Genomic DNA, 126,238 nt, shown 5'->3' with positions numbered 1-126,238 from the left:
GAATAATGTTGCAGCTTTGTTAAGTTGGTTTTAAACATGTTCTGTAAATTTTATTCTATTATTAATTAAGATTCCTAGATATCGTACTGTGCTATTATGTGGGATGTCTTGTCTTTCTTTTTTGTCCGTTATTTTGAAGTTTTGTAATTTTATTCTTGTTTTTTTGGAGTATTTTGATAGTACGTCTCTGTATAACAGTGGCTCACATTTTTTTGCATTAGTATCAAGTTGCCAGTTATTATAATATCTTTTAATATCGTTGTATAAATCATCAAGTTTAGTTTCAATTTTTTCAGCTTTTTTATTAGCATGATATATAATAAGATCGTCTGCAAAACATAATCCATATAAACCTGATTCCTTATTGAGACCAAATAGTTTAAGTACATCAGCATTGAAAATATTGAAGAGAAGAGGAGAGTTTACGGTACCCTGTTGAAGACCTTTCGTCATTTTAAATGTATTCTTTGAGGTATGATTTTTTATGTATAATTTGAATTTCCTATTGTATATCATAGATGTAATTATTTTTATAACAGGTATTGAGATGTTATTCTTTGAAAGTTTAAAAATCAGGCCATCCAACCAAACCGAGTCAAACGCTTTTTTCAGATCAATTAAGCATGCTCCAACAAGCTCTCCTCCAGCCAGGTGCCAGTTAACATCAGCTAGTAACTTGTTTATAGCATGAGTTGTAGAATGTTTATCTTTAAATCCGAATTGAGTTTCTGGTATTGATTGAAGATGGTGTTCCATTTTTGTAAGAGATTTATTTAAAATTCTTTCATATATTTTACTGATAGCTGGTAGTAGGCTTATAGTTCTGACGTTATCAATCGTTACAGGTATGGTGGCTTTTTTTTTTTAAGCTATTAATTTGGCTGTTTTCCAAGCTTCTGGATAATAGCAGTTATTTATTGAGTTATTAAAAATGATTGTATAGTTTTTAATAACTTGTAATGGTAAATGTTTGATTATAACGTTAGGTATTTCATCCCAGCCAGATGATATTTTATTGCTCATGTTTTTAAACAGCTTGCTTACTTCGGATGTATTTGTAAACATGATTGGACAGTTTGTTTCATTTTTTGGAACTGATGCCAGGTTGTTTGAATCGAAGGTAGTCAAGGTATGAAATTTATTAAGTTCTTGTTTGATTTTTATTATTTTTTTATCAACTATATTTTTTAACGGGTAATTTTGTGTTATTTCAGTATTAATTTTTTCTAGTTGTGTGCCAAGGATATCTGGAATTAGTTTTGGATCATTAAACTGTATATTGCCCTCTGTGTCCTTGTAAAAGTCATTGATATTGAGCTTCAGCGACTGCAGATCATTAAAATCTTTTTTATTAACGATTATGTTGTCAATATTAGTATTTTTTTTTTGAATATTTTATTAAGCGAAGGGAAGAATTTAGAGGAATCTCTGTAGTTTATTTGTTTTTATGTAGTTATCCAGTTTTCTTTTGAGATCTTGGATAGTTTATCGCTAATTTGTTTTTAATGTTAACCATATCATGTTTTAGTTTACTTATTAATATCACGTCATTTAATTTTTTAGATCTCAATTTTCTATGGATATGAGTCTGGATTGTATGTTTAATTTTGTACAGTTTTTTTATTTTTGGGCTTTGAAATTCATCCAAAGGGTTAAATGTTTTTGATTTCGGGACTATTGTATTTATAGCATTTTTAATAAAAGTTTGGTTTTCATAAATGTATTTGTCTATTTCTGTATTGTTGAGGTTGTTTGTGTCTGGGATACAGATTTTATAATTTTTTTGAAAGAATTTTGTGAACTTTTTCCAGTTAGTTTTTTTGTATAAGTAAAAACTCGTGTTAATTGGTAGAGCTGGTTCAATATTAGTGTCTTGTCCAAGAATAAGATTCAAGGCCGTAGTTTTGTGATCTTTATTATTATCAAAAATGTGCGTCTTAAGTTTTGGTTCTAACGTGTGTAATCCAGAGTGGATCAGTGCAATGTCAAGAAATGAGCCCGAGCTTGGAAATGTAGCTTCATTCGGTTGAATTAATTTAACCTGAAAGTGGAGATCATATGTTCTTAGCCAGTTGTTAAGTTGGATGCCTCTAGGGTTGGACTTCGTATCTCCACAAATCTGGTGTCTAGCGTTTAGATCACCTAGTAGTATATATTAGTTGTTCGGATTACTTAAACTAAGTTTATTAAAAAGTAATGTTAGGTCCTCATCTTAATTATTTTTTTTGTGCTTGAAGCGTATGCACTAATAATGTAAACAAATTTTTTTTTATTTATTAGGTGTAATTTTACAATGCTAGTTTCAAGTAGTTTTGAATTGGTAGCGCTGTAGCAGATTTCAAATTTAATATTATTTTTAATGAGTAGGGCAGTGCCTCCTCCCCATTGTTTTCTATCATTTCTTATAAGGTTGTAGTTGTCAAATTTTGGTTTAAACTTATTACATAGTTTTGTTTCGCATAGAGCTACTACATCTGGTTGATACATTTTTAGTAAGTTATTCAGCTCTAATCTTTTTGCATTACTCACCAGAGAGTTCACGTTAATTTCAAAAAAGGATAATACCTTATTTGGTACACTTCTGTTTGGTGGGACCTTTGGTGACTTCGATGGGGAGACCATTCCAGCCATTCGCAGTCCCAGATGACAAAAGTGTGGCTGGTTGCAGTTCTGCAGGCCACTGGATGTTGAGGTTTTGAGCAATAAAGTCCAGTCGTCTTGAGTAGAGATTCAGTTGAGTGTTTATGGTTTTAAACTTTTTTGTTATTTCTTGATTATTGTTTTGGATTATATAAGTCATATTTTGCATTGATTCGGTGATTTTTTCTTCTAGTGTATTTAAGATCTCTTTATTGTTTATAATTGAACTCTGGACTAGAGTGGTCAGAGCTTCTATTTGGGTCGGGTCTTTTTGTACTACCCAGGCTTTATCTATTTTTTTTGTTTGACCTTGCACAACTAGGCTAGGAAATTCTTTGGACGAATTGAGTAAGTTATGTACATTAGTTGGCAACTGACTATTTTGTGCTATCGGGACATGTTCCTTCTTCGGGTCATTATTGGATATTTTTCCAGTATTATTGGATTTAGGATATTTGGTACATCCTCTAAATGTAGCTGGGTGACCAGCGAAGCCACAGTTTGCACATTTAAGTGCTTCTTTTGGTGAGTCATTGCTTAACTGGCATTTGCAGGGTCCGTGATTTTCCGAGCATTTGACACATCTAAAGTTCATATAGCAATTAGTTGCCACATGGCCAAACCTTTGGCAATTTTTGCATTCAGGTAAGCCATTTTTTCTGAGAGGTTCCCGTTTGATCATTTGAAAAAGGATTTTCTTAATGCAAGTTAGGTTTTCCATATTGCTTTCTGTGCTGAGTTGAACTAAGAATAGTTTTGATACTTTTGTTGAAAGTGTTTTTACTTTCAGAATTTTCACTTGATCCAGCTTCATACTCATAAGCTCTTCTTGGACTTCCTCAACGGTTGTGTCTATGCTTAGTCCTTGAAGAACTATTGATTTTACTTTGTTATTTTTTGCTGTGAAAGTATGAAACTGTACTTTTTTTTCTTTCAAAATCGAGCAAATCTTTGTATGTTGGTCTATATTTTCTGGCACAATACCGCACTTGTTGTTAATACTGTTTTTTATGACAAAATCACTGCAACGTACATCTTTTTTAATCATATCGATGAGCTATTTAGTTGAGTAGTCTTCAATCATGATCATCGGTGGTTTTGTTTTGAGTATTAATGCCATGTCTTCATTGTCTGATTCTACTCCTCCAATATCAGTAGTGCTCTGCTTGGTGATTTCCATATATTCTTCGTCGTCAGTGTGTTGACTTATATGAGTTTGGTTTAATGGCTGTTCTGTGTTTGTTTTCAGTAGATTTTTGTCATTCTGTTGACTTCTTACATTATTTCTGTTTAAGTTTGTAAAATTAGGTTTATATTCTGATTCATTCAATTTCAGTAAATTTTGTATAAGTTTTTTTGTTTTGTTGTCTAACTCAACTATTAACCTTTTATCAACTTTTGTCACTTCATTGTTGTTCTAGGTATCTTGCGAGCGCTTTCTTTTACCTATTTTGTCGTTATTGTGCTGAGACTGCTGGAAGTCACCCATGTTGAGGTTATCCGCGCGGTAGCCGATGACGGAGGAGGCACCAGTTGCCTCGCTTCTCTCGGACCTGTGTTCAAAAATCTGATTATTGTCGTTTGGCGCAGATCGGAGTATTCTTGCGTGTATAGCACGCACAATTAATTAAAATATTAATAATACTATCTCGACCATAAAGGGACCACCTCATGCACACATGTCAATGCTCTCGATCGCCATGCGACACTAGACGAGAACCGGTGCTTTCAGCGTGGTATGGACGTTGGCGAATACCTGAGATCAAATTAAGCCTTTGATCATAACGATCGTACCACACGTATTTATCTTTCATTTTTACTTGATTTGGCCCAACAATGCTGCTGTAGAAAACAAATTCCCCAGCAGAAATGAAATAAGGACATCCTTATTTCGAATCAGGGCCTGATCAGTCATCGTGATCAGGTCCTGGTCACGCTTGTAACGCTTATCTAATCGGGTACTGGTCAGCCAGCATCATTTCATCCTTAGAGCGTCTGGTATATATACATATATGTGTATGCATACTCACATATGTCTAGCAGAAAGCCAAGGTACTGCCCTAAAATAAGTCAAATTTTCATAAATAAATGAGTAAAAGCAAACTAAGATAACTATAATATAAATAAAAAAAGGATTGTTAAGTTGACTACAATTACTAAAAAATGGACAGCAAACAAAGAAAGGCTTTGCTTACCAAATATAGAGTCCGTAAGTATAGGTTAACTCAAAAAGTTGGTTCTTGTAGTGATAGCACTGACAGTGATAATTTTGAAAATAACATCAAAACAAACAAACCAGATAAAATTATGCTGACAGGTTGACTGGCCTACCTAAAACTTCGAAAACATTGCTGCAAACTGCTGGTGCTTCTCTTTATAATATTGAAAAATTTAATGAGGAAAATGAACGTGACAAATCTGAATTTGTATACTTCGGGATAAAAAACCAACTGAAAAAAATTATAAACGTAGACTTACATAAAGAGAAAGTTCTGATGCTGCAATATAATGTAGATAGTCTTCCTTTGTACAAGTCTAGTTCAGTTGAGTTTTGGCCAATTTTATGCAGAGTTCAGTGTGAATCAAACATTTATAAACCTTTTAATATTGCAACTTATTGTGGGAAAGAGCAACCATTTTCAGTAGAAAAGTATTTAGATCATTTTATAACAGAAATTGATTTTTTTCTAAAAACTTATACTTATAATTAAATTTTTTGCTACAAATACTTATATTTATAATAAAGATAAGAAAATAAAAATTATATATTCACATTAGATGGTTATAACTTAGATGACAAAGATTCATAGATCAAGCAATGCGCATGTGCGGTCAGAATAAGTAAGGATAAATTTATGCTGTCTGACCAGTATCTGGTCAGATAAGCGTTACAAGCGTGATCAGGACCTGATCACTAAAAAGGATAGCGTGATCAGGGACTGATCAGATCCCTAGTTCATTTCCTGCTCGGGATACCGTCCGAAGATCTAACGATCGGTTACTAAAATTGGTCATTACTGTAAGGTCAATGGTAAACTTTTTTTTTTTAAATTGTTACCATGTCGTCAACGGAGGGTAGATTTAACTATCACACATAAGTTAAATTATTATCCTTTTTTCCCCTAGGCCTGACTGGGTTGTAATTAAAATTGTTAAAGTTACGTATCTGGATTCAAAAAAGAATAAAACAAGGAAGAAACTTCATTAGCTATATTTTTGGATTACAAACCATGTTATTTTTTATACACTAAAAAAAAAAAATCACCTATTATTAGAATTTGCAGGTAAATAAAATAAATAATGTCAATCAATATACTCAAAATACATTAATTTTTAATAATATTTTATTGCCTAATATTTATAAATTTATCATTTGCCTACAAAATTTAAAAATTTTTTTTTTTTTAATTGGAAAAAGATACACTAAGGGTACAAAGCATGTATGAGTAATGATAAGCGTAAGCACAGTCGCCCTGAAAAACAAAAAAACCAATGAGCTAGTAAAACTATCATACGAGTTAAAAAAATTTTCGTGGAATTTTTTATATAATTAGTACTTAATTTGAACCGCTATGATTGATAAGATCTTAATTTTAATCAATAATTTTTTTTTTTTCTTTCTGGTAATAGGAATAACAACATGTTGGTAAATAGAGTATTAAGAATTTAGAAAAGCGTAAGAGCTCCAACGGAGAATGTCCAAAAAGAAAGATGCCAACAGCACGCGGGGTCCCCAAGCGGTCACCCATCCAAGTACTAACCGCGCCCAACGCTGCTTCACTTCGGTGATCAGACGAGAACCGGTGCTTTCAGCGTGGTATGGACGTTGGCGAGCACCTGTCATAAAAATTTACCCTTTAATGGAACTATCATAGGTTTTCTCCGTAATCGTTACCATCAAGTAATTTTAGGTTGCGCTCTACGTTACCGTCTGATCGGTAAGCCGACTACCTTGAATTAACTCGCACGTACTGGGTGTTTCTGGAATCGTTACCAGCAAGTAATAGTAGGTTGCGTCCTACGTTACAATCAGGTCGGTAAGTCAACTACCTTGAATTAACTGGCTCTTTGTTCCGTAATCTAGCCAGTTAAAATATCAGACGACAATAAACAGCAAAACAATCTTTTTTTTTGTTTTTGACTTTCGCGTCGTTTGCTATTTTTACTTACGAGATTACGGAATAGAGTGCCTGTAAGTTTAAAGTAGTTGACTTACCGACCTGATGATAACGTAGAGCACAACTTAAAACTACTTGCTAGTGACGATTGCGGAAAACACTCCAATCATACTTTATTTTACTCTACAAAGCTACTGTAGAAAATAAATTAGTATCTATAGATCTTACCATTGGTTAATAAGATTGGTCGTCATCATAAGAGTAATGATAAATTTTTTTTTCACACAATTGTTCCTATGACGTAGATCGAGTTTTATTTATCTAATCGCATTGACACGAATCGTGGATTTAAGAACGTTACGTAGTAAATTTTTTTTTTTTTTTTTTTTTTTTTTTTTTTTTTTTTTTTCTTTGGTGGGCAACTATACTACTAATACTTTGAATACAAAGAATAAGCATGGCAAAATACTTTCCTTATGTGTAATTTGTAATGAGATTTCTTCCGATTAATATTTTAATCTATGAAAAGGGTTATAATATGTGTTAAAACTTTGCATGATTACTCCTTGAATAGTTTGTTTGCCAGTCGGGTAGTTTTGATGACATTTTTTATCGTTATTATTATTACATCGTAGTTTTTAATGACATTTTAGCAGTCTTTCTATCAAACCCCATGACTATAATGGTTCATCATGTTATTTTTTAATATTCAATATTGTGAAGCATCTTTAAAAAAATACGAGTGGATTCAGAATAATTTTAATATTACTATTCTCAAATAAAATAAGATTCTGTTATTATTTTATATAAGTAGGCAACGTCCTTAACTATCATTCACGTGTTGAGTTAGTGCATCTGTTAAACTATAAAAATAATTTATTTTTAATTTTTGATCCTTCATCTTTAATGAATTATTTAATACATTGATTTAGAAGAATTTATAGTTTTTAAATTATTTTTATGATTGATTGATATATTCCTTTATGAATAACTTCAATTTTTATCAATATCATAATTTTAAACAATGATTTAAAAATATTATTAAATAAAAAATTTAGTCATGAAAACTTAATAATTCTAATAAGATTATTCTTAATCCTTTAGTTAAATCATTTTATTGCTGGTCATTAATGAATGACTTTGATTCGTTTAATTAGTTCCTCATTAAATTTAATTTTGTTAATTTTAATATTGATAAAACAAAGATTATTGATCACTTGAAAATTGAGTGTTTCTATAATTCAAGCTCATGTTTTTTTAGTTTTAAGAGTTTTATACAAAAGAGAATTAAATTATGGAAAAAATATTTTTCAAACATCTTTTAAAGACGATATTAAACCCTAAACCACTTTAATAACGTTTAGAATTTTTAATTAATGAATCAGTTATGTTTCTTGATTATATTTTATAGGATTTAAATTAATTTTTTTACTTTAATTTTATCAATTATTATTTCTTATCAATAATCACGAGATGTAGATCGAGAAAAATTACATCAAGGTTTCCATACATTCAAAGTTTCAATAGGATTAAAGTTAGAAATAATTTCGTTTATTATTTTTGAAATTTTCGTTTTCAAATTTTTTGATGGTATTTTTATAAATTTTTATCTCCAATAATAAAAATAAGAGAAATATGACCTTTCAAAAATATTATAATAGTTAATCCTCATAAAATTCCTCTTTAAAGTCCTGTGATTTTAATATCTTCAAGAATTTAAATTCCATGATGTCATCATTTATTAACAATATAAATTTTAAACAAATAAAATTAATACTTATTATTACAACTTTTTTAGGATTATTTCTCTCTTTTCTTCAATTAAAAAAGTATTTATCAACTTTTTCATTTTTAGAGATTCAGAATATGATGCAGTTTTTTTATATCAACAGATTTTTATGAAATTCATCTATAAGTACGAACAATTTTTTTAATAACTAATTATTTTTGATTACACATAACAAATTTTTCAAGTATTTATCTTTTTGGATTTGAAGCTGCAACTTGATATTGCCATTTTTTTATGTAGTTTCATTATTTTTCATAAATTTCTGTGCATTTTTATCTAATTAATTTAATTTACATATTATAATTGAGTGTATTTAATTTTTTAATTAAAAAGTTTAAAGTTTAATGTGAAAAACTGTAAAAAATTTTTCATTTTCCACTTTCATGAGAATAATTTTTATTATAATATTGTTATTCAACTTTATTGTATTTAAAAACGAAAAAAAAATTTCTAGATTTAAATGTGGATTTGATTTAGTTTCATGAAATCGACTTCAATTTTCTCCACAATTTTATTTAATATTAATTATTTTTAAAATATTTGATATTTAAATTGCGATTATTTTACCATTTTCATTTATTTCTTTTTCAATTATTGTTATCTAGTTTTATGAGCTAATTTTATTTTTTCTATTTTAATTTGAGCGTTACACAATAAGTGAATGGAAGGAGCTTTATTTTGATTTAAATAAAAAAATGACTCTAATAATGTAGAATTTAATTTCGACTTAAATTTTTTGATAAAATTTTATTTATTTAATAATTCATTAAAAATATTAAATTTCATATTCAAAATAATTACATTAAAAAATAGTTTGGGTTTGAAAGACATACATTATTTAATATTCACGTAATGAGTTAGGAATTGAAATATTCTAACATTTTGTACATAAAATAATATAAATTATTTCCATAAATCTCAAATATTTAAATCTTGAATACAACTTTATATAAAAATAATATTGAAATAAAAGTTATCAATAAATTTACAGTTTCTTAGCTTAAGTTAGCTTCATTATTTATTGGAAGTTTAATTTTTAATAAAATTTTTAGCAATAATGTGCTGTACCTCTTATTTTAGTTAAAATTAATAGTGAAATTAATTTATTAATAATTGAAAATGTTAATCTATGAATATAATCCTTCACTCAGGCTCTCTATTGAATTTTTAGTGTTATTTTTCTATTTCTATGATTATTTTTTCTAATTTTCTAAAAAATGTTCTGAGTCATCTTTTTTTTTCATATGATTAGTAATAAAATTACATAAATTATGATTGATCATGTCAATTTATTTTTCTAATTAAATAAAAATGAATTAATTTATAATTTAAGCATTTAATTTACACCAATTTTTATTTTCTTTCTTATTTATAATTAGTTTGAATTTCTTTAATAAAGAAATACCTCTATTTTTGATAGATATTAAAAATTTTATTTATAATATTGTACCTTCTTTTCATTTATGATGTATTACAATAAATAAATATTGAACTTGCATTTTTTAAATTTAAATTCTTCATTATAAAAATTCATTCTATTGATAATTTTGTTTAACTATAATTAAAAATTTTATTTTTTAATAATTATCATTGATTTAATTTGAATTCCTTTAATAAGAATTAATAGATATTCATCAAAAGTTATTATATTTTTTTTTTAAATTATTTTAGTAGTTCAAATTTTATTTTAAATATTTTTAATTAAAAAAACTTTAGTTAGATTTTTTTATTTTACAAATGAACATATATACATACATACATATATTTTTTAAATTTTAATTACACTTGTAAAATAAGAATAAAATTTTGTCAATTAACATTTTATTTTTTATTATTAATAGTTTTATCATAATCAATAATCTCTCTGATCATTTTCCCGACGCACCTTCTTACCAATCTCTTTCCTACGTGACAAGGAAAAAGATTGGTAAGAAGGTGCGTCGCGAAAATGATCAGTACTTATATCCGTAAATGCTTTTATTCAGAATACCACATTTATAAAGCAACGTCGCGCGTGTGTTTCCTATTTAGGCTCGTTGTATCCTCCCGTAATTATCGCCCGGTGTCTTGATTTGATAAAAATTAACTGCCGTGATTTCAGGCTCACTAGGCTTTACATTACCTTGTTTCCCTCTCTTCGGTACCCTCTTGCTAAGGTAGCCTCGCTGTTACCAGAGAGAATAAGTATGATATACCTTGCATATCGTATGTAACATTGAATATTTGTAAACAATTATTTTGAAATAACATCAATTTACTTATTAATTTTTTACTACTCAGATCACTATTGATTTTACATTTTTATAGACGAATTATTAATTGTTTCTCCGTGATATATTCATATTTAATGAATTTTAATTTCAGATTTATCAATTCTGAATTTTATAATATAAATAATTTAAATTTTATGTTTATATTAATATCAATATTGATTTTTATTTATGAAATTATTTAAAATTTTCAAATTCATTCAAGTAATATTTTTTATCAACAAAATTATTAAGATAAAATTTAATTATACAAATTATTTTATTTTTACCCATTATTGTCATAAAGATCACAAATCTTTCGACCAGAACCTGGCCTTAACGTTCCTTGTCGCCTGATATTCAATGTAAAAAAATTGCTCGTATATCTTGTAAGGAATATATAATTTAGTTTCTAGCCTTTTTATTTTATATATTTTTTGATTATTTAATTAATGAATAAAAAAATTTATTAGTTTATTAAATGAGATAAATAATAAATAGTTTAATTTAAATTGAATTTTCTAATTATCATAAATAAAAATTTATTTTTAATAAATTTTATATTAATTATAAAATATACTAATTAAACAATTTTTTTAAATCTAGTTTAAAAAAATTATTTAAAATAATATATATGTAAGTATCAGTTTATTAATAATAAAATATTTATTAATTCAGAATACATTTATAATTAACTATGCAACTTCAAAAAATTTAAAATAATACCAAATCATCTATTTATTTTGAAAAAATATTTAGTATAAAATATTTTTGATACATAAATTTTTTTAATATTTTAAATTAATTATAAATCATAATTTATTTGTATATTAATATTTACATAAATAATAAAAAAATGCGTGTCACTTTGACTCACAGCCTTTATTCTCTATTATTCTCTAATAATGCTTGGTATTGCGAACAATATTAGGTCCATCTCTAGGATGGGCGTACAAAAAAAAAATTCTACTACAAAATAATGGTCAAAAATGAGAAGTTTTTCGTGACTTTACTTGTATCTGTCCAACAATTTGTGCAATTACAACAATAGTAAAGATGATTTTTTTTCGTTTAGTCGGACGTATTTTTTTTTATGCAACTTTACATTAATAGTAGGTTGTTTTTAGTGATTTTATATGTATATGTACCGGCTTGCAGGCATATTAATTAAAATATTTATATAATAAATTTAGAAAGAAATTGCTATTTATTTGTTGTAACGAAACGAGATTTAGCGCAAATCAGAAAGATGACAATCGTCAAGAATGGCGATAGTTAAAAACGTTGTTAATAAAGGGTATTAACATTTTCTTTACTAATTTTTTTTTTCTATATTTCAGAGATTTTGCTACATACTTTTTTCAATTTGAAATAGTGAACATTTTACTATATGGGAAAGTAAACTAGATTTTCACTGACAAAACAGTCAAAATTGAGAATTGTTTATTTACGTCCAATTGTCATGAACTTCAAATTTTAATATATATCAGTAATTCAATGTACGATCTTAACGTGATTATAGATAATTGTGCATCCTATAGTCTAAATTTGAACCAGTGAAAAGTATACAATTTTTTCAAAAAAGCGCATATACACTGTTAAATAGTGAATATACACTATTTAAACTGTAAAACAGCCGATTTAACTATTTTAACGTTGTATACTTATAACTTATTATTGGAACTAGTGAATATTTACTGTGAAATAGTCGATTTCACTGCAAAATAGTGAATATTCAACCAAGTCAACGTTCCACTATTTAAAATAGTTAGTAAAGTTATTGTTGGAATTACTCGAAATAATGTTTATAGGACGACAATTCCCTTCATTTGAGTTAAGATAGTACATTGGATTACTGATACATGATACGATTTAAAATCGATAATGATTGGACGCAAGCAAAGGAAGCAAACGATTCTCAAATTTTACTATTTTGCCAGTGAAAATCTTGTTCACTTTCCCAATCACAAATACCCAAATAGTATATATATTATTTCGGGTAATTCCAACAATAAGTTTTCTAACTAACTTAAATAGTCCGTTAACTTGGTTGAACTGGTAAATATTTTCTAATTTGCAGTAAATTCCACTATTTCACAGTTAATATTTACTAGTTTCAATAAGCATTAAACTTAAAAATTGTGGATTTGCCTGTTTCACTGTTTAAGTAGTTTATATTCACTATTTTACAGTGAATATACACTATTGTGAAAGAGTTGTATACGTAGCACAGTTTTAAATTTAGAGAGTAGGGCCTACCTATCGCCTTCTTACTATTTTCGATCAGATGGTATCTGTACTGCTCTACAGTTGGATGAGAAACTAACTAGCCAGCGGTCGAAACGAAGATTTAATTACTAGAGCAATATTCGATACCGAGATTCAAGTATCTTTCATTATCTTGTGGTAGAAGTGTCGTAGCTTATAGTAACTTTTGAATGTAAACGCATCTACCTACGTCTTTTACGAACAACTAGCTTGTAGGTAAAAAAAAAAATTTTTTTATACTGTTTCGTACTTGTGTGAAAAATAAACCAACGTTTGTTTAGAAAAATCGGCAAAAAAGTTTGACTATTCTAGCTAGAAATTACGTCTTGCGCTTTCAGTTGACAAAAAATGTCTGAACCCAAGAAAGTCACAAAACAAAAAGAGCAAAATAGACACGTTTCCGTGGTGAAACGTCTATGTTTAAACTGATCGAACTCGACGTAGCTTCCCTTGCTGTGCTACACAGCGGAAAGTGAGAAATGCATGCCTGTAGTAGCAACCACATCCATATGCTTCGAGCCGGTCGTCACAAAATCCCTTATGTTTCGTAATCTATAAAAAAGTGTCTTGAAATAAATAACAACACATGTAAACGGTGACATTTTTGTAACAAGACTTGTAACAAGAAAAAAAATAATAATTATTACTTCTCATAATGATAAAATGAAATAAATTTTATTGTACAAAATTTGGTTTGGATCTTAATTTTTTGCACAAGGTTAATGACATTTATATCCATAAGGAAATTAATCGGTAATTTCAGTATTTTTTAGATACTCAGATGAATGTTCTCGAGAAATAGTATGCTTTCGGTAAACATTAAATGAGTACCTAAGAATTTTAGGGTATATACGTGATGAGGAGTAGGAAAAATAGTATGGATTTAATTATTTAAAACTCATTTGTATATTCAAATGTGGCGAATTTAATTGTTTCTAATATATACATATACATAATTTATAAATTCTCTTGTTCTACGTACAGATAATAATACTATCTATGATAAAATAATAATTGTTGTTCATAGTACTACACACCAGTACCAATTACGGCATATTATACGTATTGCTTACGAATAATATTCTAACTTGACGTAAGTGTTTGCATTTGGTTGAAAAAATTACAAAATTTTCATTTCTATTAAAATATACCTTAAGCGCATGGAGTTGTTTGACAGCGAAGTTATAAACAATGTGGTAGAATAGGCAAAAGAGTAATTTCTGTTTTTCTATTAATTGATAGCAAGTACACAGGTTCATGAAATAAAATCCACTGACCTTCAAAATACGATCTACCGTATCAGCAAAATGATGTTTTTTTTATTGTTTTCAGTAAAGTAGTACTTAACTCAAAAACACTCTAAACCACTTATACTTTGGCTTCGAGTTGTATCTACGACTGTAAATAGTTTAAAATAAAAATGTTAATTGTGATCCATAAATATTATTGAATAGGAGTTAATTTTGATGCCAAAATTTTTAAGTTACCATCAATGTCTTGAATAAATATTTAAACTTAACAATGGATAATATCTTGAAAGCAAGTTATCAGAAGGAAATCGATATCCAAGATCGAGATTTACAACACTTTTCAATTAACTATCCCCTTATTGAAAATAACGGGTATAATGAGTCAAGCACAAAAAAGTCCGAGTTTGTCTTCATTTACAATTTATAAATGAAGAAAATTCAATGTAAAATTTTAACTCTTTCAACCCCGCATACTTGCTTGAGAAACATTTTTTTTACCGTGGACAATTAAATTTCCGAATGAAGATGAATTCACGTACCAAAGAGACAAAAAGTTAGAGGTAAATTACAATAATAACGATCACCGGTAGTTATAACAATGAACATTACATCAACACCCGGCTGCAGTCGACTGTTTTTATCAAAACTAAATGCATATGTGCATGCGTATATAAATCGTGTATACTGTATATATATAATCGATATGTACAAAAGTCAGGGCTCGAGCTGTCGCGCATTCGATCGTCCAGCCCAACTCGAGCCACCCGCGCCGCTGAAAAAAATAGTAATACATGATAAGGAAATAATATAATTAATTATTGCGTCCATCCGACACTGGCTATCGGCTTGTGTCGTTTAAATACAATCGGCTACTCACTGTTCGCGTAAAAACAGTCGCGCTTAAATGAAGCGTTTCGAGGACGCTGATCTACCACAAACAAGTTCATTTCTATATTAACGTATGTGTCAGTGCTTTATTAAGATTTTCTTGAATTTTCGACTTGTTAGCGCTACATGGTGTACGAGCATGATTATACTAAAATAACTAAATGAAACAAATGAAATGACATTGCAAAACTAGTGATTGTTTTCTGTGTTTTTTAGTTTAAAATGATGATACAAAATTAATCTTTCTGATTGTGAAATAACTAAGTATGATGTAAATGATGAAAACAAATCCGCATTCTAGCTTACGTTTCTGTACATAGTCGCGTTCAAAACTATTCCCGAGAGACTATTTAAAAGCTGCACCATCCGTTAGTTAAAGCTTGTATTAGTTAACATTAGCTCTTTATTTCCTGATTTTTGTAATAAAAGTTCTGAATGAACATCGATCTTGAATGCATGAAAATAAAAATATCATGTCTATTCCCACCAATATTCGCAAAAACTTATGTAACGTACTCTAGCGTGGATGTAAGCCAACTGGCTAAAAAACTGAAGCAACGTTATGTAAACATTTAATTTGTGATGACGGTAAAAATATAATTTCATGAATGTAATTTTCCAAGACATACAGACAGAATTATTTGCAACATCATTGTAAAACTCTAGATCTGTTATCTGGATGAATTGTTTTATCAATGTCCTCATTCATTGATAAAATGTAATTGTAAGAACTGATATCCAGAAAACTGCAAGATGCTATCAGCGAAACACAGTTCCGCCATTTGATCAATACTTACTTAAACTAATGGATGGTACTATGGTACAACTGTCGGAATCACGATGCACGGTGTATGAAAAGACATGTGTTCCGAAGGATAACCTCTATTGGGCCAAGTTGTGTAACATCAAACTATCACATATATATACACTATCATTTCAAATATATGTAGATTTTCCTCTTCCATACTATAATGTAATCTGGTAGTGAGTTTGGTACTGTTATATTTATGCTACACAATAACTACACAGTACGTACAGAAGTTATCCTTCGAACCACCTGTATATTCTCATACCGTGGTCAGAATAGACCTTGAAAATTACTGACAGAAAATACGGTATCTTGTCTTATAACCATCTTAAATACATTACAGTACAGCTTTGGACGCTAATGTTTACGGTAACTTAACTTAGTTTATAAACGTTCATTCATTGTTATCTATTATTTTATTTTTATCCAATCAATGAAACAAATTTTAGACTACGTACAAAAATACATTGAAACACTTTCTTGTCATTTCATTTATTTCAGTGGTTATCTCAGTTCCGAGTTCAACTGCTACGCGACTCTATACGTACTTAGAAGGCGAATGAATTTTTGTTACAGTTTGCTTTATCCACGTTTTTTTTTTTTTTTTTTTTTTTTTTAATGCACCACCTAAGCGCGTACTATCCTTACGAGCATGGCAAAAAAAAACGCAAGACACATTACAAGAAATTAAAGACTGTATGGTACAGAGTAGGAGTTTATTCCTACCGATTTTCAACTAGTGAGGCGTCTTAACTCATACTCGTGTTTATCTTGCAAATAAAAATTGTTAAAATTACTATCATGATTACATTATTGTTATTATTATCAATCTTATTACATTATCGGCCACACGAACGCAACGTGATCGATAAACGCTTAGTCAACAAGCCTTTTGAAACGCGTACGCGATGAACTAAACCTACAGCTCTTCCGTACTTGGGAGCCACCTTTTTTTTAATTTAAACTTAGTTCGATGTTGAATAAATAATTGCTTAAATAATAATATTAAATTACATAAATTAATTAATAAGTAATGAAAAGGCTTGGTCAACTAGTCGCTTGGATTCGATTATAAATATCGACAGTTCGGTATAAAAGCACTGGGGAATGTCGTTGATTCAATCGGCTTGTCAGCCGCCAATCGATCGATTGGACGGACGATGATTCCGCTGAGAGTAAAGATAAAAATAAATACCTACTGTACATATACATGACGAAGAAACTTTTTTGCGCGACAATTCGATATGATACACATTTAATATATATACGTATGTAGATGATATATTAAATATATACTATGCTTGCAGATATCGACGATTAAGAGTCGGCAAAAGTCAATAAAATCTAGGCTAACAATAGTCAGACTCAATGTCAAGTCAAAAATGGTTTCTGGCCATCATGACCTATTTTAAAAAATATATATTTATATATAAATATGTATATATATATATATATATATATATATATATATATATGTATGTATATCTTTACGCTATTTTACATTATACAATAATACAATACATGCCCATGTAGTGCACATACACGAGCCACTAGATACCTGCGGGGTTACGCCATACAGATTCAAAAATATTCTTCCACCCCTCGTACAATCGACGTTTGGTACAAAATCAACGCGTCATCATACACATACAACCAATACACTGTGCGACGCGGTAAAGCAACATCGTGCCTATCGTATGATCCGCAAATAAATACACTGCCACTTGGATGCTTTGCACAATGAGTGCAAAAAGAGCTAAAGATGCCGCGATTGTCGTACAGAGACACGAATCGAGAGAAACGGGGAAGGTGACTTGTCGCGAAAAGCACTGGCCAGGAATAATGCATGGTACAACTTGAGTGTACTGTCACAGTATCTATTATATATGTACAGCTTACGACCTCGAGTGGCACTTCACTGGTAGAACCAGCTCTGGGGCAGAATGGTCGCCAAGTAGCACAGAAACGAGGCGTACCAATGCAAGCCCTCGCTCGCCACCTTCGTCGTCGTCGTCGTCGTCGTCGTCGTCGAACTCCTCGTTTCCGTCGTCGTCGGTGCATCGCTCGCTACGCTCGAGACCAGGTCGTGCAAGACCTGGGCCAGTTTCCCGATGCTCGACTCCACCATCGCCAGCAGCCTGTACGGCATGAAGGCGTAGTGCGCGAGGCTGTCGCTCTTCGACACCGCGTAGCAGGAGGCGACGACGTCGTTCACGAGAAGCGTGCCCTCGTAGGTGAGCGGCGCGAAAGCGCCTTCCTCGACGATCAGCTCGACCTCGAGGACCTCCTCCCAGCGGAGCGCCAGTCTGGCGGCGCTGCTGCTAAAGCTCGCGTCGATCTCGTTGCTGTCGAGCTCGTGCCTGACCAGCAGCCGATCCCCGGGCACAACGCTGGCGGCGAACGCGGGCTCCTTGCCCTCGAGGGGCACCAGGTGCTGCGGGGTCAGTTTGAGCACGTGGCCGGAGGTCGTCGTCAGGCGCATGTATTGTCGGCGGGCGTCCGGTTGTCGGTCGATGAACGCGATCACCTCGCTGTAGACGACCTCGCCGCTCGAGCGGTCCAGCGCGGCTACTTTGTCGCCCAGTCGTACTTCGTCCAATCGGCGCGTCCTGCCGTCCGAGGTGCGCACGAAACTCGAGCCTGGGAAGCAGCCTCCTGACTTGCCGGCCGACGACGATTCTGCAAGAACGAAGAATTTCACGGTCAGTTTTTCGTTTTGGTGATTGGTGTATCTTTTCACCCGTGCCAGGAGTTGGAGACCCGACTCAGTTTTGGAGCCTTGTACGGGGTTCTAAGTGATTTGATCATGTTACAACAATCAACGAATTTTTATTTTTATCAGAAATTCAATGTAACTCGTGGGCGTGAGTTTTTTTGTGGTCAAAAATAAGGAATTGGAAATGTATTTCTAGCGATAGGTACTTTACGACTCCCAAGAGTCCCAAGACGCCCATCAAATTTGATTAAAAAAAATATGTCATTACTGATTCGAGTTGAAACTATCATTCTTGATTGCTTGGCAGCGGTAGTTTAATGAAATTTTTTCCATTATCACGCATGGGTTGTGTCTTTCACTTTAGAGGTTATGTGGGTTAATTTGATTAAAAGAAATTAAGGTAAAACCAAGGTAAACTGAAAGATTCACAAGGCGCGTGCGTGGGATTCCCGAGTGTTCCTTGAACTATTTGACTCTGTGGAGTATCAAATCATTGCAAACAAAATGTAAAAGGTGTATTCCGCTAAATGTCGTATACATTCCCAGTACTGAAAAACAAGTAGCTCCAAAAACCTAACCTCTTTAGACTTTTACTCCTTATAATTTTCTCGATTTTGCATTGGTGTTTAGTGCGTTTTTGTTAAGAACCCAATACAGAAGAAAAAAAAAAAAAAGTTAACGTACAAAAAAATTCATGAAAAGTACATAAACTCACCTGACTTGACGGAACAGTGTATATGCGACCTGGACTCATAGTAGACCCAGTCGAAACCAGCCTCGACGGCCAGCCGGGCGAGCATGCCGTACTTGGCGCGATCGCGGTCGCTTGTCGTTACGTCTACGGCCCGGCCCTCGTAGTGCAGCGAATCCGTCGCGTGCTTGCCCTCCTCGTCCCAGCCTTCCGTCACCCGCAGCTTGACTCCTGGCCACTGATTCATCACCGAGATCGCCAGCGTGTTCAGCTTTTCCTTGCACCTCTGAAAATCAATCAAACAGTTGGAATTAAAAATTGGATTCACTCCAGATACCTGACAAGTACAAGAGTGGGTCATATATATCATATTCTTGGGTTTTAATATTATTAGTTTATCTTTATCCTAATAACCGTAATGAAAATACTTGTACATGGTTGTTAATTATGTTCACGTATATTCGTTAACCTATTCGTACATACATTACATCTTTGCACTGTAAGCTGCACGTGTTGTACAGTATGTATTCAACAACTTGCAACTTAACTCTTAAAATCTAAATTAATGAATCAACGCGTAAAACAAAGGAAAAATTGTCACTTTTTGCAATACTTTACGAATCTATGAATTGAATCAATGGAGGACCTACACGTGTGTCCTGTAGATTTGAAATTTGATGCACTAGCCTCGAAAGACGCGCGATGCGCCACAAAGGTTAGTTTGACATATAATCTTACAACTAACTTCATTCAGCACATTTTATAAAATCTCAGGTTTAATTCGATATAGTAGAACCTTCAATTCGATACTAATCGCTATCTCCCTTTTATAATAGGATGAAAACTATGAATTCTGACATTCACATCCATATACATGGTCCTGCGAATTGTACAACCTATAGGTACAATCAAGAAAGTGCTAAGGATTCGAGAACGATAGAGCATCTATAGTGTTCCATTTGCTACAGCGAAGCCTAAGTCACACTGAAAAAATCGTAATATCGATCTTACGGAGGCACAGACATACGCTACATTGATCACAGAGTTGTGTCCGTGGGGTATATAAATTTTGGTTGTTCGTAGGAATTGATAAATGACGTTTATAATCACACAATATACAGACGAGAGCTCAATCGCAAAGACACCGGATGCCACAGGGTCATCTTCCGCCTTTCCTCCTTGGGGACATTCATCTTCCTCTTTCGCTCTGCATTGCCCTTGTCCTTGACGGCCACTTGGGAATCTCAGGTGACTTTCTCCACCGTAGGGCAGTGCTTTATACAACATACTCGCATTGGGGTAAACCACCAAGAGACGTGCGAGAGCGAGTGTCCCCGAGCTAGTGCTCCGGTGTATACAATTCCATCCCTTTGTCGGATATATTAGTAATGGTTTACGTTTGTCACTGTTCAGTTACTCGCTTCCACCGCATTTTCTTTTTCTTATTCTGTGTGCTTTTCGCGCAGGGATCGTCCGTCCAGAAGAATATACTTCTAGAAAAGTCCCTTTCCAGCTTGCTCACCCGAAACGACAGTTTGGAATTGTAAACGTTCGATTGTAAAAACGTTACGCGCACATACCTCTTCCTACTGCAGAGTAGAGGAATCGGGGGCTCCCAGAGGCTGGATCGGGGGCTCAATTATCAATCAGCCGTGATGTTTCCAAAAGTGTGGAATTCAACGAGGTAAAGAGAACGAATTTATATTTTTCTCAACTCGCACGTAGGTATACGACACAAGTTAGACAATACCTTGACATTTATAGTCGAAGCGTACAATGGATAATGGTACACGGGGTGGTTTGCAAATAGACTCGCTCGACAAAAGCCATTAGTCAGGCAGGAGGCGGTCAGTGGTAAAGGATGAGACCCAAATGGAAGTCTCGAGCAGGAAAGGAAAGGGGGGGGAAGGGAAAACAAAATAAATGGAAAGCAGCACCGACAATTCGAACAAACGGGGGCGTAAGGCCAAAGAGAGTGAAAAAAGAGGGGGAGGATCGTTGTCTATTTTGCGCGAGCGGGAGACAAGTTGGGCCGACCACACTCGCACACAATACACGCTACAATGGACGAGGAGCGGTAACAAGCTCTTCTTCGAAAGTCAAAACAGCGTGCGCCCCATTGAGCCGAACGGAGAAAAAAGGCACCGCCACGCGTTCTCGTTTTTCTCTCATCCCCCGTAACCCCGGCCGGCTGGACTTCTAACCTCAATTTATTGTGCTTCCTGCAACACGAGAGATACGTATAGGGCCAATGACACAATTCGAGATTCGAGGAGCGAGGGTACGGTAGACCCCCCTCCCCAGCAAGTAAGAGACGCAAAACCCCGAAAGGATTTCCGAAAGGACAAGGGTCCTCGACGAGGATTTACCTATGTGCAGAGAACTTTTGCGCGCGAGCGAGTGACGCAGCGTAAACTTGAATACACACGCTCTAACTGTATACATACGAATGGGATATAAAAAACGAGGCCTGCAGTGTAGTTGTGCAGAACTTTCGGACTTTGGTTGTCGTTTATATCTTGGGAAAGAAAATAAAAAGAAAGAAGAAAAATAAAAAAAATAAAAAAACAACAAAAAAAACAAATAAACCGAGAGCCTCTCGCTTTCCACAGGGGCGGAAAATCCCTTGACTTTAGCCGCAGCCAGCGGTGCCCTTTAGTTCGATACCTTGTTCATAGGAATGTGGACCAAGGACCAAAAAAAAGGAAGGAGGGGGGGGCAGAAAAAAGGTAGCAGCAGGGGCGGATCCGGACTCGATCGCATCGGGGATTACTCTTGAGGATAATCTCGCGGGCGGGTATTCACGGATTTTCGAAACGCCAAACACTTACCCGGGCCCCCCCGGGGAATCAGATGCGTGCCAGTATAGCTGCAATGCAGTCATTGTCGCGTGCTCCTCGCACGCGCGATTTTTTTTGCGCTTGTCGAGCGTGACTTGCTGCTTTTATTTTCATGCACTGGATCCTTTTTTCTTCCTCATTCTTGACCTTTTTTTTCGTTTTTGTCGCCTCGCGGGAATACTACAATGAACGACAACGACGGCGATTTCACGATCGATGGCACACGTGTGCATTGTAGTGCACATGTGCTTTGCACCCAACCATATATTTTTTATTTCGGGGTGGAGAAGATTTACTTCTTTCAATGCCAGCAACTGGTAGTGAATGAAGGAATTTGCTGTGTATACAGCCCATAGTACCCAAACATGGCTTTCTGCCTTTTACCAGTCCGTAACACACTAGCCTCATCCCAACCCTCGCGTGTAATTAAAGTTCCGTGGAGTAGAAGATGTTCCAAATATGCTACGCTGAACAGTATTATATACGGGGATGGGCCCCTTTCTTAGGATCTCGCACTCGGGTAGGTCGGTGTGCATGGCATACGTACCTATGGCGCTCTTTGTACGTGCAGTATTCGGTGGATGCCCATGTTTTTATTCTTTTTTTTTTTTTTTTTTTTTTTTTTTTTTGTAAAGAAGGAGGAGCTTGCGTACAAGCATAATGGTTGCGTGAATCCTTATGAGATTTTGGATTTGACAATACGTTTGCCCCTGCTTTTGCTTGCCCTTGGAATGAGAAATTGCCTCTCTGTCTTGCTTCTTTTCCTCTTTTTTTTTATGTGTGACGAATAACAATTTGTGGAATGCGGTGGATAACTTTACGTCTTAGTTACGGATGATAAGTGTTTTTTTTCTTTTTTTTTTTTTTTGTATGCGACACTTTTTTTTTTTTTTTACCAGATTCGCTAATTTTACGCAACCAGATTAAGTACACGAAGTGCCAGCGTAGTTTCTGTGATAAAAGTTAACTTGTCTAACTTGCCGTGTCAACCAGTGCGCAAGAAAATTAAGTTAAATTTTCAATCAGAGTTATTAAGGCCCAAGCGTTCTATGGTACGTGTATAAAAAAAATGGGACTTTAATAGAGTGCGATGGCTTCCTTAGAGCTAAGAACCCTCGCCGCGTTAACCATGAATTACACGCAAGAAAAAAAAAAAAAAAAAAAAAAAAATACCGAGAGCATGGGAAAAAGACAATCTTGCATGGAAAATTAAAAACTGGGTGGTATAACATAAAATGTCCAGGCAAAAAGTTGAAGAGGACAGGGAGACACACGCTGTTATTGTGGTTTTGGTGGGTTATTTTGGGTCTGGCAGGAGTATTTAAATAACAGTGCGAGTCAGGAAGACAAAGTGGAAAGTGAGATATAGTTATAGAAATTCAAAATCAGGGAGATATGCTTTTTTTCACGGGATACTTGGACGCGGAAAAAAATTAGGCGAGGAGGGGGCGGGGCAAAAATTCGAGAGTCGTGGCGTCGCTGAAATTTTTTAACCAAAATTTGAATGTGAATGGAAGGAAGTAGGTTTATAATAGGTGCATGTGTGTACGTGAGCCTGCACGAAGGACGTCGAAGGACTTTCTCGAACCAATACATATGCTTACGATTCCATGGTATTATCGAGTTAAAATTACTTTTGAACTCGCTACTAGCACTCGCTAAAATCGCGTGACAACATAAAAAATATTCAATAAGTTTAACGTTTCAGAGAGAACTTTAGGAATTATACGGAATTGATAAATTGAAAAGACGTTTCTAATATAAAAAAAACTATTTCAATACTAATGATTGTGGATCTTTATATTACTACAATCGAACAAAGTGGAAAAATTGTTTGTAAATTGCGTCATGGTCAACCGTTGCTGAATAGAATCTTTTTGAATTTTGAACAGAACACATAGGGTCACCGACGTAGCAATTCATATAATTTTCTCTTTAAACACAATACATACTTTTAATGAATTAATTTAGTAGGTAACAACAGCACGCATAGTTCATTGACTATATTTCGTTCGTTTACATACTTATTGTCAGACCTGGGAACAATTGAAATATGAATATTTGAACAATTTCAATGAAATTTTGGTTTTTCCTGAAAAAATTTTAGATGACACGAATGCCAACGAAATTTTTTTTTTCTAGCAGATGCTTTTAGATATTAACGTTCATTGTTCATAAAAATAAAACATTTTAGTAACTTTTCAAATCCTTTGACGTATTTTCTTCTTTAAATTTTGATCAATCATTTTTGCCGAAAAAGGTGTGTTAACTATTAGGTTGCACTCAATAAATTAAAAAAAAATTGTCTTAAGCATAAACAGCGTATTGTATTTTAGGTAAAATATTATATTGAAAAAAAAAAAAAAAAAGTTAAAAAGTACATATTTGTAGCAAACATTTATTAGACCCATGCAAATAAATGAGTTAAAAACACCGTATTCTTAATAGCGCATGTATTTGTCACGCTTCATCGAAACTTAGGAACCCTCCCTAAAGTAAAATCGTTTGTCGAGAAAAACATCTTCTTTTTTAAATTGACCTCAGTCACAACCCAAAGGGTCCAACTTGGTAGAGAAATCCTTATTTCGTGCCAATCGACCAATAATAAAACAGTATAAAAAAAATCGATGGCTCTTTTCTAAACGTGGCTTTCTCGATAAATCGAGCTCTCTCTCCCGATTCATCACGAATCCTTGAAACTGCGCGCAAGTATATAATATTACCTACAGCAACGAAAAAGGAAGGGGAGAAAAAAAAGCGCGTCGAGAAAGGTGAATGGGATCCTGCAGGTGAGGCATGTAGCATACACACAGAGGCGGCAGCTTCACAGAGAGCGAAATGAGAAAAGAAATGGAGTAAGTAGACATGTCGAGGGGAGCACCCACGGCGTTAGCCAGCAGGACGTCCGCAGTTAAACGTCAGCCGGGTGTCTCTCTTTTCTTTTCTTTTGGATTCGTGTCAAGATTCTGCGGGTTCCTCTATACATTTATACCTACTAATATTTTGGCAGGATCCGATGGGCGCCAGAGCGCGACGCAACCAGAATCAACTTGCCGCGCACACGGGAAAGGAGAGAAAGAGAAGAGAGGGAGCGACCGAGGGAGGAGGAGTGACAAATGGAAGGGAGGGGCAAGACCAGATGTACGAATGACGTGTGTATATTTATGTACATGTATATATACACAGGTAAGTACGAAGAAAGGGCGGTCGGCTCGTTCGCTCTAATTCGTTATAGGGTTGCTAGGCACGTGTGAACACGAGTGTAGATGCATGCACAAGTATATGTATATATAAGTAGCGTTCCAGTGGCGTTTTTGAAAAGTATATTGGAGGCATGAGTTACCTCGAGCTCTAGAATCACTAGATTCTTACTTTTTTTTACAACATAAAGTAGTTACCGGGGTGCTGTTGATCTTTGTTTATTAATCACAAATAAAATATTCCGTGGAGCTAAACGTGCATTAAAGAAAATCAATGTGCATACTAGGTATTCTTTGGTGCTTTTTTTCACTCAAATGAGCCCGTCCTATCTGCTAAGACTCTTACTTAATAATGTATTTACAGCCTATGAAATATTATCTTTAAAAAAATGATAACTTTGAAAGAAGTCTTTTATTTGTTATCTGATCGATTCAAGCTGAGATCACGTGGTTATGATTCAAATGACATTTGCGGGTTGTAAAAATAAACGGTTTGTAAATCGTTTACCCCAATCATTCTTTGTTTTTACGAGATGTAATTAAAATTACCATACAATTAAATAATCCTTTGCTTGTACCAAAAGTAAAATATAAAATTTAAACTATTGTTGTAATGCTATAAATACGAAGGTTCAGTAAGTTACACTGTATTTTTTTAGCAATATAAAAATAGATTTACTACAAGTGTAAACAGTTTGATGATTCAACGTTGAATGTTATCAGTCTTTTTTGCTTCATCTGCATGCTATTGTACATATTCATGGTAACAATCGCAATTGGTCCTAATGATATCCATCACTAAAATACACCTAATTACAAAGATTATGAAGTTTTGCAACGAGTTGGTTGTTGTAAATTATAGGTTGTTGCGAGCGTAAAGGCAAAAACGATCGGCACCTTGGCGTCCCAACGTGGCGAAAATTAAAAATGCACAAGGATCACTCTCCATCTCTCTGTTTCTCCCTCACCATATCCGACGCTCGCTGTCTGCTGATACTGTATGGGCCCTTTGAAAGGGAAGACGTGGAAGTTTGGGCGAAAACAATACTAACTGCAACAGGTACAACATCGTACAATTTCATGTGCACTCACGATAGGTACGTATACGGAAAAAGCAGGAAAGGAGCATTGGATGTAGCGTGGGCACTCAAGTGCGTATATCGTCCATGTACAGAGAGCGAGAGAGAGAAAGGGACACTGGCGTGGCGAGAAGTAAAGCGCGTGTGAGATGGAGGCGCGGAGATGAGACCGTGAAAGTCCATACCGCGGGCTCCATCTCTACAGCTGCATGAGTCGCGCCGACGCAGCATCCCAGCCCCGCCCTCTTTTTCTCTCCCTCTCTCCTGACAAAGTCCCTCCTCCTCATCGCCCCCCTCCCACCTCCTCCCCCCCTTTCGCTCTCCCCTCGATGAATGTACATATTCTCCTCTCCATTCGTCGCGTCCTCCCTTACACACGTTCAAGCACCCATCGCATCTCCATTCTCGTTTCGATTCCCATATACATACATATACACACATGGCTGCCGCAGCTGGCATCTTATTCCTCTTTATTGCTCTATTTCACACGATTCGCTAAATCCGCGTCCATACCGCACGTCTTGTCCGATGTGTCGTTTTCTTTCCTGCCGACTTGGCTCGTCGAGTACTTTGTCGACTGGTTGTATCTCGGGGATTTGTTTTTCCCACCCCCCCCCCCCCCTACTGCCATAGAATTGAAAAACTTTGGTCGAAAGTCACGAAGACGCAATAATTTTACATATTATACCTATGTAGACTTTTTTTCCCGGCTTAAACAACACGGAGCTGCTGGGGAGAGCGGGAAAGTTCGCGCGGCGGTTGTGATAAATTCATGTGGGGCATAAGTGCGCCTCGAGCGTGTACATTATAACCACGTGTGTAATGATACTGCGGGGTATGGTCCCCCCCCCGCGCACGCCTTTGCGTGCCATTAGTTGTTCCATAAGTATCTACTCGGCGTGTAAGCGATGAGAGTCCGATTGGACTTGGCGTTGTATTACATTCTGGCTTAATGTGTCTTTGGTGGGTTGGCTCTTCGCTCGTGGTACACCTTGTGTCCGTCGAATGTAACGTGTTTTTCGAGTTATTTCTCGTTACTTTGTTCCATTTATACGATCATTTGCCGAGGCTCTTCGCATTTTGCAAAAGATGGCTCGCATAGTATTGTCACATTGTGCTGGAAATGTCAATTTTTGTAACCAGAAGTTTTACGCTTGCTTTGTGAAAAAGTGAGTTTCAGAGAGCACAAAAAGTACCAGTTGACCAATCACACTTGTCCAGAATAAATAAAAAAGGAATCCATTTCGAGAAGGTCATCGTCGCACATTTTCCTTATCATGAGAGCAGCTTGTGTTTTCCCAGTGAAAAAGTCGCGTTGATCACGCACAACAACTCCTTCGACGAGCCTCGATGCACATAACTGTGCCGTATACGAGGCTGATTTTTACACTTGACCTTGGCCCGTGCTTCTTAAAAGTTTCTCCCGTAAAGGACTTGGGCGAGCGCCAATAAGGATCAACTCCGCATATAACTTACTCCACTTCAAGAACCACAGTTGATTTCCTCCACTCATTTGAAAGGGGAATGGGAGTGTACTAACTGTAGTTAGGATTTCATACGAGTATGACAATTTTGGTCCAACCACGAGACAACCCTCGTACGTACCATTTGTCGTTGATAATCGAAAAACAGCTTGTACATTGATGGCATTATTACTGAAAAACAGAGTCCCGACGCGAAAACTATATATAGCGTACAAAAACAATAGTAGAAAAGAAAAAGAACGATCGAGCCTCTCTTGAGCGAGAGGATCTGATGGTGCAGCCTATCGAGACGCGGCATGAACTTGGTCCCACGCTGCAACTATATACAACCGACCGACCGGCCGGCGAGTGCACGTACACGGTATATATACATATCTATGTGTGTACACGTACATGATGGTAGATCCGCGTGGATGCGGCGGCAGCTTTCTCGCGGCGGAATGTCCAGGGCACACAACGCATGACGTTCACACGAACGGGCACGGTGCGCGCGAGAGAAGCACTCGAGTCCATTAGCATATTATGGGAGGTGAGAGAGCACCAGCAGCAGCAACAGGTGAAAGAGAGGTCTGAGTCGAGGTTTAAGATGTGGCACGCGCTATAAGAGAGAGTCCACACGGCAGCGCCTCGATGACGGGGCATCAGCTGAGAAACCACTACGCGCCAGTGTACCGATGGAGCCGAGATCTTGAGGGTACACTTGTACGTGTATGTATGTGTCTGCGTGCGCAGAGTCGCGGTCTGTTTGCGGAACTCTCGAGAGCGAGAGAGAGAGAGAGAAAGCAAAAATTGTTATCCTTCTTTTTCCAATATACCTGTACTCTGCGTGCCTGCTTTGTACACATTTATGTGGGTGTACTCGCGAAGGTAGGCGCTGTGCTTCTTTCAACTTTTGTGGATGTGATATTTGATACGCGTACACACGAGATATAAGAGCTTGTTCCTCTCAATCCTCTCGTCTCGATCGCGGGAAAATCCGTTGACCGGACAATTTTCAAATGCACCCGTCGTATTTTCGTGTATTTGATTTTGCGGACATAAAAACTGTTCGTCTCAGAACATTATTGCTTGATGTCAAAAAGTGCAACCACTTATAAATCGTCTATTTTCAATGTTCAACAAATTTCGAACCTATAGGATGAAGGTGATCTGAGTTGGTGAAACGGTATTTACGAATAATCTTTTAAATTTTGTAGGTTACTTCGAGTTCAATGGCGAAGCTGTTGGTTTTGTACTTGGATAATTTTCATAAAGGAGAAAAAAATTTTCAGCATTTTTACAATAGCACTCTGAAAAGGAATACTAGTTTTTTCGGGTACATTTTGTTTGTTCACGTTCAAAGACAAAGTTGTAAATTACAGTAAAACACCGTTTTTTTGTACTAAACGTTTTATTCTGCCATGGAATGCAGATTTCTCTGTAATGCAAAATGTATGTGAAAACAGTATTCAAATTTTACAGTAAAGCGGCGAATACAAAAGATGTAAAGCTCATTACTCAAAATGAAACTTTTTTGTGTAGCAAGTTTTTTTTTTATAGTGCCACTTAAATACTATAAATGGTACGAATCGTGTCAAAATGGCCCAAAAACTCATTTCATAGAATTCTTTAGAGATAAAGGAGTTATAATAAATAGGCAAATAAAATGTTAGGTACAAAAGTTGTATATATTACGAACATACACTTTTTTTGTATCAACCGTTTTCGTTCACATTGTCGTTCAAACACTTAACATACAAAAATTGTCACAAAACACCCGTAATATCGTTTCATAGCCTATTACTTTTTACTTTTGTACTTATTACCGGTAACTTGGCAAAGTAATGGATATCAAAGACATGGACACCAAGATCGACTCAGGTCGAGTTCTCAACAGTACCCCGTGACCGGGAGGGATGAGCAAGGATAGTGTAAAGAAGTTATTTTCCCAGAATATGTATACTTAACTCACCAAGAGGTTCAGGGCACTGATTATACCTGCACTTTATGATAAATTTCTCGATACAAAAGAAGCCATTTGACTAAAATTCAACATTTTTCTCTCCCAGACTAACATTCGAAACATTCGTCCGAAAAAAAATGACCCAGCTCAGTTTTTTTCAGAACAAGATATATACTTGGCAATGCAATACAACGAACTTTTACCCAAAACATGGACGTATATCGTGATTAAAATCCATTGTAGGCTTGTAAATTTGTAATTCTCATTTCAATTAAATTTTAGTGAAACCCATTTCACTTTTACTGCCACCTCGAAGAAACAAGACGCGTCTATATAGGTGCGTGGCGTGTGAAAGAGAATACGTCTTTATGCAAAGTCTCTAAAAATAACAGATAGGGTACGGAAGAAAAAAAAAAAAAAAAAAAAAAAGGACAAGGAAGGAAAAGAAACAATAAAGTTGGCGAAAAAAACTTGTTAAGACAAGAGAGCATTTATCACTGTGGAGCAGCAGCACGTGATGCATTTATAGAGATGATAGGCTCTCGAATGCTGCAGCTCTTTCTCTTTATCTCTTGACTTCTTGATCAGCAAGTCAGCAGCGCCAGGTTTTATATATGCGTGTATATCACACACGTTCTCAGACTAGTTTTAACATAAGCAACGGCACGACGTATATACACGAGTCTGCAAACGCGACGCGACGGCTCGGGTTACATCCTTATTATAATATACATGTATGCCTATACGCTGCGTGTATTTATACGTCAACCAGCGGTTCTCGTTGGATCTTTGACGTATGGGTGTAAGTATAGGATCGATTCCACAAAAGGTGCTTTTATTCTTACATACACACGTGACAAGTGCGCTGAGCAGGTGATTGTGCTACACAGTTAGCTAAGTATGTTATTTTTTAACACTCGGCGCTCGTAACTTGGAGTTACGGTTGTTGGGAGCGTAGTTGAAAGCTCGACTTGGGCATCGCGAAACAGGGAATTTTTCGTGGAGTCGTTGGCGCTTGGACCCGGGGGAGCTTTTGCTTCTTTTTCGCGCCGTTGGTGAAAAATTCCCATACATTATTTGCCCGCTGCACCGGCTCGGACTCGTAACTCGCGAGAGCACTGCAGGCTCGAAGCTTCTATTTGTCTCGGGTGAGAATAATGACCCGAGCTGATGGAATGTGGCGGGGGGGGGGGTGGCAACAACAACGACAACGACAAGAGAAACAAAACCACAAAGGGGACATAAACAACACGAGCCGTGACAGAAAGAGAAGGACGCGTGGTTGACAAATTTCCAGGCGTCGTTCCCAAAAATGCAAGCCCCGCAGTGTATATACTTATACAACGGCAAGGCGCGAGGCGATTTTTCAAGGAGGAACGCAAGCTCACTTGTAACCTCGTGCGACTATCTAGCGCAAAGAAAACGAAAGAAACAGACGAGGAGGGGAAGAAAAGGAGGAGAACAAAAACGTCCTCCGCTGCGGTGCACGAGGAACAGGATGCGCGCGTGTTGTGTATATATACATATATTATGCGCGTATATACGAGCAACTCTCCCCGGGGATGAGTATAATCGAGCTCGACGGAGCGCGAACACGAATCCCCTTCTGGGCTGCCTCGACTCCGCGCTCTCGCATCATACCCGGCCAAGTACATGGGAATGGATTATCGCCCTCCCCCTCAGCACGGTATACCGCATAATATGCGCGTGCCCGAGTCCCGATGATCGATTCCGCTCTCCAAGGGCCCCGGGCGTCTCTCTAGCCGGCCTTTCCACGTCGTCTCTCTCTCCGATGCTTCCTCGAAGCTAGCTGCCCTCGCTTTCTCTCGAGTGCGGTGTTTTATACCTCCGTGCATGGCTCTTTTCCCGATGCATGTGTCTTGTGCTTCGTACGCATGTATCCATACAAGTCAACGCACGTGAGCGAGGTGTTGATGCCCAAACATCATTGCACCATATGGACTACGGATACTGTGGTTGCCATTAACTTATCTTAAGCACGTGACCGTGTCTTGCTTGCCCGCAAAGTGCCCGCAAATGCATCAAACTACGGAGCAATGCAATTGCGTTTGGGTTGCATTTGCGAGAAAAAAAGCTCGCCAGTGAACAAAGTAACGTTGATGTAGTAACGGGACGCCAAGGTAACCTCGTTTCATCCTAGTTTTACCTCGTATGTGGAATAGTTAGACGTGAACGCCAAGTAAAAAAAAGAAAATGTATAAATTCAACACAAATGTTATTCTTCCACAAATAAATTAACAATCCAACATAAACCATTTACTTGTTACTTCAGGTATGAGGTATGGGGCAACTGCTGTCACCCCAAACGAATTCCAAGTTGATGCACGAAAATAGAGGGCTGAGAGACCCTTGGCGTTGAGGGAGGACCCGGTTCGATCGACATCAGCGGTAAGAGCATAAGCAGGGTGTGTATAATACACATCACCCACATGTATATACCTGGCTGGCGTGTATTTTCGTGTAGCTGTGCTATACGTACGAATGCACGGGAAGAGGATATCCCTCTGGTCTGGCGGGTCCCATCTCGAATTCCCATATTATTCTCACTCTCTGTGTCCGCGTCGACTCTCGGCATCAGCGAGAGATGACCAGATGAGACGAGGAGACAGGCTGGAGCGCCTGCGTACAGGTATACACCGACGCCGAGGTACATTCCTACCCATCCCGCCGCGCACTAGCACTAAAGCGTGTTCACATCGTGGACCTGTGACCATACGGATCTGCGGCGGCGCGTCGCGTCACTCACGATTTTGTTAATCGATACGTCACAGGGCCGGCTAGATCGGGCCCCGATGGCCAGGGGTTTGGCCATCACGGCAGACGAGGGCGGATATTGCGTGTCAATTTGTCCGCTCGTATATATAAGTGAGTGTGCACGGAGCACACGAGCCGAAAACCACGGCGATGGACAGAGAGGGTGTATTATTTATAAAACCTCGGCGATCCTCCGGTGAACAACACCGCGAAAGTCGATTATTTCGCACGGACGGTCCGTCGTCCCCTTCGATACGTGGAATGTTCCCTTTAACCGGCTCATCGTCCCGGCTCGGATTATGACGGTCCGCCGTGTCGTCCGATCCGCGTCCCGATTGTTTTTTTCTTTCTTCTAGGTGTATTATATTCCGATCATCACTTACACATTTGTGTGCTCGTGGGTACACGACGGTGGGTATGGGTGCATGATGACGTCCGAGGTATCAAGTATCTCGCTGCTGTCCGCCGGAGGAATTTCCTGTTCTTCTCGCGTTCGCACTCCGGAGGAAGATCGAGGTAGGTGGGAAGGGGGGGGGTGCGTTTTATTTTTTTTTTGTATGTGTCTGGTTGTTTGTTTGGGGAGTGAAACAGTGGGCTCGGGGAACGTGACTGATGCGGTTATGCAAATGAACGGGCAGTTTTTTGAGAGCCCCGAAGTCGGCGTGTGCGCGTTTTTCTATTTGCGTTGGTGCACTCCGTGCAGTTGACTCGACGAGCCGACAATCGACCACCACGACAAGTACACGTTCGGACGTGGGTGCGCGACATGTCGAGCCCAAGAAGCGCCGAAAGAGGCAGAGATTGATGCACGAGATATAGCTTGGCGATCGGTAGCAGATCGCAATCGAATACGCATACCGATTTACATGTATTCGCGTGCACGGCCAAAGTGGAGCTCCAACAGACCAATTAGCGGTGGTCACCATCAATCAAGACGTTTGATTTACGCTCTAGGAGAGCCAGGGGGGGAAAAAAATAAAGACAACCACTCGTCCAGGATGATGGTAATGATTTGATGACGGCAGTGGCGGCTCGTCTGGGGATCGAGTTCGCAGAAAGGTCACACGCCGGGGCTCATCAGCGCCTCGTATAGCCTCATTAGGGGGGGGGGGCGAGGGGAAGAAAATGGGGTGCCGTAAAACGAGGCTAAAGACGAGACAAGCGAGTTTACGGGGCAGCCCGGAGTTGATTAATTTCGCGCGAGCAGTAAATTCGTGAAAAAACGCGCCCATAAACACGGCGCGGGTGGTTTGGAAGAAACGAGGCGATGGGCCAGGGGAGAGAACGAGATCGGTGGCTCCTCCTGTTCCCACGTCGGTAACGGCAGTGGAGCCAAATCGGGGTTATTGCCGCTCGTCGTCGCGGCTCCGCGTGTATGTAGGTATATACATATATGTACTGTTGGACTCAACTTTTTCTTTTCTCCTCGAGGCCAACCGAGAAACGCAGATCTCTGGCGTATGGCGTACGTCCACGAAATCTCGACTCGTACGTATACAGGAGAATATCACTCGCAGTCAGGTACCGAAAAGTGACGGATAAGGGCCATGTTGAACGATAACGACGAGAGACGCGTCGACAAAATTGTTGGGCATAGTTTTTTTCTCCCGAGAAAATTCCTGAAAACACGGTCAAAAAGAAGTAAAAGCGTCGACGGGCGTCACCGAGATTTTTCTCATCGTTTAGTCAGCAGGAAACACGGTACACCTACATTCGTACGGACGGGTATACATCCTCTAAAGAAACGAAAGATGGGGTGGGGGGGGGAGGAGGAGAGCTACTATCGGTCGGCAATCGGCCATTCGATCGCGTGCTTTCCCCTAAAACGCCCACTGGAAACTCGACAAAGCTCTTTACTGCTGCTGTTGGTCCTCGCGTGTATGGGAGATGTATAAATACACGGGACCCACTCACCGATACGAGGCCGTGGCAACAAGTGCACGAGCATCGGCAACAACACATCACGGCTAATATATACCTATAGACAGCAACTCCATATACCTGCAGCGATGGGCGAAGGGGGGGTGGAGTGAGGGGGTTGCAGACAAAAGGAGAGGAGCGAAGGAGATGAAACAAACGGATAAAGAAGAAGGAGAGGAAAAGAGAGGACGGGGGAGCGTGTGTGCGTGTCTATTTTCATTGTACGTGTGTATGCACACATGAAGAGTTGTGGAGCCGGGCGACCGGCGCGCAGTAGGATATCGCCTTCCAAATCGCGGTGAGGATCAAGGTTCGGGTTATTAGGATCGAAATGAATGTAAATCCCCTTAACACGATCCCCGGGTAAAACACGGCTACTCGCGAGCGAGCTTCCCTTTCCAAAGTGCCCAGATTAGATACACCCATGTGCCTTATGTAGCATACCACGCCACGATGACCTGCCCCTCGTTTTCTTCCCATCTCCCTCTCGTCCTTGCTTTCGTTCGATCGCCTCTATACCGAGTGGTGACTCGTTTTACGTGTACATTGTGCATTTTATTTATAGGTTTGTCCAATAAATTGTGGGTCGCCGAATCTTTTTCCCTCGAATTGGCCACTATACATGCTTAACTAATGGAATATCATAAGGAAAAGTTTGGATACTGTTTCCGGAGCATTTCTTGATGGTAATGTGACACCTTACTTTGATGGACAACGGATTTATTTTTTCAAAATTCATACTCCGCAAGCAAGTGGTGTGTCTTGTATATACGATTGACTGATGATAAAATTAAAGTGTGAGCTTACGAAAGACATTTGGAAACTGGATGTGAGAAAAAAAAGTGCGAAAACGTTGATTAGGTCACGACTTTTATGACATTGATCGATGATGACTCAATTTGTCTTAAAATACTATGCGGTTATTGACATTGTCAACACATTTATGGGGCACAGTTTATGATCATTGACGTTGATGAATCATCCATAAAACGCAATAACCATACATAAGCTCCCAGCATGTCGACCGACCTCAAAGCAGGTATGCGGACACTACCTCACTTTAACTGATTTACTATCTTCTCGACAATTTATAGAAAATACTCGAGATACCTCTTTGACTGTTTTGTAGAGTTATCCCTATTACTAATTATCACTTGGAAAAAAAAGTGGATAGTAGTAAAGTAGTGATGGTCGCCGAGCCCTCTTGAGTGCGGAATTAATGATCAGTAACAGCAGACAAATTAAAAAATTGCTCACGGATAATGCATAAAGTCCTTGGTGCGCTCAGCCTTTTAAAAAATATCACCATTAAACTGCTTATACTTTTGTTATTGACATTCTTTTTCAATAAAGTGACATAACCCTTCAGGTAACCCATTTCTAACCTCAAATTTTCACTTTTAAGTAAAATCTAATAATAACTCGTAACAGAGAACGAGAAGGATCAGTGATGACACTATGTGATACTGTATTATTTATCATGTCGAAACAGAATTGACGATTGTTTGGATCCTAATAATATAACGATATCTTTCTGGAATGGAAACAAAATCTAGAGCTGCGTCAGATCTGACCCGTGATTAGCTATAACACGTCAAAGTACGGAAAGAACCTGTTAGCACGATCTCCTCAAAGTCAGATTAGGCTCGATTACAAGCTTTTTACGAATACCGGCGACGTACAGACTTGTTGATCATTCGGAGCTATACTATTTCCAAAACGTGATTATGCACGCTTCGAACTGATCCTCGGCGAAAGAAGCGTGAAATCTTGCCGTGGTGCGTCCTGTTTTAAATAATAGGAAATAATTGTCGAAATTGTTGATGGATGACTTTCTAAAGTGAGGAAAAAATCAAGACTGACTTATCTAAGATTGCAGTGTATCAGTTGAAAGGGAAAATTTTAAGTATAGCAAAATCTATTAATTGCAAAACGAACGTTTTGTCCTTCTAATTGTGACAAAAGTGGATTGTGAAAAGTGGATAATTACCGTGATAAATATACTGCATATGATTGCTTTAAATCAAGAAAGAGCAGTGCTTTGTAAACTCGATGTTTAAGCGTTACGATAAGATCAAGTTTGATGCGTGTAAGGTAAACGCAGTGTGTACTCGCGCAATTAAACTGACGCTGTCTGTCGAATGAGCAACAGTGTAAGGGTATGTATAAACAGAAAGTGTGGGTAACAGCATCATTATCCTGCATAATGTCTTTTCCAATTAAACCGACTCGTTGCCCCTCTCATTCGGAGCAACACGTGATGTTTATACACGCGCTCGCATGTTGCTTCTTGGGTTATATACCTACATTACGAATACCTGCACACAGGTAGACGCGAGCAAACGAGAAAATTGACGCTCGCAAAAGAGTAGGTATGAGTCACGACACATTCATTACCTTAACAAATTGCTACACGCGACTTTTCTACCTCTTCTTCGTCTTCCTCCTCTTCTACTTTTTTGCGATGCGCATGTACAAAAGAAAAAAAAAAGAAGAAGAGTCGGTAGTCGTTACTGTCAAACGATAGGTATAACGAGGACATTACATGAAGGAGAATAAAAAAGGGAACCGGTGCCTAGGGATGATTTGATTTGCCTGTCGAGCTGTCCGATAACATTTAGCGACGAGGTGGTGAACGAGGATATAATTAGTTACAAGCCAACGAGACAAGTACGTGTGATAGCTAATTGTCACCTTCTGTGCGTGTAATCGTGAGTGAGATGTAGATGCTTTTTCTTATTTCTTGCAAGCCTCGCTGAGCGAAGGAAGGAAGGCATCGCAATCAATTTTTTTTTTCAACCTCTAAAAGTACGTTTATTGAACTTCTGTACGATGATATATTTATTTGCATAATTTGGATTTAGATATTATCATAATCTGCCGTAACTTTTTTAACATTAGCAAACAATTATAGAAAGTTAGTGAAGCTGAATCTAGCAGCCAAACTGTAGCAGCAGTACCATCAAATATCAAGTTCTAATTTGGGTACCCTTATAACTAAGGCAGATACCACTTATTTCACTAAATTAAGATGGTACCTGGTCTAGTTTTAACGGTACTCAAAGCAGAATTGATAACTTGACGGTATCGCTGCTAGAATTGGGCTACTAATTTCAGGTTCCTAGAAAGTCATCCAAGTGATAACTGTGCCAAAACTGGAGGGACTCAAACGAGAATCCTTGCAGAAAGAAATGTCGTTAAGGACATTCATGTATGTGAATAATTACGGTATTTTTTTTTTACTAAGATCATTTTTCATGATGTCAGATACCTACTGATAATAAATGTATATTAAATCCTTCGTCCTTCCTTGTTTTCTCGTTTCATCGATCAAGTGCATTCATGTTTCTTTCATACTCGTGCAAAGTGTTCAGAAATGGCACGCGTAAGTTGCCGATAAGCTGCACATGTTAGTTACATGATATGCGAACTGGTGCCTAGAAAGTACGAAACAACACGCGTGAACGCGTGCAAACTATCCTTAATTTTCAATCAAATGCTTGTACTTGCTCGAACCTTATCTCAATCTCGCACATTGTAATTTTCTCTCGTACGTCGAGTTCGTATGAATCAAAAAACGCACGGTACGTACCCAAACGTAACGCACGCTGCATGCATTTTTTATTTCAAGTAAACTACACCACGCATATTCCGACGATAAGTGGTTTCAAATGGACTTACAAATCATTGACTAGTACCACGAGGCACCGCATGCTTACGAAAGTCAATTTTATTATAGGTACAGGCTTGTAAAATGTGCCCGTGCTCTGCTCTCGCCTTTATATAGACAATGAATATACATTGGGTACAACTGCTCTCTCGGGGCGATTATTTGCATCATTGAGTTGTTTCTTATGCCGAGCACTCGCGTGGACGGACATTATTGTTGTTATGTGCAGGCTTGCGTTAATTGCCGTCATTATGCAAATTTGTTTAGACGTGGAACATTTGCTTATCAAAATTAATGTACGAGCCTCTTGGTTTCCCGTGATTTATGGCTCGTTTGCTTCGTTTGCACGCGAATACTTTCACAGCTTTCGTTATCTCTCTCTCTCTCTCTCTTTTTGTCGCTGGCCCGAGCTGTTTTGACACTCAAAGTGATTCGTTCCAAATAAACTTACAGTGAACGACTCAAGTGTCGGTAAAATTTACCACTATCTCGAACGTTGTCCAACCGAGAGACAAAGAAAGCGTCTAATCTCCTAGGAATCGTTTTGGACAATCCAATTGCTTGTTGTTTCTAAGGCATTGCGAACGTCAAAAAGTACTGAAATGTGGTGCCCCAATGTGGAAGGGATGGTCCTACCAGGTGAAAATCAAAAGCTAAACCAAAAAGGTGGAATGAATTTAGTTTATTTGTAATTTCAATCTTGCACTCAAAGGTGACGGTCACATACTCGAAACACTTCACCTAAAGGACGTCTTAATAAGAATTTTCGGTGAGATTCACGTTCATAGAGCGGAATAGTCCCAGCCTCGTTGTAAAAGATCCTGGGGTCAAGCGCAGCTGTGCCATGGGAAAGTATGACTTCCAATTTACGGCTTTGGCTCAAAAATCCCATGAAGAATTCAAAGTCAAACGTCGAAATTCACGCAATGTGCATTTTTTCCAACCAAAGCCCTTTACTTTATCTCCTGGGATCTTTAATCCCTGACTTTAGTGCACGATAGTCGCTGCTTCGTCCGTGCGAATACATATACACACAAGTATTGCCGTCAGGGAGAAACGAGGTGACAAGTAGTCTCTGAGTCGAAGAATGGGAAAACTCGTCGCTGCAGGGGTGAAAGAGAAAGAGGATAAGTCGATTGTTTTTCTTTCCAAGCTGAGTTGTTGCCTTATTCCCCACAGAGACAAGCTGTCATCTAATGCTTTTTGGACGATGCATGTTACTTGCGTTGGTTATGCAAAGCCGGATTTCACCACCATCCGATGATCCGCAAGTGCATCACTCACACGGTTATACGTCAGCGTATTTGCAATCTCATGGTAATGAAAATATCCAGTACGAAAAAACATTATTCATATTCGTGGACTCTGAGATGTTTCTCTCTTATTTGGCAAAACGTTTCAACGTAGGCCTCTGAACATCGGTTCCCTAAACGTACGTACAGTGACTTTTGGGTTGTGTTTTTTGGCGGAGAAAAAGTCATGAAAACAATAACAAAGAACAGGAGGAAAAAATATAAGATAGAGGAATGCGAAGAAAAAGGAAAAAAACGATCAACAGAGAGTGTGTGTGTACAAGAGAGGGAGACGCGGAAAGTGATGCATACCTGAAGAATGAGGGAGAAAAAGAGAGGAGGGTGGAACAAGCGGTCGGCAAAAAAAAAGAGAGAAAGAGGGGGTAGCAGGGAGTGAGAAAAAAAGGTCAAAGCCTAAACCTCGACGGGGAAAGACAAAGAGTCAAAATGTAAATAAAGCCGATAAGAAGCAAGAGAGGAGCTGCCGTGGCAAGAGAGTGGGATGAAAGGAAGGAGCTGCGTGCAGTAGGAGAGGAAAGGGTACGTGGAGCGAAAAGAAAAGACCCCTCCGCTGTTGGGTTGTGTTTATATATGTATGTATGTATGTACGTGTGTGTAGGTATTGCATGCGCAAAGTGTACGAGCGAGAAATAAGAAGGAGAAGAGGGAGATCGTGAGTGATCCGACGACGGACAAGGAGAAGAAGAAGAAGAAAAGAAGAAAAAGGAAAGGCGTGTTATAGATGGAAATGGGTGGAGGAAGAAGAAGAGAGGCACTGCAGGTTGCGGTTGCTGCCGTTGCAGAAGTAGCGAGAGCCTCCAACGGCAGCAGCGGCTCTGTATATCTCCCTCTTTCTCCGGCGCTCGAGAAAAAGAAGCATCGCTCAGGCAAAGTGTTTAAGAGCGTTACTTATCTCGCTGGGCGCGCGCGGCTATTAGTCTTTCTTGGTGTGTGGGCCTCGGCCCCTCGCTTCCATGACCCCCTCCCCCCCCGAATTTTGCCTTCACCTCGCCGATCACCGCCCTTGCTCTGTGGCGTATACCTGTATCTATTACACGCACTTACACGCGTGAGAGTCAAATCGACATCGACAGGTGTGCGCGCGCCCGTGTGTATACCCAATACGGATGATGAGAGAGGCTATATATATATACATATGCGTGCCCCATTGCACGGTGGACCAAACCCCGCGCTGTGTAATGTACGTGTTGTGGTGTGTCCTTTCGCGCCTATACGCACACTTTCAGGCGCCTCTTTCTCTCTCTCTCTCTCTCTCTCTCTCTCTCTCTTGCACCCATTATACAGGTAGACTTACATCGCGAGAGGGTTATGGGCAAAAGTAGCCTCTTATCTGGGGACAGGATCGCGTCGTCGCGCCAAAAATCGGCTTTACTACGCGCCGGACTATTTGCAGTCACAACATTTTCACTGTTGTGAACAATAAAAGACTCGTTGTCCCTTGTTGGCCATCGTTGACCCATCAACCTAATATGGCTACCGCGCATGCGTGATGTATCACCCATTTTTATCACTCTGAGTGGTACAGTCTGAATTTGTACGCGTTTGTGTGTATGTATGTGTGCTTCACGTGGTTAAACAGTGAAAAATGATGCTCGGTGTTCCAAGCAGCTCGGAAACGTATCACAACGGAGACGGGCACGAGTCTGAGCGGGGGAGGGGGCGAAGAGGGAATGAGTAATTGAAAGTTTGTATTGATTTAAATAGACAGCACAGGTCCAAACGCATATCAAGCTAAAAGGTAGCGAGAGAAAGAGTGAGAGAGAGGGGGGGGGGTTAAAGTAGACGTGCAGTCGTGAAGTTCTTGAAATGAAAATTTATGGGCGCTCGCCCGCCGACAAAGTAACATTGGTAGTACCAGTTGCCGAACGCGTATTCCCGGGGTCTCTCCTCGGTTCCTCCGTTGCTGCAGCCCCCCCTTGGCCAACTATTGTCCGGACAAGAAAAGCACCAGTCATTAAAGGAAAACTCGACTTCTCGAGAAACCCAATATCCAAATATTTGACGCCCACCGTCAAGGGTAAACATAGCCCGGGGGCCTTCGTTTCAATGGAAGGAAAAACCACCCCTGGCCCGTGAAATACTCGCTTTCCTTTGTACGATTGGTATTCTCCTGAACAATTAACGACTGGTCCTGAGATAAATTTGCCGCCGATCCCACACTGTGGATGCACTATACGTGCGCACACACCCACACACGCGCGCACGAAGAGTCAACTAAAACCCGAAGGACATGTCTACATACATGTCTATATACATGTCTATATACATGTCTGTATACATGTCTCCCTCCTCCAATGTAATTTACAATGCACGAGTGCATGCCACGATAAAATTATTATCAAAATCCTACACGTAAGAAACAAACTGTTTGTCAACCGGGTGAATGGCTGGAGTCTTAAAGAGACAAAGGAACATTCGGTACATCGAGAATGGGGGTAAAAAGTTCGGTCTATCAATTAAAAGGCCACAAATGACTTTAATTTATTTCTCGACCGACTGGACGTGAGAGAGAGAGAGAGAGACCCACGTTGTGTGCGTGCGTGTACAAAATGCACTAAAAGAAGGATGATGGAAGGAGCCAGAGCCCGCAGTGCGGCGTATACACGTGTTTTCGTGGCTCGTGAGTTATGGGCGGGCGCGGACTCGCGCATTTATCGCGCGCTCCGAAAACGCCGTTCTCGTGTCCGTCTAGTCGCCTATCTTTCACCTTAAACGAGTCCGAGCGGCGTATCATCGTCGTCATCGTCGTTCTCGTGCGGCACCGAAAAACCCTACCGAGAGAGAGAGAAAAAAAGCGCATTTATTAAATAATGCACCCGGAGATCTCCGAGCGAGGATTGACGTAGCGCATATATCTCCCGAGGACAGGCTAGTCCTTGCGTATATATACACACTGCGCCTCTCGTATCCCTTTCTCTCCGCGTGTGTACCATGTATACATGTGTATACACGTGGATGTAGTTGTACGTGCATTCCTATCCTTCCTTACTTCCTTGCTGATACTTGAGTATACATACATACGTATAACGTGTGAGCGCAGAGGCAGGCCGAGAGGACTAATGGTGGCATTAAAATTCGCTCGCGTCGACTTTGGAAACTCGAGATCGTCTATACTCGAACTGTGTGTCATATACCTATTTATGTACAGCTCTGGCGTCAATTTCTGCTAATGCTGATGTGATATGATTGCAACAATGCAGCGTCAGTGCGCTCGACTTTGCACCTTTTCGATGTGTGTAAGTATACGTGCATTTATCTGTATATCAAAAGGTACGCAACGTTGGTCAGACAATGATTACCGATGGCTTCAAAGTTAAGCTGCATCTACGGGCTTTTCGAGTGTAAACGATATATTTTGTTCAACTTGCGTTACAATGGTAATTGTTGATTCAATTTGCGTTAAATTATCTTACATTGTAAAAAAACTTAATTGAAATCATTTTTAAAGTAAATTTAGGACCTTATTTCTTGAAATTACCTTTGCACCAAAAAGACATATTCCGAATAATAATAATAATAATAATAATAATAATAATAATAATAATAATAATAATAATAATAATAATAATAATAACTCCGAACAAAGAAATTATCGATAGTATACCCCTTGTTCTCCCAGATTTGTAAATATTGGTTTTAATTGAAGAAAAAAAATGGTGCAAAATATTCAGGATAAACTAATCAAAGAAACAGCGTTGTCGTAACGGGTACTGGTGTCTCGGACAAGTTTGACGAAACCTTTATATTCCAAAAGGAGCATTGCAATAGCATTGAAGAGCATAAAAATCACTGTTGCGTTGACCAAATTTCAAAATTTACTGTAGGGTCCATATTTTGTGTCCCCTTCCCTTTTCAATTTAACCCTCTTCAAATTACTGATAGGAAAAAACGTTGCGTCCCAAAAACCCTTGAAACGATCGGCGTCCGAAATCCTGTAAACCGAGTAAAATCAGTTCGGCTACCACGAACCACTGTACCAGAGATATTGACAAATAGAGAGAAAAGCCGAAAAGTCGCTCAAACAATGGGATTCCCCCAAAGACGTACAATGGGGCGGTAACAGAGGCGGCGCTGATTTTCAAAGTGCGGGTATATACACTTCCGCCCTAAATCTGTCCACGAATGAATAACCGTACCCTATCGGTGCGGTGTCAGCAGTTGGCTAAGTGGACCCCCGATATAAATACGTTGGATAGTCCGCAGTGCCAAATAGAGGCGTCTATGTATACGTGCACCGTGTATATATACATGAACGAGTTATATGCTGGCCAAAATGGTCCAAATGAATATAACTACAGCAGCTAGAAGTGAATGAAGTCCGAAGGGGGGTCTCGAACGAGTGACAGAGTGGGCATATACATCATGTAATATAATACAGGCTCCAGAGAGCACACGATACATATGTATAGGAAAAAGATGAAGAGGAAAGAAAAGACGCCAAGGGGCAGGAAAGAGGTTTTTTATACAGCGGTAGTAAGTATATTTCGTCTAGCTCAGCTTATGCATACATATAAGTATGTGCGTGCATGTATAGGAGAGAAGAAAGAGTGAATGAGCGAAGAAGCCAAGGGTATATATGTATGTATACTTAAGATCGAGGGACGTCCGAGGCGAGTGAAAATATTTTTGTGCGACTCGATTAGCCGATGGTCGGGGGATAGTGGTACGTGTGCATACGTAGGTATGCACAGGTGTATTTGTGCGTGCGCTCCTATTTTTCATTATCCCTACGTGTCCAAACGCCTATGTGTATGTATATACACACGCGGATCAGCTCCCGAGGAAAAACGTTTGGCCATCCATATACATATATAGCGTGTCCCACCATGTCAAACTTTACAGAGATATCTGCCTGTCAACTTCCCGGGGGACAAGCCGCATTAGTTGCCCCCCCGGGACGGCCCTTTCTTTCGCTCTCTCGCCGCTCGGTCGTGAAACACTGGTCCACGCGGCTTTCCTCCCTGTATACGTGTTACACATTTTTCGAGTTGTCCTCTCACTGTTTTCCTTCCCCACCTCCCTTCCTTCCTCCTTTGTCTCGGATGTCTCTGTTGTACCTATACACAATACACACGACCTATCGGTGCACAGTGGTGCAAGCATAGAATGCAGAAGCACCTACAATAAATACGAGCCGGCCGTATCCTCCAGGATACTGTCGGTAAGGAGAAAAGGCCAAACTCTTTAAGCGATGGGGCCAATATGGTTCTGCAAAAAGAGTATGAGTATACGTCATACGAGTGTACAAGAGTTTGTCCGGCTTTGATTTGCACTTGCCGATGCAACGCTAGTTATTTTATTTTATCCCGATACGTGTTTATTTTACGTATTTTCATACGCTCATCCGTTTGCTCCGCCCATGACTGTGTAGGTGTATGCTACGAAGGTGAGACTAAAAACTAAATGCTCCTTCCGTAGAAGCTTTTTTCACGTACACACCTGCCGGAACTTTATAACGTGATATCACTGTGCTCCTTGTACCCATGCACGCAACTCCTTGCCCAACACAACATCTGTGTAGATCTTTTGTCTCCCTTTCCCGGCCATTTCAATGCTATAAAAAAATGGCCTGTGTACTCCAAATAGGGTAACCAGCAACTCCAATTGTTGTTGATTATCACAGCAGTTTTAGAACTACACTTTGATTACATTTAGTTGAGTTTGGTATTAACTGTTACGAGAAAATCACGCATAAAACAGCTGCAGCCTAGGTATAAAAAAAATCTTGTACATAGTGCACAACAATATCAGACAAACGAACGTGTGTGTGAATTCAAAATAAAGGGTTGTGAAACAGTTAACATTGAAACTGATCTCCGTCTTTCAATTTATATCATGTGAAATTTTAGGCACGTGTCAATATATTACATGTATAATCATCGGAATTGCCATGCTTAGGACATTAATTTTACCATCAGACTTGGAAAGTACTACACTCACACTGGGGAAAAAGAAAACTCATCCAGTAGAAATGTTGCTGTAGAATGTTTAAAAGTGTCGCATAACTATTCACATTTTAATCAATTCCGAGCGCATATAATTAGCGAATTTCAAGCCTCATAGGTCGTACATTCAATCAGATCAGTCCATCTCGGTGCAGGTAATTGTGAGTCTACATAAGGTGGGTCAGATGATGCACGTAATATGCATAATACGAAATGATAGCAAAAGTGACGGAGTCAGCAAGAGAATCCTTCTGAATGGGCCACATCTAGCATGTGGATGCGTATATATAATCTTCTAAGCGAGCGAGGGTTCGCTGTATACACGTAGGTATAGTAAAGCTGGTATACATGCATAAGGCGAAAAGGAAGAGGAGAGAGAGGCCGTATCTAATCTGCTACACATTTAGTCAATTTTTTAGGGCTCCCTCTAATTGGCCGCTCACTCCCGGCTCTCGATAGCGATATCTTTGACTAATTCGGCGCTCTCGCGTTTATCTGCCTTGCCCCTACCCCATTCCCTGACACTCTCTCTCTCTCTCTCGCCCCTCTCTTTTGTTCCGTGCGTGTCTCAATAAAATTTTATTTGTGTACCGATTTGTGTAGCCCGTTGATGCACACAAATTCCATGGACTGACCTTTACGTGAAAAGCTTTCGGTCCTATACTTATGGGATCGCGCAGGATATAGTTAATTCCCGAACAATGGGGGTGAAAAAAGTATCCATCTATGGATGCATAAAAAAAAAAAAAAAAAAATACAACGTTGTAAAGTGACACAAAGGGGTGAGCTGTTTGCACGTTTGGGGCAGTAAATTATTTTGAAAGCGATCGAACGGGAGAGGCCCGTAAATCAAGGAGCGAAGTGCAGCGCCGCGCAAGGAAAAACGGTACAATACGAGGAACGACGAGGGCAAAAGCCGCAATAAATTCCAAAATATTATCAAGGCTGTAAAACGCTCGCGAGCCCCAAGCTTATACCCCGAAATCCCCGTTTTTCCGGACTTGCGTCGTTCGCACCGTGCCACGGAGTCTGCGGGTTCTGGGGGGCAAGGATTGAGCTACATGCATTGGGGCCAAAAGAAGAAAAAAAAATGGCACGAGTGTTCAAACTATTAACGAAAGTGGCAAGGATTGGGGGGGCACAAAATAAAGCATCCTCAACCCAAGTCCATCGCAGGAATCGTCCCTTGCAAGGTAAAGGAAAGAGAGGGGACGAGGATACTAGCCAAGAGACCGGGAACGGAAAGTGAGACGAATTGGCACCGATGTTGCGAGGAGAAGTGGTGTTCCCTCGTATACACAGTACCGATACTTGCAACAGTGACGACCGTCACCGTTGCTTTGCCCGTGAGAGAAAAGGACCATATAAGTATATAGTGGTGCAAGTATACAACCGGCCCCCACGTGCATACATATTCCTCGGGACACGGGGTATTAGGTGTACAATGCAACTACGGATGCACAATATATCATAAGACAGGAGCGGCTTGACGCGCAAATTGCTCGTGGCGGCTTTTCACGGGCTCAACGAAATATACGACCGAGGGTGTACGTATACACGTGTATAGGGAGGAGCCCCACCGGGAGGGCCAGCACTCGCAGGACCAAGCCATGATTTACCATCCAATAACCCGCAACGTGTAAAATCCTGGCCCAGCTATGTATATATGTATACTCGTTCGTAGTTGCAGGATGCACTGTCGCAACTTTGGGACGGAAGCTATCCTACTGCGGAACTGTGTGCAGCTACAGCTAGAGATGCACCCGGTAAAACCAAACCAGCTGCGGGGCGCGACGACAGGACACGAGGCTACTCCGGCTTGCTCTGCGTGCAGCTTTGTCCCTCTGTCAGTTCTTATTATCTTCGTCTTGACGGGGCCGATGCTACCACTATCCGCGTCCCATGGAGTTTTGACTGCGGGACGCGCGTCATCCCGATTGTGTGTGTATTTATATTTTCGGGAGAGAGAGTGCAGCGGGGCTTTGAGCTCGCCGCCCACAATGCCGAGGTGAGGAGGTTGTGACAGCGAGCGACACCGGTGCGGTGTGCGGTTGGCGCCACGCCGAGGCTGCTTGCAACTTTTGCCCTCCACACCCCTACTACCGTGCCTCCTTGGTCCTTTGTCTCCTTCGCTCTCTTTTCGTTCTCTGTTTAACTAGCCGCATCCGGTGGTACCTGTTATAATACCAATATGCGTGTGTAGGTGCTAGCCCCCCCTACCCCCCCTTGGGGAGACATTATGTACAAAGGGGGGCGCGAGCTCTGCGGTGGCGACGACGATCGGATCCAGAGATCGGCCGCGACGGGCGCCCCCCGTGCCCCGCTTCTCTTCCCGGTCGGAGCTCTCTGAAGAACCGATTCGAGTCGGCCACTTATTTATGGGGCGTTTAGCGCTCTCTGTCTCTCGAGTTTCTCCCCCCCCCCCCCACTCTCTTTCTCGGCGTGCGGTGTGATTTTTTTTCGTTTTTTGACACTTTTTGGAACCTGCCGCGACAAGAATGCTCGGGAACGTCTTTTTTTTTTTTGTTCTCCCCCTGCTATTTTATTTTTCAACGATACGTCGTGTATTCACCTGACTTTCTCCCTTTCACTGATCTATTTCTTCTCCCGCGCTTGATTCGGGTGGTCCGCGCCATGAGAACTGATCCGAATAACTGATTAGCCGAGCGCGCCGATACACACACACACACACACTCACACATACTGTGCCTCGCCAAAATATTTCTTTAGCATTTAATGGCAAAAAGAGAGTCCGATCGGGAGAACAAGAAGCATGCTCGAGGGCATCGATATCCACATGTTTTACTTTGTTCGCCAATTTTACGTGTACACCTCTGCAGGTTCGACTTGGTGTTTATTCACACTTGCACGACACAACGTGCCCGTCTTTGATACCCAGTGAGCGGAGCCACTTGGAAATCAGAGTCGTAGAGAACACTTGTACTTTAACGGCGTACAAGTACAAACAAATGCAATTACTAACTTTGATTGTCCTGTGCAATAAATGTCCACTACGGCTCTTATTACTATACTTGGTGATAGAATCAGTAGAGCATGGTGATAATGGAAAGTTCTGTATGGACGAGGATGAACAGGTGATCGTCAGAAAATAGCAGTTTGGTTGAGAGAAAGAAAAAGCACGTGCAACATTGTACACTTGCGCAGCGCGAGGAATTTGTTGAGTAAAGAAGGAGCGGAAGGGTTAGGTAGACATGTACATGTAGGCACCTGTCCATTAAAATGAACGGTCCGTATATATGTATATACATTTATGAGGCGCAGCCCACTTTTTCGTATCAAGCCCGGCTCATCCTTTTCTCTTCCTCTCGACTTTTCTCTCACTCGCGCGTGCACACACTGATGTTACGAGTACATTCTCTATCCAGCGTTTGTCGGCCTCGTTGCGCCTCCTCTCTATCGCAGCGCCTTTTCTCTGGGGCCCGATGCGAGCAGTGTATTTACCATAAAACGCTTCTCTCCACACCGTCGTTCTCGCACCTCGTCGAGAGACAACAAGTGCATATGCGCGTCGGCAGCAACATCGAACGTGAGAAAAGAAAGGCTCCGAGTGATCCTACCCGGATGGATAGTACCATACACCATACTTAATCGTTTATCCATCACCTTTGTGCCGAGCTGCGTATTATATATTGTATAGGTGAACTGACGCTATTGCATAACACGTATAGTTTTTGCAATTTTACGCGAATACAAAACTATCGTGGTGTGCTCTTTGTTTGCCTCTTATTTTCCAACTCGATATCGCATCGGATTTTTTCAAGTGCACGATTTACCGTCGCAACCGCATTTACATTCCAATTTCCAAAAGTTGTCGCGTTAAAGTCATAATTCAACACAAAAACATATGTTTCGTGCGTATGATTTGCATCCAAGTTGGGCAATAAAAGTGTTAAATCAAGGGGGAAAACCTTACTGGAAAGTTTAAGATTACGTGCTTTTTCGCCGCGTTATGCCCAGCTCGTGATTATAGACTGCCACACGCCCCATAAAGTTGCGAGAGAAAAAAATTACATCCAATATACGGGCGCTCTCCGTAAATGCTTGCAGTGTGATAGTTTGCAATGATACTCTTAGCGCTCGTCTTTGCTCTCGATTATATTAAGTATTCCGTAGATTTACGTACCTTGGCTTGAACGCATGCAAGTATAAACACAAGGCGTACACGCTCGGGCGTCCCGGCTGAATACCAATGAGTGATTTTACACATAATATGGCGCAAAAAAAAAAAAAAAAAAATTAAAGGTGATTACAAGGCTTTACTCGACTATGACCGTCTAAGTGCGCTGTATGGGCTCCAATTAGCCCATGTACTTAAGTCGCGTTTATTGATTGAACGGGTGGTTTATTGGGGAAACGCGTTGGTGACAGGCAGTCCATCGTCAGCTATCGTGGCAATATCTAGACACGTATATACATAAATGTATATTGATATTGCATCGAGACTTTGTTAAAATAAGTCCATACCTCTGTTTGACCATTACAAGTGCATACTTACAGTTTAATGAATCAAGTACAAATATTTTATTTTGTTTCAGTGAATGAATCTTTGCTTTTTTTACTTTAATTACGATACAAATACGAATAGAGCAAAATTTTTTGGTACCATTACATCAAAATGTACTCCATATAGCAACAACAAGCAGATTTTCACTCATTGAAGAAAAAAAATAATATATTTTTACCATTTTATCAAGTCAGGTGCTTTTTTCAACAAAGTAGCTATATTTATACCACACCATATTCCACGGAAGGTAGAAAAACTTTTTTTTTGCATTTCTCTCTGTCGAGCAATCAGCTTCATTGTGATTATTGGTATATAATATCGAAGAAAGATTTTGCTCACACTGCATGACAGCCGCAAGAACAGCGAAAGTCACTTAAGGTCCAGCAGCGACTTTAATCTAGATAATCGTGCTACAAGTAAGAAGAAAAAAAGAAGCTTGTGACTGCCCTCCTGCATCGAGTCTCTCGCACGACTTATAATGCCACACACCTGCGTGTTAGGTGTACTTATGATGTATACTGACAAGTGCGCGTGAATATTATTCGTGGCTACGATCAAACGTTTTCAATCAAACGTGACCGGCATTAACGTAATGCTTCATTGCTGCAACTACAGGATTTTTACTGCATGATGATTTTACTTTGATAATCGACGTTGAGCATCTCTTGTGGAAAACTTTCAGGATAAACTTTCTATAATCCAGAGAGAGCCGAAGGCCCTTTTTCCATTCACGTTGAAAAATATTACTCGACGATGAATATTGGAAAAGTTGAATCTTTTATTGATGATCTTTGAATATTGGTATTCCAACGCTTATGAAGATGTAGCACCCGAAGGTAGTTCTATGTGTTCGCGTATGGCCTTATTTTAGAATGATCGTCAAAGTTATGTGCTTTTATCTAAAATGTATTCCATGTGTGAAATGAGTTTGTGGTCAACAACTCAATATTTCGTTTGTCAAAGTTCTGATTTTCATCCGAATTTGATTTGGCAAGGCTATAATTTTATTCTTTAAGAAATTCGAGATGGAATAATCGTGTTAAGTATTGACAAAAATTTTCCTGTCAAAAGAAGGGTAACTTTTGACATACAGTTGTTACAAGAACGTAAACTTATATTTTTACGCGTTTTTATACAGCTACGTATGAAATATAAAAATTCGAGGATACACTACAAATTCGAGGTTATGTCGGTATATAGCGTAAGTAAACTTTTTTAATTCTTTGAAGTCTTGCAACTTCGTATTACTTTACAACTGTCAATTACGTATGTCAAATAGGGTATATACATAAAACTGTAAGGCATAAAATGTCATTAAGGGGAATTCAATTTTATACACTTGCTACTGAGACACAAGCTGGTTTTGTTTCAAAACAGGGGGGAGGGTCCAGAATTTACACAGTATTCATTGTGGCATCCCTTTTATATACAGTAATAGGTTGAAGTATTGTAGTACGTTGAATAATTTAATTGAAAACCCGTTCCACTCGTTAAAATGAAAAATGGAGGGAAAAAAAGAACATCATTAGAAAATAAATAATCGCAGACTGCATTCTCGGAGACAGTGACGTGGGTTCAACTTCAGGTTTTTAACAAGTTCTTGTCCTCCATACATATAAATTATGTGAATTCCAGAAAAATCAAGTGCAGCCCAACAATAATGGCGCACGCATGGCAACAGCAGCAGCTATACAAGCTTACGATTCTCGGTAACAATTATTCGCGAATGTCACGGAGCTTTTCCGCTTATTATCTGAAGTAGAAGTACATATACGCGCGCGCATAAGCATCACATTCTCGGAGGTTATAGATGCACACGTGTATATACCTGTATAAATGTGGAGACAAACAAATAGGTATATAACCCAAGTTAGTGTACATACCTTTTAGGTCAGTACGCTGCAAGATAAAAAAAAGGGTATATAGCCTACAGTATATTTGTATATAGCCATGAGTGTGTGAGTGTATGGGTGTATCGGCACAAGCGGTCAAGCAGGTATAAATGGGTAAGTACTTATGTGAGGCATTAGCAGCCGCGCCAAAGCTGGCAGCGAGAGGCAAAAAGTTAAATTAATTACGCCGAGGAGCCGACGATGGGAATCTGACGAAGCGCCCTCCCTCTTGCCCTTCTGTTCGTCTTCTCTTCGTTTGTATACCTAAGGAATGGCACGAATGTGTGCACATTTAGCCCAAGTTTTTGCGCTGGCCCCCCCGACTCTTTTTTTTATCAGCCTATACCGCCCCCCTTCAACCCTCCCCCTCCCCATCTTCTTGATACTACCATTGGAACTTTGTTCCTCGGAGATTTTTTGCGTTTTTTATTGTACAGGATATTAGGTATAGGTTAGGTCGTATACCTTTATTCTCTCTCTCGTTCTGCTGATGGACTTTTTTACGGCGCTTCGACGCGCACGCATCTTCTTTCACGCTAATAGGTCACTTGTTAACTCTGCCAACTATTTGGTGGACTTTGATTTGTCAAGTTTCTTTTTCTTCTTTACCTTTTCTCTTCTCTCGCGAAGTAGTGATCTGACATGAAGGAGTTTCAAGATGTGTACATAATTATTTTAACGGACGTGACAAGAAAATAATGGCACATCGTCAGTTTTGATGGTTCTAATTGGTGATGGCAATTTCTTACAGTATAACAAGACCTCGTTGAAAATACGCATATCATAAGTGCCAATTTTGATTTTTTTGAAACAATGAGGTTATGTATGTTTCCCGCTTGTTGCGTTGTGTTACCTCCATTGCTCGAAAATCAGCGCTAGGAATAATGTACGTAATCATTTTTCAAGTGAAATACGGTCACGCTCGAAAAAGACCGTAGAAAATCTTCTTACTCAAGAAACACATTTACAGAAATATTCATAAATCAAGTCACCACCGCCACACGTGCATACGCACCTATTGTAACGCGTGATACGTGCTCGCGACGATAATACACACAGTAGCGTTCGAACTCAATTCAGCCCGCCTATTTATATAATATATATATACATACACACACACATATATATATATATATATATGCATTGACCACACACTTGGGGATCCTGTACACGACTTTTCGGTTCATTCAACTCTTCTTTATAACACAAGCCCATTTTGTTGTCCAAAAGCCTCGCGACAAGTCAAAACAGCAGTAGGCACCACTGTATAATAGCCACGAAGGCGCCCAATGACCATAATACGCTTTGTAAACGAGTAAGGCTGCTCGAGAGCACATTAAACGTTCATCTCTCGGAGGATGTACAAACGAAAAAAAAAAAAAAAAAAAAAAAAAAAAAAAAAGAGGTACCCTGTGTTATCCCACTATAAATACAAAACGTACCTATTTACACATTTACAGTGAATAGACGCGCACTTCATGCATACATAAGGACAATGCTTTACACAGCCAAACGTACAACGAGAAACTCGTGTTGTACGCAGCTGTTCCATCAGAGCCCATTCGTAGCGGCTTACCGATCGTCAGGTGTTTGCGCACCAGATGGTCAGGATTCTTCAATTGTATGCTAATGTACATCACATTGGGACACTGAGACCGGGGAGCAGGCTCCACTAATTAGAAGCCTTTCGAGTGATGGTAATTGGATTGCAAGATCAAGAACAAAAAAGTATTTTTTTTTCGTGTACACCCTTATATACCCTTCGCCTCCCTCAAGCCGAAGGGGTGATAGGAAAAAAAAATCGTTCACTCCTCGAACGATAAACGTACACAGCTTAATCAAACGCAAAGGAATTGCCCCATGAATCGGGTGCTGATTTTGTTGCTGGGGAGAGGAGTGAAAATACAAGACGCACAGCCGAATCGAGAAAATGGAATGAGGAAGGAAAATGACGGAGAGAGAGAGAGAAAGAGAGCGGATAACATACATGTAGGTATATAGGGGGGCAACGAGCGGGGAGGTTATGTGGAGCGCCAGCAGCAGAGCTGTCTGTTACTCGACACTTTACGCGGGGATAATGATACGGCCGGGACGGACAAAAAGTGTTTTGATGGAAATTAACGAGATCGAGGAGAGAAGGTGGCCGAAGGAGAAAGGGGGTGGGGAGCCAATCGAATTCTCGTGCGCGTCGGTGTATATATATATGTGCCTATGCTACAGTAGATATAGGTGGCGGGTTCGATTACCGATCGCCGCTCCGAGCCGAAGGGAGACTCTCTCTCTCTCTCTCTCTCTCTTTCTCACTGATTCGTATAATATACCTACGTATACGCACGAGTGCCAGAGGGACTTTTTCGGCTTAGCGATTTTTCGATCGGATTTCATCGAGTCGCCCCAGTTTCTTCCCTCTCTCACTCCTGTTGTTTCTGCGCCGTGCATAATATACGTATGTGTGTATGGGATATTGGCCTTGTCGTTGTTATTACTCGCCCTGGCTTCTCCGCCGTGGAATTCCGGTCTGCCGATCGATCGGTACCCACACACTCGCTTCCATTTGGTGACAACCTTTTCCCGTTCAATATCCACCAGGTAATACCCATACAGTTGCGAGCGACATTAGATACCTCTACAGTTCAATATTTATGCGTATGAGATATGCCATGGAATTTTAATGAGCCACGAGTATAGATAATTCAAAGGTGAAGTTGAAAAATGTGTATTTTTTCTTCACAAGAATGAGGCACAATGATTTTTATTAATAGATGTACGGCTGGCTATACACGCGTGTACCATAACAGTACGAGCGCGCGGACGCCGTGTAAACCAAAGCAAAGCCAAACAAATTAAAACGAGGCAATGAAACGAATTAAAACGACATCAGTGCCGTAAGTATCGGATTACGCTCGCGCTGAGAGGAGAGTGCGGTGGGGCGGGGGGGGGGGGAGAAAAAAAAGAAAGGCAGCCCACGTGTATATACGTATATACGCATCCAATAAGCCGGGCTAAGGCTAAGTGTTTCTCACAACACCGGCTCCTCATGTTAAATCAACGCGAGTTTGACAAGCTATAATAAGATCGAGCATGGAAATTGACTTACGCGGCTTGGATGGTGAAAATTTCAGCTTTGGCAACAATACATTCACGTGCCCGTGGACGCATATGGTAAAACAATTTGGACCATCTGCACGTGCAAAGACATACCTACCACCTTAAGTACTTAACAATATGAGATACAACGCGTAAGTATATTGTATACGAGGAGAAAAAAAGGTACTCAAGAACAAGAGTGTATAGATATACAGTGGATGATGTATGGACGAGCTCGCGAGTCGACTTTTAACATTGGGATCGGCGCTATTTTTTTTTTTTTTTTTTTTTTCATCTTTTTTCAAGCGCTTCGGGCAAGAGGAGATGTAGAATAGACACACGTAAGTACACGGGTATAATATCATATCTGCCGACAGTGGGCCCGCCCATAAACTTCCCTACATACACGCACGCTTCCAAATTGTTGTAAGGTCATCTCATGTACGTACTTTCTCTTTGTGCGTGTGCGCGCACCCGTGGTTGGACCATACGATAATACACCGTGTACGCATGCAGAGGACTCCCACATTAAGTAGGTGTATTATTCAGACACCGATCGGGAGGGGGGAGTGAATAAGGAGCTACCAGCTGTGTATATATGCATGAGGATTGAGCTAGGGCCGCCCGCTATGGGCGCAGGGTACACCCATTTATATACCGCCGGAGAGATGCGCGCGCGCCGGGGAGCCACGATGTAACATATTGTTGCCGGTCAATGAAAATCAATCCAACGTATTTGAATGAAGGGGCCGACCGGTCTTTTCGGCTGTTCGCTGCTCGTTGGGTGGGTTTACACTTGCGTACATGACTTGTAAACCTTCGGTAATGTGCCTTAATGCACGTATAACACGTATTCACTTCACGAGCACACGGTACGCGCACGCGTACATGGATCGTACCGAGAATATTATTTTGATGAGGGGACATTTAGGACTTAGAAGTTTTAGTTACACAGCCATGTTGAGGAGTTAGTCATTTGAATTTGGAGGGACGAAGGTTTTTGCTACTGGACGCGTTTCTCTTCGATGCTGGGACTCAAAGAAACGAAAAACTATTAAAGTGACGAATAGTCGTTTCCATCGTCCACAATTGGAGTAAGCAAAGTGCCATCACATTTTTGGCTTCCCTGATTACTTTGCTCAATCTTATCTCCAAGAACCTAGTATTTCACGTGGTGGTTGAAAAACGTGTTCCATAATAGGATAATAATCGAAGGCGTCAATTAAAATGACGGAGGCAGGACAAAACACGAGATGTAAGTATGAGGCTCTTTTACCGTCAAGCTTGAATCAGATGGCGCCAGGGCACGTCGCGGCTGTCATACTTACACACCGTCAAATTTACAGTTGTGTATTGTGTTCGTGAGCCTATCTGTGTAACGAGCAAAGCAGAAGACATAACCTTTGTAAATGATTGCTGTTGTTTGCAGACAATTTTTGTTTGCATTTACGTTTAAAGATAGTAGGAAAAATGAAGTGCAGTGTAATATCCTGCGATAAAAAAGTGAAATTTAAATTTCCTTCTGATAGTGTGATAAAAAAAAATAAGTGGCTCGAAGCAATTATGAGACCAACATTTTTGCCGCTCCCAAGTCATGGCTTACCTGTCCACGAGTTCTGCTTTTCTTTCACTGACTCTTGCTCCTTTCCCTTTTAAAAGCTTTTTCAATTCTGAAACTTTTAAGCTCCCATAATATTCTTTCTTGTCTTCCTTATTCATTTCAAAATTTCAAATATTGCGCTTTACCACTACACTTTAATTTCCTATGTACATGCAATACTGAAAAGTAATGTTGTGTGAGTGAGACGGCCATGACAGCCGCGACGTGCCCTGGCGCCATCTGATTCAAGCTTGACGGTAAAAGAGCCTCATATCCGTGAATTAACCTACATATACACATAAATGAAAAACTTGTTTAGCCCGGGAAGCCCTACATGATAGCCGTACACGCAACAATACGACCGAGAGGTGATTCATACCAGCCCGGCTTAATTACCGATCGCCGCCGATTATACACGCGAGTGCTGCGGGTGGTAAGCACACGTATAATCATAATGTATGTATATGTATCTAATTCTGACGAAGGCCGATTGTCATCTCCTCGTGTGATGGGCTTCCCTGGGTAGACTGTGCATACATAATGTTTGAAATGTAGGTGTGGGTATACGTGTATGATGTACACCTTACATTAATGCCAGACGGTGACGCGCCGAAATCGGGAATACATTACGTTTTTGATGCTCCGATGTTCGACAACAAGCGCGAAGGAACACGATATTTTTTATACCCCTCTCCCTTCCTACACCACAACCTTTTTTTTTTTTTTCTTTTTATTTTCCCCCGGTGACCGGTACAACGGTAAAGTCACATCGGTATATACTTGACGTGCTTGCGTTGCGCAATACCTACGTTGTATGCCATAAATCCGTACAGTAGTAGCCGGTGGCTCTTTGTACCTTCGATGCTCGTGTTTTTAATACAACGGAGATCGATACTTGAGGCAGAGTTCATTAATTATCAGCTCTTCGTTTTTATACTTGACTTGTGTTGGTCGTCCACTGGAGGAAGCCATATTCTCATAGGGAGTCAATGGAGCTGGTCGAAACAGGTCTTTTTCGGCAAAATGAATCAATGGATCGTGCTACTGCCACCAAAACGTCACGTTGGACATTTCCTACCATATTACAGCTGATGATCATGAGACAGAGCCTTTTTACTAATTTTACTCTTTAACGAGGGTATATTGAATGGGTGACAAGTAGAGTGTGTGATTGGAAGGGATACTGAGAGTGTGAAAAAGTTAGGGTTTATTCCGTGCAAAGTTGATTGCGTGACATTTGATGGGAGAAGAAAATATAAAACTTGGTGATGCACAGTCACAAAAAGCTGGACTTGGGGTCTCTCCCTTGAGGAAAATTAGTTACGTTTTCTTAATATAGTACTGTTCTGTCAAACCAGACGATATGATATACTCTGACCAAGCTCTGGAAAATAGCAGCACTATAGGGTATCGAATGTCTACATCACTAGTCAATCTCATTCGTACTTAGTTAAAAAGTTGCTTTGATCAGATAGCGAATGAGATTTTGAGGTTTACTCAAATCTTATTATGACGAAAGTTAATCGTTACATAATTTAAACAAATGTATATAAATTATAAATCAAAATATTGACATTATGCTGAAAACTTTAGTACAATGCTATTTTTTTGTTTACTGTAAATTGGTTGTCCTTTTAAGAGGTATAAAATTAGTCGTTCTCAAGAGTGTGTTTTCATCACGGCATTCAAGAGTAGCAAATACACATTAACATCATTGAACGACTTCATTTCCAATTAACATAAACAATATTAAAGTAATTTTTAATTAGACCGTATTTTTTTAGTTGGAAAACATATTTCTTTCACTAGTCACATCCAGCAATAGCAAAAAAATCATTGGTTGGATATCACAAGTAATTTTTTAGTTGAATGATTATTGAATTTTTTTTTTTTTCGTCAATAAAGCAACGATTTTCACTAATTTGCAGCAACATCGATCGATATTACAATGATTTTTTTGTAGTTCAGTCTATATAGCCGACACATACAATAAATAATTTATTACCATTTTTAGAGTAATAAACATTTTTCAAGGATACTAGCATAAGAAGTAAAATCGGTGGAAGCGAAGATACAGACAGATTACCTAGAGTACCCAACAAGTCGAAAGTTAAGTCGATCGTTGTGTAAATAGTTACTATGAAAACAGTAAAGAAATGATGTGACCCGTGGATACATAGCGATCTCGTGAACAGAAGAGATAACGTATGGTGTAATTGACCCAAGTTATTCGTATCTCACCGAAGAATTAAGACTCAAAAATTACCGTGTAGGATAAGCGTGTGAAAATTTGACCAATTCCCTCTTTCGTGGATATTGGATGACACATCTTGGCCACGAGGGGTACCAAATCAGCGCCCGCAGTACAATCAAATTCCGTTCGGACAATGTTACTTATACATCCTGATATACATAAAACATCAGACTGAAGAGGGCGTTCACCGCAGGGTACAAATAGCTCGGGTGTAGAACGATTCTTCGTCTCGAGCGATAACAGGTACTGCTCCCTCATGCTCCCACAGTTAATTAGCCCCCGAGAGATAAGGACGCGACCCGAAAAGGAACGTAACATCGTGGGTGCAGCACGAGGGCACAAATTAATTTAAATGCCATGCATGCCCCCCTCGCCCCCCACCGTGGAACTAGAGTTGGTGGTTCCTTTGCCGTTGCGTCGCTCATCCAAATGCATCAGTTAAGGGGACACGGTCGGATACACAACGATGCTGGTGATTATGCCGAGATCTACGTGAGGTCATTTTCGGTGCTGCCGCTGGCTGTATAGGCGGTGTAGACAAGCTGCTCCGAAGAAAATAAAACAGAGCGAAATGGGCGCGCGACACGCGGGGAGGGGGTCAGCCAATAATCGGTCCTTGGTGGGTGAGATCAGGCGAGGGACGATTTCCATGCTAATAGATGTCCGGTAACGGGGGGGGGGGGGGCGAGGAAACGGGAGACAAAAACCAGACCCATTGGGATACCCTTTTGGTGGATCTAGCCTTTTCTTTGCTCGATGGGTGGCGCCCGTGTGTGCGCACCGTGCAACAACCGTCTAACCAACGCTCATCGTGAATTGCCTCCTGATTGAAAGACTTGGCCCATAAATGATCCATTCCATACCCCCCTCCCCATGGCACAGATATAAACATAATTACTTATGCCCAGTATAACATTGTACAGCACACTAAAGTGAATCTAATGCGTACGAGTTATTTGAAAAGGTATTTAAAAAGAGGGGGGGGGGAAGTTGCATCGGTGCTGGAGCCGACAGACGTGTCAACAAAAGGGAACGAATGCTCAAAACGCGGCCACGAGGAGGAGGATGATACCGCACACGGTAGATACGTTGTACATGTGTGTACAGTATATATACGGATGGATGAGCGATACATAATGGGACAGGAGCTGCAGGACCCGCGGGCTAGACAAATATCGTCGGTGCGTACGGCACAATGGCTGGCCGTCTAGTCTGCGGACCGGGCAATTATTTAGTTAGCTGTCGCGTGTGCCCCCCCGGGAGTGTACCATACTTATACCTCGCGTGTGCGCGCATGGGAGTGAAGTGTGTGGGCCTTTGCACTTGTGTGTATATGCATGTACCCATACAGGGCCGTAAAGCCTATATACGCTTCGCTTACATATTAGTCGTCTGCGTGGGTTATCGGGTACCCATACGTATACCCACTGTCGTGTTTCCTTGAAATTTATGATAGCGCGAACCTATGAGTACAATTACCTGCAATGTATTTGTACAACTTACGCGAGCCAACGCATTCAATTACCGCGTCAGTAAAGCGGAAAGAGGATTTTCGTAGCCCCGTGATCGACACTTCCCCCTCATCCATACATAGGTCTCGTGGTATTACTTCTCTGATAATATATCATTACACAGGCCGTACGCTCTTTCTTCCCTACAACCGATGATCGATGCGACTGGCTGTGGAGGCGCGAACAATCGATCGGTGCTCACGCTTACGCCAGAATTTTCGTTAAGTGCCTCTCGGTGCATGTATGCTCCACGAAAATTAATGACACACCGCTCGCGCGCACCCACTCATCCGCGAACTCATTTTTTTTTCTCCTCCCTCGCGATCCACGGATACAATCAACGGCAACTCGAGTCCCGCCGTAGATCACAACAGAATAAATCACCGAACGGGTTTTTTCTTCATACCTAAGTATACAATATACCAACGTGTTGGCCGTTCATTTTGTGCCCTCCGTTGTTACATCAACACGCTCACAAACGAGAGAGTAGGGCTTTGCTGCTGCCCCGTTTACTCCCCCATGTACACGTACAGGCTAAATCTGGAAGCAGCTTCGAGTCATTGGGTTGTCAAAGGCTCCACCTTACACTCCATGTACGAATGTAGCTGTTAGCAGGAACTAGCGCGATTGGCAAAAAAAGAGCAGGACAGGTATTTGGGGGCGAAGGGAAATAAAAGAAAGGAGCCTCGATGGCCCTAAACGACGCAGCTTATCACCGGTATAACGATGATGGATCGGCACGGCATGGTACACCCGAGGATGCTCACCCCCGGCTCGATTTACATGTCGCGCGGCTAATTAGATCGAAGCCGCCCGTTGGTCGTCACCTGTGTGATCGAAGAGAGGCTCGCATACCCGAAAGAAAAGCAAAACGCGTATAAGCATCAGTAGCAGCAGAACTGAAAAGGAACGAAGATGAAAAAGAACCCCCCCCCCCCCCCAACGAAAGGATCGCAAGGAATTCGAGAAGTAGAGGGGGGGGGGTACGACAGCATCCGATGCAGCAACGGGGTGCGTTACCATCGCCTGTATGCTTATATATACGGGTGTATGATTATACATATATTGTATGCGGAGTATATCATCGCGCGATCCTTTCCCACGTCGTCGTCCTCTCGCGAGTTGGCCCCCTTCTGTCCCGCTGACCTCAAGTCATCGGATCCGCTGTCGGCGGTGGTGGTGATGATGCCGTGGCCCATCGGGCACTGTGGACGAGGGAGGAAGGAAGTGGTCTCTCTCCATCTCCGTCCCGTCCCGGGATCACTTTACACGTGGCTACGCGCACTGCTTTTGCGTCCAGGCTGCCTACACCCGTCCTGTCTGTGCTTTGGGTATTGTCCTCTCTCTCTCTCTCTCACGTGCCGTGCGATGTACGTATATATACGGCATCTTTTGCCGATCCATCGATCGATTGTCCTCTCTATTACTGCACGTATATTGCTTGAGGCACCTGTAACGGAGTACACAGGCGCGTGTACCATTACAAAGGCGCAGTCTCCGTAGAAATGTATGCTTTGGAAATCAAGTCCAAGTCTGCTTCGTGGTACCATTATTTTTTTATGCGGGGGAATCATTGGCATTGTCTCTGGTATATACGTGGGATCTCTGTAAACTTTGGAAAATGCACGATAAGCGAGACCGGGGCTGCCAACATACATCGAGCGCTCAATGTCCTTGCGATAATTATGCACGATGATGATGTTGCCAATCGCGAAAAACAAGTGTGCATCGCTTGTTCCTATATTATACCGTATCATCCTCATCATCCGTTGTTCAAAGTACTTGATCGTCGGGGGTTTCGACATTTACAGCGCGTCGCCAGCCTTGTTTGAATTTTGCCCACGATAGTCGCTGTGTCGGAAGTTTTCTTTTTTATTTTATTCTATTTTATTACGTAAAGACGAGTCGGCTGACCGTTTCTTTTATGAACCACCGTTGCTGCACGCCTTTCACCTCTTTTGTCTGCAGACGCTTTTCGAACGGACAATTGTTGCGCAATATTGTTTTTTTTTTTCATTTGGACGAAAGCATCCTTTCTAAGTAGTACTAAAACATTCTTAACATACACATTAAATGATACATTGACCTACCAAACAAAGCTTTTTTTTAAATGAAAACATTTTTTTCTCGTGCACGTGGAACCCACAATATTTGACTGATTAGCTCTGAAAGTCAATTATCGCACTTGATATAAAAAAAGGCTTACCATAAGAAAAAAAAAAAAGGTCAAATATTGTATATTAGTGTATTAATTGCCACAATTATTTGCACATCTATCAAAATACAAACTATTTTTTCGACTACAATAATCAGGCGTGTGTAATGTGTATTACAAAAATTATTGTAAATATAAAAAATGATTCATGAACAAAAATGTTTTGGACTTCAACTAAGTGAAAATAATGAAAATAATAATTATGATCAAAATAAAAGTCAACTCTCAAATCGAATCATGTAACCCCATTACTCCTTAAATGGATAAACGTAACCCCCGTTAACCTTGTACCAACTTTCATCTGTATGCTAAAGTTTCCTGAAATTTAAGCTGTTAAATCCCGTGGATCTACATTTTACAAGTAAGTATTGGACGTTTGTTTCCAACGTGTTACTAGCAATGGACGTGCTGTCACCTTTGCTCTTGTTTTTGCACGTGACACATTGTAGGTTATGTTGTTCTCGGTAACCCCCGCATTTGTACATACAGATTTTATCAATGAAATTTTTCCTAAGACATTTTGGACTCAAAGGCACGACGTTGACCACAAAATTAAGAGGAAAAAAAAATTGTTGCCGTGTGTACACAAAGAAAGCGGGCTATCTTGGCGAGTACTGTATGATCCGCGAGCATAAGCCTCAAGCGTACACGAACCATACGTACGGGGATGGGATTCACGGTTGTGCGCAATATACGCGGAGCAGGCATGCCCGTGGAGGAGTCGGCAAAAACGACCGACACAAAGGAGAAAAGGAAAGGCGAATGGGTTACAAGCAAGAGAGGAAAGGAAGGATGTAAGCAGGCAAGGGGAAACGAATAAAAAGACGACGAAACGGAAAAAAAGAGGAGGAGAAGACGAAGAGCCAAAGAAAAAGGAGGAGGAGGTGGTGGTTGTGGTGGAGGATGGTTCATCGCCATATATCCACGTGTACATATATATGTATATATAGCCGCGAGCGCCATGACGTTCGCTGGCTCGCTTGTTCCTTCGTTCCTTTGACCGAGCTCTCTCTCTGACCCCTGTTGCATGATGCTGCGATACCTATACCTCCCTGTGCTTGTCTCGTACACCATACGTGTATGCTACTTTTTATACATATGTATATACACATTCTCAGGTGGATAAGTACTGCATCAGCAACAGTGCATACATTATGGCGTCCGAGCTCTCTTTCTCCCTCCATTATTTTTTTCTTCCTTTCTTGGGCTGCTCTCCCTTCCCATTGCCCATTCATCCTTCCAGTCGTATCCTTATTCCCTTTATCGCAGCATATTATACATTGTATATGCATAAAGTGTACACCGCGCATATCTGGCCGACATTGTTGTGGCTGCGCACTCCCTCTCTCTCTCTCAACCGAGCACCGATTAAACCTCGACGAATCTTCTAACTATTTACCACCAGTATGGTTTTTCAAACAATTGAAACAAATTAACTTCAATAACATGTGAACACTTGGTCGTGAATTCGAATGTACGGGGGTAAATTTTTTTCAGGTGTCCACTTTTTACTTTTACTCCCTACAGTCCACGTGTTCCACAGTTTCCCCCTCAGCGTGACCTTCACAAAGTTTTTTTAACCTCTATCACGCGTAACTCCCTTCGAAACCCTGCATGTCTGTATATGCCTTGTACACTATACACTTACTACTTTTTGAGATTGGCCCACCTTTCGCTTCCCTACGCCCTTTTTTCAGCGAGAAACGCATTAATGACGACTTTCTTACGAATGGTACGACGCAGTATGACGTATGCTGTGTTAGCCATACGTGTGGAGAATTATAAATGAAAAACCCATAAAAATGTTTGCCGGCATTCTTCAGGCTATGGAATAAAGATTTCAGTGAGAATAAGTGCTTGTGCGGAGTAATGGAATGTCGAGTACATTCCACCCTCGGTACAACGCTCCTGTTATCCGTGTATATACTCAACGCGGTATTGTAAGAGTGGCTTAAAAAATCGGCAGCCATGCCGATCAAGCGCCGCAATCGTGAATTACACATATTATACCCATACGCGTGCAGCGAGTGCGCGACGTACTGTCGGAAAAACACGAAGAAACGAAGGAGCGTAAGCAAACAACCGAGCTTGCGCAGGTACATTACCGGAGTTATTGCCATCTCGTTGTATTACATACACACGTACACGCGTGTGCTCTATGAATATACACGCGTATATTATGACTCATCGGACGGAATAAATATTATGACCGTGCAATTGCGATTTTACGGCGGCTACAATACGCTCGCCCATTCATGCGTGGTAACGTGCATTGTACGCGCAAGATACGCCCATGAGCTAACAAGAAACCGGTAAACAATAAGTATGTACCTGTACATGATTTTTGTTAATCAAAGAAAGTTGGGGGGTATAGTTTTAAAGCCACGGAATTTTTTGCGTTCATCGAACAATACGTCGTATATTTCATGTAACTTCCGATCTCTTTGACCAAGAACGAGTACACTCATGTAGAGGCATACAATTATATTGTTAATTAAAATTAAATTCCCCCTAACAATACTTGGGAGACGTGGATGCAAATGAACCATAATTAATTGATGTTTTCGGGATAAAATAAATCAATGATGCATCTACCTGTATGTGTACACATATATAACGTATATGTCACATTTATAGTCGCGCTAATGATTTACGCCTGTGCTCGTTCATATATATATACCTAAGAGGTACTTTTACGAATACATCGTACCTGACAAATAACTAAATCACAGCCGTACGCCATAACGTCTGCCGATCTCTTACCCTCGTCCATATACATATACACATATGGCATTGTCAAAATGCACGACACTCCTCCGCATTCGCCATGTGCAAATCATCCAATCGTACTTCTCGCATTGGCCTCACAACATAATATGCACTCCCTCCATTACAAGCCCTTCGTTTCTCGCACACTCATCACTCAGTACATCATGTACATATGAAATTGTGTGTGTGTATGTACCGTATATAAGCGACACCCGCGTTTACAGGCACGTCCTCGGAAATCTCGGATTTTATAGACCCCCGAAAGTAGGTGCGTCGCGCCGTGCGAGATCATTCGTTTCTCGCGGTCCCGACGGCTTCAATGGCTTTATTGACTCTCCTCACGTTTCGGCTCTGCATCGCATGTGTACCTACAACAAGCACATATATATATACATCTGCGCAGTCCCGATGAATGGAACGTTGTCCATATTTGCGTAATATAAATACTATGCGAGTGTACTTTGTGCATATCTAAATGCGAGTATGGAGTGCGCTCGGTGATTTGTGGATCAAATTCAAGAGTAAGTAGCTCTGAACGCGTGTCGCTTTGCGTACCGTGGAAGCATATTATATTTGTACGGGTACTGTTACTTGAAGCAGCAGAAACGAAGATAAAACACGCACGCCTAATACCTATATATAGACAAAACTTGCAGTTACGACGAATTGTTTTTATATTGATGAGCACGCGTGCGGTGGCTATACATAATGTGCGTCTGACACCGAGACACGCAATAAAACGAGACGACGTCGACGACTTGTTACGCTGAAGTTTGTACTTATTTACGTTCAAGCCTCCCTTATCGCAACAGTGTTTTATCATTTGACGTCACTTAAGGTTATTCTTTTTTTTTTTTTTTTTAGATCTGCGATAAGTACTCAGGTCTGTACGTATATGCGTTCTCAGTACTTACCCCTCTCCCCTTCCCCTGTTTGAAGGGTAGCGGAATTCTGTTGACGTTGACGCGGGTGATTAACTGCAGTGTATTTTAATTCAAGTGAACGTACAATCGTCATGTGGTGTAAAATGTCATTTTCAGCCCCAGCGTAATGTAAATATTTTTTTTATCGATACCGTTGAGCATGACTTTTTGGATCACAAATTTTATTCGTCAAAAAACAACACGCAAATACTGTGTGTATACATGACAATAATATTGTAAAAATATTGTTTTGCAAAATGCGACAGATTATGGTGTTGATATTTTCGTCCGTCCAATGCCCAGGCAACGAATTTTCTCTTCGTCTGGAAATATGTTTTTTTCCCAAAAAGTAATCTAAACGACGTGATCCTGCAATGGTGGAAAAACCAAACATGCGGCTATTTTCTTAAACAAGTGCTATTTTCAACACTGTCCATCACGTACACAGATTTTACGACCACCATGTGCATGTGTATACGTTATCACGCGCTTGCAAGCTATTGTTTATACTAGTTGCTGGTATTGTCTAATCTGCCGCTCAATTCCAACCCCAGATGGTGGTTTTAATCCATCACCCGCAACTTTATTACTTTTTTCCTGTAATGTGAACTCCAGTTATCACCCGCACAATAGTATCAGTATATTGACGCTTAAAAAAGAATGAAAAATTGCAAAAGTCATGGATTTACGTTCGTGCTCTCATGATTCGTCAATTTAGCTATTTCATCGTCTTCGGAAATAACCGTTTAATTTAACCAAAGCGCGCCTTGGTGCGTCCGCAAGTCACCTTAGGGAGTACAATACGGCTGGGGTGTCGAGTGCAAGGTAGAAAAGGTGTCGCGTTACCAGCGAGCTTTGAACGACCTGTTGCCTCCTCCTGGGATGTGCTTTAAACGAGGGTGCTTACGTGTATAGTGCAGGTAACAGGTTACACGATAAGGTACGGAGCTCGAGCTCTTTGCAGCACAATATTATTGGGTATATACCTCGGTATATACGTATGAAGTACATGATTCATACCTCGACGTGTAGTTTCGCAAAAACTGGCGCACTTACCGCAGCAAACTTACAAAGTCTGGGTATGAGTACAGTTTTACGTACTCGCACCTGCTGCTGATAATTGCAATTGCAGCAACGCTCGTGCGAGTGCACGCGTAAACATCAGCACACGAGTCTACTTTGCACCTTTGTAACGCATATATTTTACGCAACGATATACGTCTAGGTACATGTGCCTGTGGACCGTCGAGTCACGAAAGGGGGAGGCTCGGATTTCGCTCCGCATATACACAATTGTACGTAGTTGTCATGGGCACGTTCGCTCCTCGCAACCTGTTGATACTCTGCTAAACGCGCTTTTATATGCGCCACTAAACGAATTCAATGACCGGCTCTGTTGTAAAAACGTATACGCGCACTCCGTTGATCCTAACGAGGTGAGTGACGCAATTGTGATACTGTTTTTCCTCGATTACGCGCCAAGTTGGGTGACGCTTGTACAATTGAACCGTGAAACTTATCCACGCGTAATCACCAACGAGGCGCGAAAAGTCAGCATCGCTGTAATAAGCTCACGAGCAAGCGGTTACTGTAACGTATACACGCAAGTAAACCGTAAAATGAGATCCGAGGGGTGGGGGTCGTGGGAGGCTGTCTTCCGGTGAACGAGTTGCGTCACATTACGTCGGCGCCAGGGGAGGGCGCTCGAAAAGGAACTGCCGTGTACACGCTTTTGTGCCTAACCGAGGTAAGGAAAAAGTAGTTATAAAACAACAAAAAAAAAAAAGGTGCGAGTAAGTGGGTACTTATTGTGCACACTTGAACTGCGCTCAGCAAAGCGAAGCAAAAAAAAGTTTCTCAAAAGAGTCGAGATGGATGAAAAAAAGGAGACTGAGAGAGAGAGAGAGAGAGTTTGAGCCCCATTGTTGTTGTTGGCGTAGCTGTTGTCATTAGGTTTATTTGCCGTAATTGGAGGAGCCTTAATGCGCCAAACCAAACACCGGTTATGGCCGCCATAAACCTACCCACAATCACTTAGAGAGAGAGAGAGAGAGAGCGTTGGCTGGCTCAGGTGGGATCGGCGGGCCCCCATGTATAGTTGGCGCGTTGCATGCCTCCCCCTTCCTATATACGTGTATATATATACACCAACTTCCTCTCCTCGCGGGCGTCCATCATTGCCATTATTGTGATGTATTTGGCCGTCAATGCTCGCGCGCGCAGGTTGATAGGTACTTATACCTGTGGGCAATTTACTCGAGTGGCGCCGATTTTTACGCTCGTCTCTCGCGGACGGGGTGGTAGGGGTGCGTGACCGATTTCTGGTCGCCCACCCGATACGAGTAACCTCCGCTGTTGTGCCAACTAACTTTGCTGTGTGTACCAGTCGGAGAGCCGATATACCGCGACACAAGTATACAACACACTCTTGCTCTCGCGGATTATTGTTTTCTCTCGAACGGGTTTTTGCAGTCGTGCGCGCGATAAAGCTCCCCTTAAGGAGCGGGGGGGGGGCTTGTGCTCGCCTCCTCGGCTTTTGTTGTTGGTTCCTTTTTTCCTCCGCGCTCGCCCTCTCGCTTTCCTCATCCTTCTCTCTCTCTCTCTTATTTCTTTCTCCCTTTTTTTCATTCGAGTCCCTCTCGGGATTTACTCTCCCGTCGACTGCTCGCGTGCACCAGCACCAGCGGCGGGTGATTAGATTCGCGAGTCGTGCCAACACTAGAAGCCGCTCTGCTGCGCTCTTGGTATACTATTGTTCGTGCTTAAGTAGTTTGTTGACGCATACGTTGAGAAGATATCTTGTAAAAATACTTGCACATTTGGAGAGAGAGGGCGAGAAAAGAAATTAAAGAATTTTCCAAACTAATAGTACACGTGGTGAAATAATTTGTGGTAGTTTTCACACGCACCTGATTCTCCGCGATTGCATTTTTTTCTCCTTTCGAGCAATAGGTAGTTTATGCAAAACGTTATCTCTTGGAAAACAAAAATAGGTACTCAAAATGAAGTTTGCAACAATATGGACATCAAGTGATGGATGAAGTCTTGTGCATTCGTAGGTCACCAATTAAAAACAAAGAAAGAAAATATTTCACCTTTGTCTCAAAGAAACGACTACAATACGAGTAATCCCGTACACGTCGAGTATCAAAAGATCGGAATTGAGAAAATTTTACTAATAAACTGTCAAATTTATTTAGCTAAGAGCAGTAGAGGCGGTTTTAACATGGATTTGTTCGAGCAACTGTATGTTTGGGTGCCGTTTTTTTCGCTCTACGTTTTTCTGGTACGTTGATGTACTGCTGCTCTATTAGTTGTACACACAAATAAGGGACTGGACGGGTTGACGCCGATCGTATACTTTTCAGGTTAGAGAAATGGAGCTTCTATCATTCACTGAGAGAAGGACTTGTAAGTAATTAACTTCATATGTTATCTATTAACTTACGTATAATGTGTATCCCGTGTGGTGCCATCTAAGACGGCGCAGGTTCAACGTTAACTATCAACATGCCGTTTGGGTGTAGTTAAAATTTAAAAAGTTATAAAAACATTTAAACTAATTTTCTGTTGACATACTTGTACGTTGATAGTATAAACAAATCTTTCTCTCAGTGTGACAGCAATAAAAACTGCGCAAACACAGGCTGCACGCTCACGTAATCCCTACTATCTGTAGAGCGAATAGAAGAACCAGGGCACAAATAAATTACTATATGTGTCGTCGTTATGGGCACTAGATGACGCGCGTCGATTAACTATCGCGAAAAACGACACATATCACCGAGATACGCAATTTGTACACTTCCAACGCTCACTTATACCTGCAATTATGCGCAGTCACGTGCGAGGATGACAGTTGCACTATATCATGTACCTATATACTTCATGAATATAAGCTTAGGTACACGAGTACGTCTTATCTCCCATGATGAGCAGCAGCCAAGAATGGCGTGTGCACAACACACACGACGCGTTTATCTGCGCGTCACCAGTGCATTATATTATATACACGTATATGTATACGTTACATGGGGCGCAGCTGCAGTCTTATCTCGTTCTCTGAAGCGCGTATGCGGCCACAATGATACAAATGTGTACACGAGTTACGTGTACGTGCCGTGACTCCCATCGCGCCAAGGCCGGCCAAAGCGCTCTCGATAATCACTGGATAAAAAAAATAAAACGCCGCTTGATGATGCGCTTGGGGGGACGATACATCCCCGAGCACGTGAACCCAATACGCATCATTAACCATAAGCTTGGGATGTACCCCTGCTTACTTCACACGGGACGATTAGTTAGCGCGACGTTGCTTATGCCCCGTCGCACAAACATGGTGTATGCTTGTGTGTAGGTATAGTTTGGTTTGGTTTTTTGCCGATGCACCATTGTTTGGGAGAAAGGCGTTATCTTGTTGGGCGCGCATTAGAGGGCTCCCTTAAGACCTTCCGCAAACAGCGGCGGCAACGCCATCGGCCAAGGCGCACGCGATTGACGGCGGCGCCCCGGCAGATAAGAACAACACCGAGAGGTGAACGAAAATAATCCATATACGTATACGCGCGATGCAGCTCACGCCGGATACAGCTGCTGTTATCCTTATCTCGTGTTTAATGTGCCATGAGTCGTGCGCTTAGGCACCGGCTGATCTGTTGTTACGACCAACCAGGTATATCACCATCGGCAGCAACGAGACGCCTTTTTTCCCTTATTCTCTGCACGTTTGGACCATTTGTTTGTTTGTTTGTACGAGGGATTGGTCTTTGGGGCACGGATTTACGAACGCGCATTTTTTTCCCTTATTTTCATCCCCGATGATTAGCACTGTGGTGCACGACAAATACGTACAAAAAATGCGGGGCAATAAAATGTGGACACTCAATGAAAAACCGTTTACTACAAGGATTACTCAATAAAATTACAAGGGTAGTTTAGGAAAGTTGAACTCGGGAGCACACTGAGCGCGCCATTTCACCCATCAAACCGTTCGGGCGCTGGGAACGTGTGACCCTATATTTATATGGACTCTATAATCTATAGTTTCGCGTGTACATATATGTATTACGAGCGTCAATTATATGGTACAATGGAGCGCGAAAATGTATGTTACGCATCGGAGGGGGGGGAGGGGGGCACGATTGGTTGACAAAGACGCGCGAAACGAAGAGCAAACACACGAAGAGGCGCGCGCGTTGTGACAACACCGACGAAACAGTACAGAGCCGCTCTCGCGCACCTGTTCACATGTACGTGCTCCTCTCTTTTCTCCGCGGTTTAGCGTGAAAATGGAATTTTTCAATATTTACTGTTTGCCGGGCTTGATCGACTAAAGGAACCGGCCTCTACACAGGTATAAACGTTTTTACGCACCGTGTAAATACACACGGACGCGAAAAAGGGAGCGCTTTGCCAGGAAAACGAAGACGAAGGAGAAACGGTACGCGTGTATACATATCGGCGGCCCCTTTCCGACGGCACGGGATTTATTGGCGGAGCCGAGCTTGCGCCGGGGTAGGTATGATATCTTCCCTACATTGTACATTGTAATATACGGTCGGCAGGTAAAAGTCCATCGAAAGTTCATAAATGTATTTCTGGCTTATTGCATCGTAAAGTTTGACGATCTCGTCCCGTAACGACGACGCTCGTTGCTGCTTGGCCGTGCGCTTCGGCGTGCTTTCGGTATAAATTATTTATGAGGGAGGAGAGGGCGAGGGAGACTGTATATTGCCTCGCAGCCCCAAAGACGACGTCGTCGCCGTTCTCGAATAATGAAACTTCTCGATTGTGTTATATGGTGCAGTTGCAGGGACTTTTAGAGCCAGGCCGGACAAATTTACACAACGCGGGGCACACGCTATTTGACGCAGGAATCCTTCTGAGAAGCCGGCTCGATTATTTGTCATATCGGGTGAATTATCATTTTCTCTCGAGCTCCGTTCAAGGGGCTCTTTTTTTTTTTTTTTTTTTTCTTTTTGTTATTTTACCCAAATGAGCCCTTTTCAAGTGCACCGACGTTTTGACGTTTTTATACGCTGCCTGATGCGCGTGTTTCGCGTGGGAAAGTTAGCCCACGGTGACCGAGCGACTTACGGGACGATTTTCTACGACTAAGACGGTCTTTAAAGGGTCACGTAGAAAACTCTAAACACGTCAGATTCGACGCACTGGTAAATGATTCCTGCGAGGATGGAAACAAGTGATGCCTCATTGGTCTAATTCGGAGTACACGTCAACCATATACTGAACATCGAAAATGTGCGAATCGCAAGTTTGGGTACAATGATGAGAGCATTGGGGATATAGAGGAAATAAAGAAGAAGAAAAAAAAAGGTTGATCAATGATGATAAGACTTACCTGGGTCATAAGCCGATCGGCGCCCGTGCCCTCCTCGTCCTTGAATATAATGTCCGCGTTGTAGTTGGGCACGAGATCGCGGAAGCGCTTATCGTTGCGCGACACCCTGCCCTCGCTACGGCCGCTCGCCGGTAGGGTGTTCTCGCTGACGTTGGGCACGTGCTGTTTGAAGACAAGGGGCGTGAGCTTGCGCAGTATCGGCCGACGGCCGCCACCCCTGCCCGGGCCGCAGCCAAGCGCAAGTCCAGCCAGCCCGGCCAGCAGCAGAGCGGCCAGGAGCCGCCGCCTCGGGGCCCCCAGCGGCATGGGTAACGCACCACCACCGCCACCTCCGCTCCCTGCACCACCACCACCGCCACCACCAACACCACCACCACTACTGGCAGCACACCACAACTGCCGACACCAACAAGCACACACACACACGACCCACACCCCCTCCACCACCTCTTCGGCTTCTACCGCTTTGCAGTCCAGTCCTGCCGCAGCATCTGCACCTGACTACAGCAGCTGTCACTGGAGCAGCATCTCCGTTGCCCAGCTCCGGGCATTACCGATCGGACAGTCTGACCGCTGTCCGTGTGCCTGCGCACCGGTTATGCTCTCTCCGCTGGCTACACCGATGTTATATGTTTGTTTGTGTGTTTGTATGTTTGATACGATGATTTTTGGGGGTAGGGTGCGTTGCCCTCCTGTTATCGATATTTTTTCACATTTCACCACACTAGATCCCGTGTGATTGTAATCCGTCACACGGCGCCGCTCACTCGCGGTCGCGCGACTTTGACGTTGGAAAATACACAATGTTTCGTCAAAAATTCGATTCGTTGGTTAGTACAAGGGGTGTACTTGAAATTTCGAAAATCAAGTGCTTGCGTAGCACCTTGTTTTTTGGACGTATATATATATATGTATATGTATATATATTTCTTGGGGCTATTCCACAACGACGAGTACGGAAAAAAAAAATATGTATATATCTCTCGATGCGCCGGCGACGGAGCGACGACTGAGCGACAAGGTCGTCGGCCACGCGAGCCAGCAAGCGACCCGATCCCGGTGAGCTTTGCAGCCCCGCAACAAGGTGGGCAGGAAAGAGAGAGACCGAACGAGAGGGCGGAGAAGGGAGAAAGGGGAGGGGGGGGCTTCTCCCCAATGCGCCTCTGAACGGCGTGCGAAAGCTTTTTCGAAGGTGGGAAACGCTGAGAGACAAGCTTTTGCGTGGCCGGACCCCCACCAGTCGAGCCGTGGATCTTGGTGGGGGCCGGTGCCATGCTATTGGCCAGTAGGCGGACCTTCGGGCCGAGGACAGGTGTAAGGAGCGAGGAAACCCCGTTGGGGCTCCGGCCCAGTGAGTCAGGGCACTCGGATGGCCAATCTCCTCACCGGTTCTGTACACAATATTAAATATACACACACATATATATATATATATACATATATATATACATGTGTGTGTGTGTGTGTGTACTCCCTTTCTCTTGTGCCTGTGTCTGCAGTCTGTATTATATACACATAAAGTCATACGTGTATGTACTCCTTTGGTTCACTTCGGTAGCTTCTGTCCATTTGCCGTGTAATCCCCGCGATCACGCATCCGATGTTTTTTCCATTTGTTTTCTACGGCTTGAGCTGTGAATAATGATGGACCGCATCATTCTGCGAATACGAAAAATTTCGCAAAAGATCATTGCCTGGGCGTAGGGGTAAATGACACAATTATTGCACATGAAATTTTCGACTGTGCAAAATTGTTTCTTTCTGTATGCTTTTCGATGTAAATTAAAGTTTAATTTTATCTTTAACTGCAGCATCTTGTACGATTAAAGCCTACAACATTTTTCTGTTATATTACTAATTTTTTTAGTATTTTTTAAAAATTATTTTAGTGTTGATATCATTTTCTTATATTACTGCATTGGCATCTTCCAAAGGGTTTTCACGTTGAAGCTCAGATTCAATTATTGCGAATAAATACTAAATTTTGTAGGTTAGATTCGTTGAAAAATATTTAGTTACATAATTATGTATTTCATGATGTAAAGTATGATTCTAGATTGATTGTTATTTATGTTGAATCGGGTAATTGGGTCATTCACCCCTAGTATTAGAAACGAATCGAAATATGATTTTCCATATACTCGTACGATTTATCATTTTATTCGAAATATTATTTAATGAATGAGAAAGCTGGAGAATCGATAAATTTTTGGTAACAATTTACCGAACGATACATCAACATATTTATGATTTAAACTTCTCTTGTCAAAGAAGTTGCCTGAGTTTACAAAGAACATGAAATAAAGCGAGTAAAATAGGTTTCTTCAATATCCATTTTCTCTTGAACTTTTACGTGCTCTCTTTTAGAAAAGATAAATTTTAGGTACGACTACTTCACAGGAAAGTTTTACATTATTACCAGAGAAAAAAAAGTAATCACCCACAAATCATTTGTTTTTGGTGTAAAACTAACTTGAATCCCATCACTGTAAAAAAATTTTACAAAAAATATCATGCAAATGTACTGGAAACATCTTCCAGGAACGCACATTAAATTTATTCAATGCATGCCTCATTAATATTTAATGCAAAATAATCAATTTTATGTTGACGAATTCTTAAAGTAATAAATATATATATATATTTTTTTTTAAATTATAGTGCTATACGTCCGCCTCCTTTAATAAGGGCACTACTGTGGGCACTTAGTACTTGGGAAAGGGAATAAGGAAAGGGATGGGAGGCCTCCATTACAGGAGGGGGGTAGGGGGAAATTAGGCAATTTTTGCTGCGAGAAGGTCGCCTACACCCTCCTCGAGGAGCATTGCGTGGTGAAAAAGCACATGTAAAAAATCACAGAGGTACTTGCCTGAAAAGTCGTACTGGCCGGGAATCGAACCACGGTCTCCCGCATTCCAATCCACGACCTAGCCAACTGAGCCACCGCGCGCTCTAATAAATATATTAACATTAAATTTTATAAAAATGGACTGGAAACAACTTTCATAATCGTACATTAAATTTTTTTTATGCTTGTGGCCTAAAATATTTTTTTATGTACTAAATTTCATAAAGATAAATATTACACACTATCCATATGATTTTCTATTAAATTTTACATGAAATTTAACGCATACTGGAAACAAGTTTCATAACTGCTCACTGAATCGTTTCGATGCCTGTATAAAAAATTCATGGTATCATATTAGGAACTTTTTTTTGTTGTGCAATAAACCCAAGGCTCTTCTTCCCCCGTGTCGTGCTCCTGATAACCCTACGGATTTTGTTTTTGGTGACATTGATATCAATTTTAATGGGTTATCTTCATTTAATAATGTTTGAACCATTAATATTTCATGTATGTGTTGCAGATCTTATTTTACTATATAAACTAAATCATTTGAATTACAATTAATATTGAGGATTATTAATTTACATCTGCTATATTACATAATACTTTGAACAATCATAGACGAGCTATCATAGAATAATTAGATTAATTAAATTGTGCATGAGTAGAGATTTGAACCTTGGTCCTTCTGCGTAGAAGTCTATCACTGCAACCACTGAGCTATCGCCACATGGGACCTCCAAAATTTAAGAACTTGTACTTGCCTATCACAAGCAAGTTAAATAAAGGTAACAAAACATTTTGACTTTAGTGTTAATTTTTAAAAAGTGAAAGAATTTAAATAATATTTAAATGACATGTTTTCCATGTGCAGATACAATTTTATTATTTATGAATTCAATATTTGATGTGATCAGTATTTTCCGAGTTTTTACATTAAATTTATTTTGATGCCGTAAGGCGGTATGCTATTCATTCAATGCACATATGAAACACGTACTTCGTGGTTTGATTTTTTATTTACTTAAGATACTGTAAGTATAATTTTGATATACGTATTCTTGATTTATAAAATTAGATGCCAAACATAATATTTTATGTTCTCTTTATCACGATTCTACAAACATTTGTATTATTTTCAATGTATTAATAAGGAAATTTTTTAATATTTCTGTAATATTTTGTTACAAATCAAATTAAATTTTGATTACATGAAATGCATTAAATTTTTTTCAGAAGCTGTTAAATTAAACAAAATTTACCGTCTTAGTTAATTCAATTGTATTATTTTATACAGCACTAAAAGCGTATACTGAGAGAAATCATAAAAGATTTCATAAAATTTTAATCAAATTTGCATGAAATTTATTGCAATTATCTATTGTAAAAAGTGATGGAAACGTGACTCAAATTCCAGAAAATTAAATAAAACTTTTTTGCAGAAGGAAAATTTTCTGGTAATGATCATAAAAAAATTCGTGTCATTTTGCTAAATATTTAATATATGCTTACATAAAATTTGACACGCAGATTAAAATAATTATTTTTGTTGACTTGTAATTAAATTTTATTGAATAAAGACTAAATTCAATGTGTTCATTGATAATTTTTAATACGATTGTTAACAAAAATTAATACAAATATGCATTGTTGTAAAATTTATAAACGGACGTCAAATTCTAAATATTAATTATGACACATGTTAAAAATATGTTTCACATTTTATGGAAAGATATGAAATTGATTCGTGAGTCAAAATATTTCAAGAATCTAATTTTTATGCAATTTATGGTATTTCATTAAACTTTTTGAGCGTGTCACAAAATATTTAATGTACAAATCCATCTGTCTATTTTTGGCACTCAAAAATTGAATTTTTTGTTTTTCTTATTACTTAATGTATAAAAACATAAAATTATCTTTGGTTTTTCATTAAATTTATTGCAAAATCAACATATTTTTATGATTTTTTGCTTTAAGTATATTTAGAGTACTAATTTATAAAATTTTTATCTACGCACATAAAATTTTGTTTTAATACTCAAAATTAATACACGAAATTTAATGATTCTTACATTAAACTACTTTTATGGGGAAAAACATTAAATAATTTCAATAATTCTACAGTGAATTCACATTAAATTCTAGGTTATTTTTTACAGTGCAGTCTGAGAGTCATCCGAGGTGTACTCGATTAGTTCCAAGTTATATATATATATATAAATACAAAAGAAATGAGTATGAAGACACGGAAATTAATTATCACATAGACTTGAGATCAAACTGGACTCAAATTTGGTTTGTAACGTCATTTTTATATCACAACCTGATGGTTCAGAATCTAAAAAATTTTATCGAAAAAAGAAGTTTTATCAGCCCCAAGCTTGCGTTACTTGAAAAAAATTAAAATCAGTTTCTAGTATGTAACTTTTTCAGTGGATATTTCAGATCTATGCACAGTCGAGAAAAAATTCAAATCTAAAAAAATCAAACTATTAACCACTTATTTGGTATACATTTTCAAATATGTTTTTTCAACATTCCTATTCATTGGAAAACATTAAAAAAAAGCACCCTTAAACAGTCAAAGGAGAAAATAAAATAAATAAATAAGTCAAGGGTTATGCTGTTCATACATTTATTAATATATAAGTGACGACGTTTCGACTACACGATTGATAGTCCTTTTCAAGTCTCTAAAATAACATAATATACAATAAATAAAGCTATGGTATCATGACAACTAATATGTACATTTTTAATGGACAAAATTGTATAATAAAAAGACAACTTACAAATTTGCCAAGAGTAACGATAAAGAAGGAAGTAATGTGTCTATACTTAAAGCAGCATCGGTAATGTGTACATAAGTTCATGAAGCTAGGTAAAGTATAAGAAAGTATATATACACACTTGTATGAAAGAAACTCAAGAAAATTAAAGAAGTTAAATGTGAAACAAACTTATTTGAGGCAATGTTTCATATTCGCTTCGTGCAACAATTTGAAACTACGCTACCTGCAGGGGGTCAATGCTAACTAACGAGAATACATAGAATCTTATGGACAATGATCTGTTACAAGCGTTTATTTCAACATTAACAGCTTACGTAATTTTTTTGGGTGTTGAGTATACTTTCAAGCCGAAAAATACCTATTTAATAGTACCTTAATTAAAAAAATTTGTTTTCTCTTTTCATGGTTGTATTTTGTTAGTAAATATTGCGATTTTTCTCAAATATCAATTTATTTTGTGAAGTACTTATAAAACAGCACATCAAAAAGTAATATTTATTATGCTCACTCATACATTATACACATTTCATACTAAAAATTTACTTTGTTTCATAAAATTAAAAAAAAATATCGTTTGCTATTAATGTAATATTTGGGACTCAAAAAATCTATTTTAGTTGTTGAATATTTATTATTGTTAAAATAAACACTTGTAATCTATTATAGTCTATCTGATGCTGTGTATTCTTGTTAGTTAGCATTGACGTCTTTTCCCCTGCAGGTGACGTTGTTTCAAATTGCTGCACGAAGCGAATAGTATTTGGAAATTGTATTCAACTTTTGTGTGTTGGTAATCGTATTAACTGTACCTACTTAATTTGGTAATATATATCATTTCCGAAGGTGAGCGTCCGTGTAACAAATTTTTTTCATCCAAAATTTTTATGGAATCGAAATCAAACGTGGGTCCGCTTTCTTTTATATGCATGCATACTGCAGATATTTCTTTCTTATTTGTGAAATCTCTTAATTGTTCTCTTATTTGTATTTCGACTTTGCGACAAGACTGACCAACATAACTTTTACTACGATTTCTACATTTAAAATTATATACGGAACATAATTCATCGTTACATAAAATTTTTTTTTTTACCTAAATTATTTAAAAAATTTAATTTGCAAACTGATATGAAAATTACATTGTGACCATAATTGTTGAAATATTCTCTAAAAACATTTTCACAGCCTTTAACAAATGGTAATACTACAAACGGTCTTGATTCTAAAAACTTTTTTTTTCAATGGTATTGTTTACAATTGCGTATTTAATTTTATTAATTCGTAATTAAATATGTTTTGTGATAAAATCAACAGGGTGGTTATTCTAATATAGGGTAGTGCTTGTAATATAGGTGAAACTTTGTTCAAATTTTTTTTATGAAAAGATAAATCTGCAAGTTTTATAGCAAGGTCAACCAACAAATAAATTATGTCAATTTCTTGCGAAACAGATGACTGAGACAAAAAATTCAAGTACATATTAGTATGTGTAGGCTTTTGTAACTAGTCTGTTTTTATTCGGCATTTATCATCCCAACGGATTTTGACATCCAAAAAATTTATTACTCCTTCACAAGGTTCCTCCAACGTAAGTTGGATATTTTTATCTTTTTCATTTAAAAATTGCAAAATTTCATTTCCATGTCCAATGGGTACGCAGGCTATTATATCATCTACATATGTTTTAAAATACTTAATAGGAAATTGACAGGTATATAAGAAAATATGAATGATATCTGACATAACTAAATCAGCCAAAAAGGGACTGCAAGGACTACCGATAGCTGACCCAAATTTTTGACTGTTAAATTTACAGTGAAAAATAAGGTACTTGTTGTACACTATAAATTCAATTAAGTCTAAAAATATATATGCCAACTAGATTCAATTGCTCTTCTTACAACTTCAAAATGTACGTTATTGAACAGGGAAATGATATCGAAACTCAAAAGTGTTTTTAATGTTAATATTTGAAATGGGTAAACTTTTTTTTTTAATTTATAATAAGTTTGAAAAGAAAATATGTAGGGGATGCGATAGAAGACACAATCAACCTTATAGGTTTGTCAGGTTTAGGGCATTGGCTAAGCCATATCATCTTGCTAAATTACATTTATCCTTCACAGTGTCAAAAACTTTTTTTATCATTACCAAAAAGGTTACGTTTATTTAAAAAATTGAAGAAGTTGGTCAGTCTTGCGTTAAACAATTCTCAGAGATTACTATTTATTACTTCATAAAGGCTGTTGTCACTCAAAAAATTCTCAATCTTATCAATATATTTGTCTTTGTGAATTAGTACTAATGCTCCACCTTTGTAATCATATCTTTATGGCTGCTTAAAAACTTAATGCATTTCTAAATTTCCCTTTCAATCAAAATGTCAACTTTGTCTATGGTTTTACAACTTAAATTCTTTTTTACAAAGTATAATACATCTATTTTCAATTTATTACTATCCTCTGTATGACAACAAAACTGTTTTATTTAGACTTTTAAATAGTTCCAAAAACGTATTATTTGTTATAAAATTATTAAAATTGTTTGTAAAATTAAATTTTCTACCTAAATTTGAAGTTAACATTACTGAATCTGGAATTTGTAAATTGATCAGATTATGTATCCAATTATTTTTTATATTGAGAATCTCATCACATCACCAATTATGATAAAAATATTTTTTATATATTTTAAAAACTTGTACGCCTAAACAAAAAATAAGATTCTTCTCATGTGATTGCAAATATTTGTTCAAATCATTTATATGTGTGTTAATATCAGAAATTTCAATTTTAAGTAATTGTTATTTAACCTTGGAAATGAAAAAAGTAGCCTCAAGATTCTTTCCGCAACTATAGAAGTAGAGATCGTTAATACTTTTCAAAGAGTTACTTACATGGGCTGGAGGATGATTTCGAGTATCCAATATTACTGACTGACATGACATCTGATTATCCGCTACCGACGAAAATTCATTCACATGACATGATGTAGCAAGGCGTGGCAAAGAGGAATAACTTAAGAGAACTTCTGTGTAGGAATATTGTAAGAGTTTTATTGCATACACATGTAATTTGAGAAAAGGAAAAGCGAATTGGAAGATCATAGGCTAGTCAAACTGTGTTGGAGAAATTAGGGGTTGTTGGGTTATTGGAGTAGATTTGTACAGTCAAGAGTGAAATAAATTATTTAATATGCTGGGGTGAAGAACGTTAGCCTTCATATGAGGGAAGGTAGAAGGGTATGGGATGAATTAATGAGAAGAATATTGGATGTGGAGAACCATTACGTAGATGATAAGATAAAAAATTCAAAATATAATGATCTTTAACAACAAAGTTTAAAAATTACCAAAGTATTTAGAAAGGTGCAGTAAAGAAAGTAATATTAGTATTATAGCCAGGATTGGATGCAGTAACATAGGGTCTAGAAGAAATATTGGTTAGAAGGGTTGGATGTATTTTGCAAATTTTGTAATAAAGAAATAGAAACTATTGATTATATAATAAAAAGATGTTCAAAATGGCGATAAAATCGAAAGGATGTAAAAAGAATCATTAATAAATATGCTACTAGCAAATTAGATGTAATTGAGGTGATAAAATTATTGAAAAAATATAAGAAAGAATGTGATAAATTGATAGTTAAGAATCTGTAAACGGAGCTTTTGGTGAAAGTGAGTGAAAGATATAATATTTAAGGTATGGTATGAGAGTGAGTAGGTGATACGCGTATGTTTAAAAAAATTTTTGTACAGCAAGTCCTTATCTGGGTCAATTGGCTATATATACATAGCATATACATATTAATACTATGTAATAAACTTCTTTCATTAACATGGCTTTAAAACTTTTAATCATTCACTAATTATATCTTTATACACTATCAAGGTGGACAAACGTCAAATTTTTTATCGCATAACGCACTCTACATGTCACACGTTTTATTACCATAATATCTTTGACTAAGAGCGTATGCTAACTAACCTACCATTTCGTATCACATAACTTGAACAACATTTTACATGTTTTAAACAGTAAGAAATGTTGATGACACTTCATAGACATTAATAAAGAAAAAATAAAAAAAATACAGCCTTAACTTTGGCTATTAATTTTCAAATAAGAACGTATTCAAGTACACATCTAAAACAGTACGATAATCAGCAGTTAATAAAGAGTGTGGGTATAAAAATACTATTGCAACTTCTGCAGATTTTTGTTAAAAATATCTAATTGTTCTCACGATACTCTAATTCTCCTGCCTTCTTAACCTTTTTTTCTTCTTAAAGATTTTTCTTGAATGCCCTGTTCTCTAATTTTTTTGAAACAGCACGTCTTACCGCAATGAAATAATTTATTAAGTTGTGTACTTACACACTTATAAGTGTAAAAATAGTAGCTAACGAACTTTAGTTACGATTGTCATCTTCTTTATAAAATACATCTGGTTTGATATTATTACCAGCTACAGAAAAGGGGCTAATCCATGGTTTTTTGTAAAAAATAATGTCCATTCCTGAAAATATTCATTGTTAAGTAGCACTACCTAACTATTGATAATTAATGAAAAAATTATTTGACACTTACATCCTAATGGGCATAAGTGTTAAGATCATTACCTGACCCTGCATTGTGATCCTTTGTATTTTTGTACGCTTTATTGAAAGAGTCCATTTTGGCTGTGCACTGAAATTGAGTTACATGGTGACCCTTATTTTTCATACTGATCACTATGAATTTTCAAAAAATTTTGTAAGTTATCACTTGATTGCTGTATAATTCATCGTACTTCTAGTATAGCAATAAGATAATACGTACTTCTTGGTCACTGTAAGTCGTTCTCTTCGAAGATTATTTTTTCATTTTTCATTCGCTAAATCAAATAAATCCAACTGAAAGTTGAAATTTGTAGGGTTAGCGCACTTCTATTTGATCCACAAGGAGATCTGTAATAAACACAAATAAAAAAGTGATAAGTAGATTACTAGGTATGAGTAATGTAGCCAACTAATTATTACTAAAACTTATCCTCTTTGATTTTTTTCCCACTTGTCTTTATCTACGTACAGAATAGAAGCTTTGTCATTTGATTCATCGTACAGTGATGTACTAAACTATTTTTCAAAGCACCAACTTTCACTATAACTCAGTCCAGAAGAAACTTGACTTGTAGTGTTTTTTTCCTTTGTTTCAAGCTCTTTTTATTTACGGTTATTGTAATATTGCTTTCAGACACCTAATTTAAAGAGGGTACACATAACTTTAAAATAAATAAGCAACATTGTGTCATTGTCTATTAATTTCTGATCTACTACTAAAAATAAAGAAACCCTCGAAAAAACCGCTTTGGGGGGGGGGGGGCTAAAGCGGGTAATCCGTTCGAGCAAAGCGGGCAAGCACTGCATTTAAGGATGTTGCCAATTTTTGTTTATTTATGTAGCTAACTACGTTATCGACGTCAAGTCGATGGCTGGCTACATCGCACATAAATTGTAATAGGTATAAATAGATAAAATCTACATTCAAAGTTGTCTGCTTCTACTCTCAGCTTAGTGTCTCATGTACCTACATATATATACATACCCCTAATAGCATATGATGTTTTAAATACGTTTTTAAGGAGGCTCCATCGCCTACTGCGGTAGTCTATTCAGTGACAATCGATGCGATGTCACTAGACGAAAGCTTCCTTTTATACTAGTAGTATGTTGGTAATGAAGTTTGTTTTATTTTCAACTGAATCCACCTTCTATTATGTATAGTTTACTACATATTTATACAGTCAGCTGTCGAATAATTTAATATTCATGACTGCCATAATTTACTGCGTTATTACCGAACAAACAAAAATTGAAAAATCATAAAAGTTTTCATGTTATTATACAAATTCAAATTTTTTTTTTATTGCGCGCGCTCCCTAAACTAATATGGCCGGCAGTGTTTGTCACTGCACTCACGGAACGTAACTGCAGACTAAAAAGCTATTTTAGCTATTTTATCAATTTTTTCATCGCCTACGCCTATAAAGTCACCCGGTTTCTGAAAGATGAGAGTGTCAGGGTTACGATAAGTATATTTTTTTTGCTTGTACATTCCATTTTAGTAGTTTAATTGATAGTCAAAAGTTTGTTTCAGGCCTTCGGCCATAAAAGACTGTATTAAGCGAGCTCGAAAAGTGCTGACTTTGTATTGAATTATCTCTGGATTTTGATCGCCAACCCATAAAAATAAAGATACCATTGGATTCAGCGCGATCTCAACTTTAATAATATATCTGTCAAAGTTCTTGTACATTCCGTGATGGAGCCTCCTTAAAACGTTTTGAAGTTGGAACAAGGTTTTTATTATGTTGTAAAAACGTTTTTACATGTTCTGTGCTATTAGGGACATGTGATGCGTTTGTGTTTTTACGCCTAAACAAAAATATCACTAGAAAGGTAGATATGTTTCCAAAAGTAGGTACTTCAGAAAATCAGACACACCCTTTGACTTTTTAAAAATACCACCAAGTGACACTACAGCTCCAAGTTATAGTTTCTGCTAGCTGTAGATGTAACGTTGCCTCATGTTTTTAATTTATGTTATTTTTATTATTCTGTCACAAATATTTCTGTAATATCAATTATAACAACAGTTCAAACTTTACACAATCGTTCCTCACACTTCATTCTCTCTACACCTCAAATTTTGTTGTCCTGTGTGATTTCTATCACACTTTTAAATAAAAAATTTACAGCTGTCCCACAAAAGCACGTGTTAACTATTGCATTTTCATTGACACATTTCTCAATAATTCGTATTATAACGTATGTTTAAAAAAAAACGTGTGTTTCTAGACGCACTTAATATTCATATACTCAATTTTCATCGACTTCTGTGATTATTTTCAATAAGTAGGCAACGTCCTTAAGAAAAGCATGCTTTGTTAAGGAGGTTTGGGATTATCATTCAGAGAGTCGCGGAACGAGGAGTTCCCCGGCCCGCGCAGATGTACCCTACCCCGTTTACCGTGCACCTCCTCTTGCACTCTACAAACTTGAGTCTGTAGGACTGTAATTGGTTGTATTTTTGAAAAATGCCTAGCGAGTCATGATTTTTTTGTTGAGCATCTTCCTTTTGTACTACGATATCTATAAAAACTTATTTTCCGCCCTCGGGTGGTTTTGGGAGGCTGGTACTTCCTCGGGCAAAAAAGCAGTTTTCCGATACTCGTTCGAAAAGTCTCCTTTACGAAACTCGTTACGGACCCCGCCTTCGGCTCGGGCCGCAAATCTCTCGGTTCGCAAACAAAGACTTTTCAAACTCGTAGGAAAACTACTATTCTCATACCCCCGCCGAAAATAAGACTTTGTTCCCTGATTTCAGGGAGCAAAGTGCCACATTCCTCCCAGGTAAAAAATCGCACATACTGCTCATAGGAAAAGTATTGTGCCATCCTCTCCGTGGTTGTCACCCTCGCCTACAGCTCGGGAGGCAATTTCCTCGCAGAGGATGCCAAAATACTTTCCCTAATAAGCAGTAACTGCGATTTTTACGTGAGAGGTTATGTTGCACTTATCTCCCTCAAATCAGGGAAAAACGTCGTATTTTCAGCGGAGGAAGAGAAAAAATCGTATACGGGCCTCAGGAACAAAGTACGGCATCATCTCCCGGGTGTTTGCCCCCCTCGCCTTCGACTCGGGAGGTAATTACACACCCGGGAGGGAATACCGTACTTTGCTCGCTTGGTGCGTAATATACTATTTTTTTTTTATCTAACACATTTTAAATGTATCGTAATTGTTACTTAAAAGGCGACCTAACCTTGTTCTTTCATAAGAGACCGTGTTTAACTGACAATATTTGATAATTTTTTTCTCGAAAATTTCTCATTGAAAAATCTGAAAAAATTTATATGCACTCCTGATATGCTCAAATATAACATATATTTTTTTGGCAAGATTCTACATTTTGAAATTTTATCCCAAACCTCCTTAAGCATAGTTAACTTAAATGATAATTGTAGTCTAATGAAATCAGTCTTCAACAGCTTAAGAGACTCGCTTAAAAAAATTAAGCTATATTTAGATTTAAATGACTTTCGTTTTTTAATGCAAAAATGAAGAATCAAAACAATTCAAAGCACTAAAAATTTATATGGTTTACAGACGCATGTTTTGACCTTTTTAATAAAATCATTTATGCAAAAAGAAGAACCCTCAATTTGCGAAAAGTGGATACAAATCAGTTACATGCACTAAATTTATCAGTAAATATGCAGTTGTTACAGCAAAGAATCTGCAATTCTTATTGCCTACGTATAAAGAAAGTGAACAAACAAAGTAATGATGAGGACCAAAATGAACAGTTTGAAATGGTACGTTACTATTGTAATGTACAAACATAAGGTGTATCATCATATAAAGTCTTTGTAGTTTGTAGTCTTGTGATTAGGCTTGTCGATGTCATTAATAAAGTACTACATTTTTTACAGCCACGAATTAAAAAAGATTTATACAGTATAGACACGGCTGATACAATCAATACTGGAGAAACTTCTAGACCATCAGGTGAAAATGCTATACTAGTGAATTCTCGTGTTGATTTTTGAATGAAGGTCTAATTACCTTAGGATTGTCTTCCATGAAAAAAAAATTTAGGCGAAGAAGTTACTCTGAGGAAAAAGCAAAGAAAATTACGGAAGTTGCTAATAAATAAGTTTTTAATGTAAATGATAACGATCGAATCGTTGAAAATTTAAATTGTTAGGAACAATTATAATTTGTTGATAATTCTTTTCGAAAGTATTTTTTATTGAAGCTTATATTATACCTCTAAAATTAAAAAAATTTACTCAACAGTTCAAATGGAACTGGTGCCATGAACTTTAAAAATCCTTCCCTAAGCCCAAAATTACCGAAAACGTGAAATTCCAATTCTTTCTAGAGTCCATAGTACGGTAAAAAAAAAAAAAATTCAAAAACATGGGTCTCTCTTTTAGTATAGAACTTATAATAAAGTTTCAGCTAAATCAGAAGTACGTCAATTAAAATAACCTGGAATCATTTATTTCTTTCTGAAAATACCATATAGGCTTAAGGAGACTCACAACTTAATCCCTAGTCCAATTGAGCGTCCAACCTATGAAAGCGTCTTTAAATTGATATTGCATGGAAAGTTAGTTGTTGAAGTTTGTAAAAAAATTCAAGGCTACTTTTTAAATCGTTTTATTTCTCTTACTTCTAATTTAAACTTTAAAGTTTTATAGTTTATTCGTAAACGTTTCTAACCCTTACTCAGAATCTTTATATGATAAAGATTAATTAAAAAAAAAAAAAAAAAAAAAAAAAAAAAACAAGAATTCCATTTTATCAGCAATGCATAATTTACTAACTACTTTTTAACAGTGTGCACAAAATTTTATGAAAATGTATTGGGTAAATTTTTATACTCGATCTAGAAAAAATTTTATTTTGATTTGCAGAGCTTGATTGTGGTTAAGGAAGTACCCAAGCACTGAGTTTACAGAACAGGTTTTATTAAAACTTCATACAATTAATGCTTTATGTACTTGAAATACATTTTAAAATTTTTGTAAATGTTCGTTACTTATTTAAGGAGAAAAATTTAACGTGTAATCTTAAGTGAAAAATCGAAATGATGTCATTTTTAACACATCTAAAATTTACTAAACATATCCTTATGAAAATTAGTAAAGGTATAATAAAAAGTATGAGCAAAACTTTGGTATTTTTATGGTATGTTGAGCTTACTTCTGTATCTAACTATAAATAAATTATTAATGACATTACAACACTATTGGATGCACAGTGACTTTTCACGCGCATGTCATGTTAGTGATAAAAACATAACTCCATAAATTTTCAATTTTTGCTGATTATTCAAATTTTTTATGAGGGATTAATATATACTCAAATGCTAATTTTTTTTTTTACACCTGCTCTAAAAATTTGATTAGTTTAGTACACTGGGGTATATCCTCAAGCAGCAGATGATGCTCTTTTCTCTACCATTATCAAGTTTATAACTACTGTATTTTTTACAATTGGATTGATATCTTTTAAAAATTGATAGGTTATTATTCTTTTTCGTTATGCTAATCTGTTGAGAATCACGTAAGCTTTCTTGGGTTAGTTTTTTTGTGTATGCGGTAGTTACATAAATGTACTTTCTTTAAATGAGCACGGATAACTACTCCTTTTAATAAGACTACGTGTTGCAATGTCCAACATTACCGCTATGCAGATCGAAAAGTCAGTCGGTGGAAAAAATTGAAAAAGTCCATATTTCCCTGATAATCTGATTATACTTCTAAATTTTATTTAGTTGATAGAAAGTTTGTAAAAAGTGTAAGCTTTCTAAAAAATTGTTCCTTTTTTTGTAGAATTTTGATTTTGACACGATACACATAATGTTGAAAAAATATGATGACTTCTTGAATAGCAGTTTTTATATTCCTTATGCAATTCATAAACCATTCAATGTTTTCCATGCTGGATGTCGAAAAAGTTCACTATTTGGTTTTTATAGAACAGTCGGAGATTTTTCTCAATGGTGTTGGGGGGGGGGGGGGGGGCTCGCGAAAGAAATTTTTCTCGAGACAGTCAGTGCTCATTTATCTGGATTAGTTTGTATGAGACCCCACTGTCAGCCAGTTCCCGTTGAGAGGAGCCAACACCTTGCAGAGGCGCTTCACGGGTCTTTTCTGGGTGGGGCGAACGCCTGGGCCAGTTCGTCGGGTGAGCTCACCCGCAGTCCTTAAAACATCGGCATAGCTAGATTTATGAGTGAAGTTATCTTCTCTATAATAAGTCTAAAAACTGGCTGGGGTGTTCTTTCTCTCTCTCTCCTACCCAAGGTTAACACCTCGATTTTACAGTCTCTAAATCATGTGTGAGGGTTGATCAAACGCCTCCCTTGGTCTGCGGATCAGCCACCAACTTTCTACCATCCTTTCTTTTGTCTTTCCTCTACTTTTTTATTCTTTCCTGTTTAAAGGGCGCATAACCTTTGCCATCACTTCCTTGGAAAGAAAGTTGCAGATGGTCGGCGCCTGCACAGGTGTATATGGGTCCACATGGCTAAATCCGACTCCATTCCTGTGGCATACCTCTATCTACGCACAATGTCTTTTTAAAAATGTTTTCCTTCCCGCTATGAATGCACAACTCATAATGCGATGTAATTTTTCGCTAACAATTATCCATATAAATAACACTTATTACTTAATTACGAGGAATTACAATCAACAACTTAATCAGCCGGAGTAGACGCCTCTTCTGCTATGTTCGCTGCCTTTTATTACCACAGATTTCCTTCTTTTAATCAGAGCTGAAATTATGTATCCTGTATTGAAAAATGACACTGTTATTTCACAAGAATCAAAATTACGTTGAAAATAATAGTAATTGACACAACCTCTCAGTTTTATCGTGACTTTGGTAGTGAAAACTTTTATGAATTTTTCTTTGAGTGTGCTGTACTTTGTGAGAGAATGAAAAATAGACGAAAAAATGTGAATGGATAACTTTAAAATTCTCTTTAAACAGACACGATGGTCAGCCAGTGGTTTTTAAAATTCAGAAATCTGGGATAAAAAAAATAGAAAGAAACAGAAAAAAGTTGAGGAAGAATACAAAGAATATAGAAACATATTTTATAGAAGAGGATAAAAGCATGAGTACAAAATGGAGACACTATAGATGGTTAAAAACGCATGGAAGTCCTCATCAGAGATGACAAGAAGCAACAGTAAAAAGAGGAAAAAAATATACATATTTATTGAAAAAGTATGAAAAACAGTCAAATAATTTAGGCAATCTTGAAAATGAGAAAAGCGTACATGTGCTTTCTCCTTCATTTTTTGTATACTTGTCCAATCTTTTTTTGATAATTCATCTGACATGACAAGCAGATATTTTATTGCAAAATTTTAAATATACACCTACACTTCACAGTAAGTAGGGCTCATGTTGATTAGATAAAGCGTTCGCTAAATTTTTACGTGAACAAAATTAGTGGAAAATTCCAACTGGTCGGTATTACTATACTACCATTTATCCTTAGAATACAACCATCTAAATAGAAGTACAAAAATATGCTCGAAACTAGTGAAATCATTCATTAACTTCGTGCTAAATAGTCAATGAATACCAACTTTATAAAATATAATAATCCAATTAACCATTGAATTTTCGACGACGACAGAGAGAAAAAGAGTGATAACTATCATTGTTTAACGTACTCAACTGTAGCTCTGTACGAGTCCTAAAGTTGTGACACATGTTCTCTTACGTTGACCCATGCAATTTGTAGCAATATTCCATTGAGTCAGTCAGCTACGTAGGTATATTAAGTAAAAGTTGACCGAAAGTGAAGAAAGAAAAAAGGTTGCGACACCAAAACTATCTTTTACAAAAGACAGAAGCTGCGCAGCGTTTTTTCTGGAAAAATTCCGGACATTTGAGGTAAGTCATAATTCAAGCGGCGCAAGGCCACCAGGCCAGATAGGTACTAGACACATAATATACGCCACACAGTGGTGAACCAAGAATGCTCGTTTGAAGTATCCCGAATTCTCGAACACGTCACGCCATTCATGGATCGGGAGATACATGCTTACAGAGTCGCACAGGCACAGCATCGATTTCCGGACCTCGAAAATGAAAAGCACCCACTGGAAGTGACGCCTCAAGCCAAAACAACGCATTGTTGCGGTGAAAGTCAAAACCCGGAGTTTTACACCGGCCGCCCCTTTCCCCCATGGGGTCGTTTATTTTATTTGCCAGTGCCTCTTTACAAGTCAACACCTCACTGTGCGTACTGGGAACGCTTTTTCCTGTCCCGTCCCTTGCAGTAAAATAATCAATCAATGTTTTTACCCTCAAATGAACATGCGCGACCGCATGCTCGACGTTAAATTGTAAATTTTACAAATATGCTTTTATTGCCCTCTCAAAAAGGAGCCATTATGCCGGTCCAGCATGCCTGGCCAATTGTCTCTGATACACATTTTTATGTATTTCATTTCCGTGAGCCTGGAAGAGCATTTTCTTAAAATTACCTGTCAGTACGTAACAAATCATCTCCGATGGGATATAAATTTTTATTACGACAATCTATCACTTTGGATTCTAGCACGGATTCAAGGATCAACTCGTAAAAATTTTTCAGCTGATTCTCGGAAACTTGAGAGGGACGCTTTAGCACGTCATTAGGATTTTTTTTGACAATTTTTTTTTTTTCCTTTTTTTCAATGTATAATGTAAAAAATAGGAATTCAAACATAGTTTACAATGTCTTTACGCGCAAATAACTTTTCAATTCTAGAGTGCTTTCAATGATTTACTGGATATTTTTTAAAAATCAGTACATTCTCGATAAAAATAAAAGATATTAACAGAAAAAATTCCTCTTTAGAAGTTAGTAAAAATTCTTGTATCTATTGTACATACGTTTTTATGGTCTTATTTAAGAGTTTAAATTCACAAGGGCCTAAAACACACTTTTTATTAACCGTAATTTATTATTTATTTTAAAAACGTTTGTTTAATAATTGCTACATAAAATATCATTATGCTACTTCAGAAAGCTCACACTTATGAAAAACGAAATCGTTATACTACAACTCAGTAAAATACTTCAGAACATAAGCATGATCAATTGGACTATCAGCATTTATTATAAATTTTTCAATATCCAAACTAAAAATTTGTATTTACGAAGAAATCACTCTAAAAAATGAGAATTTTTATGAGATGTATTTTCTACAATCATTTTAAAGAAAAAAAATGTATAGGAACCCCATAGCACAAAAAGTCATTTGAAAGCGATAGTTAATAATTAAAAAATTAAATATATAAATGATGAAAAAATTGCCAAATATTTTGACAACAGCAAAAGTGTTGAAAATAAAAAGTGAAAGTGTTTAATAATAAATGGAAAACTCAAGGGTATTACCAAATTTACAAAAAAACGTAAAAAATCTCACACATCTGCAAAAAACTCTCGCAATATCAAGTAATATCATCCTGACGTTGTATTTGAAATAAGCAAAAAATTTCAACTTACGAAATCACGCATTGTCATCATGTTTGCTCGAAGGAGTGCTAAATTTTTTGATACTGTCTTTCATAATAATACATTTTTGCCTGAACTGTACGAAATATATAACAGTCCTATTTTCGAAATTACGAGAGTTTGGTATGCGTGAATAAAAGAAATTTTTAACTTGTAAATTAAAAAAAAAAACAGCTTCATTGTAATTATAAAAGTCTACTCTCTTTGTTGTTACTAAACTTAGAAAATACTTTCTTGTACTGTGATACCCAGAATTGTTTCCAGTTATAACAAATAAGTAATGGGTTTCAAATCAATTGTTTGATGCCTAAATGTAACCAATAAGAAAAACTTTCATTTAGCTGTTTTCATTTAATATTTAAATAGTAGATTTTTAAATGTATACCTACACCTTAAAATATAAGTAAAACTTAGTAGTCTTACGATGATGTGACGTTACTGTCGTAAATATGCATAATTATCTTATAAAATAAACTTAAAATACATGTATGTTGGATATCCTGCATTATACATTGCAAACTAATAATTTTCGTCTCCAGCCAAAGACTATTGAGCTCTAAAGTTCAACCAAATTTTTTTTTATGCATTATGAAAACTCGAGGTAGAATTTTGAAGGTAGAACAATTAATAACGACATCGTCAATTGTTAAAACCAATTAAATAAATAAATTTTGAAAATATAATACTTTGCTAAGAAAAAAAAGTTGACATAATCATTATTCTTGCTTCTCAAAGTAAACTCTCTTGTAAACAGGTAATGATAAATAATAATAAAAAAACTTTGTCGTGAACTTATTTCAGTTGCAGTATTATTTTTATGTTAAAAATTTTTCTAGATAAAAAAACCGATTTTTGATTTTTAGTATATATTGTAATCAACAAAATATATCGAGGATTAGTTACGAATTTTTACATAATTTTCCATCGTAAACTATTTAGGTATTCGTAGTTTTAGTACAACTTAACACTCGTTTTTGAGAAGTTACACGTTCGACTAGTAAGGCGACAGTACTACCTTAATGAGTGGTGAAAGTAGATAATTTTTGTGAACTTTTATCTACGGGAACTTGCAAAAATTTGAAATGAAATTTTACTATGTTTCATTATTATCTATCTATTTTTACTCTATTTATATATCTTATCTTATTTCATCCTCAACGCCAGCTGTTGAAGGTACACATACTGATGTAATGATTGGTCTTAAAACGAAACAGAAGTCAGGTAAATTACAAAGACATATACATACGTATTAAATAATATACTGGCAATTCACATATGACGCTGCATCATAATGTCTGAGAGTCGGCTAAAAAAAGAATTGACTGGGAAGATAAAAATTTTTAATTGTTTGTTATATATGTTGTATATTTATGTGGCTTCGCCCCTTTCGTGTGTGATATAAAAATAATTATTATGCAATATAATTATAAATAAAAATTAAACGAATTCGTCTGGGATCCACTTAAAATTCTTAATAGAATACTTGTCTAAAAAATATTATGCTTCTAAGACTGTATCACGTTTGGCGTTAAAACTTAATATCTTATTGCACTGCCTTTATTGAAATCGTTTTAAAAAACAGCTATTGACACGTGGAGAGAAGATTTACATGAATGTTTACCTTGAAAACAACGGTAAAGTTGGGACGCTATGACAGATACCTTAATTACTTTTATACATGTGCTAAGTAAAGTAAATTATTGTTTTTTACCAGACAGACCACGTCATTTAGTAATTTAATCCGGGTTATTTTGCCATGTATACATATATAAATGCCTTTTTGATATATTCAAAATGTATTTTATGTTGAAAAACATATATTACATATTCACAAGTTACATATTGTTTTTTTGCTTCTGTTGGTAGAGCTATATTTAGTATCTATACACTGAAAAAAAAATTTCGTCACTTGAAATAAATGTATTTATTCGAATTCAAATTATTTGAATCGAATAAATGTTTGTTTGAATTACATTTCATTTATTAGCATTAACTAAATAAATAATTGGTGAGACAATACGATTTATTACATAGTCAAATATTTAAGTGAAATAATTTCATATTTAAAATAAGAAAATATTTATTTACTTTGACTAAACACTAAAAAACTTATTACTTGATTTGATTGAATATTTTTTTTGTAAGTATTCATCTTGATTGTTTGCATCCTTAATAAACAATTTATTTAGTCAACTAAGGGTGTATTCGAACTGATGAAATATTTATTTGTATGGATCCAAATAAATAATTATTTGATTCAAACACATCATTTTGAAGAATACAAACAAAGAAATTTTTTAGTTCGATCAAATAAGTACTGGTATTGAAAAGATCCGCATATTTAGTTGGTCAAAATAAATATTTATTTACTTTGACTAAACACTAAAAAGCTTATTACTTGATTTGATTGAATATTTTTTTTGTAAGTATTCATCTTGATTGTTTGCATCCTTAATAAACAATTTATTTAGTCAACTAAGGGTGTATTCGAACTGATGAAATATTTATTTGTATGGATCCAAATAAATAATTATTTGATTCAAACACATCATTTTAAAGAATACAAACAAAGAAATTTTTTAGTTCGATCAAATAAGTACTGGTATTGAAAAGATCCGCATATTTAGTTGGTCAAAATAAATATTTATTTACTTTGACTAAACACTAAAAAACTTATTACTTGATTTGATTAAATATTTTTTTTGTAAGTATTTATCTTGATTGTTTGCATCCTTAATAAACAATTTATTTAGTCAACTAAGGGTGTATTCGAACTGATAAAATACTTATTTGTATAGATCCAAATAAATAATTATTTGATTCAAACATATCATTTTGAAGAATACAAACAAAGAAATTTTTTAGTTCGATCAAATAAGTACTGGTATTGAAAAGATCCGCATATTTAGTTGGTCCAAATAAATATTTATTTACTTTGACTAAACACTAAAAAACTTATTACTTGATTTGATTGAATATTTTTCTTGTAAGTATTCATCTTGATTGTTTGCATCCTTAATAAACAATTTATTTAGTCAACTAAGGGTGTATTCGAACTGATGAAATATTTATTTGTATGGATCCAAATAAATAATTATTTGATTCAAACACATCATTTTGAAGAATACAAACAAAGAAATTTTTTAGTTCGATCAAATAAGTACTGGTATTGAAAAGATCCGCATATTTAGTTGGTCAAAATAAATATTTATTTATTTTGACTAAACACTAAAAAACTTATTACTTGATTTTATTAATTATTTTTTTGGTGGGTACCCCACGTTTTCTTCGCTATTCGACTTTGGGGACTCAATTAACTGACTCTCATACCTCCAGGAAAAGTACTACTTTGCTCCCTGATTTCAAGGAGTATAGTAGTAAAACTAAACTAAAGTAGTAAACTAAATATGCGGATCTTCTTAATATCGATACTCATACGATTGAACTAAATAACTTCTTTGTTTGTATTCCTCAAAACAATTTTTTTTGGATTCATACAAATAAACATTTTATCAGTTTAAATACACACTTAGTTGAAGTAAAAAAATGTTTATTAAGCACCAAAAAAATATGCGATGCTGTGTATAAATAGATATTTATTTCATTCGAATAAACTAATGCTTTATTCTTCATAAATATTTTCTGGTGTCAAACTCGAATACCTTAAGGCTATTGTATAAGTTTTTTTTTTCGAGAGGTACAACAGGTTTTAGGTCAGCGGTCTACGTGTCAGCGTTCCACGCGGAATGTCCGGGTTCGATTCCAGTCAACTTAGGATTTTTTCACAAACATTTCAGCTCTTTAATAATATAATTTCTTCATCTACTTATAAATAATAATAATCATAATAATAAGAATGATAATGATAATAATAATGATGATAATAATACATTAACTTACAATATATATAAAATATAATACATATATCTGTCTATATTAAATATGAATACGCTAATCGAATATCTAAGTAAATCCCTAATAAATGAATGTCTATATACATATAAGATGATTAAATAATATCAAATAAATAACGTATGTTTCCAGGTATAATTTTCTATTTATTCTAATAAACTTTTTTTCTATAATAATGGTTTTTGGATCAAATAAATATTTTGTTAACATTAAGAAATATCTATTACACACTGATTAATATTTAGTACAAAGAAAAAAATATTTAGTATGCTGTAAGCTTTTGTAAATAAAAGTTTTAAATTTAATTACTTATTTATTTGATACAAATAAAATATCGTTATAACCAAATAAACATTTTTTAGATTTGAGTATTTATTCATTTGTCACAAGCAGTTTTTTTTTCAATTCAAATAAATGCACTTGTCAATGTAATAAGTACTCACGCGAAGTTGATAAATAGTTATTAATGCTTAATAACTATTTCTTCACACTTTATAAATGTGTATTTACTTATATGGTATGTTTATTTGAAACAAATAAATATTCACTGTAGTTAAATAAATATTTATTCTGTGATAACAAATATTTGTTAATTTTAAGTACAAGCGTTTTCGACTTAAATATGTGTTTATTGATTAAAATAAATTTTTTTTTAATTCCAAGTAAATTGACATATTAATTTAAAAAATATTAATGCAGAATTGATAAATATGTATTAGTATTGAATAACTCTTTTTTTTATAATAAATAAATATTTATGTAACAATATTTGATGTGTTTTCAAAAAAAATAAATATTTTTTAAATTTTAATACATTCTTACTTAAATCAGTATCAGATATAGTTAAAGTAAATAATACATTATGGTATCAATTAAATATTTAGTACTTTCAAAAATGAGAGATAGTCTCTGCAATTAAATATTTATTAGGGCAAAATATAAATTTATATGATTCAGATAAATCTGTTTATTAATTCCAAAAAAAATATTTTTTTGTTTGTATTCTTCAAAATAATTTATTCGATTCAAAAAAAGTTTTTTTGTTAGAACGAAATTTTTTTTTCAGTGTAGAGTTGCTATATAGAGTTATACATGGCAAAAACTTTGTTGTATTTAATTAAATAAATGTATAATATGTTAACCATAGGGCTTCCCTAATTAATTAAAATTGAAGTATTTTTTTCAATATAATAACTATTTTACGTTTTTCTTCCTCCCATGCACTTAAATTACAACATCCACAAATGGTGCATGATTAACCTTCCGAAATTTTCATGTAACGCCTGCATCATTTATGTCAGAAGGCGTCCGCTCATATGTTAATCATCTTTCGCACAGAATTTGCGGAAACTAATAAATATAAATCTCCAAAAGGCGATCGCCCCCGCGATGCTGTTTGAAGAGTGAGAGATGTGCGAGCAAGCCATGGATTATATATGACGCACATTAGGTACATGAAAGTTTTAAAGCAAGAAAGGTAAATAGTTGGTAAGTGCGTGGGTACAGAGAGTGACTCTGACTTTGATTTATCGTCGTATGGAGGCAAAATTATTAAAGTGATTGTGCAAGTATGCAATAACACGCGCGCGTTTGTTTGTGGCGTATTGACGCCTGCAGATGCTGACTCCACCATCGCTTCTTCAATGTCACGCGCGTAAATGAGCCAATAAAGGAGAGAAAGTGCAAGTTTATGTAACTTCAAAATGATTTAAGCCACGCCAATTTCATGATTCGCGTTATTATTAGTCTCACTCGTGGGTTGATTAAACGTTTTCTCTTAACGCCCTTAACAACTCATTACATACGTTAATTCTTGTACAGTTGTTCACGGAAAAAATACATACAGTGATTTTTACTTTAGAACTATGATAAAGTTTCGTTTTGAAGGGTAATTTTTAGAGCAAATGTACTGTCAAAATCTTTACCGTGTAGAAAACGAGAAGTTTATTAAAAAGTTTACAACAACAACTTGTTAATCTATTATAACAGTGTAATATTGAAATATACTTATTTGTATAATCATGATGCTAACAAATTTTTCAGTTATTGTATATATTATTTTAAAAATAGTGTTAAAATTCTAATAACTAAAAGTACACGATGTAAATGATAATTATGTAACACACGCTTATATCTTGATGTATTATGTAGTTATAAAGAAAAATTTTAATAACCCTCCTCCCCCCAATTTTGAGTAAATTTCTGAAGTTTCTTTCCTTAAAGTCAGGTGAAATTTCCTTAATTTTTTCCTTAATCACCCCGCTTTAACAGTGGGATACGGTACTACTTAAGGTGATTCTTCACCTAACCCATTTACTTAAACTTACAGGGAAACTTGGAGGGATTGTTATTAAAGTTATAAGACATCTTCTCTTAAAATTTCAAGTCCCTTTATCAGGCAAATTTTTAAAAACAAGTCAGTCAAAAAATTCACTTGTAACATGTATTCTTATGTAGGTTACTTTTCCATACTACGATATCATGTAATATCTCGTAAAGTAGACTTAAGATCGCAATAGAAAAAGTTTGCAGTGAAAGAAGAACTTTTCAGCTTTCTAATAATATAACAAAAGTATGGGCTAATCAGGGAAATAGTATACGATATTTAATCGTAAACGTAATCAGTTATCGATCATGCAGAAATCGGCGGCAACGTCTGCTTGAGTAGGAGCGTACATGCCATTTTCAGAACCTTACGTCAAAAAAAAATTTTTTCATAACTCTTACTCTGACTTTATTAGTACGTTTATTTGTATGTAAATGCAATGATATTATAGTCAAGTGCCAGTACAACATATTTTATGTTGCAAATAATACGCTAATCGAAAATTAGAAAACCACAGGGTCCCGTGTCGCTTTGATACGGCACCATCGTGAAGAACCACCTTAACCATTGGTTTAGTATTGATAATTTTTTTTTAATCATATGGCAAAATTTTGTTGAAAACATATTTTTTATCGTAGCAGATAATTGTAGCAATCATATAGACAGCTGCCTAGTTTTGACAATATAAGATTTGCCTTTTTTTATTACCTACGTGTGTATAATGGAACCTCTATTCGGCTACATGTGAACGATGGTTTCGATGTTCTTGCATAATACGTCACAAAAACAGACGTTGTACGTTGTTTTTTTTAGTATTTGCACTGTCCTCATCTTATTACTGATTACTTATTCATTAATTTATTGTAGTGTCGTGATGGTAAACCCAAGTTGAAACATTAAATGCTGTACCGTGACTCTTTAATCTGACATTTGTTTTTGAAATGCAATATTTTAAATACAATTTTATTCAAACAAAACATTTACTTTAGCAAAGTAATAAATAAATAATTTTATTTATAAAAGGATTTTGTTTAAGATATTTGAAATTAACTATTTTAAGTACTTCTCTTAAGATATTGCATTTAATGTTTTTTTGTACTTAAATACAATTGAAAAAAATTTTTTTAATTAAAATATTTTAATTCAAATAAAATATTTGCTAAATTATTTTATTTTATTTACTATTTCATCACGTTAATCAAGTATTTTATATAGTGTTTACATAACTTTAATTAAAACTTCGAATGCAGCGTCTTGGAGTATTTAAACTTTATAAAATACTGCCCACCTCTGAGCTCAGATGTAGAGTTAAACTTGCATTCTACATTATGAGACGCTTGCAGAGACTAAAGGGAATCACAATGACTTAGAAAAAGCTCTTAGGAATTTTACTAGTATGTAGCCATTAGAGCGTCTAAATTTGGACTCAACTTGAAAAAAGAAATGGTCACCGCAAAGTGGGTTCTATAACAGATAAAAAAATTATTCAACAAGCGTCTAAATTTATGAAAAACATAGAGTCTTGCATTTAAGGTATGATTAATGCATGGTTTGCCAGAGCAGAAAGTGTAATTTTAACCGTAGGATTTTAGTTGGAGTTAATTCTTATAGTTTACTATTAAACTCAAGTTAATTTTTTATTTTATCACCAAATGTCAAATAATAAAATAATACATCACACATCAATTTTTCGGCTATTTCGAAACACTTTTTGTTTTATCTTATGTTAAGATGACACTAAAGACATAAATGCCAAACAAAAATAAGTCTATTTCAATAAGATCTCTAAGTTTTTTGTTTAAAATTTGGTCATCAAAAGACACGTATAAAAATAACATGCTTTAAAACGATTTCTTTGTTTAAAGTGTTAGGACGACAGTATCAACAAAAATTACTTATACAGAAAAATTTTGTTTTTATGAGATCTACAATTTTTGTATTTAAAATCTTACCTACAAATGTAAGTAGAAAAGTTGGATGCTGTCAAACGAGTTTTTAGCCATTTTGAAACGATTTTTACCATTTACAGCATCTAACTTTTCCACATTATATTGACAGCTATAAATAGAAAAACTTACTCCACAAAAAAGTTTCATTTTAATGAGCCTCACAACTTTTCTATTTAACACTATGTTGCAGAATTCAAATTTTTTCTGTTCACGGACAAAAAACAATTTTTTCGCTGTTTTCACATCTATTTTTCATTGCAGATCACTTGCATTGTATTAAAGAGTAAATATGTCGTACAAACAAGCAGCTCAATTCATACAAAACACTTCGTCTATCATATGAGGCTCAACCAATATAGGAGGTGCCAGAGCAAAAAGTGTTATTTTAATGATAGGATTTAATTTTTATATTATTCTGTTATCATATCCAACTAAGTTTAATATCGATTAGTCGAAAAATTTGATAAAATGCATATATTCATACATACGTACATCATGTATCCAACCTAAATCACCCTCATACTAGGTTCAAAATTTGTTTTATACTAAAAATAGAAAATTCATGAGTGGTTACACTTTGTCTCTGAAAAAATTGTAAGGGAATCTCATACATTGATCGTGCCTAAAAAATTATATTTTACTTTAATCTACAACTTTTTCATTGAACGCAAACGTATAAAATGCACGTGTGAAAACTTAGAGCCACTCCTGAACTCTTAGAGTTTTATAGTGAAAATATTTTCAAAATTTTTTCCTCCGATAAAAACTGTCGGAATACCATGCATCAACTTACACATTCAACTCGAAACTACGAACAAAATTTGAGCCCATTTGGATAAGAATTACTTGAGTTAGTCGAAATACTTGATTACGCACATACATGTCATACATGCATACACCATGTGATTAACTCGGATCACCATTATACTAGGTTCAAAATTTATTTTGTATTAAAAATAGATGATTTGTAAGTGGTTACACTTTTTTCTCTGACAAAAATATAAGGCACTCCAATACATTGGTTATGCCTACAAAGTTGGAGTTAGAAGAGACAAAAATCGATAAGATGGCTGGAAATACCACCATGACAGGTAATTTGAAGATTATTTTGTCTAATTTATTGGTAGTTTGTTAGAAAATACGCAGTAGAACCTCAGCATAGAAGTCATATAGCTCTGTTGACCATGTGTGTAACGTGAATGTACAATACCCAATTTCCATTAGTAGCAATGGTGAAAGCTTTATGCATGGACGATACGATGTTTGACAGCTGTAGAAATTTTGTGATAACCATCTGAAAATAGACATGAAGCACGTGCAGTACAATGTAACCATAACTGTAACGTAGTTTTTGGAATAGGCTGCAGCCAACGATCGAATGTAAATGTTTCATTTTTATTGAAAAAGTAATTATTCAACTGAGAGATTTAAATGTTGTACACGTGCTATTTTCACAATAATTCGTCAAAAATTAAAATCTTGGCTCTAAGAGGGTCACATATTAAACACTTTCTCTTCCAAAATCGGTAAAAACAAAAGTTTTAACATTGTATTAATACAATTTGCTCATAGAAGAAAGGTATTGCGTAATCAAAGTAAAAAGCTGTTGTTAAATTTATAAAAAAAGGTTTAACCCAAAATTTCTATCATGATTTAAGAGTGAAACACTTTTTTTCACTTTATAACTAAGTTTGAATAATTTATTTTACACGGCTATGGCGGCATAATAGTTAAGGCAGCGGTTCTTGTAGCTCGGGGGCTTGGTAACACATGCTCACGTATTCGAGACCCGGACTTTGCTCTCTTGGCTCGTATCTCTGGGAAACTAATTTTTTCATGTACGTATTTCCAACTGTGGTCCAATAGCCCAAAAGCCATGTAAATTATCGGTCCCCATTCGTGATTGATTCAAAACGAATTTGAGGCAGATTTACACTATATGCCAATTATAATAGTATATACATGTACAATAACCGTTGTGCGCACAGTTCGTCAAAATTTATGTAAAAAAAAAAGTTTTTTATTTGAAAAAAAAAGCATTCTTATGACTCGAAAATTTGAGTTACGATTCAGCTGTAAATTGGGACATTTCAGATATATCGAAAGCAATAGTTTTGGAAAACTACATTCTATCATAGACAGTTTTTCTCCGACGATATCAGTTGGCGACATAATCACTTTTTCAACTTGTACTATAGTTCTTTTTTTTTTGTTGCTTCGTATACAACACTACGCCTATATACGTAAAAAGCTAAGCCAGCAAGGTATCCTTGATCACGCAAGAAATAAAAGTGGAAAAGAAAAAAAAAAAGGAACTCCGTACATTTGGATACATTATGCATAAGTGCAGGCACATCAGCCATTAGACGTGGAAAAATGAGGCACCGGGGCCATCTGTACGGCCGACCGGCTTGTGCGCGATGAATGGACCAAATATTTATTGTGGAGCGCGTAATTTGAGGTGCGCTGGGCAAACGGAACGATGTACACTTATTGTGGCGCGCCGGAGAAAACAAACAAGAGCAACGGCTGGAAATGCGCGGCGCATAGAACACGTCTTCAGCTGTTTCGGGCAAACCAACGCGTGTTTAATACATCTAGATACTCGTTGGGCCGTGTGCGAGGAAAGGCGAGAAGAAAGAAAAGACATGCCAGTAATGCCCCCTACCCTCCCCTCTCGGCCATCCAAACACTGCTGCGACTTCCGAGGAGGACTCGAGGAGAGAGAGAGAGAGAGTGGGTGGTATGTGTTGCAGCATCGGCATCGGCGTGAGGCTCAAAGGCACCGCCGAGTCAAGAGAGGGCCCTTTGCGAGTGCAGGGCTGAGGGGGCCCAATAATAGCCCTAGAATTTATTTACCTGGGGTGCGAGCTGGAGATACTGGTGGACGAGCGGAAACGGGATCGGGAACGGAATCGCAGTGGGCGCGCGGAATGGGAATTTATCTCTCCCTCTCGGCTCCTTTGCCGGGAAAACGGGACTCTCGGTGGCGTCATCCTCACCTTCGGCCCGACTTTGGGGATGAAGCTCTCCGGGATGTCCCTCCTACTGCCAGCTCTCTCTCTCTCTCTTCTGCACATACACCTTTCCTCCTCCTCCTCCTCCACTGCTTTGGCTTTCTCACTCTCGGCGTATCCGCGCACACTTTAAGCGAGATTCGCTGTAATTCCTTATAACGGTTGATAATCTGCATCTCGTTTGCGCGAGCCGAGCCGGAGCCTTCGAGGAGCTGAGGAAAAAGAGAGGAGGAGAGGGTGGAAGCCAGGATAAATACATACCCACCCGTCATATTCCTTTTTTTTTTTTTTTTTTTTTTTTTTTTTGCCAAACTGCGCAGCTCCGCCGTCGTGGAGGGACATCAGTGGGTTCTTTCTTCAATTGGCTCTGTGTACACGTTCATAAAAAGTTAAAAGCTTTATGGACTCGCCGAGCCCCGGCTGCGAGATCGTAAGAGTGCCGTTGTTGAGATTAAAAAAAAAAAAAAAAGAAAAAAAGTGTGCTAAAGCCGTGTTTCAAGGATGCGTGCCGTTTTGTAACTGACCATGGGTAATGTGCTGTGATTTTTGTATCATTTGTTGCAAGTTGTGAAATTTCTTTCCAAACCGTTACGGGAAATTGCTTCATCGAAAATGTGAAAATCATGAGAAGAAGAAAAAAATGTGTACAACAGGCACAACGCACACGCTTATTCAGGTATCCAAATGCACGTTGATACCGTGTCTCATGTCGCGATAATGCGTGTTTTTTGCCATTTGTAGATACACTCAAGAACACACTTATTGAAGTGCGAGTATAAAATTATTTTGAAAAACTATTTTCCCAACAGAAGTACACGTATGAAAAATTGAAAATACCAAATGACGATGAAATATCTGTGTCTTCGAGCTCTAATCGGGTAAATTGACAGCACCATGACTAACGATCGGTATACAAAAACGCAAAAAATATCTCATCAATCAGAATTCGCACTTCACAACTGGGGAGTAACGGAAGGAAAAAAAAAAAAAAGGTTACCTGAACGGAACTCGGGTTTCAAAGACGAGAGCGCAATATTGGCCGCGAATAGAGTGCGATTGAGACAAGTAGTTGCGAAAAAAAGGGGGGCGCTGTCGAGTCAAACAACGATAGCTCGCATATTTTTCTATATACGCATCCGCGCGAAGCAGGGCTGGAAAGCTGGAGAAAAGCACACAATGCGCCCTCGCCGAGCCATTCACCCGCATAACAGTCACTAATGAAGCGCACAATCAATTTGACGTATCAAAAGAATTCTGCTGTTCCCTCGACCTTTTCCGAAGTATCGCTTCTCGTATGCACATGTATACTTACATACGAGATGCGGCTGTGGGGATATTAATCGTCCAGTTGCGAGGACTCCCGTGGAAAGCGAAGGAGCTGCTGCCACTGCCCAACGCTTTGGCGAAATTGATGCGGGCGCGTATCATAAATCGTGGAGAAATAAAATGGAATAGGTAACCATCGCGTGTGCGCAACAAAGCTTGGCAAAAAGTCATCGGACACGTCCATCGTCCATGTGCAGAATAGGCACTGGTATATATGTAATACTTTACAATAGGTATACCCATGTGCACATATATTTACCTATGTAAATCTCTTGCATATACGTAGATATAACGTAACGCGGGGTGAAAAAGGGAGAGAGAGAAAAGGCGTCGAAGCGTCGAGATACGCGCCGAGGAATGCGGAGGTTGGTATATATGCATTGCTGCCTCTTCGACTATGACTGTACGATAAACCTTTGAAACGAGCCAGCCAGCGAGCGCACGTATATACATACAACGCCGAGCCGTACCTCCGAGCGTTGGCTGGACCAGAATTTTTCCAGCCTCTTAAATGACACCGCAGCGGTGTATATACAACATAAGCAGCACCCGCAGCGGTAACCGGGGAGCCAGAGAGGAGCATCAGAAGCAGCCAACGCGCGAGAGAGACGGCGGAGCCTCGGTGAGGTGAAGAGAGAGAGAGAGAGAGAGAGAGAGCGAGTGGACCATCCATCACGCGCGGCTCAAAGGCCGACTGGCTTAAGTATATAGCTGCCGAGGCGTCTTCGGTCCTCACCGAGCACAGAGGTATGGAGGGAGCAGCCAGATGCCAAACCACGGCCAAATATTGTGAAAGGTCTAGAAAAGGTAGAGAAATACTTATATAAAATAAATTTGCCGGCTAAGAGAGCCGGGAGAGCGAGCGAGGTAGAGATGTTTGTGTGCATGTATATGGAAAGGGAGCGAGAGATGAGAACGAGCCGAGCTCAAGTGAGAGAGAGAGAAACCCGTGTCTCTCGGACAAAAATCGACGCGTTTTACGTCGGACCCTCTTTGTGGAGAGATGCGTTATATAGCGCGAGAGCTCAAGACTTGCGTGTAGGTACGTGCCATAGAAGTGGGCCTGTTTAACCACTGGGCGGCTCTTTGAACCTCTTTTCTCCTTCTTCTTCTTCCTCTCCTCTCTGTTGGCCTTCTCTCTCTCTCGCTGCTCACCAGTCACCTTCCTCACGCCTCCCCCTTCCAATATCTTCCTTTTCTCCCTCTCTCTCTCTCTCTCTCTCGCTCTCTCTCTCTCTCTCTCTCTCTCTCTCCTTTTTTCCATTCTTATTACCGCCAACTACTCTTTTTAAGGCCAGCATAAACCGCGAGGTAAAAATCAATTTCAAGACAAGCCGCGTCTCCCGTGTCATCCGCCAATGCCCAGATAAAGTCATAATTTTACATTCATCCGAGCCTTGGGAATATTTTCGAGGTCCATTTTCATAACAAAGAACAATCGAAAAATACACAACTACATCTGTACCGGATCGAAAGACTATATCTTGCCAATTTTATCGCTGCTTCCGAGTAATGTCACTACTTCCGAGAACAAAAATGTTGTGAGGTTTCGTCCGACTTTGACTATCTAGTATTGTGTTTTTTCAACAATTTTTCAATTTTTGGTCTCTCATACTTATTAATATTTTTTATTTGACTTTGTCATTAATCCACTGCATCTTTGGTTTTTAGTACATACGTGCTTGAAAGTTTATTGAATAAAAATACCTTGCATGTTGGCGAGTTAATGCCAATGAGTATTTTTGGTCATGTACTTTAATTCAATGTCATTTCGCGAATAATGTTAAATGTGCTTGGATACATTTCAGAGATACTTAACAAAAATGTATTTGTACGTATCCAAGTTCAAACCTCATTTGCTGTTACCTTTGTTATTTTGAAACTGAGCTTCATTTTTTTACCGATAATTTTGGGCCATTTTTTGAAGAATTATATACTTTTTTTTCTCTTCTTCCTCAACCGTCTTCGTCGTACTCAAATTATCCCAGAACAACAATCTAAAAGAATAATCTATAGTAGGTAAAAAAAAAAAAAAAAATCTACTGTAACGTCAAAAAAACGAACACTTAAACTAGCACGGCATACATATTTAACACAAATCATCCCAACTGTACAACGATTTTATGTTCTCCAGGTTCATTCTGGTAGCACATGGAAAAAAATTAGTAGTACCATGCACTCTGAATAATTTAGGTGTATAAATTTTGACTTGAGACTTAAGGTATATTTTGTAACATTTCATCGAAATTAGACCCTTATGTACCTCTGTCCTTGATTCCAAGTTTAGAAAAAAATTCCTTTTTTTTAATTCTTCTTTCATAACATTGACAAACCGTCAACTTCAACGATCATTCGAGATACAGTGAAACATACATGACTCGAGATTACTTTTACAGCACACGACGTTCACCGAAATTTTACAAAGTTTTTTATAAATATTGTATTTTTTTGGTGTACAATCACTTATATCCATGTTTTGCTATATAGTATTCATAGATTACAAAGAAGTGGCTTAATTTATGCATACAAATAAATTTTTTCATCTTTGGCTAACTGACACATTCCTTACCTGAGCAAAAAGTAGAACTATATTCGTACAAGTTCAAACAAATTTATTCGATTAATCAATATTAACACTATTACATTTGTTTTCTAGCTACTTTTATAAATTATCGTTTTTATCGCAACTTTGTAGTGTAATGTCAACTTTATACTAGAATATAATCGACAAAAACCTTATTTTTAAATTATTTTCAAATGTTCATTGTCATCTATTGTATCTAGAACATTACAAAAAAGTTGTATTTGACTGGGATGTATACATTTTTTTCACCTACACACACACCTTTAAAAAAACTTAAGGATACAGCAAAAAATGATTTATTTTTATATTTATCGATGTTTTCTTTAATTATTGATTATAAAGATGATTCTGAAAAAATAAATAAAAATATTTAAAAAATGTGTTTTCTGAAGTCTACAACGTTTTTTTGTCTCAAAATGTCCAAGTCTTTAAATTTTCAAGATATACTAAAAAAATTATTTTCTGAAGCCTGTAAAATATTATCTTTTTGATTGTAAAGGTGTGGAAATACCTTTTTTGGATTTAAATAAGTGATCAAAAGTTTTACTTTTTTTCCATCTACATTTTTTGTGTTGAATATTATTATGTATTGCATAGATTAATCTATATTTTGACTGAGCACGAACCTAAAAAATCCACTTAAAACGTTGTATGAAAAAAACAGATTCTAATTTCTCAGACTTGTACAATCTTGGAACTGGTAACATTTTTTCCTTCGACAAAATTTTCGGGATTTGAAACTGTTCGATTGTGATATGAAAATGAAGCTACAAACCAAATTTTAGCCAAACGGATGAAAACTTTTCGAGATGTGTGTCTTCGTAAGTGGTGTACTGCTCTGTCAAAAATTTAAAGCACTGTTGTGAAGCAATCGTGCCTGATTGTTGTAATTTTTCGTTTAAGATTAATTTTTGAATAATTTTATTTGCATACAACCACGTGTCTTTACAATTCACACTTAATTACATGAGATCTTGAGATTGGTTAGTGTTGGTTGATTAGAAGAATAAGTTAAGGGCAGTACCATTTAGAAGCAACGTCAATATATTTAAAAAAAAACATTCTGTATGCGTCTAGTGCTCTGCTTACAATGAAAAGCGTTGACTTGAGAAGGAATACTTAATCTTTAGTCAAAATGTTGCCAATAAAAATAAAATAATACAGAATCGAAAGAGTTTCACCTATATTTAAATTGTATGAACAAGAAACCATATCCTAATTAATAGTTAAGGTAGTAGTTCAGTTAAGTATATCGTGTGGCATACTGCACTATAAAGTATGCATAGGGTTACGCAGCCTTTACTGTACAGCTGCCATTGTCTCTCTCACGCAACTACACACGATAGTTTTTAACTTTGGAAAGCTGAAATACAAAAACTGTACGGCTAGGCTTCTTGAGACTTGATATTTAGTTTATTAATAATATCAATTATAACATATCGTTTTTTTAAAAGGATTAATCGTTTCGTTTAGAAGTTATCAATGATTTCGTTTCGAATCCTATCCCAAACCAGGCGCTTTACTATCTCTCACGTGTTAAAAGATCAACAGTAAAACTTTGATATCTCCGAAACTACACGGCTAGGTATCTCCAAATTTGGACATAAGCCACACGCAAAATTTTAGAAAAATTTATCGTCTAGTCGTTGTACTCAACTGCTACCTTAAATCATAGCAATCTATACAAATTTCACCTGGAAATAGCACGTTATAACATGGCTTTAGTTAGTAAATTATTTTCAAATATTATATTACAATCCAATCATCGATTGTAATATTTTGATTATGTGGTTACAGATCGGAAAATAAGCAACCGCTATACAACCAGCAGAACCTAAATACTATACCCTTCAATGTTATTTGAATATTATACAAAAGGTGAGTACATTAAACATTTAGTGGACCAAAAAATGTATGGTGTATTAATAAATTGATTATCTGTTTATGTTTCATTGTCCAACTAAAGAAATATTCAGGTATAAAAATATAATTTTTTTGATAAAATGATTTAATATTTGTTTTATTATTTTATTTGTTATTAGAATATCAGCTATTCAAAGTTATGAATATTTTTGCTTACATATATTTAATGAACATGTTTGTAACAGACAATGTCGTCCAAAATTTTGTACTTGTGTTGTCAAATAAATTTTCTGAACTGAGAAATAGATATGTAGCTAAGTAACCTCAATAACTGCATCTACATCAGACGGGAACAACAAATGTATTGCATAATTAAACTGTAGATGAACGTTATACTTATGTTGAGCGACGTATATTTTTAAACACGTCAAGCGTTGGAAAATATATGAAACCGAAAGCGACATTTTTTTTTTTCATGAAAAACTTTATGTTTTACAATTTAAAAATATTTTATTTAATTTCATTTTTTATCCACAGGGAACCATCCTTTATAAGCGTTAAACTGACAATCAAGACTATCTGTGATAGCAAACAGATCAAAGAAGTAGGATGAATATGATTAACATTAAATACTACAGGCATCGTTGAAATCTATTGATTAGATTTGAGTAGTATTCATGCTTATTGTATTTTCTGTACCGTTTTTAATGTATTTAATTCACTAGACTATTTAATCTCGTGTTTGTAAAATTGTAAACTTTTTCTTACTACAAATAATAGTAATTTTTGAAAATTGGTGCAAATTTTTTTTTAAATATGAGCTTCCAGCAATATAATTTTGAATGGTGATACTCAAACGAGTGTCAAGAAAGAATAGAAGGAATGACATGCGACTTTAGTTCTCGTTATGCATTTAATCCCACTTGATGCGACAGGGTGAACTAATAACTGACTTGGTCTCCACGCACTTTTAATTTTCTACTTTAACGAATACAGAAAGTAGATTTCTAAACTAGTCGTTAAGCACCGAACAAATTGAAAAAAAAAAAAAGAATGAAAGCTAAGCCGACAAATCAGCGGTGATTTGCGCTGAAACAAAAAGTCGTTGATAAGATGTTAAATGAAGCAGCATGAAATAAAATTGCACAAAAAAAGACGGGAGGAAGAGAAAGAAGGAATGAATAAAAAGAGCGGAGAAGGCAAGTGGCGAAAGTATATCAGTCAACGCACAAAGATTCACACGCACATGCGTGTGCAAGAAGAAGAATGTAAGTATAAAGAAAGCGAACAGAAGAGAAGGCGGAGGCCGTCCATCCGTTGCACGCTCCGCTGGTCTCTGTGGACCACACGGGTAGCGGCACGCGCGCGCTCTACCGGGGTGGCCTGGCGGCGCGCGTTCGGCAGCTCTCGGATACGATCGGCACGTTCTGGGCCCTTCGGCCACACAGCGCGCGCGCACGCGCAGCCGCTTGGGTGGCATTCGCTGGCAGGACCGTCCCGTGCCAGGAGAGAGAGGGCCTTGCTCGCAGTAACACTCGGCTAGGCTCGGATTTCCTCGGCTCTTGCGCTTTCTTCTCTCTCAGGCTCGGTTCGGCGCACCGATCTTCTCTTGCTGTGCTGTACCTATACGTTGCTGCAACATCTCGGGCTTCGCAGAGCCAGCTGGCTGCGTGTACCGTGAGCGTCTCCCATCTTGACAGCCGGCGGGCTCAGCGCCGGGCTTCTCTCTAACATAATAAGCTTCCAATTTGTCAATTACGGGGAGGCGCGAGAAGACTCGAGCCGAGGGGCCCGAGATAGCCAATGTGTTGACGACTTCCGCTCGGTGGGCCTTGTTTTCTCGCACTGAAATTAACAGCATACAGCTTTTCGCAGCACAACGAGGCTAGCGTGCACGGATGATCTGGTCTTGAGAAAGAAAGACAGAGAGTACATTGCGGAGCTGTTTTCGAATTAGCAATAAAGCAGGGCCCAATCTCCCGTAACCTCGACTTCTCCTTCGTCTTTTTCTTCATCTTCTTCTTGCGCGAGAGGATGATGCGCACACATAGGTGCGGTGGCGGTGGCGGCGTCCGTCTGACTCGTTCTTTTTTGTTTACCCACCCGCCAACTGGTTTTGTATTTGGTATATACAGGCTCATCCTCGCCACTGCAGTTCTCTCTCCTTCTCTCTTCTTTTTTCTTGCCTCACGCTCGCTCAGGACCCATATAATACTTGTCCGTCTGCGACTTCCTCGTACATGCGGATGAGGCCCTCTCTCTTTCGTGGTGTCGTCTTCTCTCTTTCTCTCTCTCTTCGCCCTCCATCCCTCTCACTCGCTCCTGCGTTGCCAAACAAGCGCCCATTGTCTTATCCAACTGCGGCCCTTTCGTTCCCTCGTTCGGGGCCTCTTGCTTATCCAGCCGTGAGAGAGTGAAGGTGCAAGAAAAAATGCCTCGAGCTCGTGAACGCACGTATGCATGTATGTATACATATATGTATGGGTGTATACATGCACTCCTGCACGCGAGGCACCGGACGTTTTTCTCACATAACCGTCGACTGCCGTCGCCAACACATAGTATATATACACGTAGCCGCTGCTACCACACAGGATATCATCGAATCAAGAGGGAATGGGCAGCGAAGAGCCACACTCTTTTTCTCTCTCTCTCTCTCTCTCTCTCTCTCTCTTTCTGAGCTGCAGGAGGCATTGTCGGAGAGGGAATCTCTTATGTATGCGCGCGAGTCGCCTAACGAGGTTGCGTTACCGCGATTGGGAGTCGATTCCTGCACGCACGCTGCTGCGCTCACTCGCGCACGCACACGCTGCGGATCTTAAAGATCGGGGATTAAAGTATCCGACTTTTTTGACGCCGCCTGCTGGCTAAAGCATGTTAGGTACTGCGCCGTACACGAGAAAGAGAGGGGGAGAGGGTCAAACATGTCAAGTTTCGCCACTTTGTCGTCGCAATAAATTACCGGGTTGAGGCGTATAGGGGGGGGGGGACTTTTTTTTATTCGACCAAGCTTCATCGAGTTGCCGCCACCGCTGTGTAGGGCATTTTCTGAGAACACCTGATATCAGACTGTGGGATGGATGATGGGAAGTCGTGGCGCTCGAATACTCATATACTTACTTTGAATACATGTGCGCACGGTTGTAGCTCGAAAATTTTGTTCGAACAGGAAATCAAGGGAGAGCAAAAAGACGATGACGTGGAGGAGATGGGGGTGGAGGAAGAGGGAGAGAGCAATACCTGTAATATTCCTATACACTCGAAATAACGCACGCCAACGGCGGCGGTAGAGCCGTGCGAATAATACCCTTGTATAAGCCCGAGAACTCGACTCGTGGGCCGCACGAGCACGGAAGAGCTGTTAAATTATATTTATCCCGTGTCGTATATCACTAGATCGTGGCGATAAAAATGAGCCAATCAACGGGTCGATCAGTGATTTATATTCTGCGTTGCTCGATCGAGCCTATAATTTTATAATGGCTCTCGAGTGTGCTCTTGCAATGATTTTTGCGTTATTTTGGTTTGTAATACAAAGATAGCTGTAACGTGTATATTGGATGGAAAAAATTGCACTCATCTCAAAGTAATCATATTAGTTGAGATGATCTTTGGCGTGTCGCGACACCATAAATTTAACGATACTTGTAACCCCTAAATGTAGTTGAGCCACATTCGATCAAATTGTCAAAGATTATCTTGATTATGGTTGTGTTTAAAGAGTAGCGGTCCCTTTCTCACGAGAATTCAGTAATACTTTCATCGAAACTTTGTGATCCGAGCTTTTGACACTCTTCCAATGAATGACAGTCGGATCCAGACTTTTTTTTTCTCTACATCATCCCAAGCTTACATTCGAAAGCGTGTTCACAATAACATTGTCAAACCGGTTATTACAAGTACTACCTTTTATATTTCACGTGGCTTCTGTGTTTATCAATTTAAACACACGTTTCATCGACCCTCTCGTAAGACATCTTTCACACAATGGGGCACGTGGACGCTAACTCATCTCTTTCATCCATAGTTCTCAAAGCGCTTGATGTACAAAAAAAAAAAAAAAAAAAAAACGCGCTGTTCTTGAGGATGAAGGTACACCGTTATGAAAACAACGCTGACGATTCAAACGCTGAAGATGATTGCACGTTAAAGTAACCTTTGTCATCGCCACCCTACATCACTATTGTGCTTAAAATTATTGTGAACTCCTATATTGGAAGAAGGACTTGTTAGTAATTAAAGTCATATGTCAACTATTAACTTACATGTAATACGCATCCCAAAACCGTACGTATTGTAAAATATCAATGTTTCATTTCAATATTTTGCCATGATAAAAATAATATTTTATCTAATGAATTGTGAATTTTGTTTACATTTTTTTTATATAAAATAGAGGACTGCACATAACCTTGTTGTATTGTCATTGCATAATATATTCTTTGAATGATATTAGGATAGTGAAAGTATTAAAAGATGAAACACAAAGAAATAAAAAATAAAATTATTTGTGTATAGCAGTGCATATTAATTAAACATCTTGTTTATGAATAGCACGGACGTAGTTATCACCAGAGTACAAATAAGATTTTTTTTTCTCATACCCCCGCCGAAAATACGACTTTGTTCTTTGATTTCACGGAGCAAAGTGCAACATTTTTTCCCAGGGAAAAAACCGCATGTACTGCTCGTAGAAAAAGTATTTTGATATCTTCTGCGTGGTTGACTCTCTCGACTTTGGCTTGGAAGGTAATTTCCTTGCGAAGGATGACAAAATACTTTTTTTAATAAGTGGTTTTTACCTGAGGGGTTATTTTTTCCCTGATATCACGCAAAAAAGTCGTTTTTTCGGCGAAAATGTAAAAAAAATTTCGTAACTATTCATGTGCCTGTTAAAACCTATCGTAATATATTTTTTGTATCAAAAATATATGTTGTTTTCACAATTTTTGATTGACATAATAATACCAAAAGTTTAGCTTTTCGTTGAGTTACATGGCGCCATGTAACATGTAAAAAACATGTAAACTAATTTTCTGTGCACATACTTGTACGTTGATAGTAAACAAATCCTTGTTTCAGTGATAGGGACGATTGATTCAACATTTGCTGTGTTGGCTGATGCGCGCAGATGATGAATGAAATTTACCTGGTATGTTTTTATTAGTTTGGCACGTGTATTTCTCGTAAGAACCTGTGCAAAGTGTTTTTAATTATTACCGATCTATACGTTGAGTTTTTTTTGATTTGTTTATTATTATAGTTTTTTTTGTATAATTACCTACACTTAAGTAGTGTATTTATTTTAGGCTCTATTTAAAACTTAGACTACATAGCCTTAACGCATTAATGTTGATCAACTTTGTTAAGGTGGAAAATCAATGGATCGAGTTCGTCAAGTGAGTAAAGTACGTCAAATACCGTATGATGACAGCCTTTTATAGTTTATGGCTGTATACTTTTGTAATGGAAAAACTAGTAATCAATGAACTCATTTGTATTTTGTGCTGCACCATAATTTGAAAGAACTAAAATAAACTGCAAATTTCGAAGATTTGTGTAGTATTCTTTACAAAATAGTTGGATTATGCCTTTGAAGCTGTTATTTGCTGTACCTTATCACACCCCATATTAAAAAAAATTTTAAACTCAAATATCTTAAAAACGAGTATCAACATAATACTTCAAAAATATTTTTGATAATATAAAAAAATTTAATGTGTAACATATTTCAAGTTCAAGAAAAGTTTGATGTATTAGTGGCGACGGATTTTATCTTTGGATCCTTCGCAACTAAGGATTAAAAACTTGTGCATGTGTGTGTATGTTGTACGATTACTAGTGCAGTTTTTATTTTATGAAACGCAGTTCATTTATCGCTTCCGTAATACGAGGAGTTAGCTCGCTTTAGCTCATTATTTTTGGGGACGGTAGCGTAGTTTCATTTGTAACTTATTTGTAACCATGTATATCAATTCTCAATATTACGTTTTATACGGAGAGTAGATGTCGCAAATTCTATTACTGGCTTGAATCCTCGGAAAAAAATTACTCTAACCAGGAATTGAACCCGTGACTCCTTAAGCTATGTTATTTCCGAGGTTAGCACGTTAGTCACCGAGCCAACGATGAGCTCTCAAATATCTTTAGATGCTAAGGCAACTTTCTTTGGCGAGATATCAAAAAAAGTAACTTTTTTTAGAACCAACTGATGTAGGCAAATTTACCTTCATTTGACTTGGTTCAATGTGAAATTTTTTCTCCAACAGTTCGCAACATCTACCATAAATCAATACTTAAGGCGAAATAAGAAAAAAAGTGAGAGAAAACTTTAATTGTAAGAAAATAAGTGTTGGTTATAAAATATATGAGAAAAAAATAGTATTAAGGCATCAATATGGACTTGGTTAATTCAATTATCCCTCCATTGTATACTAACCGATGTTGAAATTTGAAGGTATTTCCACACATATTTTAAAATAGGTACTTTCTAGTAGACACTTTCTCGGGACTTGATTGCGCAGTCCATATGCCACGGGGTTTCGAAAGTCCAAGAAACATGAGCGATTCGAAGAACAAACAATTTCGCTCAAGTACCAACCAAGTTGGATCTCTTGAAAAGCCACGCGTTCGATCTTTCAGAATCTTCTCGAGAATCTTCAAGATTCAAAGCACATGGTTCCAGACGGTTCCAGACGAAAAGGGCGCATCATCACCACACCACGATTCCCTTTATGCGTGTTGAAAAAGTCTTACGGCAAACCATCAGTAAAAACATGACGGTGTACGTACAGATGAAAAAGCATATAGACCAATAATCAATGCCAAGAGTCACTGTTGGCTCTATTATCTCTAGCTTACCCAAAAAAACGTGTTGACCATTTACAAACCACTTTTATTCAAAAAATGACGCGGGAGCATCGGTCCAACCGGCATCTAGGTTAAAAGAAAAAAAAAAAAAAAAAAAGAAAAAAAAAAAAAAAAAAAGTATTACCGATGAGACAAGCAAGAGTATCATCTCATCGGCAGACATAATACAATGGAAGTGTGTGCGCGAGGCGAAGATATTTTACTTTGTACGTGTAAAGATACCTACGTACATAAAATGAGCGTATATGATCTAGGCTCCTCTGGCCTGCAGTCCGCACGGGAGAAAGACAAGACCAGAGACAAAGGAATAAGGAATACCTCCTATACGGCTGACGTCTTTGGCTTCCTCTTTGCCGACACCACCACCACCTCCTCTCTTCTCCCCTTTGGTCCACTGCCTTTTTCTCGTCCTGCATCGGAGGCATCCGAGTAAGGATCTGCTGCCGCTGCCGAGTCCTGCAGCGCGGCAGGCAAGCACACACGCGGTGCCTCGGACTCTATTCGGGGCGAACTTGAGGTAAAGGGAGAGAGAGCGTGTATGAGCGAAGAGAAGGGAGAACGTGAGGCTCCGCAGAAAGAGCGGCTGCAGACGAAGAGCGAGAGGGAATCGGCGCGTATTATAGGAACGAGAAGGTGGAAAGCAGAGGAGGCGCTGCATGTGGAAAGAAAGAAGAATAAGAAAAGCGAACGGCCGGAGAGAGAAAGAAAAAGATAGGTGGAAAAAAGAAGGAGGCTGCAAACAGCGAGATGCTGAGCAATAGGCCATTCCTGCACTTAAACACCGCTCGGATTCAATTAACTCTCTCTCTCTCATTCCTTCTCTTCACCTTTTTACCTCTATCTCGCCACGGAGGCACCTATATATGTACATATACGTACATATGAATGCAAGATATGCCATATGTTCACAAATGCTGGTACGTACGTATGGCATACACCAACACTGCTACAGCGAAGCGAAAGAGGTCCCCGTATTGTTCATTATGCGCTCGCTCGTTTGCCTCGCAGCTTTCGGTCTCCTCCCCGGGGACCATACATCTCGCGGCTCGTTTGTTGGTCGCGGTGATATCTGTCTGTCACGAGGAGAAACCAGTCGGGCCACTCGACCCACAAATCCTGCGCCCTTGAATAAGGCCCCGCGGCTTTTCGCACCTCCTTCGACGCGCTTTTCTCTCTCGCGGAATAACCAGCTGCTTGCACCATCGTTGAATGGACCGAGAGAGAAGAAGAGCCCAACTGCCTGCCCCACTTTTTTTACCTGCACCCTCCCTCTTTGACCCCCCCCCCTCCACTTTCACCACCAACCATACTAAAGACTGAGTAAAGACTGTATAACTTGCGTACATATTTACAGACACACATGCGAGCGCGCCCATGCATCTCTGGGCCAGCATGGCTCGAGCCGGGAATATCGGTCTCGCTCGCCAGCTCGATCGCCACCCTCTCTCGCTCGTAAAGTTTCCCACGCGAGCCCTGCCACCGCCACCACCGCCTGCTGGAATGTCGCTTTGCCCTCCTCCTCCTCCTCCACCTCTTCCGCTCCTTCCACCTCCATCTTAGTTTGGTACTACTACATGGATAACACATAGGTAACCACTACACGATAGTATGTGTGTGTGGTTACCAGTACGCGAGTCGCGAGTGTATTACGTGGATATATATGTACACATACCCAACTGCAGCACGCGATCGTTCGGCTAGCTCTTGGCTCCTCTCGCTGCTTATCTCCTGCCTCCGAAAACTTACCCCTCCACGCTTTGCTCTCTCCGATCTCATCTTCTCTCTCTCTCTCTCTCTCTCTCTCTATACTGATCTGGAGTGCCGCTTCTTTTTCACGGTTTTTGACGGGCCACTGGTATCACATGTACTTACAGGTATGAGTATTCGCTATGTACAAGTCGATAGTAGGACTCTTGGCGCTGGCTGTCACTTTTAACACGTATTCTTACGGAAGAGTCCTGAAATTTGATCAACGGCGGCCACATGAACTACTTTTATTCCACAAGATTTAACATGCAAAATCCCGAAAAATGGACGCGCCATAAACACTTGCACACAGCAAATACTGATGTATATATCTGCGTCCACGTACACATCATGCTTACACCACGTACTTATTTTTTAAAACTTTTTTATTATATAGTGTATTGATCTACTGTGGGTATAATGTACAGTTTTCCTTTATTAATTTAACATTACATATAATTATATCGTTGTTCGTATATCGTATCATAATCATTATACACATTTCTTTTTACTTTTCACTTGTCATTACACTTGTTCATTCTTATTTACACATATAATAATCTTTCTTGTCTCTCCTGTCACGCATGACCGGTTGTCGAGAGCTTATCACTAATCATTATTTTTTCAATTACTGCATTAATTTCTTTATCTCACATTTGAAGCCTTATCCGAAAATTGGTTTTTATGAATTCGATACTCAACCAGAACCATCAGAAAAAATCTGAGTGCCCCGATTGGGAATCGAACCCACGACTTATTGAGATTTATTATTTCAATGGCCAACTGATATACTTATATATATATATATATATATATATATATATATATATATATATATATATATATATATATATATATATTACAGTTCTATGCGTCCGGCTCCTATTAAGGGCACTCCTTAGGGCACTGAGCACTTGAGAGAATGAAAGGAAGAGGGATGGAAAGCCTCCCACTACTGAGAGGGGGGTAGGGAGAAATTAGCCAATTTTGCTGCGAGGAGGTCGCCTAAACCCTCCTCGAGGAGCATTGCGTGGTGAAAAAGCACATGTGAAAATTCACAGAGGTAGGTACTTGCCCCAAAAAGTCGCATTGACCGGGAATCGAACCGTGGTCTCCCGCGTGCTGACCCACTACCTAACCGATAGAGGCACTGCACACTCACCACCATAATATATACTTACTTACTTCATATTGGTACGGAAATATATATATATGGATACTGTGGACCTTGCAGACACTCCGTTGGCGCAGATGATGCGGTGAGGGCATAAAAGGACGCGCTCGCGTGAGAGTTAAACAGCAGAGTGTGCGGTCGCACACTCGAAATAGTCAACCCACATCTGCGAATAAGCGCCAAAAGAACACACGTTGCGGGGCGCGAAAGAAACGAGGAAAGAAGCTAAGCTGACGGCGTTCCAGGCAGGGAGAAAGAACCAGTTGGGCCATCATCAGAGCAATGGGAGCGGTTGTGCGTGGCGGAGGTACTAAGCCCATCAGGAAAATACCCGGGAATCCGCGCGATTTTAATGACCCCGGCGTCTCATCATTTTTATATGTACAAAGCCCCGAGGAGGATGAGGGAGGAGAGAGGAAGGGAGTCATTGCGCGCAAGATTTTTTGCCCGCCATCCACTGTTACGTGAACGCGCGCCCACCCGCGCGTGCGTGAGTGCATATTATGTTCGTGTGTGGCGCGTCCGGCCGATGAAGCCCCGCAAAGACTGCATGAGCAAATTTTTGGCATAGCCTCCGTATGTGTGCATTGTATGCTCGTGTATACCTTGTCTTGTATACTCGTATCATACGCCCGCTTAAGACCGTATGCGGAAAGAAGATTGCGAAATTCTGAGCGGTGCCGTTTTTCACCGTTGGAATGCGAGACGCGCTACGAAGTGCTCTTGTTATAATGGCCCCTTGGTGTATTTTTGCCGACTTCTTTTTTCCCTCACCTCGAATTTTTCGCTGATGCTACCGTGGATCGACGACAGTCATTCGAACACACAGCGCGCCTTTCCAAACGATTTCTCGTCGGATGGCCAATTATGTGCCGGTGCAATTTTAATTTCTCGAATGTCAAAAGACCGCCTGCGTAATCAGTTTTAATTTGCTTTTTAATTAAAAGTCCATTACACGAATTTGTCAGCTCGATCTGTGTGTGTGTGTGTGTGTGTGTGTGTGTGTGTACTCGATTGGAAAAAATAGTCCCTCGTGCATAGTTATGCCACTATAAGTACAATTAAATTCGTTAACCGTAAGAACTGATGTGCCCACTTATTTTGTTAAAAGTAAATGGAATGTAAAATAAAAAATTGAAACTTGGATAGATGTTATCCCAAAACTAATGTAAAATACTGTCTTATGATGCAAACTCTATGTCGTCATATTCAAATCACTTAAATTGTAGGTAGGATTTGTAGAGAAAACAAAGTCCAAATTCTTTTGTAAACTATTGAAATACATAAACTTCTTGTCGTATAAAAAAGTATTAATAAGTCATTAACAATAGATTTGTGTATTTTTTATAACTTTCAGGCAAATTTTTTTTTCGCAAAAAAAGCGTACCTGCACAATTGACATAGAAATACTACATTTTGAACAATTTTGATCTTTAATAATCATAATTTATTCATACATTTATAAAATAATTTTGTTCAAAATAAAACTTTAAATCATGTCTACAATCCGATTTAAGAATGCAGAGTGCAATTTACACCGCTAAAGTAGTTTTTACATACTAATATACAATCTCATGCATCAAAAACAAAATTGTGATTTCACCTGATAGCATCATAAGACCTTATTACACTGTTATCACACGATATTACAGCACGTTGCTGTTATGACCACTATTTTTATTCCGCTGACTTAGACCCCGAGCGTTCCAACACTGGGATTGTGTTGAATTGATTTACGCTATTAAAACTATAGATCACTGAAAATAACAATCTTTAAACATCTACAGCGTTTGAAACCGTTCACTTTAAATAAGATGAACAAAAAAATGAGAGATGTATGTCCAGTGTAAATGAGGATGATTCAAATTATGAGTAATTAAAATAAATGTAATCATGTAATATAAATATAATGCATGAATTAACACATACTGTTTTTTTCAAATACCCCGATTTCTATCTCATTAAACGTTGCATAAAGGTTCCTATTTTTCTTACCTACTAGAGCACAATTTGAAGGCAAAATATCGATTTATACAATTTTACAACAGCAACTTTCTAGGTTGCTTGGGAGGTGGTGGGGGGGGTTTAAATTATTAGTTTTTCTTCATTTGGACATCAGATTCTTGATCATCGATCCAAAAAACCCACTAGAGCAGATTTTCATGGCGAGATGTAAATTTATTCAATTTCAACACAAGACCTACTTTTGGGGGTGCTTCGGGTGGTGGAGGGGTCAAATTATCAGTTTTTCTTTATTTGGACGTCGGATTCATGATCAGCAACCCAAAAACCCTTCTAGAGCAGATTTCCGTGGCGAAACATCGATTTATAAAATTCTACGACAGCAGCAACTTTCTGGGATGCTTGGGAGGGGGGGTTAAATTATCGTTTTTTTTTTTATTTGGACGTCGGATGCATGATCAGTGACCCAAAAAACCTACTAGAGCAGATTTTCGTGGCAAAATATCTATTTATTCAATTTTAACACAAGAGTTACTTTTGAGGGTGCTTCGAGAGGGAGGGAGGGTGAAATTATTAGTTTTTCTTTATTTGGACGTCGGATTTATGATCAGCGACCCAAAAAACCTACTAGAGCAGATTTTCGTGGCAAAATATCTGTTTATTCAGTTTTAATACAAGAGCTACTTTTGGGGGTGCTTTGGGGGTTGGGGGGGGGTGAAATTATCGGTTTTTTTTTCATTTGGACATTGGATTCATGATCAGTGACCAAAAAAATCTACTAGAGCAGATTTTCGTGGCAAAACATCTATTTATTCAATTGTGACACGAGAGCTACTTTGGGGGGTGCTTGGGGGTGTTTAAAATTACCCCCATTAATTCATTTTTTTTTGATAATGCAAAGGTTAGTGGGGATGAATGTTTCAGGGGGTCTAAGGAATACGTACGAATAAGAATTTTAAAAATCGGTGCTTGTCTGCAACTTTTCCACATTTTACAGTATTTTCCGGCTTATTTACTGCACTAAAAGAATAAAAAAAGGATGTATATTGTAAACAAGCTCGGCTCTTAGAACTGATGGACTTTTAATGAACTCAAGTGGCCTATGTGACTTCTGGCATGATTCATCCCAAACGAAAACACTATTGGCTCTAGGTGAACAGCCAATCATATTCTTCAAGGGGTTTTTAAAAAAATAAACAACAACTTCATTTGGGAAAATTCAAGGGCGAATTAGGGCAAACAAGTAGCCTACTTGACTTTTTGCACAACTCGCGGGCTATAAAAAGAGTTCGGAGCACCCGCAGCAAGAGAACTGAAATTGAGATTTTGTTCCAGGTGAAGCTTGTGACTTTTTATTTCGGCTCCCTCCTCAAAAATCTATGGCACGTATTTTATCTGTAGTTGCTTCGTGGTCGATGAAGGTAGTTTTAAGTAAGTAATCGTGTTCCTTAGTGTGTGACGTCATCTCCTAGGATTTATTCATCAGATATGTTATTAGAATTCCACTCACCAAATTAACGTGAAGACCAAGGCGCCCAGGGATTGACTTTGTAGTATTCGATTGACCTGGCACTCTAGTGATTAATCAGGTGACGAGCCCGTTACCCAGGAATATATAAATGATGGAGAGCGCCACCTATATCACCCATATTCTATGACTGTGAGATGGGTCATCACAGAAATACATTTTTGGTGTCAGCGGTGGAATACCTGGACGTCATTCTCAGGAAGAGAGCCAAGTATAACCAAATTATCTAGAAAGAGGCTAATCCAATTGGACATTGTGAGGTTACAAGTATATTTCAATTAATTTAGTAGTCAAATATGTCACCAAACCGAAGCTAATATTCATTTGAATTCTTGCACCTACAAATGTGTATTAGCGCTCTTTATAACGTAATAAAACTAGGTGGAACTATACTTTCTCCAGCGACCAAGCCGCCTAAGTGAAGCCGCCGCTGCAGATTCGGATATAAAAGACCCACCAGGGACACGGAACAATCACTCCGCTTCCGCCTTACACCGCGGGTCCGACCCTTTACATATGAGCGTGGCTCTTTAAAGCGTCGTGTACATATGTAATGTTCAATAAATTTATATATACCTATACTCTCCTTAGACTTTGCATTGTTCTTTGTTTACTCTTAACTTTGAAAAAACATAGCAATAGGTGAGGCGGTGACAAGGCTAGTGCAGTCTCTGAGCTTTCCCTCACCATTGATCACTTTCTTGGATCACTCGGATAAGGAGCTGATCCCTGGGGCATTGCCAACCGGGGTGAATCCTCTGAATAGGGAATTGGTGGATCGGTGTATCTTCAGGGCAATACGAACTAGAGCTATCCCGAGACATCGAGGAATTATCATGCCCAGTAATGTCTGAAGAGAGTTAAATTTTTTTATTATTCATTAAAAGGCAGAAAATCCACCCCAAATGTCATGTACTACCTGTCAGGGGCAATACGAATCTGACTGTGTACCTTCATGCTATCAGTAAGGTATCTCGTGCTACGGGTTGGGGGCATTGCGAATCCAGCTTCGTACCCACGAGTTCCTAGCTTGACTCCTTTTTTCTTATAAAGGTGCCTCCATACTAACCGTTATATGAGTATGAGTTATTACATCACCAAAATCTTTATCTTACTAATATATAAAGCAAAATCGCTAAAACCGTTGTAATCGCTAACTATGAAAACTACTGAACCGATTTTGCTTAAATTTTGCATACCGATTCTTGACACTTCCTAGATGGTTTTAGTATAGTTTTTTTCTTGAAAAAGTTAATAACAATAGCGATAAAGAAGCTCAAAGTTTTGTTAAAATGAGCAAGCTTTGCGCTTTAGTTCAGTAGAATCCGCTGGGTGGCGTCGAGGTAAAATTGAAGCCACCCGCAATCAAAGATAGTGAAAAGTGGTTATGATATGCCCCATCGAGTTGACAGTTATCGTAGACGATCGTCGGCACCACACCAAGTACAGAGTAGTCTGTCGTGCAGCTGGGCATCCCAGCTACCAATGACACTCTTCTGTCATGGGCAAGCGAAATAAATCGGTTCTTACCCCGGAATGCCCAAATAACCGAGTGCCACACATAAATGGGCGTTTGGAACATCAACGTCTCCAGTGGAATACCAGGAAACGTTATTAGCCAGAACATAAGCTGCTCCAGCCCTTCAGAGCTTTGAGGCCATTCAACCATCCGACCTGGTGCTGTCAGAGAATTTTCTACTTCAAATGCAAGCCAGGGAAGCCAGTCCTGAAGTACGGGCAGCCACAACAGCCTCCTTCTTAGTGGTCGTCCCAATGGCATACCTACAGAGGAGGTATTCTCCAGACCTACTTTCCTGACTAACGATAAACGGTTGGTTACCTGGGGAACGACCTAAAGACGAGATATTCTTTGGTCAGCGGCGTACTTCCCTTCCTGTACGGTCTCCATACACAGAGACTCAGAGGATAAGAGTCAAGATACCCTCAGCCGGCTCTTCACCATCAAGAATAATAATAAAGAATAGCTGCAAGTTTCACCACTGGCCCTTTTCAGGGCCATTATAAGTATTTACGTTCCCTACTTAACCATCAATCTCATCGGTTCTTTTAAGGGCCACCAAAGTTTAAATTACCTTGCCAACAAATACATTTTTACTAAGATTTCCGGAGACGATCCTTCAACTAAAAGACTATGTAAAGCCGGCCACTATTAAACCAAGTCAGTCATTCACTGACAGACGTCACGAGCAGAGTTGTTCTTCGCAAGGCTGGGAACCCCAGTGACCGACGACCCTACATTACCCCCTCGACTTTAAGCATTCTACCAGAAATTACCTATCTCGTCAATTACCGGGTCCAACCTCAACAACAAAAGGAATGTATCACGTCAAAGCATGTTAGGCTTTACCTATTTTAGTAAAAAAGTCAATAAAAAAAAGATCTCGAGCCTCATTAAAAGAAAAATGAAAACTCAGCTAACAATAAGACAAAGGAAATAGCAGAAATATAAAACTAGAAAATTCACTTCGACTTAGCAACAGGTACCAATTACTTATGAATTACGACGGTAAAAACATGCAGCTAGTCAACGATGAGGATGACTCAGAAGATGAAGGGGGTAGTCATGCTAAAAAACCTTCTAACCCAGAAAAAACTAAGCAGCGGAAAAATACCAAGATGCCTCCACTAGTAATTCATGCTGAAATAATAAATAGTAGCAAATTTAATAAAAGGATAAAATACATTCTACAAGATAAATTTTTTATGAAATACAATAAAGATGATCACAAACTATTAATAAATACATGTTAAGATGAAAACTTAGAATTTCACACATACACAGAAAAACATAACAAAGATGTTATGTCATCAAAAGATTACACGCAGACACACCCACTGAAGAATTGGAAGCTGACTTGAAGGAAATGGGATTTAACGTTCTTAAGTAGGTAAACCATGTGAGGAATACAGTGAGACCACTTTTCTTGGCAACTTTTGGACCTGACGATAAACTTAATGATCTCAAAGCCAAAGCACAATTTCTGTACTACACCAAAGCAGAATAGAGAAAATACCAAAATAAAAGAAGAATAACGCAGTGCCACAGGTGTTAAGAATGGGGATATGCAATATCAAATTGCTTCGCACAGCCAGTATGTCTGAAATGTGCACAAAACCACCTGACCAGAGAGTATAAAAAAGAAAGAAGTGAACGTGCGTCGTGTGCCAACTGTGGACAAGACCACTCAGCCAACGCCACAGTACCCAAAATGTATAATAAGATAGTAGAAATGCTAACTAATAAAAACAAGTGGTCCAATGTGAAAACAAAACGACAAACCTAATAAAATCCTGGTATACCAGATCCCAAAAACTTTCCCACTATAGTACAAGGGATTCAAAAGACTGTCTGGCACAAAAATACGACATCATCGTAGGCAACTGACAAAACTAACGAAAAGTCTAAACATCAACAAAATAATCAAAATAACATAAACTCAAGTGTCCAATTGCCCCAACAAATAACATCGCTTTTAAAACTCACCATTTTAATAAAACTCATTAATGAGAT

The 126,238-nt window shown here is 38.2% G+C and overlaps 1 protein-coding gene and 1 non-coding gene across 2 annotated transcripts; both read right to left on the bottom strand.

Annotated features, from left to right (window-relative positions):
* Positions 1-6,352: 6,352 nt before the first annotated feature.
* Positions 6,353-6,471, bottom strand: LOC111642861 (5S ribosomal RNA). Its single transcript, XR_002759600.2, has one exon. It is a non-coding gene; the product is annotated as a 5S ribosomal RNA (ribosomal RNA).
* Positions 6,472-17,496: 11,025 nt separating this feature from the next.
* Positions 17,497-103,925, bottom strand: hh (hedgehog signaling protein). The gene is made up of 6 exons (XM_089590671.1): positions 103,915-103,925; positions 103,721-103,780; positions 103,496-103,649; positions 72,723-73,118; positions 19,442-19,703; positions 17,497-18,689 (listed from the first exon to the last, which is right to left on the bottom strand). The coding sequence occupies exons 1-6, from the start codon at positions 103,923-103,925 to the stop codon at positions 17,926-17,928; spliced, it is 1,647 nt and encodes a 548-aa protein (XP_089446797.1). The 3' UTR covers positions 17,497-17,925.
* Between the last annotated feature and the right edge of the window lie 22,313 nt (positions 103,926-126,238).

The sequence above is a fragment of the Copidosoma floridanum genome, unplaced genomic scaffold, assembly GCF_036245765.1.
Source record: "Copidosoma floridanum isolate Cflo_tuat_1 unplaced genomic scaffold, Cflo_Japanese_pri ptg000013l, whole genome shotgun sequence".
NCBI classification, from domain to species: Eukaryota; Metazoa; Arthropoda; class Insecta; order Hymenoptera; family Encyrtidae; genus Copidosoma; species Copidosoma floridanum.
Note: the sequence above shows the minus strand (reverse complement) of the source record. Positions and strands in the feature narration are given on the sequence as shown.

Excerpts from the sequence above, each read along its gene's own strand:
- hh (XM_089590671.1), bottom strand. Across the intron at positions 73,119-103,495 it reads ATCTCCAGCTCGCACCCCAG|TTGTGGTGTGCTGCCAGTAG; the intron begins GTAAATAAATTC and ends TGGTGTCGGCAG. Across the intron at positions 19,704-72,722 it reads CCGATCGGCTTATGACCCAG|AGGTGCAAGGAAAAGCTGAA; the intron begins GTAAGTCTTATC and ends ATTGATTTTCAG.